The sequence below is a fragment of the Amphiprion ocellaris genome, chromosome 7, assembly GCF_022539595.1.
Source record: "Amphiprion ocellaris isolate individual 3 ecotype Okinawa chromosome 7, ASM2253959v1, whole genome shotgun sequence".
In the NCBI taxonomy this organism is placed as follows: Eukaryota; Metazoa; Chordata; class Actinopteri; family Pomacentridae; genus Amphiprion; species Amphiprion ocellaris.
This window is the reverse complement of record NC_072772.1, coordinates 7,103,683-7,247,093: the sequence shown is the minus strand read 5'-3', so window position 1 is coordinate 7,247,093 and position 143,411 is coordinate 7,103,683. Positions and strand designations below refer to the sequence as shown.

Here is a 143,411-nt window from a genome sequence, read left to right as displayed (position 1 = left end):
TGACAGTCTATAATATGTCTTGCAGGCTCTAACCAGCCTAAGGTCTAATGAGTTAATGAAGATCTAAAACTTTACAGGGAGGGGGTACTCAAACTTCTGCACATGCCCCAATTACTGTTTAATTATTCTTATTTTTAAAGTTCATGAAATAAAAACCTTCAAAGGAGGATCCTTTTAAATCTCAGTTTGCTGCTGAAGTTGTTTAGTTCACTTAAAAATCAACAAAATATGTAATTTGACCAAGAGGTGCCCAAACACATGCATACAAATGTAACAAGAGTGTGTTACAGAAACATCAGCATTTTTTTGATTTCACGGTCATGCTGACATTTAGCCTGAATATTCACATGTGCTCATACTTAACCTCTGTGTCTGTTATCACAGTGGAGGACTCAGGAGAGAGCCAGTCAGAGTCGGAGAACTCTGTGTCAGATAGCGTTGATGACAATGACGACTCCGTGGCAGAGATTAGCCGCTCCTTCCGCTCCCGGCAAGAGCTGTGTGAACAGCTCAATGTCAATCACATGATCCAGCGAATATTTCTAATCACTCTGGACAACAGTAAGTAAAAGCAGAATAATAATCAGACTGTGGCCTCTGTCTCAGACAAAACCTTGGGTATTAGCTCAGTGTGGATATTATGGAGCACAGTCCGTCATATGATTTGCTTTGATCTACTTAAGTTCTGCTAAGCTCAACCTTACTCCTGTGTATAGTTTGAGGACTATAAACTTGTCCACAGTGTAGAAAAGGGACAGATTAATATTCCTTTCTGACAGTATCTCATTTAGGATTTAGGCTGACTTAGTTGCTTCTGCCCCCTTCATGTTGTCTCAGACTGACTCCATGAAAGTAAGACTGGACCTCTGTGGGGTCAAACCGTCTGCTGCTGGACTCCTTATTCTTCTGAATATAGAACAAGGAGTCCAGCAGGTAGAACTGAAGATCTAGTTTGGGTTCATTGTCACAAACTGACTGATTACACTTCTGTAATATCTATTTTCTTTACTTATTGTGGATGTAGATTTTATAGTAAACGTGCGGCAACTCTGCAGTAACTCCACTAATTGTTGTAAACAGTGTTCATGCTTTCATACCAAAGCTGACCAATCTGAGTCCCATCTAAAAGCCCATGCGTGATAGACTTACCATCAAATCAGACAGTCAGTGTCAAACCGTTTAGAAACCATATTTTCCCCTAAGGTTTTGCTTTGATCTTAAATGGACATGAAACAGACAGGTGCACTTGGTGATGAGACTCCTCGGAAGCTGCTGTTTTAAGGCGCATTGTTGGATGTCACTTGATGTCTTGAAAGTCAAATAAGAACTTTCCAGTGAGTAACAAATGACTCACCACCCTTTAAGACAATGTAAAGACCTCCCCCCACTGTGAAGTCACTCTGTGAGCTGACTGCATCTCTCCACCACTGAGACTGCTGAAAGATGAGTCATGATCTTCAGGAAATGTTGGCTAAAAGCCCCTTTGTTTTCTTACAGAGCCCCTTAATGAATTTATTTTTCATCTTAGTCTTGAGGAAATACATGTCATATATATTTGATCCTCCCCTGCCTTATTTATTCCAATATTTGGGTGTTGATTCATGTTTTGACTGCAGTTAATCCAGTGTTCATGCTTGGTTTGGTTTAACCTTCACAGCTTGTTATGTGTAAAATTATTTGAGCTGACTTTATTTAATGGACTTTCACTCCTAGGTGACCCCAGTCTGAGAGGAGGTAATGGGATTCCTCCTCGCTGTGTTTACCTGGAGGAGATGGCTGCAGATCTAGATGGACAGGACTGGCTGGACATGGACAACATAGAGCAGGTCAAATGTCAACAGCGATTTCATCATTGTTTCCCGTCCGTCCTGTTTCTCTCCTTTCTATAAACACTAAATGCTTGATACAATTGGTGAAGAAATCAACCTTTAGGAAATACCAAGGGTGTCGTTTTAGCTTTATAATCCATCAGGTACACGACTGTGACACATTGGGAAGCCGAAAGCAATATGTGAGAATAAGATGCAAACATTTAGGGAATCGAATGACATATGATTATGTAATTACTTTCAAGGCTTAAAAACACTTTATGGCTTCTACTGATGTGTGTGATATTTCCTTTGTTCTCCAGGCTTTGTTTAACCGTCTGCTGCTGCTAGAGCCAGGAAACCAGCTCATCTACATGACGTCATGCAGCGCTGTCAACCTGTCTGCTGACCGAGATGCTGGAGAGAAATGCGCCATCCCTTACCTTTTTGCTTGTTACCAGAGGGCAAAGGAAGAGGTGTGCTTTTTTTCTGCACAATTTTAATTGTAGCTCTTTAGCGCCACTATTTTCAGAGATTGCCAGCTCTTAATAGACTGTTCTCAGTAATTGGAACATTAAAATAACCCATGCTCTTCCATAATTCAGTGACTTTTTTCTTATCTGTGCACCAGGTGACGAAGGTACCCGAGAAATTGCTTTCATTTGCTGTTCGCTGTAAGAACCTGACAGTTTCTAATACGCGAACAGTCCTGCTCACCCCAGAGATCTACATCAGCCAGAATATCTACGAACAGCTTCTGGACCTGCTGCTGGAAGCTTTCAATGGAGCACGTAGGTCCTTCATTGTGCCTGTTTAGGCCTTACTGTTTCTTTGCTTGTACTCTTGTTTTTGGTTTTTTTTTGCCCTCACTTTTACTTTCATCTTTGCTTGTTCTCAGTAGTGTCCTTTCTAGTTTTCATCACTTACAAGGTTACTGTGTTTCAGAGCCAGAGGAGGTGGTTGAATTTGTGGAGGAGGTCATTGCTGGCCTGCTCTCTGACCAAGAGGTGCGTACCTTCGAGGAGGTGATAGTACCAGTGTTCGATATCTTCCATGGACGCATCAAAGACTTGGATCTGTGCCAGCCTCTCCTCTACTCCTATTTAGATGTTCTCCTCTATTTCAGTCACAATAAAGATATTGCGAAGGTAAAGAGACAAACACAGACCAAATTATAGCAAATGTTAATGTAATACACCTTTGTACAACAGCTGACAATTTCTGAGCTTACTTCAGATGAAATAATACACAGTAGTAGACAGTAATCCACATACAATTTCACAGTGCTACCGGCCTTTCATGTTTTCCATTTCTCTTTGGTCTGACCAGGTCTTGGTGGAACACATTCAGCCCAAAGACCCAGCTAATGGTTTGCAGTACCAGAAGACCTTACTGGGGATGGTGTTGAACATCTCCTGCTTGCTGAAAACCCCAGGTGTGGTAGAGGGACATGGCTACTTCCTGAACCCTTCCCGCTCCAGTGCCCAGGAGACAAAGGTCCAGGAAGCCAACATCCACCAGGTTCACAGATTCTCCTTCGTTTGCTGTTTCTAATTTCTTTGCCTTTTCTTTAACAATAGCAACCAGGAATAAAAATTACTTCTTTCCTTTACAGTTTATGAATCAATTTCATGATAAGCTGCACCAAATCTTGAAAAACTTGCTGCAACGATCGGGGGAGACTCGCCACTTGCTGCTCTCGTGGTTGGGAAGCTGTCTTCAGGCTAATGCTGGCCGAGCCAAGATCTGGGCCAATCAGATGCCAGAGATCTTCTTCCAGATGTACGCCTCAGATGCGTTTTTCTTAAACCTTGGTGCAGCTCTACTGAAGCTGTGCCAGCCCTTCTGCAGGCCCCGTTCACCGAAACTGCTCACCTTCAACCCTACCTACTGTGCACTCAAAGAGCTGAGCGAAGAAGAGCGGCGCAATCGTAATGTACATGCAAGAGGTCAGTATATATGAGATAGGCAACGAGAGTGTCAATAACTCTTTATTTTAAAGATTTTTATCTCCAGCTTTTATATGTCTGTATTTATGCAGCAACTTTTATATTTATTTTTGCTTTAACAACTGGATTTACTGTAGTTTATAAAGCTGTTTTTGGTATCAGTAGAACTTAACAGAAGTGCAAATTAAAATTATTGACCACATAATTATTTCTGTATTTATACCAGGTCTTGACAAGGAAACCTGCCTGATCCCTCTGCTTCCCCAGCAGTCAGTGGAGTCAGCACAGTCCTACAGCCTGCTGACTGAAAACCTCATCCTCACTCAACTCACCATGCATCTCGGCTTCCACAGGTACACAGTTAAACAACAAAATCCTCTGTGAAGGAGTTAATGAGAGTGTTAACCCTCTCAATCCCTGCCAGAAAGTTTGAAAAACATGTTTGTTTTTTAAGTGACACCATTCATCAAAGCCAGAACATGTAAGAATAGAAAATAATGCTGGATTTCAGCTTTCTAACAGTTCCTGAACTCATCGTGTGTGACTTTCAGTTTTGTCTGACAATTAACCAAAACTAACCTTAAAATCGTGATAACACCTCAAAATCACTTAATTTTTCTTATCTAAAAATTAGAAAAAAATAAACTGTTTGCAGAAGCCATTAGTGACTCAGCTACACATGACAATCACATGAAAAAAATTCAGGAACTTTGCAGCAGATCTGGTCTGAACTGCAGGCTGTGTTTACACAGAGAGGATAAGACACAATTCGGGAGACAAATTAAAATGGAAGTAAAGTCTAATATGTTGAGCCACCATTTTTTACAGTACCGGTAACACCTGTGGGCACTTTGAAAAATGTTAAACATGTTGATTCCAGGATTTTTCCATTTTTGTAAAGCTGATAATTGAAGAAATTCAACTTTCATTTTTTCTTTTTTATGATCTATGGTATGATAACTTTATTATACTGCATTAAAAGACATTTTGAGCTGTCTCTACTTCTAGCCATGGTTGTGCTGTTTCCATAGATGTACAGGAGTTTGTATTGCAGTGAAAAATGAGCTCACAGTGAGTAAAATACCCAGGAACAAAAAATGCCCAGAAACTGCTTTAGGTTCAGAGTATTAAGACTTTGCTCAGCTAAAACCTTCACAATGCAAAAGATCCCTTAGCGTCATGGCGCACTCTGTGTTCTCATGCTTGCCCCATATCTCAGCATTTACACATTTTATCTTGTTCTGTTTGTGTCCACACCTGTGTGCATGTGTGTGTGTGTGTGCTTGTGTGTGTGTGTGTGTGTCTGTGTGTGCGTGTGTGTGTGTGTGCGTGTGTGTGTCTGTGTCTGTGTGTCTGTGTGTGCGTGTGTGTGTGTGTGTGCGTGCAGACTCCATGAACAGATGGTGAAGATGAACCAGTCTCTCCACCGGCTCCAGGTGACGTGGCAGGAGGCTCAGCGAACAGGCAACCCGATGTCAGAGCAGCTCCTGGAGCAGTTTGAGCGTCTGATGATTGTTTATCTGTCAACCAAAGCTGCCACGACGCAGCCCGCCATGCTGCAATGCTGCCTTAACCTCCAAGCTGCCACTGCTGCTCTACTGGTTCAGCTTGGGATGGGAAACCAGGGGACTGAGCATGTAGCACTCAGTTTTCCACTGCCATCCCTGCAGAATACTATGCTCTGCTATGTGCCAGGTAGGTCAGATCTTCCACTACACTAAAAATACAGCGGAGTAAAAAAAAACGTTATCTTTGATTGTCATACTGATCCAAAAGGTTCAGGGAAGGCAGAACTGTAATTTCTGTAATTTTCTCAGGGCTGAATTGGGTCAGGTTTATTAATAGTTTGTCTTTTTTACCTCCTAAAATTAAAGATGTGAACATTTTGTTCAAAACAACTGACTGGAACATCATTTTAATCTAGTCCTTTTTGCACCTAATGTTTCCACACATTGCCAGCATGTAACTAACAGACAATTTAATTGCCTTTTTCTAGTCAGTTTTCACTGTTTGAAAAGGTGTGAGTTTCTAAAACACTGTGGCATTCAGTTTCAGAGCAAAAGAGAAAAATCAGTTTAAACACTTTTGAACCTAACCATGGGTTATGCACTACACATTCTAGATAGATAGATAGATAGATAGATAGATACTTTATTAATCCCGCGGGAAATTTAAGATTCTATTCTGTCAAATGTTTTGAGCTTATTGCAAATGTGTGTACAATATGGCATTGGTTAGTTACTCAGAGTACATTAATTCATTAATACTGAACATTTCTCAACATGATAGTTATGACTAAAGTCTGCCTTTTGTTTGTCAGAGTTTTTTGCAGAAAACTTGGGAGATTTTTTCATCTTCCTGCGTCGGTTTGCAGACGATGTGTTGGAGACTTCTGCTGAAAGTCTGGAGCAGATTCTTAACTTCATTACTGTCTTCATGGGTAACGTAGAGAGGTACATGACTTTACCTGTCATGGTCTGTGATGTGTGCACATATCGAAGGAATAATCAAACTAACTTTTAAAAATATCCTGTCCTGCATGACCAATAGGATGAAAAACCCTCATTTAAGAGCAAAGCTTGCAGAGGTCTTGGAGGCCGTGATGCCCCACATGGAGCCAGTGGCTCCCGGTGCTGCTCAGCCAATTGTGTTCCAGAGAGAGAGAGTCTTCTGCACCTACAGACATGCACCTCAGCTGGCCGAGGCCCTCATCACTGTGTTTGTCGATATTGAATTCACAGGTGAAACAACTGTATTTCTCACACATTTTGACTTGCTAGTGGTGGTAATAGATGGAACATTTGTCATTTAACAGCACTGCTGAGTTTGAAAAAAGGCATATTTATAGTTTTTGGCTGATTAAAGACCGTCTCTGATTGAAACACTCTGTAACATTCACAATAACAAAAGAAATGGTGACTCTTGGGATCATTTGGTGTGCTTTGGCAATCAGATGAACTGTGAAGATTGTGCGCACTGGCTGTGTGCGTTCTGCACAACAAGATAAAGAAAGAAGCAAATAGAAGGAAGCACTGGAGCATGTCTGATTTTCTTTAGATTTCCTCTGTTTTTTCCCAGGTGATCCTCACCAGTTTGAGCAGAAATTCAACTACAGGAGACCCATGTATCCAATTCTTAAGTACATGTGGGACAAAGAAAACTACAGAGAGAGCATCAAGGTAATAAGAAATGAATGTTTTTGGCAGTATTCGTCCAAATAAACTGTCTCTTTGGAGCAGAGGGTGGTATGATGGTTGCACTTTTTAGCCTTATAACAGCTCTCAGGTTCGATTTTCCCTCTGTGTGAGTTTGATGTGATCTGTGTGGTTGCCAGTCATGTTGCTTGCTGTCCCTACAAATTCACTCCCCACTGAAGTCATAATAGTAAGTCCAAAAATGTGTGTCCAGACCACAAACTGTACCACTGAACTGCAGACATCGACATTTGTCAGTGTTTTCTAGATACGAGTGTAGTAGTAAAAGAAATAAAAAGGTTGAGGAAAGGAAATTAAGTTGAGAAGTGTATCCTCATAGCCCTGTGATGAACTACAATTTTTTTCACTTGACTGCACATGCTAGTATACACATCAACCATTTGCAGCCAAAAAAAGTTAAAGGTACTGAAGCAATGAGTAGGGAGGGCAAATACAAAAACATGGTTCACTTCCAGAAGGTTATATACTCTACTCACCAGAATGAATCTGTTGTTTTTTTTGTTTCAGCATTTAGCAAACTATGCATCTGAGAACCTGGAGGCCATGAACCCCCCTCTGTTCCTCAGGTTCCTCAACTTACTGATGAATGATGCCATTTTCCTGCTGGATGAGGCTATTCAGGTGAGACTATTGTGCATTTTCAGTTTACAACCTTTAATAAATACAAAATATATTCACCAGTTCTGGTTTACAGGATTTTCTATCACAATACGATACGTGGCATAAGCTAATAGACTTTCTCTTCTGTTTGTAAGTTTTGTCAGTTTGTTGTGATGTTCCCTCACCATTTAGTTCATGATAACATCTACTTTTACTTTACTAGAAATCCCGAAATACTGCAAAGACAAAAGGGAACCTTGCAAAGATTTTAGTAATTTTACATAAATTTGTTTGCCAAAAACATATCTGCATATAAATAATAATACCCAATTCATTGTTTTTTGAATACAGTGACTGAGGCATTTCACAAATAAAACAAAAGTCATACCATGTCTTTTTTTCTTGTAGTACCTGAGTAAAATCAAGGTTCTACAGCTGGAGCGGGATCGAGGGGAGTGGGAAGGTCTGGCCCCTGATGCTCGAAGAGAGAAAGAATCGAGCCTGCAGATGTTTGGACAGCTGGGACGCTTCCACAACATCATGTCCAACGAGACCATCGGCACGCTGGCCTTCCTCACCTCAGGTCAGGCACAATTGATAGTTACGTGTGAGCCTCTACAGCGCATTAATGAATTCTTTTCAGCGTTGTTTACACCCATTTTATTTCACCATTTCTTCCTCAGAAATCAAGGGCATCTTTGTGCAGCCTTTCCTGGCTGAGAGGATCATCTCTATGCTCAATTACTTCCTGCAGCACCTGGTGGGTCCTAAGATGGGAGCTCTTAAAGTCAAGGACTTCAGCGAGTTCGACTTCAAGCCCCAGCAGCTTGTTTCTGACATCTGCACTATCTACCTAAACCTGGGGTATGTTGGGAATATTCTCCTTTTACAAATTGAATAGATATATAGAATTGTAAATATTAGAAAATAATCTTTGAAAGAAACATTTTGCAGTTTTTGTTTATATTTTCATCCTCGTAATTGTTTAGTCTCCTCTAATTATTACTTTATACTCTGGAGAAGAAATGCAGTGGCACATTGCTGAGTACAGTTTTTTTTAAAAATGTTTGTTTTTGTCTTTGGCAGTAATGAGGAGAATTTCTGTGCTACAGTCCCAAAGGATGGACGATCGTATTCTCCTACTCTCTTCTCCCAGACACTTAGAGTACTAAAGAAGATCAACAAGCCTGGGGACATGATTGTGGCTTTTGGACTCCTTGCTGATAAAATAAAGGTATCATTTGACCTGAAGTGGTTTGCCAGTATGAACACTAGAACACCTCTTCAGTTTGTACAAATCTTTTTTTATTGAATTCATTCACGGATGAAAACTGAAGGAGATACTCAAAAAAGTGGTTGTCATTGTGTTTCTATTTAGTCTCATGCAGACAGACAGCAGCAGGAAGAGGAAACGTATGCAGATGCTCCAGATGAATTCTTGGACCCCATCATGTCCACTCTGATGTTGGATCCTGTCCTTCTACCTTCTTCCAATGTAACTGTAGACCGCTCAACTATAGCAAGGCATCTCCTCAGGTTAGTTACTTCTTACAAAGTCACAGTAGTTGTCATTAATTGTGCTTCCATTCAGGAACCATATTATGTAATCTCTAAACTTGGCAATAACGTGTGTACATGTGAACTGTGTAGGATTCAAGTAAGTAACCAACTACATCCTCCTTGCAGTGACCAGACGGACCCTTTCAACCGTAGTCCTCTAACGATGGACCAGATTAGGCCCAACGAGGAACTCAAACAACAGATCTTACAGTGGCTGGATAAGCATAAGCAGGAGAGGCTGCAGCTGGGGCCCAGTGGCTAGCCCTGATCTCTCACTGTGACAAACAATGACTCTTCTTGCATCGTTGTTTTCTTTCCTGGCCCACACGCTCCTCTGCTTCACGGCTGATCCATGGTGTGCTTACCTCTGTGGATTTGTTCTGACTCCGGCGGTCTGACTAACATTGGATTCGCCTTTTCGTGCAGCCTTCATGCTTATTGGAACATCTCTCTGACAACAGTTGAGGCAAACTGTAGCCCACCCGCAGGTGATGACTTCAAAACCCATACAGTAGCTGTTATACTCCCATGATGCCCTCTTGTAAACATTAGTAGGGTGATGCAGCCTCTGTTTCCATAATAAATAGTTATTACAGGCAGAACTGTGGCCTGAAATGTCAGTTCAGCAGCACGTGAATGTACTGTATGAACTCCTGGCTGACCATCTGGCCCTAACCAGATTTTATACTGCAAGGTAAGTATTTTTTGGAACTCACAAGTCTGACTATAGATGGAGTTGTTTATAATTTACCCTGGATTTCACCTTCTTAAAGATTACATCATACACTGCCTTTAAAGTCCTTTAATACCCTATATGTTTGCACTCTTGGTTCAATCTCAACCAGCATGCTCATTGTAAATAAAATTAGGAATTAAAAATAAGGCCTAGGAAAAACTGAATTTAATTGTGTGTGACTTTTATTTTATCGAAAGTAATCAAAATTTACTTGAAGGCTTTTAAAATCTTGTTCACTGTAGTAAGATACCTGTAGCACAAAAGCATACTGTGTATTTGTTTTACAGTTGTCTATATTTTTAAAATACGAAGATAAGAGCCTTGAGAGCCTTGAGCACCTGCTTTTAATGAAGCCCCAATTATCTTGTTAAGATCTGAGACCTTGCTAATTAAGGTTGTTGGATAAAAGGATTTTAAACTGTGTTTCACTTATTAGACAATAATTACACTAATTTAAACCACATTTTAGGCCATTAATTAGTAAAATTGCTCAACTGCTGAGTGCAGCATTGACAGACACTCTGTTATGGCAATACAGTGTGGAAATGTGGGAGCTGTTCACAGCTGTTACAAATGAACAATAATAAAAAACTAGTGTGACAGCTCCATGTCTACAAAGCAGATGAGATAATAGCACTGTATCAGAGGGTTCCATCACTGCTGCACACAGTGTGTGACTCAATTTGAAATTGTCTCACATGTTAAGAAAATTTCCTTCAGAGCTGCAGAAGACAGAACACAGCAGATTCACAGGATTACAAGCCACTCTTTTCGTGTAAGATCTGTGGAATGCCCCTTTGAGACGCTCAGCAGTGATAATGGGCACCAAATGACAGGACCTGACACAAAAGGGCAAGGAAAATACTCTCAAAACATAACTTACTTTAGTCTGTGGCTTTCTGTATCAAAAATGCTTAGAAAACTATCACATTAGCAAAAATTTCTAACGGCTACTCGTGACTTTGTCACCTGGTATAGGTTTTGTGAAAAACAGCATCTTTTCAGTAAATGTCATATTTCTCCTGAATATCTTCTGAAATAAGTCATGCATTTGTTGAACCGTATCATATCTACAATACCTTATCTGAATAGTAATGTACAAAAAACAGTGACGTGGTTTAATTTGGGTCACATTTCTCATTGTACTCATATATACTCCTTATTTGATCTTATTTTAGGGTCCTTACAATGGCCACATTTCTTGAGATTACACCCCTAAACTGCAAAAATATAGGGTTCAGTCATGTTTAACCGGCAGTGTACATACAACAGTCATTGTCACTCTTTGAATCAACATTCATGAGATTATAAATTACATATCCTGATCTCGCATTTTGAACAGAATTTTTTGTTGTGTGCAAGCGTAGTTTATTAACGTGTGGGCAAACAGTTGATCAATAGAATCGGTGCCTAAAACCAAGAGCCTTGCAGCGAATGAGGATCTGACTTGTTTCATATTCTTCACAGACATGATTACGAGTTTGTTTCTTTGAGAGATATTTGGAGTTGTGCAGTAGAATATAAAAGAAAGAAGACTGGTGGCAGAAATCATGTTGTTGAGTAGCGTTTTTGAGTTAAAGGGTTTTAATTCAAAATCAAATGTGCTTGTAAAAAATATTAAAAGGTGAAAGGAAGACGATGTATTTGTTGGCATGCTATCATACTGTGTTGAACATCTACCACCTGAATGATTACATGGTTTAAATTATAATGCAATATTTTTTGTTTTAATTGTGATCATAAAATGTTTATTTTGGATGTACAGTATGATTAAGAAATAAAACTAATGTGCATTATATAAGACATTGTTGTGTTATCTTTCATAAAGATGATGGTCCATTGCATTGTGCTCAAAAAAATGTTTTTGTTCGTAAAATGTTAAGATTTTGTGCATTTTTTGGTTGGTGTCATAATATTTAAACATAACGGTGATGAAGAATGGTTCGAGGGGTCTCCACAGAGTTGCCACTGAATTTTAAAGGAAGACAGTTTACATTAATTTTTTCAAATAAGCCTGGAGGTGAACTTGAAGTATAAATGCAGATGATTTAACAGTATCTGGTATTTGTGAAAGCTACATGTTGATTTAGAACAATGCAGAGGTAAATCTTGTGTTTAGAGTTGTCTGGGCTTCTTGCAAAATACCTCTCCATGTTACTTCCAAACAACTTGTATCATAGTGATGTCTACATGTTAGACAATCTCAGCAAGTGTATGTGAAATTCTTTACTTCAGAGCCTCCCATGAACAGCATGGACAAGAAAACTCTGTTATAGCTATAAGAGCTTAAACAGATTTGTTTCGGGTTACGTAGGATCTTATCCTCAGGTTGTAACTTGCAAATCTAGGTGTTTTTAAAAAAAAAAAAAAAAACAGCAGTTAATGAGTATTGAGAAGCACTCTCAGGTTATAGGAACATATTTGTTTTTTAATGGTGCTGTGTTCCACCCACCAGTGTGTCAATGTACCTGTCAGCTCTGGTTGGTTGTTTCAGAAAGTCCAATCACCATCGACTGCTCCCGAAACAATCAGTTTAAGAAGCCTTTCCTTCAACTCTCCGTCAGTCTCTCAGCCACAAGACTCAGCGGGGGCAGAGTCTGTTCACAAAGCATTATTTGCTTCTTTTAATTAAGTGGTTTCATGAATGAAAAAACTGGGTTTATCCAATTTTGTGTCCTCCTTCAAATTGCTACCCCCTAATCCAGGGGTGTAACTCATCCGGGATGGATTTTCTGTTGGTGAGTAGCTCATCTTTTTTTTCATTTTATGCACGAGGTAGCAAGTCAAGTTTGAATATGAAGGTAAATCTTGGTAAGTTAGGTTTTGAGTAAACAAACTGAATTGATTGCTGAGTACTTCCATCTGCTCACTACTTCACTTTGCTTATTTTGTTTTGAGGTAACCTTGGAGATATAGAGTCAAAATGTTCCTTTTGAAAAACTCTGAACTCCAAGTTATTCCCAGTGGCAGCTGAGCACCTGCTGCCACTGCTGTGTGGAAAAAACTGTAGAGCACTTTGAGGACCACTAAGATAGAAAAGAGCTATGTAAATGGAGACCATTACCACTCTGTAAGGAATTGAGTTGTTCGGTTTGGTTTTAAGAACAAACAATATTCTTAACAGATGCACTGGGTTTAGTTTTTAATTTGTGTGTGAGCTGATACTATATTTGCTTCGAAACATAAATACTTTAAATATATTGTACAAAATAAGAATAACCATTGAGTAAAATATATTGGTATGGTATATTAACTTGGGAGGCTATATTGATCACATCAATCTATGACTGTAAACACCTGCAAGAAACTGTCACATTTTAAATTTAACTTAAATCTAATGTTGAAATGATTTGCCAAGCATTAGGTGTTTCTTCTCATGATTTTGGTCAGATCATGAATGCAAAATAACACTAAACGATGAACACAACAACATGTGTGTATCTTCCTAAAACAAAGGCAAAGCGTTTGCAGTCACACAAAAGCAGTGTCGTTTATGCAAAACTGTATAAACGAGGAAGTGTGTCTGATGCCCAGAATGACATCAATCTCAATCTTTTAGAAAGTTTGGGAGCTGAATGCTCTTTGCACAGTTTTTCCAGTGAATGCAATGTCAAATAGTTGCAGTAGTTATCACTGTTGCTATTATGTTGTTGTTCGCAGCAACAAATTCCTGGGTTCAAGCCTTTCTGAGGCTACCTGTGCTTGAGTAGGTTTTCTCCAGATGCGTCAGGTTCCTCCCACAGTCCAAAGACATGCATAGTAGGTTAATTGGTGATTCTAAATTTATCATAGGTGTGAGTGTGGATGTTTATTTTTCTCTCTGTGTTGACCCTAAGATGAACTAGCAACCTTCTATAGGATACAACAGGTATAGCTAATGAATGAGATAGTGCTGTTCCCCATCAATAATATGTAGTTTACACTTATTAAAGTATTTTTAAGCTCCTGTTCACAACATGCAGCACTGAACAACAGTTCTTATATTCATCACTTATTGTTTCTATAGTTCAAGGTTAGTATGTATGTTTTGTTTTATGTTTTATAGCATTTATCATAGACCTTTTTTAGTATTGTTCTAGCTCTTATACATAACAGGGAACACTAAACAAATGTTTTAGCTATATTTATTACTTATTTATGTAGCACCAACACACTTTGCTCCCTCACTTTTTTTTTTGCATGCAGTGATTTCTTGCTCTTTTATGATAACCATTCTGGCTTAATGCTACGTAAAGTCTGTTCAGTCATAGTTCCTGTCTTGTACTGGTCTTAGGAAGAATGCAATCCTATTGCTTCTCATAACAAGGCTTAGGCTGGATCATAGTTATAGATAACAATATACCCATCAAGAGTGAGATACCAGATTAAGAAGAATTCAAAAGTCTCTATGGATCACCAGCTGTACTGACTCAGGCAGCAGCTGGTGATCCATCCTGAAGTCCCACCTGGAGGATAATTCTGCAGGTGAGCACCTGCTGGCATTAAGGTCCTGACCCTTTTAATGGAGCTTTTTTTTTTTAAATACATTTTTTCTTAAATCTTGGCTAGCAGGTGTGATGTTATTGGAAAAGTACTGAGAATTAATTGCTATGGCTATGCCTTAACACATACAATCAGGTAATTATTACCCTGCTTTTTAAAGTCGTAGATTATCTTGTCTTATCACTGGGTTTGGCAGCAGCTCATAAAGACCTTCTCACTATCTACAGTTAAAGAAACCGCACTGCAAGCAGTCAGTCTTTTTCATTCATGATTCAAAAGCGCAGCTCCTTTCCCGGGCAAAGCCCCTGAACCTGATTTGGATTCAGCCATGCAGAGCCTGAATAGGGCCGCTGAGAAAATGCATTGTCGGGGTTTCTTCAGTTCCGCCCCGCAACATGGATAACGATGTGTCGGCCAGTGAGAGCGGAGCGCTGTGGTAGAGGTTGTTTATGTGGAGTGCTGGGTTAGGGTTCCGCCCACCGAGGTATCTCTGATCGCAGGGCAGACAGGCAGAGAGTGTAAAATGGCGCACAGCTGTCGGTGGCGGTTCCCCGCTCGGCCCGGAGGGAGCAGCAACTCCGGTACCGGGAGGAGAGCGGGCCGAATCAGGGTTACTGCCTCTTTGCGGAGTGTCTCGGGAGCCCACCCTAACGCAGCTGGGCTCGGACCCGGGTTTGATGCTGCACTACAGGTCTCCTCGGTTATTGAGAGCAACCTGCAGAAATTTCGGGATGTTTTGGGGGAATCGAGCGACTCGAGCAGCGCGGAGGTAAGCACAGGACACCCCGGGAGCATCGGTCCAGACAGCTGTGGGGCTCGGCTCACTTGGAGGAGCGTTTGTTTTGCTACAGATGAGGAGCTAACGGTTACTGAGACCATCTTCTCCTCTTCCTAACGTTAAGTGTGGCTGGGAGCAAACTTGTCATTGCCAGGATGCTCAGTTAACTTTGAGTTGCTTGTGTGGCCTTAAACTCTACAGCAACGCGTTTTAACGTTAACTTTAGTTAGAAACAACACAAACACCAAATGATGTTCGGATTTATGGTCCAAACGGTTCTGCTGGACAGAAAGTTTTGTGCTCCTCAGTGGAGTGTGAGGACAGGCTACATCCACACAGTTTGGATGAACTGGTGCTAACGTTGGTCTGCTAGTCCGACAACAGAAGAGAAATCCTGGTTGCACCTCGTTATTACAGCATACAGTACAGTTAACACACAGCTCAGATACTAGCACAATTGGTGACTAATGTACACTGCAACTAAGCCGTTACGACTGATTTACTAGTTAGCATTAGCTTGATATGAAGCCTCCAATGCTGCATATATTGCCTTCATATTTATACACATGAACACTGTAAAAGTTATCGTCCCACATTCATGTTAACGTCAGTTTCCTGCAGCAAACTAGTATTTAAACAGCCCTTTTACATTTCTGTCGTTTCCTTGTGGTGTATCAGTGGTGGACCTTCAAGATAGCGTGTAACGTGTTTGAAAACAAGACATGTCAACTTGAAGGAGGCGAGAGTACACAATTGTGGTTTGTAACGAGCTAACGTGAACTTAGCGTCTGTCTGCAACGTCTGAGCGAACGGGCTATCCATTATTCACTTTACCTGCTTCAGATTTCTGTTAGATAATCTCTGTCAGCTAAATAGCTTAGTATTTACACCAAGGGCTCAAGGGCTGAGTGTTTGCACTGATGTGTCAACCTTCCAGCGAGGCTTGGCCAACATAGCTGCTTGGTTAGCTCGCAGGCTAGCTGTCTACATCTCTGAGCTAAAACTACACCACTATTCTCCTGCCGTAAGCGACCTTAAAGTTGCAGTTTTGCTCGGGAGGTTGCCGTGTTTACCTCCGGCCAGCATATTGCTACGCAGCGGGATTAAAGCACCAGGGCTAAAGTTGGCGGAGCTCATACACCAAACTAAATCATTCCCATTGCTGTTTAGTGTTAAGCTAGGACTGCTACCATGCTACGCACTACGCCACGCTAGCCATCGGGGCTATTGCTGATGCATAGGAAAATGGGAGGTGGACATGTTTTCCCCTTCTCTACAGTCAGTACGTAGCTAGTATCAAAATAATATCGGGTTTATGATGCTTGGTGGTGACGTCTGGTACACAGCCACATACTTAAACCCCCCGTATTAAGCGTAGAAGTACTAATACGAGTAGATCGACAGGGTTTGGCGTGTGGATTGGCAGTGTTTTATCAGAGAAATAAGACTTGCTAGTGACAGTGCGCATGCAGGGCTGGCTACAATAACGAGCCCCTTCTTGACGGACCGTGTGATGTGGGGGTGTGTTCGCCTTAGCGAACTACCATCTTCCTTCTTCATGATGAGCAGCATGCGTTCATTGCAGTGGGAGTACACTGTGTGGGGATGTTTACCACCAGCTCCACTGCTTCTGGTCTGAGCACAGACGGAATACTCATTTGGCTAAAGCACCGCAGCATTTACATACATACTAGTTAGGCCTTTAGCTATGTTTGTTTTAATTTATTTATTCTGAACTTGTCGAAAATATGCGCTGTTTTTACACGTGTTTTGGAGATTGTAATACCCTTTTACTATGATGTAGCAGCAAGGTTTTGCAATATATTGGCAACCATCTCCTTATTTATTTAAACGTTTTAGATAGTTTTATCATATTCTAGAAAAACGTGTTTGCTAAATATAGCACCTCTGTGATCACATAGCTTGTGAAGGAACAAGAAGTTCCTCTGAGCTGTAGATTAGGAGTATTAATGTTTTTGATGTATGAGCCATCACGTCTTCATGGAATTTGAATTATATGGAAGATGCAGAGACAGCATGTTGAATTAATTGATTTTGAATTGCATTTGTACCAAATCTAATTTTTATTATCTAGGAACATTTTGCTCACTCATTTTGTTTACAAATAGCTTTTTAAGCTTTTCGAGTCCCTCCCACCTCTACTTTGAAGCTGATAATATTTGCTGGTATAGCAGTGTTTATGTAAGTGTACAGCCAGTCTAGACTACAAAATCCCGGTACAACTTGAATTATATGAAGAAGATGTGTACTGCCTAGTGGTTTCCTCGTTTTTCATGTACATTTGTGCTTCATATTACAGCTTTATGATATTGTTGTGAAGCAAATGACTGTTTTAATAATTACGAATCCCTCCCTCCCTTGCTCCAGTGAATTAGGCTATAGCAGTATTTGGGATGTGTGGAGACAGAATGGACCATTAAATCCCCATGGAACCTGAAGCCTATGGAAGTTGCGCACACAGCATGGTGATTTCATTGAGAAGCAGTGTAGTGCTTGTCTCGCCAGACCGGGGCAGGATTGTTCAGGCTCAGTGCAGCCTGCTGAGCTCACAGGGCGACCCTGAACAGAGCACCAGCCGGACACTTGGCCACCCCTCCTTCCTCCATCCAGGCAGAAAAACCCAAATCCACTTCAGACACACACAACCCTGTCTGAGAGGCAGAGAAACTTTTCTTCTGACAGCTGCCACTTTGGAATGGATTACTAAGCCTATTGGGATGGCTCAAAAGGGCGCTTGTTGGCTGTTGTGGGTCCAAATGAAGGCATTTATTAGTTTTTGTATGCTTGTGTGGATTTCATTTTCTTGATCTGGCCAAATAGTTGTTGCTTGCTTTTGGTGCTGAGTAGTATCTATATTGGCTTTTCTGTAAATCTATGACCTTTAAACCCTAATAACCTGCACACCAATCAGACTTGGCATCATTTTCCTGTTTTTGTTCCTGGTCTATTATATCTGGCCTTCTGCTGCATCTATTCTACTCTCATATTATTACCAATGTTTAATCATTCATACAAAAACGCAGCTGAATAGATGTATCAACCTAAATGTCTCTTTGCCTCACTGGTTTGAGAGAAATAGTGTGTTTGAGCGGAAGGGGCTTCAGTCCAGCAGGTGTTTGGCCTATTTAAATGAAAGACCCCCATACCCCCCTACACACACCCCCTTACCCATCCCCGAGACAGCGTGTGGATTGGAGCAGGAAGCTTTGTGTCTGCTTTTATTCTAGCTCTCACAAAGTGCGGGCGGCTGAAAGAGTGCAGGCAGGGATATCAAAGGGTGTGGGGCGACCCCCCTCCTCCCAACGGGACAACGCTGGGTGGAGAATTAGTCACAGACCCTCCCATCCATGGCTTTATTCTACTACAGCAGGCGGGCAAGGAGCTTTCACCTCTGCTTTAGGAGTTGCCTGACTGGGAGAAAGGCGGCAATTGTGTCGTCTTTCTTACTCTTTGTCTGTGTGTTCCTGTGTGTGTGTGTGTGTGTGTGTGTGTGTGTGTGTGTGTGTGTGTGTATGTGTGTGTGTGTGTGTGTGTGTGTGTGTGTGTGTGAGTGATGGTAGGCGCAGGGGTGTCCCTCAGACTTTATGTCCCTCATTGCAATCAGGAGTAGGCGTGTCTTCTTTGTCTTTATTTTGATTAAAACTTCAATTCACGCTGCCTGCTCTGGTGGGAAGGAAGGGGTGTGTGTGTGTGTGTGCGCGTGTGTGTGTGTGTGTCTGTGTGTGTGTGTGTGTGCATGCATGCTAGCCTGTATAAGTGTTACTGTGTGTGTGTGAGCACGAGAGACAACATGCACACGCACTAATCAGTCTGTTTGCCTTTGTCCACCAACTGTCTTGGTCTCCTTACGTGTGACGTGTAGGAAGAGGAGGCATCCCACCCTGGAAAGTGTTTGTTTTGGTCTCTGTGCTGTCGAGCAAATGTGAAACAGTTGCACTTAGTGTTTGGACACTTGAGAAAACAAATGTCCACCTTTTGCTTAGGGGTGACGGGTCAAAAAGCAGCATGGCTGTATAACTCACTTCTGTGGCCTTTTTAAACAGATGTTTCATCAGAGCGGTATATAGGAGTGTGAGCTCATCACCAGTTTACATTCCAGGAAGGGATGAGGCATAGTCTCTGTACAGTAAATCCAAGCGGAAAGCTTCCTGGAATGTGTCAAGAAAATGTTTTTTTTCAGAGTAGTGAGAAAGAATGATTTCCTCTGAGGTGTTCTCTAACATCAGACTGGTCAACTGAAAACTTATACATCTGTTTGGCATCCCTCCTTCCGTCCTTTTACTCCTCATTACTTGTTCTGATGTTTTTCTGCCACAAGTGGGGTAATTTCTGACTTTTAACTCCAATTATTTGTTTTTGTAGTACTTGTGAATGAAGCAGTTTAATGTGTCGCCCCAGTTGCATGGTCCCTTGGGCACTAATACTCACTTTTGTTAGCAAGGTGTGCTTGTAAAGTTGATGAAATTTATGCGTTTGAGGTTTTTGTAGTAATTGTAATATGTAGTGGGGTAATATAGAGAAATGAGGGCAGCTCTGGTAGCTCCTTTGGATGTGATTCTTGTCACATAACAGCTGTGTCTGGGATGTTCTACTAGCTTCAACTGTTTGTCACATTATCACTTTTCTGGTTAATGTCTTTTCTGCCTGGCGTAAAGGTCTGCCGTGTAGGATTTAGGGGGATCTATTGACAGAAGTGAAATTAAAATTCAGAAATTGTTGTTTCACTACCTTACACCAACTTGTTTTTACATTTGCCCAGAAACAAAACAAACCAAACACTGACTCAAAAGAAGGCCTTTGTTTTTTTTTTAGATAGGATGATGATAGGATGATACGAGGAGTATTCAGTTGGTTGCACTCTGCAATCTCATTGCTTGAAGCCACTAAATTCTACACACTGAATCTTTAAGAAAAAAAATGTAACTTTAACTTTAAGGCAAAAAGTACAAACAGTGCTTTGTTATTCACTTTCTTCTGTAGATAACTGCATGTTTGATCTTTTTTCCCCCCAAATGGTTTATTTGCTCTCTCCCATCATAGACTTTTCATACATATGATTATTAAATTAGTGCAAGACCAATCATTGACTTATCTGAAATGGTATGAATCAAAATAATCTGTTTTTTTTATTTACATTAAGACAATACTACTTGCTGAACAGAGTTATTGGTACTGCTTACATGCAGTCTGTGAAAAGTAATACCTTCAGGTCTCATTATTTTTTTTTTATAAAAATTGAGTGGAACATACAAAAGGAGTGGTAACATCAGTAAAAACTCTTATGAAACTGACTGTAGAATTTCATGATTGCGTGAGCAGAGGTTAGTTTTCTGATAAGATCTTAATGTGCTGTATATGGTAACTAATTTATCAGTGTTTTGCGTTGTCAATGTTCTCCAGACATTACAATGTTTGAGTGAATTTATCTGTTTACTGCAGTTCAAGTTTACTCAACAACACTGGCCAAGCATACTTTCTGAAAACTTTGGCAGGTTTTTACTGTGAAAACACGGTACTGATAGTGTCACTGAAAATAGCTAATGACACCAAAAACTAAGGATAATTGTGAAGATATTTTTGTGTTGGTTTGTTTGAAAGATTATTTGAAACACTGTAGTGATGACGTAGAGTTTTCTCCACTCTTAAACAATACAATAAATGCATAGAGGATTAATTCATTGATTGGTTCTGGATAAGGTGTGATGCCTTTGTTTATTGGTAGTTGAATTGGTAATGAATTTGAATTTGTATATCTGTGTCTTGACCACAAAGCTAAGCGACTGAAATCAGTTAACAAAGACTATGAGAATGCTGTTGTCGTGGTTAAATTTTCTAAAGGCAAGCACTGGCTTCTAGTTTGAGGTGGGAAGTGAACCCATCAGATGTCCAGCTGTGTGCCTCCTGACCTCTCAGGATTCATACTCTTACCTTTTGCCTTGCTATATGAACTCTGCTACTTCCTTAATGTTGCCAGTGAATATGAATAGCTGTGGCAGATTATCTGATTCGATAACTTGTCGACATGGTCAACTGATCATGATAAGAGTTTCTTTTCTTTGTAAACATGTTTTTTTTTTTTTTTTTTGCTTCATGATTTTCTCTGGTTGTGCCCCTTCAGTTCTACTCAGTTTCAGGCTTATTGTCAAGTATTAAAGCTTTTAAAAAACTTGCAGCCTAAAACTGTAACTCTCACTAACAAGAGCTAACATAGGCGGTTAGTTCATCTTGTTTTCCATACTCTGGGATTTTATAGTGGAGTAACTAATCCAAAGTAATTATGTACTTTAGAAATCACCTCTTTTAGCAAGGAATAACTTTTGTAGATCAAAGCTGAGGTTCATCTCACCTCAGAAGCAGATCCCCATTCTGCAGCCTATTGTCTGCAGTCAGTTTGATTTCTCCTAAATGCTATCTTGAAAGACAATAAAAGTCCCATTAGCTTTCTCGAAGCGCAAAACTGCTGTCAGTATGATACAGAGAAATGCACCTCAAACCAAATTCACATCCGTCTCATAACTGTCAGGGACAGTCCCTTGCACCTCCTGGAAATAATAATGTTGCTTCCACAATGAATCAGATTGGTTGCCTTCTCTGTATCTTTTAATGATTTATATCAAGTAATGTATGCACTGATCAGTTAAATGAGATGTGACAGGCCAGCAGGAAGTAAAACTGCTTTGGATTTCATGGTGAGAGTGACAGCAAAAGCAAGGAAAGATGAAGAACACTCTTCAGCTGAAGACATAAAATAGCAAGAAGAAAAAAGGAAACTGAGGTCTCTCCAGTAACCTTATCTCTTGCAAGTTGCAAGGCAGTACACGAACCTTACCTCGCTAGTCTACTACAGTGTTTGTTTACTTCTTGAAGTTACCTCCTTGTGCCTGCCCTACTATTGAGCTCATGGTGAGCCTTGTGTTTCACACGCTGCTGCTCAGTGCTTGGCAGCCAGTGGGCGGGAAGCGAGCGAGCAAGCAATGAGTGAGTGAGTGAATATGTGTTTGGGAGCATGGCAGAGAGCAGGAATAAGGGGGAGGAAAGGGGAGCCTTGTTGTGTGTGGGAGGCCTGTTTAGATTGGGATTTGGCAAGCTTCTGCACGAGCATGTTGAAAACCCAAACCCCTTTCATCCTCAGTACTCCCTAGAGACAAATGTGCACCCTCTGTTGTTGATGGTGCATGTGGTCAAAGATGCTGCTTCCTTGTCTCTTTTTTCTCTCCTCCTCTCCCTCCTCCCACAACCCTCCTCCTTCCCTCACTCTGGTTTGCTAGTTGCTTTGCCTATGCTCCCCTCCCCCGCATCCTCACTTCTATGTTCTGCTTGTTTACATCTTGATGTGCAGTTCATGCACAGGGGGTGTGTTTCTTTCATTTCCTTCTAAACGTGGGTATGATTGGGAGGTGTTTGTGTGTCAGTACATACCCATGTACGCATGTGCGGGTACATGTATTTGTGCAGTCTGCTCTACGCACTTGCCTCGAGCAATGCATGCTGTGATGTCATTGACTGCTACTCACACTATCACAGCGAGTCAGTGCCGTCCGTTGGTACTCCGCCCCCCTCAGCTCTGCAACAACACCAACCAAGAGCAGCAGCTTGCTGAGGAGAGGATGCTGCTATTGCTGTGAAGAGAGAGACTGAAAGTGGAGAGAGAAGCGTAAAAAGAAAAAGATGCTCCAATGCACTGTGAGGAGTGTAGGATGCTCAGATTAATATTGCCTGCCAGGATAAACAGCAGTATTGACTGTCTGTTACTGTTATTTGTTTATATGTAGAACAGATGAAAGGCAGTTTTGCAGCATACATTAATGCTTTTTATATTTTGTTATTAGATTCTACAGTGCATGTGGGCCAGGCACATTATGGTATCGGTTATCCATATTGTGATGTGGGTAACTCTTAGCTGGTGCAAATCAGTTTGCATGTAGTCGTGTGCACACACTTGGATAGCAGCTGCTCTACAAACTGGGCCAACAAAACCTCAACTGCATCCCCACATGCTGCTATAAATAAACATGATGAAATGACATACTCACCTCCACTCAAACACATTGATTGCAAGAAGTAAGTGGCACACAGAGGATCCTGAAGATGTTAATCATCCTCTGGTGATTTTTCCTTTGCACATCTCAAGGCTCTACTGAAGCATGAAAGGGAGGATTGATGTACAGTCTGTACATGCTACATTTACAGGGACACACAGAGTTTTTTGAACCATCAAAATGAAGTCCCAGAGAACATAAATATGTTAGTAGTTCAATAAGTGAAAAATCACAAATGATTAGCATGTCATAAAAACATGGCAAATATTTATCTCACTGACTTTGTAAGTCAAAGTTAGATTGAAAGGGATGGCATTAGCATAGCAGCATGCTAGCATGCTCAAAGTTTCAACACCCAACAACCTCCACATTTAGGTAACAATATAGGATTTGGTCTGTTGCTGCCCCCCAAGCTGCACTTAACACTTTCTACACCGCTACCTGAAAAGATGTAAGCTGATTGCAGGGAACATTATACCTTCACAAGGCTGCTCATGTGGTTAGAAACTTTTGGCCTCATTTTCTTTTATGTGTTTTTGCTGTCTATATAGCTGTATATTTAATGCTAACTACCTAAGCATTTTACTGCTCCATCTGGGAGCAGAAGTACAGTACTATGTGTTAGTCACCCAGTAGGATCTGGATGTTTGCAGTTCAAGCTGTCTGTTGTGGTTTGAGTCTTCTCCAACTGCAGACATGTCATTCCAAAAGCCAGAGAAACATTCGAACAATGGAGTAAGCCAGAGGTCAAAGTGAGATTGAGCACATCATTATAGCCTTTAGGCCTTGGTTTTCATCTGAGTCTGACTTCAACAATGACTCAAGTGTTGCACATCTAGGGCATCTGACAGTAGTGCACCACGATGGATGCTACAAATGTGACCTGTTAACCAACCAATGATTTTTTTTTCTGTGTTTTAGCATTACAAAAATTGTATGATTACAAAATACTAATGTTTTCCTTTCTTGTTTTGTAGGAAGAAGCATTTGGAGGATTTGGAACAGTTGCTGAACAGAAGCAAATACACAGCCCTTCAACAACTTCTACAGGTAAAAAGAAAGACATTTGTTTATCAGGGACCATACAGTTGTCTCGACATGAATATGACAATACAAATTGTCTATGTATGATCCTTCCATGTTAAATAAATGCCCTCTGCTTTGTTATCTGGTTGTATCTGCAGGCCCACCCATACAGGAGAAAAAGCCTAGAGGCCGTCCCCCACGGGCCCTGACTGCCCACAAAGCTGCTGCAAGTCTGCCTTCCCCCTCATCCCTTCCCTCCCCTACACATGCAAACCCTGACGGCCCTGAACGGCCCGCAGAGAAGGTGAGGAGGCTTCCTGGAAGGCCACCTGGCTCTGGGGAAAAGAGAAGAGGCCGACCTCCTTCTTCAAGTAGCAAGAAAGCTTGGAGTACAGGCAGCCATGCAGCAGGGGAAGACAGTAGGCAGGGTGGTTTTGACTTGGGTGTGGACACAGAGGAGGATAAAGACAGAAAGGGCACCAAGAGACTGCCAGTGGGCTCTGCTCAGCCACATGAAACTGAGGGAAAGCCTTCCAAAGGTGGACGGGGTGAATCCAAAGTTACCAACCTGAAGAGGCTAACAGAGACTAAACTCAATCCTCTCAAGTCACGCCTCAAGACTTTACCTGGTGTACCCCGACGCAGACGCGGGCGACCGCCCTCAGCTGAACGACTCAAAGCTGAAGCAGCAGCAGCAGCAGCTGCTGCTGCACAGCTGTCTACCTCCAATGAATGTGGGGAAGGGAAACATAAGGCCTTTAGGGTTAGAGGTGGGGACAGAGGCACAGAATCACACACATCTCAGCAGCTGAGGAGTGTGGATGGTGCCGAGGACCAGGACTCTTCCAATCCACCTGCCTCACCATCTCCCTCCAAGCCAGGCAGGACAGTGGGCCTCAGAAAAAGTCCTCGCCATCGAAAGCCTGTCAGAATTGTCCCCCCTTCTAAACGCACTGATGCAACTATTGCTAAACAGCTGCTGCAGCGTGCTAAGAAAGGAGCGCAAAAGCGACTGGAGAAAGAAGCTGGAACCATTGGGGGTAGTGGGGCAGGGACCATTGAAGCTGGCATTAGAAAGACCCAACTGAAGAATATCAGGCAGTTCATCATGCCTGTAGTCAGCACTGTCTCCCTTCGCATCATCAAAACTCCCAAGCGCTTCATTGAGGATGAGGGCAGTTTTGGAACCCCACCACCCCATACTAAGATGGCACGATTAGAAACAACCCCTTCATCTGTCTCCACATCTGCCCAGCCCACCTCCACCACCTCCTCATCCCCCTCTCCTGTACTTGTCTCTACATCTGCTGTTACTAGCACTGGTACCACTGCTCCAAATGACTCCCTCCCCCCTCCTCCATCTCCTGCTCCTATCCCCACTGTTCCATCAACAGCTGCTAGTCTGCTCAACAATAACACCAACAATGCAGCCAACGGACGATTTAGCAGTAGCGCGCCATCTTGCGGCTCAAGTGCTGTGTCACAGCATTCCTCCCAGCTCTCCTCTGCAGAGTCTTCCAGGTCCAGCAGCCCAAGCCTGGATGACTCATCATGCGACTCCCAGGGTTCTGAGGCCACGCAAGCTTTGTCAGAGCCAGAGGATCATTCTCCGTCCTCACAAGGAGAGAGGGAGGCCAACCTGTTGCACAGCTCACGGCCTCCCTCTCCTCCCTCTGAACCAGAGCCAGAGCATGTGTTGGCGGAGAGGAGTCGACGAGGCCGGAGAGGACAGGGGGTTGGCCGGGGAAGTCAGAAACAGAGAGTGAGAGAGACCTTGTCCACTGGGGCCAAAAAGCCGATCATCAGCCCACCTACGGGAGTGCTGATGTCCTCCTCGACACTTGTAAATTCCCAGCAAGCTTCATCCACAGCCTCATCCTCTTCTTCACCTCCACCTCCCCCTCTCCTCACCCCTCCACAGCCTCCCCAGTCAGGTTCCTCCAATGCAACTGCTATCAGCGAACACCACCCCCAGTCATCCTGGATGCCTCACCCCATCCCGCCATTCCTGCCTGGACCGTCAGTGCTGTCCAGCTTGTCAGACAAACGAAGTCGCTCAATTCTGAGAGAGCCCACCTTCCGGTGGACATCCCTGTCCCACCCTAAACAGCAGTACTTTTCCTCTGCTAAATATGCCAAGGAGGGCCTCATCCGCAAGCCCATATTTGACAATTTCCGTCCTCCCCCTCTCACACCTGAAGACGTGGGGTTGTTGCCCCAAAATGTTAGTGGAGCAGGGGGAGCTGCTCCAGTTTCATTTCCAGCACCAGGCAGCGGAGCAGGAACAGGGACTCGTCTCTTTGCCCCTCTACACCCACACACCCACCATCAGCATCCCTCATCATCCCGCTTTGATGCACCACTCCAGAAGCGCAGCCCATTGCTTCGTGCTCCACGCTTTACACCCAGTGAGGCCCACTCTCGCATATTTGAGTCTGTTACCTTGCAGTCATCATCTGGAAGCAGCCCTGGGTCTCTCTCCCCACACCAGACGTCCTCTAGCTCCAGCAGAACCTCGCGGCGCAGGAGACGACTGGTCTCTGGAACATTACGAGGCCATCCACGGTCTCCATCCCACTCAATGACCAGACGCAGCAGCCAAATGGGATGCCAGATGTCTGCGGGGAAAGGCGCCTCTGAGATGTCTGTGCTGGCAGGCTCTGTCCCCAGTAGTAACTCCGGCTCTTTGCCAGGGGTTTCTACAAGTCCACTAGCCACTAGTGCCTTAACACCTGCTTCTTTCAGCACCTTCTCCACTGTATCGCGGAGTCTGGCCTCACAAGGAACACCTGATAGCAGAAGAGGGGCCACTGGAAACCAACCTCCTATGTCAACTACATCATCCGCTTCTTCCCCACTTTTCCCTCTCTTTCCTTCCAGTGCCCAGGACACAGGGCGAGGAGCTGGCAAAGGAGGCAAAGAAAAAGGCTCGTCAGCTCCCCAGGAACCTGCTTCAAAGGAAAAAGAAAGGGATTCTGAGAAAAACCGCGAAAAAGAGAAGGAGAATAAGAGGGAAGGGAGAAAGGACTTGGAGAAAAGAAGTAAAGTTTCTACACCAGATGGCTCCCCCAGTGCACCTTCCAGCTTGTTTACTGTGGATGGGAGGGACTCAGAAGGTGCTCTCTTACCTCTTGCTCCAAAAAAGACTCCAGGGAGAAAAAAATCAACATCAGTTGACATGGTTTCTGACACTACTTCCTCAGATGTGCGTGGGCTCCATTCCACTGTTTCCGTGTCCATTGCTAAAGGACGTCTGCCTAAGAAAGGCAGACCCTCTGAGAAAGGAGCAGAGACTGAGGATGGGGAAAAGGAGAAAGAGAAGAGAAGCACTCCTAGCCAGCAGACAGCAAGCCTTCCAGGGCAGCCAGGCAGACAACAGCTCCCTGTCTCCTCTCTTGGATCGATGTTGGCACAAGCAGAGAAACATCCTGTGACTGACAAGCGGGTAGTTGGACTACTGAAGAAGGCTAAAGCCCAACTCTTTGAGATAAAGAAGAATAAGATGAAGCCTGCAGATCAGACCAAGGTCCAGGTTAGTTTTTGTGTTTATATCTTGCCTTCATAGATTTTGAGTCTCATCAAAGAGCTTTTCTGGTTCTCTCATTCTCATCATATAGCCACAAGCAAGTGACTTTGACATGATGCTATGAATATTTGCTATAAATAGAAACCTGTGTTTGTACTCAGACTGAAATTTGATAAGCGGAAAGTCCCACAGAGGGTGTTACTTAAGGGGAATTCTGTTCGCTTCATACATTATGCAGAAAGCAGCACTGACTGTGCTTTTGAAAGTATTGTCCCTTCAACAGAGAATTCTGCTCTGTTCTCCCACTGTTAATCTAAAGATTATATGTTTATAGACAAGCATTGCACATTTTCAAGAGAAAATTTGTCTCAACCCATCTCAGCCCTCCTCTGCCACCTCATCATCATCATGCTCATCTTTGTTGCACACTGCTCAGAGATACGAGCTTTATTTAGTTCAGGAAAACATTCACAACAAATAAAACTAACATCCCAAGGACACAAGCAACATCTGAAAATGCTTTTTCCATGGTACATTTTTGGTGGTGTGCAACTGTGTATTTGTTGTTGTTATTATTACGCTCTTCAAATATGTGTTTTACTTTTTGTGGTGATGTGTGCTGAACAGGGTCAAGAGAGTGACTCGTCAGAGGCCTCAGTCCGTGGTCCTCGCATCAAGCATGTATGCCGGCGTGCAGCTGTGGCTCTTGGCCGTAATCGGGCAGTGTTTCCTGACGACATGCCCACACTTAGTGCCTTGCCCTGGGAGGAGAGAGAGAAGATCCTATCTTCCATGGGGAATGATGGTGAGGCTTACTGAACTTAACTCTAATTGGACTTGCTTATGGGCTATTACCTTTTGGTTTGGCAGGTAAAGTTTTCTGAATTGCCTACAGGGGAATATTAATATAATAGTAATTACCCCCAGTTTTAACATGATTATGGTTAGGCTTTAATAATGCCTAGACTTGCTTGCTTCCAGCTGAATATAATAATGAGCTTGTAAACACATTTTATAGTACTATCAAATGTTATAGGTCAGCAGGTCATTAGGTCACATTCACCATTGTCTTTTATTCTAACAGCTTTAATATTTTGCAGTACAGAAAAAAGCACTGAATAACAATAGCAAAACAATAATTAACTTGGAAAAAGTAAGTACACATTATTAGGATTATCAGGCCACTTTGCCCACAACTTGCCTATTCTTCTTTACCACTGCTGTTCAACTTAGATATTTTGGTGATATGATGTGGTTACACATTAAATGTTAAGCTCTCTGTTTGACTTACAGAGCACTTTGAGTTAAACATTTGTTATTTATAGCACAACATCTGTGCAAGTCCTGAAAATGCTCTGCAGCATGCGATGATGACAGACTAATCACAGGAGAAGAGAAATTCAGTCATCAATGGGAGCACAAGTACACAGTGAAGTGGTGATGGAGTGAGAGGAGTTTGGCTGCCCTGTTCCTGTTACTTTGGCTGGTCTCATGTTTTGTTGCAATATGTGAATTTTTGTGAGGCTGGAAGGCATGATATGTTAAAAATGAGGAGTACGGTCTTAGTTATTATTACCATGTTTGCCATTTCTGAGCAAGGATGTACATCTGTCATTTATGTGTCATATTGAAATTATTTGAATCTATCTGAAGTCCTTATTTTATTTTATTTCTTCAGTTTTTTTCAATTTGAACAAAAAACAGCTATTGTCAATTATGTAGATTTACCTTTTCTTTTTAGTTTCCCATTGTGCCCAATTTTCTTTGCTTTTGAAACAAGCCTTAAATTCAAAGTTTACATTGTTAAACCACTGACAGAAAAGGTTAATTTGTTTAAAAGTCATGTAAATTTATATATTTTTTGTCATCTTAATAGAACTATTTTCTGAACATGCCCACAAGCTTTTTAATGTCTTAAATCCTGGTGAGTCAAATACTGTACTGTGTGTCAATAATCGTGTCAATGATGGATCTCTTTTACAGACAAGTCATCAGTAGCGGGCTCAGAAGAGGCGGAACCTCAGTCACCTCCGATAAAGCCGCGGGAGACACGACAAAAGGCCGTTCAAGAAGCTCCCCCCAAGAAAGGGCGTCGGTCACGCCGCTGTGGCCAGTGCTCAGGCTGCCAGGTTCCAGAAGATTGCGGCGTGTGTACCAACTGTCTCGACAAGCCTAAGTTTGGAGGACGAAACATTAAAAAGCAATGCTGCAAGTGAGTCTTACCTGATGAGCTGTTTGAAACAATTAGTTATTGCCATTCTGAAGTTTGAAGTAACATTTTAAAACAAATTAATTTTTGGTGGAATTTTTACGAAATTAACGTGTTAACTTTGTGTGTGTCACTTGCAGGATGAGAAAGTGTCAGAATTTGCAGTGGATGCCCTCAAAAATGTTTCTTCAAAAGCAAGGCAAAGGCAAGAAGGATAAGAAAAAGAACAAGCTGTCTGACAAGAAAGAGAGTCTCAATCTAGTGAAAGGACCAAACTCAGAGTCTGGCTCCAAACCTACGCCTGCTCCTTCAAAAGAGGAGCCTCTTCGTAGAAAGAGTGAAACTCCTCCACTAAAGCTGGGAGAGGAGAAATCAAGACAGCAGCCATTGTCGAAGCAATCGTCCCCAGCGCTTGCATCTTCCCCTGAACCAGCCGAACCCCCTCAGGCACCCAGCACAGTCACAGCCCAGGCTCAGTCTCCAGCCCTGACACCAGACCCTAAACTTCTCTCAGTCACAAGCAGTGTGGCTAGCAAAAAGGGACACAAACCACAGCAGCCTGCACCAGCTTCCACCTCCACCTCGTCCTCTTCCACCTCATCATCCTCTTCATCGTCATCATCTTCCTCGTCCTCATCTTCAGCCCAGAATTCCCCTTCCCAGTCAATGCAATCTTACCCACCATCACAACAGCAGCAAAGGCCAGTTACTAGTCAGGCACCTTCAAAAAAGGATGCTTCACCCAAGATTTCTCTGAGCGAACCCAAGAAGAAACCCCAGCAGCACTCATCGCAACAGCAGACTTCATCAACAGCAGTTTCAGATGCAGGTAAAAGACTTGTCACGCTTTTGTTCTATGTTAATGTGATAATCATATATATTAGGTCATTCCATCTCAGATCATCAAATTTTTAGAACAATTTCTGTTTGATCATCTCTGATTTACCTAAAATTCACGATATTTGTACTTGATATATCAAAAACTTTTTGAGATACAAATTGAAAAAAATTCCTGTCGACCCACTTTCAACACATTTTTTCACACGTTGAAAGTTGAGGCTATGTTTGAATGGCAGCATCTCAGTAACTAAAATCTAAAAATTGTCTCAGAAAGTACTTGATATATCAATCTAAACTTTTCACATAGACCATTTTAAGTTTTTATAGTTTACGGTAGCAAAGTTTTAAGCAAATCAGAGCTGGTTGAGCAGAAGGCCCCTCATGATTTGAGATAGATTAACTATTTCATACTTGTGAATGTGATATCCTGTCTCTTTTTCATAGTTGAATCAAAACAGTTGAAGAAGCCAACTTCTCGCACTGTTCCACTGTCGCCTACTAAACACAGACCAAAAGACAAGGTAAGGTTTTTTCATTTCTTTTTTGTTGTTTTTTGCTGTATAATTTCCGATATTCACCATCTTCTTCCTTTCCCCTCTTGCCTGATAAACAAAAGAAGCCGCTGACCACTAAACCCCCCAGCAGCAGTACTTTAAACTGGCTGAGCACTCCCTCGACTAGGGGCCAGGTAAAGTCCAGAGCGCCCTGCGACGGAGTGCATCGTATCAGAGTGGATTTCAAGAGGGATCATGATGTGGAGAAGGTGTGGGAGGCTGGTGGCCTCAGCCTGCTCACCTCTGTACCTGTCACACCCAGGGTGCTCTGCTTCCTATGTGCAAGCAGTGGAAATGTTGAGGTAAAAATAGTTGTTGTCAGGAAAACTATGGCTGTAAAGTTCCCTTTTGTCAGACAAGTGGCTAAACTTATATTCTAATAGTTGTGTTTCTCTCCTCCTTTTCTATATGCTATTTCTCCCTTTGGTCTTTCTGTAGTTTGTGTTCTGCCAGGTATGCTGTGAACCGTTCCATCTCTTTTGCCTGGGGGAGTCAGAGCGCCCTCTCCAGGAGCAGTTTGAGAATTGGTGTTGCCGAAGATGCCGATTCTGCCAGGCCTGTGGGCGCCAGCACCAGAAAACTAAAGTAAGCCATTCAGTATCGTTTGTACAATGTAAAGCTGTACACAAAAGACTCACAGTGTGTAAAGACTGAAGAATCTTCCCTAGAAAGAAGCTTGCTAGCCTTGCCAACAGACAGCATTTAATCAGCTTCTTGGATCCCTGCCATGCTTTTATTATTTAACTCAAGCCCTGTGAAAAATGTGCATGGTGTGAGCCTTGTATGGTTGTCATTTTAGTATTAGGTATGAGCGTGTTTGGTCTAGGCAAGACAATCAAGCGCTTTTATTGGGTTAGTAAGATCTGTAAAGTGGTTGGTCATTCAATGGCAGAAGCAGACGTAATGCTAAAGAAATCGGTTTTTTGCAACTAGTTCTTAAAAAATATCTCCACCCAGAGAGCATAAAGCAATTTCTTACTTTGATTGGCTTTTATCTCTGACTGGGGAGCTGACTAAACACCAGCAGGTCTGGGGCACTCTGATTCCACAAAGGAGTGTGAGTTAAAAGCCTGAAATCGCAGCTCCTGGCGAGGCCACTGGCATCTCAGGCAGTTGTAGATAAATCATATTGCAGATGTTGTATGCTGCGTGATCATAAAACTTGTACTTAACATTAAGCAACGTATAATTACTAGACAAATATTGAGTGGAAGTCTCATGAAGCAGTTGTTAACATGTCCATGACATTTTATTCTTAGTATTTATGAACAGCAGAGTGGCTAATGGTTTGCAGTAAGAAATCAGTACTGTAGCACATTAACTATACGTTGTAAGGGCTTTGCCTGGGCTAATTGTGTTGACCCAATGCCACACGAAAACCTTGACTGCACTTGCCACTTAAGTGGCTTTCTACAAACCCTGCCAAGCATAGCTCTATGCAGCTCACATTATAGCTTCATCGTAATGCCTTTGATAATGATGTCCAGTCATCCATGACACCCACTATGAATGCAAACTATAATAAACTGGTGGAAGCAGCGCAGTTAAATCGCTGCATAAATTCCTAGGTACACTAATCACGTTTTAAAATGTTGCATCTGCCTATTCATTCATTAATTTCCAAATCACACTGGTAAAAGTAAATGCTAAATTTACAGATCAAACTATTTGACATCTTTGTGACTAATTTGCTTTGAGCCTTATAAAGCTAATGTCTCATTCGATAATTACAGAATCTCATCTCATTTTTGGTCTTTTCCACTGTAGCAGCAGCTGCTAGAGTGCGATAAGTGCCGCAACAGCTATCACCCGGAGTGCCTGGGTCCCAACCACCCTACCAGACCCACCAAGAAGAAGAGAGTCTGGGTATGAATGCACACCACTCATCCTTCAAACATCCTCTCTACCCTCTTGCTTTTATGTAACCATCACAGTTGCACCACTGCCTGACCAAACTTTTGCATAATGCTCTCGAATTTTTCTTGTACACCTCCCTCTGTTCACACATTTTCCATCTTGTCATGATTGTGCTATTTACATTCAAGGGACCTCTCACAGGCAGTGTCTATGAAACATGTTACTTCTGTTAAAGCCACTTTCACACCATTTCTGCTTTACTAAGTCATTCTACTCCTGTAACAAATTTCTGCATGCAGAGATGAAATTGTTTATGGGTTCGTCTTTTTCAGGTTTGCACCAAGTGTGTGCGCTGTAAGAGCTGTGGAGCCACTAAACCTGGGAAGTCTTGGGATGCCCAGTGGTCACATGACTTCTCCATGTGTCATGACTGTGCCAAACTCTTTGCTAAAGGTGAGCGACCATCATGTGGAGCCCAAAATACTGTTCACTGTTAACCACTGTTTTTCTTTCTGAAATTAAAGGAGATAGATGTGTATTTTGAAGACTTAGAAGTCTTCATTTCCTTCGACAATGTGACAGCCAATAAAAGGATAGCATTTTAATGGAAGCAATATTGTGAATGATCAAAGCTTACTGTACTTGTTATCATCTTCTCTCTCAGGGAACTTCTGCCCACTGTGTGATAAGTGCTATGATGATGATGACTATGACAGCAAGATGATGGAGTGTGGCCGATGCAACCACTGGGTTCATGCCAAGTGTGAGAATCTTACAGGTTAGTAAGTCCCATAAGTGCTGTGGAAGGTAGTATTACAACACAAGTTGGCTGTATGATCTTCACAAGTGGAGCGCAGTGTTTAGTTTTTAGCAGCTTGTTGCACATCATTTGCCTTGTCAGTTGTCACTGTCTTAGCAGATGAATGACAGGCTGTGCTGTGAGCGCTGTCATGTGGATGAGATGCTGAAACCTAATAATGGTAGCAATAATGACCTGTCATTTTGCTGTCCCTCAGATGAAATGTACGAACTGCTGTCAAAGCTGCCAGAGAGTGTTGCCTACACGTGTACCAAATGTACTGAACGCCATCCAGCCGAGTGGCGGACAGCGCTGGAGAGGGAGCTTCAGGGCTGCATTCGTCATGTCCTCACTGCACTGCTGAACTCACACACATCCACACACCTGTTACGCTACAGACAGGTTAGATACACACATGCAAATGACTTTGATTCCTTGCCAGTGTTACCATATTGCAAACATGAACATTTACATTTTTATGTAATTTAACTTATAATATCATTGGATTTACTTTCATTCATTTTGTAGTGGTGTTGGTGTACTTTGCCTAATTATGAATGCAGACTAAATATTGATGGATATACAGGAGATTCTGTTACCAACAGCTGCATCCTCAGCCTAATGAACATTATTAGTGAGAGCTTTACTCTCTGGTTTTGGGGCAGGCGGTGAAGCCACCAGAGCTGAATCCAGAGACAGAGGAGAGTCTTCCATCCCGTCGTTCCCCAGAGGGCCCAGATCCTCCAGTCCTGACTGAAGTCACCTCCACACCTCCCAGTGACGCCCCTCCAGACCTGGAGTCCATTGAGAAAAAGATGGATCAAGGCCAGTACAAATCATTGGTAAGTATGTTGTTTTCAGTATCTCTGCTGTTCTCGCAAACTGGAACTGCTGCAGATTCAAGAGACCATATGAAAATGTATTTTCTGCCACAAAACACAAAAACAATTGCTGCATCTGCACACAGTACATTTATTCGGGAATGGGAAGTAGCTATACAAGCTAACATGGGTAAATATTTCCTATCCAAGTCTGTCCTGCTGATTTGATGCCGGGTTGAAACAGTGGGGATTTATTCAGGTGTCATCATAAGCACTTTCAAAACAGTTTGTGTGTGTGTTTTTAAAAAAAAAAAAAAAAAAAAAAAAAAGCAGCTCTAAAGGATTTTTTTATCATAGATTTCATTATTGTATGTGTAATATTTTCTTGAATCTGAGGTCAGACCAATACTGTATGATGGTAAATGAGCACAGATGCCACAAATGCTGTCCAATGTTCATCAGCACTTACTGATTTAACAGTTATGTGTGTGTAATTTGTGTTCATCATTTCTCTCCCAGCTGGAGTTTAGTGATGACATTGTGCGAATCATTCAGACAGCCATCAACAGTGATGGAGGCCAGCCGGAGAGCAGGAAAGCCAACAGCATGGTGAAATCTTTCTTCATTCGGGTAAGAACCTCTCATCAACACAAGTCTCACAAGACCATTTGAAACACAGTTAATGTACAATGCAGTTCATAAAATCTACCATGACAATAGTGCATATCTACACTTTTGGGTCATATCAAATAGTTCATCTGTTGTTTTTAAGTTATACGATATCGTATTTTTACATGCACACTCACATAAAATTTTGAATAATTGAAAAAAGTGTGTCTTCTTCATCTTCTGTTTGGGTTACTCTTTAGGTATCTTGCTTAAGTTAGGGCGGTGTCACTAGTCATCGTCTTCCCCAAATGCAGGTTTGTGCACCTGCTTGAATAGGCTGTAAACTTCACTGGATGTTTTCTGTTTCAGCAAATGGACCGAATCTTCCCATGGTTCAAAGTGAAAGAGTCCAGGTTCTGGGAAAGGCAAAAAGTCTCTGCCAAGTGAGTGTCTGTTGCATCATAGCAAGTACAAGAGATTATGGAATGAGATAGTGTTCAGTATCTGTTATGAGTGTTACAAAATCCATTATTTGTATTGAAGTTGGTTTTAGACTACTTTTACAGTGCTATAATGTAATTTTTTTTATTACTACTACTACTGCATTAACCGTTTGCATAGGAATTTTACTGTAATTTCAAAGTTCAAAAGTTGTGCCCTAAAATTGGGCCAAAGTGCAAAAACAGTTCAAATGAAAGCTCAAACTAATATGAACAGTCAATCGTCAAGCGATGCCTCTTCGCAGACAGCACTTTTAACCTTAATAGTATTGTGAAGTGTGTGATGTGCCATTGCTTTCTAAACTTGTAGTGCAAGTTATGTTTGTAATTATAGAGAAGAAATTTTGACTTTAATACTCCTGTAATGTGAGCCTGTTCAAAAAGCTTAGAAAACTGTACTTTTCATGAACTGCTGGTCTATAATTATTGAAATGAAGAGTAAGATGTGGTTTCTTTGGTAGACGCTGTATCATCATCTGTATATAGGAGGGAACCAGAGAGCAGTGAACTAATATTTAGAAAATGTGTGGGTTGTCTGTACCAACAAACTGAGATATTTAGTGGAAGTAACAGCCAGGGGGCAAGATCAAGATGTCATATGATAGTCACTTTATCTTTTTGAGTGGTAAAGGAAATCTTTAAAGTTGCAAGATGTTCTGCTGTGGGAATCGCAACTAAAATGCTTTTTCAAAAACCAGAAGACTCTTAATGATATGATATGAAAAACATTATTGATTGAGTAGAGAAAATCAGCGAAGTGGTTAATCTTTCAACAGACCATCTGGCACAACAATGATAGTTAGAATCAAGTTTTTTACCTTGTTATCATGTCCATATTGTGTTTTAAGGTGCTAGAAGATGTATAATAAGTGAAAAAAGCAGTCAATACCCCGGCTGAGCGTTGTGTCCTTGAGATTGCTGTACACCAACAACCGTCTAAAAACATGGATTTAGACTTCCAGGGATTTATTTGTAATAAACCAAAGTAACCAATCCTGTTAGCTTGCAGTGATTTCGTATTATTGTTTCAACACATCAGAATGTTTATAGCTGAGTTACTCCAATATTATAACTTACGGTTGTGTACACAGAGTAATTTTAAACAAAATTGTAGGTGAGCTGGTGTGCTCTAGCTGCAGCGAGTAGTGAGGGATAGGTGACCACAGAGGCAGGGATTTCATTAATCTGCATATTCTAAAGGAAGCAAAGGTGTAGAGTTACATTTAGGCCATTTCAAGGCAGTGAGGGATTGTTTTCATGGGAAAACTTATAAATATATAACTCTGATGCGCAGAGATGAGTTTTTAGAGGTTTAATCAACAACCAGAGAGGGACTTTAAAGCTGCAGTAATAAAATCGGTCCCACATTTTCTCAGATTTAATTATCCCAGTGGACAGCTTAGCGGTGACTGTAGGGGCCCATATGCTCTGAATAACACAGAGGAGTGTGATTCTTAAAATATCTGCTGCCATCTTTACTGACTAGAGAATACAGGCTCAATGAAATTGACTCCCATTAGCTCTTAGTTACTTCAGTTCATTTTAGCATGTGAGCAGTTAGCAGAAATGTACTTTAGAGGTCACCAAATATTGATTAATTGTATTTCTTTGCAAGGATTAACGAAGAATTAATCATACTGAATAACTGAATCTGTTAAAAAGATAGTAGGCTCATCTTTTGACAACAGAGAGAATAGCTTTAAGCTCACTGACACTTTTTGTAACAATGTGAGCCTCTGACTTTGTAAATGAATCGTAAGGTTTTTTTCACTCTGCATATTGGAATTTTTCAGACACTTACACTCCGTCACACTCTCTCACTCATTCACTAACTCACTTAATCACTCGCTCACTTACAGTATATTTATCTGTCAGCTTTCCCAGACCATCTATTCTGCCTCGCCTCCAGGCATTGTGGGAGGCAAACCGTAACAGTGTCAGATTTCACTTGAAGGCTCTTTGATACATATTTGTGGTCTAATTGTGGTTTACTTGTCAGTTTGCTCTGTTGTGTTATGTATCAGTATGTCAGTCCGGGAAACCAATGATCCACCCAGTGAATCCTGTGGCCATTGCTAGATGGATTTCTTTTCTGATGCGTCTGCTGGCTTATTAAGTGTGAAACTTCACATCACACCAATTATCCTGCCTTGCTTGACTTTGCAAAACCTGACTTGGGAGAACTCTTTGGATGTGGTTATTTATTACTGGTGTCACTGCTCACTTACTGCTCAGAAGATTTTTTTTTAATCTCCTTGGGAAGAAATCCTTAGATCCTACATAGCTGTACTCTGTGTGCCAGTTAGATTTATCTCGTATGTATTCTTTTAGAAAGCAACACCTGTCACATGGTGTTTGTGATTTACTCATTTATTTTTTGTTTTGTGAAATGTGCCTGCTTGTTATTATTCTATAATAACATAGACAGTGACCTCACATTAAGGCAGTGAGTTATTCTACATCAGTCAGACTGCCAAAGCCTTTTATATATATTGTTGGTCTATCACTTGTTTTAATTTATTGAACTTGATGGTTCACATTCCTTTCACAGTCACCTTAACTGTCTTGGGGAAAACCCCTCCAGATGCCACAGAAGCTTCCTTAGAAGTGCCTAATACCTTCTATAAATCAGAGGTTTGATAGGTGATGACTGTTGTGTTGATGTAAAACAATCTTCACCTCATATATTTAAGCCTGATATCTTGTAGTCTTTTTTCATGTCCTTAGGCTTCACTGAAGCTGTAAACCCACATAATAAGCCTGTGGGTATTTTGAATTTCTGTGGTATTGCTCTGTTGTTTACATCAGGGCTTTTGCAATAATAAAGGCCCAACTTCACATATTACCCAGTCGATATTATTACTATTAGTTTGTCAGTTGATAGTGTCTTTTTGTGCCATTGTTCCCCAGCAGTGGCCTCCTCCCAAACGCTGTGCTGCCTCCGTCCCTGGACCACAACTATGCCCAGTGGCAAGAGAGACAGGAGCTTTCCCGTGCTGAGCACCCCCACCTCATGAAAAAGATCATCCCAGCTCCCCGGCCCAAGACCCCTGGTGAACCAGATACTCCAGCCTCCCCCCCTCCAGTCCCTCCCTCTCTACCCCCACCACCTCCACTCCTACCTGGTAAGGCAAACCACAGATACAGTACAAATACGTACATGCAAACTGTTTTTGCACATCATCGGTCTGCTCATGAATTGAAACGGTGCTTGATGTTTTCTCTTTAGATCGTGAGGACAGCCCAGAGCTCCCTCCCCCTCCAGGCGTCACTGACAACAGGCAATGTGTCCTTTGTCTGAAGTATGGAGATGAGAACACTAATGTGAGTCAATAATGGGTTTCAACTAACTTCAACACTCATAAAGCTTGTTTTATGCTTGCCGCGTCCGCGAGGTCCATGCGGTTCCGTGCGGACAAATTACGGCATTTTAGCTGCCATGTCCCCTCGAGCGGCCGTTCTCACGCAGAAAATTTCTGCATCGTGCACCTCCACATTTTTCTGACTATGCGGACGGAGCCATGCGGAAAAACGTGGCAGAGGACCAGGACCTACTCGTAACTGAAGTCTAGAAATACGGGAACTTATATGATTCATCACACAGAGTTCACTGTGACAACCAGGTTATGAACAATTCATGTTGGGAAATGAAAACTAACTGCTGAAATGCTACTAATCGGTAAAATGCCATATTGTAAGTGGTGTAAACAATGGCAAACTTCTTCTACTCTAGTTTATTACCAGAGTAGACTAGGTAGACATGTGTTTGCAATACACTGCCCCCTGCAGTTTGGGAGCAGACGTCGCACGGAGTATATAGTCATACACGTTCTCTCGCAGGGATTTCCGTGTGGCTCATTTCCACGCGGCTCATTCATGCAGAAAGCATAGCCCAGCCTTAAGGCCAAGTCTGTGTCACTTGCAACAATTCTGTGTTTTTCAGGAGGGGGGCAGGCTGTTGTACATCGGTCAGAATGAGTGGACCCATGTGAACTGTGCCCTGTGGTCTGCCGAGGTGTTTGAAGATGATGATGGCTCTTTGAAAAATGTTCACATGGCTGTTCTCAGGGGAAAACAGCTGGTAAGACAGGACACTTTGCTCCTCACAAGTTCACACCCTTTACAGTGTACATTTATTGGACAGACACTTATGACCTGTTGTACTTTGTGTTCAGCGCTGTGAGAAGTGTCAAAAGCCAGGGGCCACAGTTGGCTGCTGCCTCACCACTTGCACCAGCAACTACCACTTCATGTGTGCCCGCCAGTGCCATTGTGTCTTCCTGGAAGACAAGAAAGTCTACTGTCCAAAGCACAGGGACCTCATTAAAGGAGAAGTAAGGAAATCTTGTTATTTACTATATATCCAAAAGCTAATTAATGAATATAAAAGGCTGCCAAGCAGAAAGTAGTAGCTTTTTTGTACAGATGAACCATGTCGGGAACTGTGATTTGATTCTCAATTAATTTTCTCTTCACCTTTCTTTGTTTGTGTTCTTCACCTCGAGGTGGTGTCCGGGTTTGAGGTGACCCGCAGGATCCTAGTGGACCTGGAGGGCATTAGTCTCAGGAGGAAGTGGCTGACAGGACTGGAGCCTGAAAATGTCCACATGATGATAGGTAGGTTGACTGCTTGTGAATGTCAGTTTGTTGAAGTGTCATGTATCTCACTGTTTCTTTGACCTACTCCCAGTGTCTCTTAAATGCTAAATTTAAACACCATTATTGCAGGCTCCATGACCATTGATTGTTTGGGAATACTGACTGAACTCTCAGACTGCAAACGCAAACTGTTCCCTGTAGGATACCAGTGAGTGTTTTTTTTAACCTTTTAATTTACCTGAAAGCCTTCTTGTGCTATTTTAAGTTCCACCATTACTATTCTCTCTACAATTAAAGTATATGTAAATGCTGGAGGAACTTAAAACAAAAAAAAAAACAACTAAATAAACTCTCTTCTCTCCAGGTGTTCAAGGATGTATTGGAGTACTTTAGATGCTCGAAAGCGCTGTGTATATACCTGTAGGATCCTAGTTTGTCACCCTCCAGTGGCCAAGTCTGATCTGAAGAGCATGATGGCACCTGAGGAGAATCGCACGATAGCACACAGCCCACCTCCCATAACAGGTAACCTGCAGTCATCACATAGTTCAGGGTTTAATATTTTACATATGTATCATTCCTGGTATAACAATGTGCTAGACTAAACTGTGTTTTGCATTCATCTCTCTTGTTTTTTCATATATAGACTTTCCTGATCCATTTGAATCCCCAAGGCGCTCTGATACCCTTTCCCCTGCCAACACTCCAAAACTCAGGGTTTACACTAGGAACCGACACCCCAGCTACCCCCCTTGTCAGCGCTCATCAGGTCCCAGGCCCATGCCATCTCCAGGTACAAACACACATTCCTTTTTTGAATTCAAAAATTTAGAGTGAAGTCGCATAATTACAGATAATTTTGATATTTACTTGTAGAAATTAGTTTTAAAGTTGACAGCTCCTTTTTTTCCTCTATTTGTAGGAGGGACCTCGCAGCCCCAAAGCCATGAGATTGTAACAGTGGGAGACTCCCTTGTGAACCCCGGCATGCGGAACATTGACTCACGTCGTCACAGCTCCCCTTCGCTGTCTCCTCCTCCCCACCAGCTGAACAGACAGAGAGGACTGACCTCCCCACCTCATATTTTGTCACGACCTCTTACCTCACCCCCTCCCCTCATTCCCTCCCCTGCCAGAGACCCAGAAAAGTCCAAACACCTCAGCAAAGACTCAGCAAAGAACCCAATCCAGAGAGATGATGAAAGAGGCAGACTGTCATCCACAGATAGAAACAGACAGCAACTATCCAGAGAACAAGGATTAAGAGATGCAGAAAAGGGGAGAATGTCAAGTCGAGACCAGGCTTCTAAGGAATCTGACAAAAGTAGATCCTCCAGAGAACTTGGGCACAAAGACTCAGATAAGGGAGAAACTTCGGCCAAAGAGGCAGAAAAGAGGAGACCACTGAGCAAAGACTCAAGTTTGAAAGAATCTGAGAGAGGAAGAACTTCCAGTAGAGATCACATAAGAGATTCAGAAAAGGGGAGACAAGAAAAAAGAGACTCTGAGAAGGGGAGACAGTCGAGCAGAGACTCAAGCACTAGAGAAACAGACAAGAGTAAATCATCCTCGAGAGATTCCAGCTATAAGGATATGGACAAAGCTAGGTCACTCAGTAGAGATGCAGGACTAAGGGACTCTGATAAGCATAGACAATATAGCAGGGAAACAGGAAAAGACTCAGGCCCAGGTAAAGACAGACCTTCAAGCAGAGAGTCTGACAAAGCTAGACCTCCCTCTAGAGATTCCAGTCATAGAAGCACAGAGAGAAACAAAGACTCTGGCTCAGGGAAAGATGGGAACCCTGGCAGTCAGTCCAAACAGACTGGAGGTGAAAGCAAGAACCCAAGACTGGCTCCTGCAGGCTCAGGCCAGTCTTCCCCTCCTGTGGGCACTGCTGTTCTCACAAGTCAGCAAAGAGGTAGCAGCACCAAGCAGTTAGACAAGCAAGGGAAGCATGGAAGCAAAGATCAGGATGTTTCTGCAAGCCTCAATTTGTTGCCTCGTCACCGGTCCACCCCCACCTCTACCATCCAGTGTAAGGACAAGCCCAGCTCAGGGAAGGAGAGTAGTAGTGGCACTGGAAATTTAATACCATCTTCACTGCATAAAGACTCTGTCATTGGGAAATCTGGCTCCCCACAGCCATCATTTCAGAAATCCAATACGCGAAAATCAAATGATTACTCATCAGGTCTGCCCACAGCAGCAGCTGTGAAGCCCCTGTGGTCATCAAGGACACCAGTGGAAGATGATGTTGCTAAACGAGGCTCCATGCATCTGGCCTCTCCAGCTGCAGCCTCAGCTGCCAAAGACAAACACCCCAAAGTCAGGACAGCAGGCAGCAGAGATGTGTCCAAAGACCGCGATAGAGAAAAGACCCTTCAAAACAGCAACAGCAGCAACAAAATTCCCCTTCTCAATAATAATAATACTAAAGCTTCTGGCAGCTCCAACACACACGCTACAAACCCCAGCTCGCACAACAGCAGCAATAGTAAAACTCCAGTTCTTGGAAACAGCACCAAAGCCCATGGGAAGGCTCAGGGGGACAAGCATGAGAACCAGGGAGGGGACAGGTCGTCCTCAAAGAGCAGAGAAAATTACTCCTGTCCTGAGAGGAAGAACAGCTCCAGCCTGGACAGCTTACAGCAGGCTGGTTTAGCCACAGAGAAAGGAGTGAAGACCTCTTCCCAGCCTCACACCAAACAAACAACTAATCAGCTGCCGTTGTCCTCCAGAGAGAAAAAGCGGTCCGTTAAACCTCCCACTGCACCTCCACTGAAGACTGATATCAAGACTGATCCTAATGGGACCAGCACTGTTGGTGGTATTTCTTCTTCATCCTGTCCGACCACCACTGCCTCCACTGTCTCTCCTGCTGGCCAGGGGACCCATCGCTCTGCTCGCTCTGCTCTCTTCTCCTCACCCTCTGCCAGCAGTAGTGACAGTTCTGAATCTGACACCCAGACTCAGACAGAGGAAGACGATCTGCACAAAGATCACCTGTGCAGTGAGCTCCGAGACCACCACAGCCTCCTCGCTCAAGGCACTGAGGATGAGGGTGACGGCCCAGAAGATGACCACGACAGAGGTATGGAGGACAAACATCACGAAGATGACAGTGATGGATCAGGGTCAGCAAAGCGACGTTACCCTCGTCGCAGCGCCCGGGCACGTTCAAACATGTTTTTTGGCCTCACACCCTTCTACGGGGTTCGCTCATATGGCGAAGAAGACCTTCCTTTCTACGGCAGCGGGGATGGAGCTGGGACCGTGGTTAAAAGAAGGACTGGTGGCCGAAAGAAGTCGGCTGAGGGTCAGGTCGATGGAGCAGATGATATGAGCACCTCGTCTTCATCAGGGGAAAGTGGAGAGGATGAAGACAGTGGGATGAAACACAGGGGTAAAGACCCTTACTACTACAACTTCACCCGAACAATAATTAACCCTGGTGAAGGCCTACCATCTATAGAAGGATTAGACCAGTGTCTGGGAAGGGGATCCCAGCTTCAGCGCTTCCTAAAAGACGAGGAGCAGCAACAACAAAGGGCTCAAGAAAAAGCTGAAGAGGACATGCTGAGTGCTTTGTAAGTTCACACATGTTGATTCATTATCCAAAATTTATTTGTGACCATTTTCTGTCGTCTCTGGTAGTCTGACATATTTTCTTTGCTATGTTCAACAGGACCTTAGGCAAGCAGCGTATCGGCCAGCTTGATGGCGTTGATGATGGCTCAGAGAGTGACACCAGCATCTGCACCACCAGCACCACAACCACTACAGCCACCTCCTCTTCCACGCTGCATAAGACCACCCCTAAGAGGAGAGGCAGAGAAAGGCACACTGAGAAACCCGACTCCCATGACTCAAGCAAGGAGACTGACAACAGTGGTGGAGCAGTTAGTGGCAACACGCGAGAAAGCCGAAAGAACCAGAAGGAAAACTGTCTTCCTCTAGGAGGCGGGGTCAAGTCCCAGCCCCAGAGTCAGGGTCAGGATCCTCTTGAGGCCCAGTTGTCCCTCAGCACAGACCTGCTAAAATCAGACTCTGACAACAACAACAGTGATGACTGCGGGAACATTTTGCCATCAGACATCATGGAGTTTGTCCTGAACACACCTTCCATGTCGTTGCCGGCTCTGGGTCAACAATCTGAGCCTTCCTCCTCTGAGCTGCTACTGGATGAGAGCTATGTTGGAGTGGATGTCAACAGGCGTAAAGACATTCTATTTGATGACTTTTCCCAGCCGCTGCCAAGTGCTGAAAGCGGAGGGGTTGTTGAGAGTAGTGTGAATAGCTCCATATCTGTAGAGGAGCCATATCTTCCCTTGGAGCTGCCGTCTGACCTCTCTGTCCTGACCACACGTAGCCCTACTGTCAGCACCAGTCAGAACCACACTCCTGGGAGTCTCATATCAAATACCTCAGACCGCACCATGCTGGGCTTGAACTCTGACCCAGAATCTATCAGTGGAGAAAAGAGTGGGGACAAGAAAAGAGCAGGACCAGGTGTGTCCCCATCAGAAAATCAGCATGATGCTGCAACGTTGGGAAACAGGGAGACACAGGTCACAGAAGGTCACATGACTCCTGAACAGTTTATTCCCAGCCCTGCTATTGGCCAGGTGGTTGAACCTCCAGCTAACCAGGATGTTCCCAGGAGTTCTGGAACTCCTGGTTTGCCCAGTTCTCCCTCCCTGCCTCTTCAGGGTCAGAAGTACCTCCCTGCTTCAGCTGCAGGCAGCCCCAGTCCCGTGCCTGGCCCAGGACCGTCCCAGGCTCAGGTTTCCAGCCCAGCAGTCATCAAACCAGGCCCTGACAAGCTCATTGTGGTCAATCAGCAGTTCCAGCCTCTCTATGTTCTTCAGACTGTTCCTAACGGTGTCACACAAAAAATCAGTGCAACAGGAGTGATGGACACCAGCTCTTCTGCAGTACTGAGCTCCATGACACTCACAGCAGGTTTGAATACGGGCTTATCTTCAGCTCAGCCAATAATTCCAGCTGGTGGCAAATTCCTGGGCACCATGCCTCACCCTTCTCAGATTCACACCTTTGCAGGACCCACACAAACAGGCTTCCAGACAGGAATACCCAGCACCACCTCAGGACTTCTCATTGGTTTGCCTTCTCAGCCTCACGACCAGTCCCAGATTCTGGTCTCGGAGGCTGGTCGACCACATGAGTTGTGCCCCAGTGTTGCTATAGTTTCCAGTCCCTCCTCTCTCACTTCTTCCCCAACTGTGCTTGCTTCTGCTCATGGCAAGAAGAGGCCTATATCTCGTCTTCTGCCAAGAAAAAGCAAGAAGTTGGCCCGCTCTCGTAGCCAGCCCACTCTGGCCCCGTCTGAAGTAGGCCCTCCCAACATGACCCTCATCAACCTGTCTTCCCCTCAGATTACTGCTAGCATTCCCGGACAACCTGGGAGTCTGGTTGAGTTAAGCACCCTCTCCACTTCCCAACGAAAGGTTCCTAATATTATCAAGAGACCAAAATCAGGTGGGGTTATGTACTTAGATCCCACTACTCTCCTTCAACAGAGGATTCCTGGTCCTGCCCAGACTGGTATCCTGGGTCACGATTCCTCCACTCATCTCCTTCCTTGCACCGTCTCTGGTCTTAATCCCAGTCAGTCAGTGCTGAATGTAGTGTCTGTGCCCCCTAGTGGTGCTGCTGGCCTCCTTGCACCAGGATCCGTGTCACTCTCCACCCCTGTCCTCAGCTCTACAGAGATCACAGGACCAATTAGCAACCTCCTTTTCAAAGCAGGTCCACATGGCTTGGGCCTGTCAGATCAGCCAGTGGTCCTTCAATCAGCAGGAGGAGCTCCTCTGATGTCGCAGCTTAGCTCCCCTGTTCAGACATCTATAGCTAGCAGCATCTGCGTCCTGCCCTCCCAACAGACTATCAGTATGGCCGTCAACCAGCAAGGAGACAAGGAAGGCAATAATGTCCACTTACAGCATCAATCTCAGCCCATTAACAGAGCCCAGACAGTGGACTCTTGTCCAAACAACACCCTAACTTTAGCTCCCAGCCCATCCACCCCTCTCAGCCCTGCAAAAGGACGTGTTGTTGGAGTATTCACACAGACCTCTGCACACTCCCAGAGCAGTAGAACAACTCCTATTCCCAGATCATCAGAACATAGGCCACCTAACTCCACCACAATAGCTGCAGTTTCAGCAGAAAAAGGCAAACAGAAAGCAAAAAGGAGCAGGCAGAGTCCAGACCTAAGCAGTGGGAAGAAGCTGAAGGCCTCTCAGGCAGAGGAGCATCGCAGCAACCCTGCAGGAAGGCCTCTATCCTCAAACCCAAGGTGAGACACTTATGGTTTTAGCTGCTTGAAATGTATCACAGTTGTGTGCTGAGTTTATTCCTGCTTACATGAGTACTGGAAAGAACCCTGCAGTGCCTTTGTCAAGATAGTAGTGCATAATAAATGTGTAACATTTAGAATTTAGAAAAAATATCCAATTTTAGGATTCTTTTAAAAGCTAATTTATAAGGGAATTCTTTTCAAATATAAAAATGTGATTGTTGTATTCATCAGGTGCTTCTCCAAAACAAATGAAATATTTTTTACACAAAAGTTACTTTCAGGCAAAGAGAAGTAAAATATGACCTTGAGTGAACCTCTTAATTGCCAAACTGTGGTGGTTTCACAATGTTTTATAATAGTTTTAACAACAGTTGCTCAGTAAAGTATTTCACAGAAACTTTATTCCTGGTGTAAACTTTTCCCATCTTTTTTCCACGCAGCTCCAAGGAGCTGAGTTTCCCTGAACCTATGGACACAGGCAAACCCCCAGATAAGGCAACCAACAAGAGGTATGGAGTATCAATATAAGTCACCCTTCTTCAAACCAATCATAAAATGTAATTCTAATGCTTGGTTCACATCTTTTCTAGTGTACTAGGGAAAAAGAAGACACCTGAAGGGCAGGTTATAGCAGGGAGAGTGGTACGAAAAGACAAACCATCTGCAGCTGGAGGAGCAGGGTCTCTTCCTGTGGCTTCACCACCTGACCAGGATGGAAACAGTAGGGATGCTGGCTTGGATAGCAAACCCAAAAAGGGCATCATCTTTGAAATCTGCAGTGAGGACGGCTTCCACATCCGCTGTGAAAGTATTGAAGGTGAGAGGAAATGACTACATCACCACCTACACCTTGACATTTTAACAGTTACTGTAAATACAAATTGGACCAGAAATCCTTGCAGCATTTAATATGAAACAGACTGTCTGCTTAGATAAAACTTATTATTCAATGTGGAACATATCACACAGTGTACATTAAAAGTTACACGTATGGATCAAATTTCACGAGTATTGAAAGCTTTTCTCTTATGGTAAACAAATAATTTTATGGGCAGATGTTACTTGCAGATGCAAAATATTAAACCATACACTGGGAATGTCCCCCTACAGAGGCCTGGAAATCTCTGACTGATAAGGTGCAGGAAGCTCGCTCCAATGCTCGACTCAAAGAGCTCTCTTTCGAAGGTAATGCATCATTCTGACAACATGAAAATATAGATATTTGCATATTTGAATGGGAGACTCACTGTGAAGGTCTTACTCCACTCCTCCCAGGTGTGAATGGACTGAGGATGCTGGGAGTCGTCCATGAGGCTGTGGTCTTCCTACTGGAGCAGCTGTACGGCTCCAGACACTGTCGGAGCTACCGTTTCCGCTTCCACAAACCAGAGGAAACCGACGAACCTCCCATCAACCCTCATGGCTCTGCTCGTGCAGAGATCCACCACAGGTTAGAAACAGGCTGACACACACTCATCTGTAGGACAATACAGTGTACCAACAGTGCTCTTCTACCACAGAGTCTTAATGCTTAGAGACTAGGTTTCTTATTCCACAGGCTGTTGTAGCCAAACGTCTCCAAAAGTAACATTTCTTTAGCTGGTTGAGGGTATTATGTATTTGGTGACTAGTCAGATTACAGATAACATCAATCAGAGCAGTAATGGCACTTAATTACAACTGTACATCCACTTAATTATCTCTACTTCTATCAACACATAGTACTGCTGGTGCAGACTGTTTGTAAGCAACACACAAAGTGCACACAAAAAACACTATGTGAATGGATACTGCTTTGCTTCATGGGAATCTTCCTTCTGACTTTATTATTCTTGTCTTGTGTGTTTGTCTAACTATTCTCTATTCTACTCAGGAGGTCTGTGTTTGACATGTTCAATTTCTTGGCCTCGAAACATCGCCAACCTCCTGAGTACAGGCCGCAGGAAGACGATGATGAGGAAGGGCAGCTGAGGACTGCCAGGTTAGTTATAGCACAGACAAAAGCCCTGTTGTTTATTTTACAGTAAAAAGGATTATGCTAAAATTATGATGAAATTATTTATATTATTCCCTTAACATTTCACGCTGTCAATGCAGACGCACCTCCATGGAGCTGCCACTTACTGTGAGATTCAAACAGCTCAAGGCAACCTCTAAGGAAACTGTTGGAGTCTACAGGTGAGATCGATGGTGTTTAATCTGTCAGTCATTCATAAATAATTTATGCTCATCAAAGTAGAAAGAAGTAGGTTGTGTGAAATCAGCTGTTGAACTTCATGGATCAAGCAAATTCCAGCTTGTTTTATGTTGAGATCAGCTGACATTTCAGTCACTTTTAATTCTACTCTTTGTAATGATTTACTGGCGGCTATTAAAATTTATTGTTTGAGCCAGGTCTCGATACACTCGAAAGTTAATACAAAGGATGGTCAAAATGAAAGGACTGAAGCATTCAGCCTAAAATTCTCTGAGTTTTTGTCACGTGACTGGAGCACAGAATTTTTAAAATTTTTTACAGAATCTGGTTACTTTCTAAATGAGACACGTGGAATAATCTGATTTTCATTAAATAGCGTAATTTTTAGCTGAGATTTAGTTGTTTTTCATGACAAAACTGAGAGTCACACATAATTCGTTAAAGGACTAATTTTGGTAATGTGAAAACCACCAAAATTTCATAGTGTTGCTATACTGTACATTTCTACAGATAAAGACTGAAAGATTCAAGATTTTTATTTGCACACACAACATAGGAATTCTTGTGTGGTCCTTTCTTGGAAATTGAGTTAAAGAACAGATAACACAACTGTCAACAACAGAACAAGAAAAGCACTCAGAGAGCAGAGTACTCCACCGAGGCTGCTCAGTCGTATAATTTCCGATGGAGAAGTCCCGATAAGTCTGCAGCGGTGGATTTGAGCTGTGACAGCAGCCCTGTGGGGATCCTGTGCTGACCATGTGCTCAGCAGACACACACCCTCCTGTTCTCACCACCTGTGATCTTTCAGTCAGGAAGTCCAGGATCCAGTCACAGGTGGGAGACGGGACACCAAGGTCTGTCCGCTTGTGTGTCAACTTGCCTGGCCGAATGGTATTTAAATCAGAACTGGAATCCAGGAAGAGCATCCTGACGTACGTTCTGTTGCTGTCCAGGTGTTGCAGGGTGTGATATAAGGTCATAGCCACCGCGTCGTCCACTGATCTGTTCTGGTGGTAGGCAAACTGGAGAGGGCCGGTAGTGCCCGGAACCATGTGGTTTATGTGTGCGAGGACCAGCCTTTCTAAGCACTTCATGGCGACTGATGTGAGCGCCACTGGCCTAAAGTCATTCAGGGTGGATGTGTCTGTTTTTTTAGGGGTGGCTCATTTGAAAATGCAAAGGACTACTGCCTGGGATAGAGACAGGTTGAATATGTCTGCATACACACCAGCTAGTTGTTCTCCGCAGGCCTTCAAACCAAGCATAGAAGTTATTAAGGCTGTGTTATTAAGGCTTTAATGACAGTAATGAAGGCTGAAATGACGTTACTGTGGTTTACTGTATCCATGCAGGTCTCCTATTCATGGCCGAGGTCTGTTCTGCAAGAAAACCATTGAGATGGGGGAGATGGTCATTGAATACTCTGGAAATGTCATTCGGTCTGTGCTCACTGACAAGCGGGAGAAATACTATGATGGAAAGGTGAGGTCTTTGGAATGTGTTTGAAATGTTTTTGTTGTTTGAATAACTTGACTAGAAACGTATTGGGACAGTCAAACATACAAACTGTCTTCTCTTTCCTCCAAGGGCGTTGGCTGCTACATGTTTCGCATCGATGACTATGAGGTGGTAGATGCTACGGTTCATGGCAACGCTGCCCGCTTCATCAACCACTCCTGTGAGCCCAACTGCTACTCTCGGGTCATCACCGTGGACGGCCAGAAGCATATCGTCATCTTTGCCTCTCGCCGCATCTACTGTGGAGAGGAGCTCACATATGACTACAAGTTCCCTATTGAGGATGCAAGCAACAAGCTGCCCTGCAACTGCGGCGCAAAGAAGTGTCGCAAGTTCCTCAACTGACACCCGTATCTAAACAACCTAAAGAGGACTGTTGATGAGGACACCCCTGCTGGGAGTTTTGCCATGGTACTGGTTTTATACTGATTTAATGGGTCCGGTCTACGAAGGACCACAACTGCCAAGAGGGCACGAGCTCTGCCAGTGTTTCTGCTGCTGGTGTTGGCAGACCACAGCAGAGGCAGCGGTTGTCGGTTGTACTGTATATGCAGAAAGGGCCATTTTGGAGGACGGGCCATTCGTAGAAATTCCAACATATTGTGCCTCCTTTTGTCTCATTTGCATTTGGCACGGGAAGTTTCACCTTCAGAGGTGAGTAATGAGATCACAGCATTGCAATATTAGAGCTTTCATTTATATTTGGATGATAAAGTTACCCCTTCATAATTTTTTACATTGGCCCATCCTCCTTTTTAGAAATATGTTATGGTCTACTAATGCTGAGATGTGAACACAGAAAAAACAAATCAAAGAACTTGGTTCCATTTTACACCAAAGTGCAATTTGTTGAAGGGACTTGTAACAGTAATTTTACAAGAAGTTAAAATTAGAAACTTGTTAGAAATTTTTTTTTGTTTCTATCTCAGTGTCAGCTGTTATTGATGCACATCTCCCTGTCTGAATGTGCCCTGATGCCTTCAGAGCTGTTGTGATTTACTGGAACCTTCCCTGACTGAACTTTTTTAAGAGCTCGTGGGTGTGTACATTTGATACTGTAAATAGGGGCTGCTTGTGTCTCGCAGCCTGATAAGAGCTGTACAGGTGGAGACACTAGGGGGAGCAGTGGCCACAGAAAAGAAGAGAGAAAAAAGAGACAAGGGAGGGGGGGAAGATTCTTTTTTTTAAAAAAAAAAAACAAATGTTTATTTTTGGCCGTTCGTGTGAAGGATGATATCTGCGGTTGATACCATCCGACGTACTTAACTTGACTTTTAGTCTGACGGCTTGCTAGCTATGTTGACATGTTGTTGATGGGATGAAGCCTCTGGCCTGAGAGAGCGAGGCAGCTAGAGATTCTGGTGGACTGACAACCGAGGGACCAGAGAAACCTACTGATGTGCTTGAGTAGACATATTTATAATTGATTTTTTGAGCTGTGTCTCAGACACAGACGTACCGACAGACATGTTGCAAGTTTGTGCATGCTGTTGTTATTATCAAACTTGTTATAAGCTTGGACTTTTGAATCACGTTCCAAATTACAGCAGCAAAGAGAACCAAACGTCACGCCCTTGAATTGAATTTTTCACACAGCTTGTTTTCTTCTTGGCCTGTTGTGATAACCATTACTATGGAAAAATGTCTTTTTATTTGTATTGTCTTCTAAAGTCTTGTCTGTTATCTGTCTTTTTATTATGGACAGGGAAATATCATGCTTGCTTTTAAAAAACAAATGTAAATAATGTATATTTTTCTACAAAAAAACTTAAAAAGCACTCACTAGTGAATAGCACTTAATGATGGTATTTATATTTTTAAAAAATCGTATTTATTTTATTGCCATTTTTGTAGGAAATAGAGGTTTACAAACACTAATGCTTGGTCTCTATGTTTTGTATTCTGCTGCCTTTTCAAAAGTTGTTTTTTTGTTGTAATTTTGTTTTTTCTTTTTTTTATTTGTAACCTGAATGTTTTCTTTGATTCCAAAGACTGACGCTGGTCTGTGGCTTGGTCCCCTTTTTAGTTCAGTCCACCAGTAGCTCTTTATCTATCCCAGGCCGTTTGGTCAGAGTTGACGTTTCTTTTTTTCATTGTTTCAGTTCGAGCTGGCAGTATGGCAGTCATGTGAACTATTATTATGCACTTGAGAGAGTTTAGATTGTTGATCCATAGCAGATATCTCCTCTCTCCAGCCTTATTGTCTCCACACCACATCACGCCGAGAATCAAGTCCACTTACAGGCTGCTACCTTGCAGTCATATCAAATCGATTCAGTTTTCAGTCACTAATCAGCCCGGTGTCGACAGACTTACAGCCAGTTAGCAACATACAAACTATTCACACAAGTAAAATTCAACAACAATCCTGTCAGTTTAAGGTGTTCTGTCCCTCTGCAGACTTGGTCTATAATAAAGAGGTGCCTTTATTTTAATTATGTTTTAATTCCAGCAGCTTTCACCATATCTTCATTGAGCCAATTTGTTCATTTAAAAAAAACATGTTCTCCTGGTGACCGTTCATCAGAGCTCACCAGCATTTGCAAAGCGTTTCTTTCATCCAGTCTCCTTTCCTTGTGGTTTGCCTTAGTTGAAAATGAGCACGCCTCTTCTTTCTTACAAGCCTTCGTGTTCTGGACTGAATATTTCAGCAGGTTGTTTAGACTGACTGGTTCCACTATGCGATTAAAGTCACTTACTCCGTTTTGTCCCTTTTAATTAATTTTTGTCTGCCATTCATGCTGACTTTGTTGTCATCTAAAGGCCGTTAGCGGTTATTCCCACACTGCCCCTTGTTGTTGTGAACTAAAACTAAAATATGACCCACAAATGGTTTGCACTTTAGCTGTGACACAGGCACTGAACAGACATAGGAAAGCTCAGCTCTCTCTCTCTCTCCAGACAGACAATGCAACTCTCATGCTGAAACCACAAGCACAGATATAGTGACTGAGGATGCTTTTGTGCATCAAGCTCTGATACAAAATCTGAGTTTGGTCGACCTGGATTGGTCTTGACGACTCCTGACAGTGGTGTTTGAGGCTCTAGCAAAGTGCACTTGACTCTTTTTCTGCAACAAAGCGAAGGCAGGGACCACACCAGCAGCCCTCTCCTTCCTGACGGTGTAGTTTGTGCAAACCTCGGCTGTGCTTTTCCACTGAGACCCCCTCCACCCTGACTGACAGGCCAGCCTCGCGGTTGTACAGCGGCACCAACATTGGGCTCGCTGGGATCTGCTGCTAAGGTCAACAATGAATGTATATTCTTCCTCCGCATCACCAGACTCGTGATGATACTTCGTCAGCTGTGTTTGTTTTCAGTTTTCGTGTCAGCAACCCTGGTAGTTGTGGAAGATGTGTAGATACGACCTCAAACTGGGCAGCAGCAGCAGCGGTTTCATTTCAGCACTGGGAATAATACTGAGGTGTGAACAGCGGTGGCGTTTCTGTCTGTAGGACAACCGGTTAGCTCAAACAGTTCACGCTAGCATCGGTGATAACTCGGTTGCGGATGCCAAGGGCTCTGTCTACGACTCTCACTTCATGAGATCCACTTCTGCATTTTCAGGGTCAGAAGGTTCAGTCATTTATTTCACTGTTTTGAACAGCATATATACAATAAGGAAATGGTCTCTGTTGTTTTTTTGGACTTCATTTTACCACGCCACACCAGTGGCCCTTCTCCGTCGGTATCTGTAATTATAGTATAAATACTTAACAATATTATACAGAAACATGCATAGTAATTTCTTGTACTTTAGTATCTATACAATATATGGAATGGACAGACAAACTTAGTTACAGTAGCAAAACAGGAGATTTATAATGGTTAATAGCAATGTTTCAATGTACTCTATAATGGTTTTGTGTTACAGTACTATCAGATAAAACTAACGTGCATCATTCTTTTGTATATTGATATCCAGTACCAATTTTGCTGTGCCTGTGAGTGTTCCTTCACCAGCAAGGAGCATTGCAGTTTTTCTTTTATTTTCTCTCTGGAAAGATACGGTTTTTATGTGAAGAGAAATGTAACTGTATTAATGTGGTTGTGAACTTCTTGAGGTCAGCCATTTTTTTCCCGTTTGTTTTCTGGTTGTTGTAGTGAATGTTTTCTGTTTTTTTTTTTTTCTTTGTTTTTTTTTTCTTTTTTCACGTTTTAACAGGGACTTTTTAGACGGCTTACTTGATGTGGTAAAATTAAAGAGTTTGGTTTGTGGAGACTGATCAGGAGTTTAAAGATCCCACCAAAATGTCGTTTTCTTTTCATTTTGGAAACCTCTCACGTCTCCCTGACCACCACTCTCTCCTCTGAAGCTTTGGTTGTACTTATTATGTACTGTTTTTTATAGAAAGTCATAATGCTGAGATAATGCTGATGTTGAAAACATTTAATTTATTTATTTTGTGGAACATCCACCCTGAATTGTTCTTTTACAAGTCAAGGTTTTGGAGAGGTCGGACGAGTACTTAAACTGTATTTGTAATTTTCTAATTGTTTCTTGTATAGAAGTTATCAGCCTAGGATGGGATGTGGTGTCGCAGAAAAAGCGTACCTGTAGGATGTTGAAAAAAGATGGATCATGAACAGGCTCGTTTTCTTTTGCCTTGAATATACCTTTGTCTTATCAATATTTCCTCCTGCTCTCTGTAATAACGGTATTCACAACAGTCATATTTTCTCCCGTTCAACATTGTTCTTTCAATACACTTCAACGAAATGAAGGAAAACCACCACCGTGAAAATAAACCACAAACTACTTGGTTGAATGTATAATTAGGAAACAAAGTTGTACATAAGTGTAAAAAGAAAAGTTTCTAATCATGTTTATTTTCTATGCACTTTTTTATTTAAGTGATAGTTTAAATAATAAACATGTCTCCTTTACTCTTTTCTGTCTCTCGCCTCCTTTACTGTTTAGTCGCTCGTTACCAGTGGCTTAGAAAAAAGGTTGCTGCTGTGATTGCTGTTCTGGGCTTCGGGGTCCTTCACACTTGCATGTTTGATCAGGTCTCGCCAGCTACTGCCGAGTCCCATTGTCAGCGAATGATGGGACCCACCAGATTGTGCTGAGAATCTCTCCAGACTCTCTACCCTACACTCATTCTCTCTTTCACTAGTATCTTCTTCTGGCCTATTCTATTCTATTCTATACTATCAAGACATCCACAATTATGGTGCTCAGTACCGTTTGTTTAATTATTTATTTATTGAATCTCTTTTTCTTTTGTGTTGTTTTTCTTTTTTATTTATTTATTTATTTATTGTCTTTCTTCCTGTTTTATTGATGGGCAGTTAGTAGTTGGAAATAACACACCACCTTACAATCTTTAATTGCAATAGCACTGCCTGTTAATTTCTATCCCTGTTCGTCCTGTCCAGTCTTTGTTTCCCCCACACATCACTGAGGTGTAGCACTGCCCTCCCTGGCTTATAATAGGGAATTCTAATAAAGAATGTCTGCTTAGCTTTCAGGGAGGGCCGGTGATGGTCACACACATGCACTAAATATTAAAATATTTGGCTGCAAGACTAAAATATGCATCGATCTCATACAATGTTGACACCTCTTTTGTGGAGTTAAACAATGAGAACAAATGCAGACAAAAAAAAAGAAGCTTTATTTCAACCGCATGACATGATCTTAACCAGCAGATGTTTTTAAACTAACACGGATAGGAAATCTTTGAACCGCCTTTTCCTTCTTGCAAGCTGTTCAAATGTAGTTTCTGTTTCATAAAAATATTTCAACACTGACATGACACTTGTTTGAGTTGCGTAGACTGTTAAACAACAACTTTGCATTATTTTCACGAGGTAGTGGTAAAATGTGGTACACAGAAGATGAAGGGAGGACACCTCAACCTCACACACTAGATTTGGTCTCATCTTTGTCTTCTTTTTAATACTGCATGCTGTTGTCTTTATTACAGCAGATTTGGACTCAGTTATTGAGAGTAACTCACTGGTGTGTTGCTTTTTCAGATTTACATGAAAGGCTGGTCGAGATCAAGAGCCCTGCCTGCCCAAAGGAGAGTTGTTATCTGGCCTGGCATGGTTTTTAACTGATTGTGAAGGAATAATTTGTTTAATCAGAGACTAATTGAGAGAGATTGAACAGCGAAGGAATGGACCAGGAGTGTGCAATAAATTAATCGCCAGCCAGAACGTGGCCAATTTGTTTGGAGCAGCCAACACCCGGAGAGAAAAAGACACAGGGATTTGTATTAATTATACTGTGGTGATTTCTCACTGGTCACTTGTAGGACTTTGTTTTTATGCTTCAAGCCACCTCTACAGATCATACTCCGCACAGTAACAGTGCAGAATGTTAAGGCTGTTCTAAAAGTTCATTACCAGTTTGATTGCTCATTTTCTGTATAGAAATTAATGGAAACCACTTGGATTTCGTTGGATTTTTATTGTTTTAAACATTTTTATTGTATGCCAAAACTTTCTCAATGAGTCTTTGATGACAAAATTTTCCAAGATTAACTAACAAATAAATAAATCTGGCAAATTTCATCCTCCAAAATACATTTATGAGTCTTACATGAGTTTGTTGGTTAATTAAAGAATAAATTGACCCACTGTTTCAGCTTCAAAACACACACATCATCAGGATTGGAGGCTGCTGTTTCTCCTGTAATTTCATGGATTTTATTTTTCTGTGAGTTTCCAGAACAATAGGATGACATCAGATAAGAATTATTTACTTGTGTGGCAGTTTATATAAAATATAAAGTTCTTAAATGAGTCAGTTTGCTCTGGTCAAAATAATTTTATTTTTCCACTGCCAAGTGTTGTGGGAAATCAGTGCATCATCACATTGCAGCGTTTCTTTGGAAAAGCAGAACATCTGTGGTCACAGTTTGTGAGTTCAAGGTGGTCTTTATTTTCACTGTGAAAAGTGGGTCTGTTTCTAAAACACAGACTCCACCCCAAACCTAAACTGCCTTTTTTTATTTAAGCCAACTCAATCACACTTCAATACCACCCACTGGAAGTGAATTCAAATTGTTGGGTTGCCAAGTGGTCCAAATTACCAGTAAATCCTCTGAGCAGCAGTTTATGGATTCTTACAGGAAATTAGAGTAGCAGGCCCAGAATGTGCTGATTCTGGTGCCGCTAATTAAATACATGTCTTACCTTCAGTTGCAGCTCACTGCCTCCACGGGAGTCTGCTGAAACTCCTCCTCACAACAGCCTGAAGACTCAAATTCAAAGGATTTTCGAAGGATTTTCAGTTCTAGTTTAAAAGAGCTGCTGACCAACAAACCCCCTCCTCACCACATTCCCATAAAAGCAGCGTTTCAGTGTTAAAACGCTAAGCAGAGCCATGTGTTCCCTCTGAGCAGCTTCACTCTTTGTTCTCATGCATCCCACAGAAAAATAATAATTCATAAACTGCAGGGTGGGTGCTGATTTTCATAAGCAATTATGTAATTTTAATTTCCTCAACAAGTGACTATAACACATATAGACTGATTAAATATGGCGGAAATGATTTACAATGTAGTATTTAAACCTCACCGCAGTGGTTGGGAGATGCAGCCCTCCAGCAAAAATACTGAAAATATTTTTACTTAGAGTTTTTACATTCATAATTTGCAGTTTTGACATGATGTACATACTTTTCTACATATCTGAAGTACATAATCTCTGTACAGGGCTTTGGTAAATTCTCATACCATGGCATAATAAACCCTGGCTGCTGGGCATCGTTTTGCACAAAGCTACAGCACACTGACTTTCAACGTACCTCATCTTTTAACACACCATCAGTGATGTTTTTGGGCTCAGCAGGTGTTTTGGGTCTTTCAGTATTTGACTCTCTCACCCAGACGACCCAGCTGGGGTTGATGAAGCCCCGGCTTACGTCCAAGTCGCTGCACCACACCACAGTCATCAGAAAAGTTGTTTAGATATTTCAGTTTGGACCAGAGCAGAGGACTGATACGGCAGCATTACGGTTCCTTGAACTCTTAACACGTCATGACACGCCTGTGCAATATCACCTTAATTTGAAATGAGTTAAAATTGGATCACTGTACAGTAATTACATCATTAGTTGAAACTCAGTACATTACTGAGATTCAAATCTTTTAGTTTTTCAGTACTTTATATGCCCATTTTCATATTTGATGACAGACTCCCTTCTCCTCGGTACAGAGGATATCAAATTTCAGGAGAAATGATCTGACATTCTTCATTCTTTTGGCTTTTTCAGCTGCTCTTTGCTGGATTGTGTCTCTCTGTCTTCTTTATAATATCCCAAATTGTTTCTACTGGACTCAGATCAGCCAACATACTTTGCCAGGTCATAGTTTTCACTTTTTTCTTATTCAGAAACTGTTGTGTAATTTTGGCTGTGTGTTTTGGATTATTATCATCCTGAATTTCTCTTCTGTAAAGCCTCTGCAGACTGGGAGTCATCTTGCTAGCACTTATTTTGGCATATCTACATACATCCAGACATAGTTCTGTCTATAAATGTCGTCGTCGAAACACCTTTTACACTAAAGAGGCCACACATCATTACACTCCCACTTCTGTGCTTCACTGTCAGGATTATACAGTCACTGAGGCAGTCCTGGCCAGGTTCACACCAAACATGCTGGACTCCATTTGAAGTCAAACAAAATTAATTTGGTCTCATCTGACCAGAAAAAAAAATTCTCCCAAGATTATTTGGTGTTCTTCACATGTTTCTTAATAAGTTTTCATCTTGCAGAAAAATAAGCAATGGTCATTTTATTAGATGTTATCAATAGAAGTTTACATTATGCAATGTCCTTCACACTGAGTGAAATTAGAAATTAGGATTTTCATTAAAATCATAATTGCATTCCCTTGTTGCATGTTAAAAGCAACTGGTCGTCTGTTTTTTTAGAGTTATATTGTGCAAGTAGAACATGGTTCATGTCATTGTTTTAGTAGGACGACCACTGCAGCTCTGATTAGTGGTACCATGGCTCGTTCTGCACCTCCTCATTACTGCTGCAAATGTGCTTTCACAGATTTTTAGTTGGTCACAGAGCTTTCTTTTCCATCTTTCTGAATTCTCACAGTCAGGTTAGTCAGCTCTTCTGGCAATTCTTTTTCTTATGGAGCCATGATGCAGACATGCAGATAGACACAGCCGCAGATTAAAAACTGGGAAAGTTCTGGTTTCACAGATCATTTTACAACCATGATCATGTGGTTAGGCTAATTGGAAATCACAGCTGTACACAGTTTAGTTTCAATGATCACAGGGATTGTGATGTGTGTCAGCGATCATTGGTTTGTGTATTTTTTTTTCCACTGAGCTGTAACTTTATATTTTCAGCGTATAGTGTTATTTGTTTCCGGCTATTCATACTAACAAATACTAGCATAATCTCACATTTGAATCGTTGGACATTTAAGTGATTTTGCACAGGGGTGTACTTCTGTTGTCTACTGTTATAAAAGTAGATTATCACCAGATGACTTCTAACAAATAAACACGTACAAAGTATTTACATGTGTTTTGTCACTTTGTTGGTCAGCTGCTCGTGTTCCAAGGCTTCACTCTGTTTTCTCCACACAGATTAGCTGAATGTGCTGTGATCTCATCTCCAGTTTTGGCACTGGACTGGTCCTTTTGGGGTCACCGCTGCATGATAACAGTAAAAACATGTTTTCGTTGGCCTGGACTCAAGGGGAGCAGCAAAATATAATCAGCTCAAGTTTAGCTCACTTGCCAAAAACATATTAAGACCTCTTGCTTTATCAACTTAACGCTACCACTGAAGGATTACAGGAGAAAAGAGGATTACTGTCACAGTCCTGCTTGAGTGGAAGACTGATATGAGAAGATGCTATCTGGATCGAGCAAATTACTTCATCTTGGAGGCAGATGATGAAAATCGCGGAAAGTGTGTGAAAGTATGTGTGTTTCTGTCTTTTTTCTCAGTTTTGCTTCTTTGTTTTTTGGTTGAGGGTCTGTCTTTGTGAGCAGTGCTGTTTCCTTGTAATAAGCTGGGAGAACAGCTCATTTGTGACATTTGCCTTTTCTGACCGCAGCCCTCTGAACTCTCTCTGGTTTTGGAGAGTTTTCTCAACACCGTTATGCAACTTCCCAAACATTCCTCCATTAATCATCCTCCTCTCCTCTGTTCTCATCCCTCGTCTCACACTGATTTGGACACACTTTGTGTTTTGGTTGTGTATCTGGTGGATTACCATCCCATATTTTTCTCTGTCTCCTCCACCCATGGTTCCTCCTGTCCCACCCACCCCAGTTTCTAATTGGATTTCATTACCATTCCTTTTCAGTTTTTCCCAGCCAGACTCTCTGAACGGGAGGAACAGCTTCCAGTGGTTTTCTCTTCGACACACACACACAAGGGAACATCAGCAGAAGCAGCAGCAGCTACTAAATACTTCACTCCATCATCTGGTAAGTTCTGGCTTCAATCCTTGAGTTAAACATTATGAATCAAAGCATGAAAGCTGCTCTTCAGTGCAGGTGAAAGGGTTGGAACAGAAGGTACTGGATCTTTTTTTCCCTTTAGACCATCTAGTATAAACTAAATTACCAAAATATGCATGTTTTGTATTGGGTAGATGTAACTGCTATACAGAAAATGACTCAGTAAGAGTCCTTCATTGCTAATTTGATGTCAAAGTGGAAAAATATTCAGCAAAATGCAGTTAAAGTAATACAAGTAAAAGTTTACTGTTATTATATGTAAGAGTATTGCATTATTATTACTGACACAAGGTTAAGCAGTACTTTAATGCTGTAGCTACACCAAATTCATGAGCTCTTCTCATACTAATCTAAAGTAAAAGTAAAAATTTAACGATACCAACAAGACTGAGATACATGGTTTACATAAATGGGCAGCTTTGCCTTTTTTCAACCTGATTTTGAGTTACACTAAATGTGGATAAAATCATGGCATTCCAGCTGGTGTTCAGGCAGCACGTCAAACTGGTCTGAATGGACAGATCTGTCACATAAATCACATCTTTGATCTTCCTTCTAAACCTTCATCTTGCCCACCCAGGTGGTAACATTAGATCAAAATCACTGGACCGTAGTTTGATTAAAATCAGAACTTGAGTTTCCAGCAGAGATTTGGGTCCTCCACACTTCTTAAAACTACTTTTTAAACTGAGAACATTTGAATTTAATCTGATAACACGCAAAAAGAAAAGGCAAAAGTGTTCTCCAAACTCAGTATGCTCTCTGTAAATCAAAAGAGTACTAGTGGTCAATAAAGAGTGGATTCTTCTTTTGTGCTGTCACTGAAAACATTCATGTTTCCAATCATCTGAGGGCTACTGAGGACTGAGCAGCTGCTCAGACTCTCCAGTATTTGTCCTCTCGTCTGCTCTCGTCTGCTGCCAGGAATGCTGACATTGAAGTCTTTCTCCCTGCTCATTTTCTCTCTTTTCTTTCTGTTTATGCCTCACCCTCCCTTTTTTCTCTCTCTTTCTGCAGCTGTTGTGGATGTAAGCGCTCAATTCCAGTTAGAAGAGCTGCTGATAGATGACAAAATCTTGCATTTCTCATTATTGCGGCGGCACACAGCAAACAGCAGGTTTTCATTACTAAACTTGCTGTTTGGCAGATGTAAGTGTTTCTCCAGCTCGGTTCATCAGTTTAGTTAATGGTGCCGTGACGTCTGTCCTTCTCCCAGACAGGAGACGAACTCATATCTTGTCTTTAAACTATCTTAAATGGACTGAAACCCAGCAGGAAAAGAATTTTTAAAATGTGTTGTAATCCAAATATAGTCACAATTTATTAGGATTACACAAGGCAGACAGTGAAATTTGCCAACTATCTGGTTGTAGATTTCAGGGTCAACAAAGGACAATTCATGCTCACAACCAAACAGGAAAGAAGAGGCAGAGAGAGAGTTTGAGTTTTAGGTGTGTCTGTGAGCAGTTTCTGAGTGGACTGATTGGTATTCAGCATCTCATCAGACTTTTATAAGAAACATCTGTTCAGAAACCAACAGTATTAATGTGTTGTTTAGAAGATGTGAGCAATCTGTGCTAAATGAGCAAATCATACTTTATTAAATTAAATGTTATGTGGCTAATTATGAAATATGGCTATAATACACCATAAATAACATTTCTCAGTCTGTAAAATGGGCTGGCTCCTTTGCTTATGTAAAAGTTAAATCAGTCTGGGATCATGGATGATAGCCCTCACTGTTTCTGTTTGATTATTGTAAATGTTTCCTTTGCTTCAGGTTATTTTTAAGCCTTTTCTTTCCCTCCATCACTTCCTTCAACGTGCCTTCCCTAAAAAGGTGCATGCTGTTCTCAGTATCACGACTCTCAACTCGATCATTTGAGGAAAATGAGTCACCTGTTGGATCACAAACTGCAGCTGTATTAAGAAACACAAGCTCTCAGTGTGTGTGTGCTGTTGCAGTCAAATATCAGTCAAAAAATCTATGCTTAGGAAAGTTTTAAAAATATTTTCGAAGTTATTATGCCTGAGTGGAGAAGGACATTTTTGAAACTTCATCTGTTCTGAATTGCTAGGTACTTGGTTACACTTTTGACTGCACTGAAATCGAATGAATAGCGGCAGGTTGGAAAGTGATGCGGTTATTTGTGTTTTTCTTTTACCTCGAACTAAATGAGGAATTTGCAGACAAGGTATAATAATACATATTTCCTTTGCTAATACGCAATTTGAATTATTAGATATGTTTAAAACAGTTAAGTTTGGTTTTCAGAAACAATAGATACTTTAAAAAAAAATCTGACTATTTTTAGAGGCAGTTTTGTGACTAAATACCAGCGTTGACTCACACATTGTCATACAGCTCCATGACTACAACATGATGAAAAAACTGTGCAGCAGTTTGAATTAGTCACCATCCTGCAGGTTTTATCTGATTTTCAAAGAGCATTTGTAGCTGGAACTATTGTCAGAGAGAAAAACACTCCTTAAGTTCACTTGGCAGATTCCCTTTTAATGAAGTGGAAACTTTTGTAATCCTTTGTCATGCTCTGTTTGACAAGAAAAAGCAAACTAAATATTATCCCGAAAGGTCTTCAATTATGTTGTAAAAACTTGCTTCAGTGTTTACACATGCCACAGTTAAAAAAAATATATGTGCTCTCTTTCCATTTGTAATTCTGAGGCTTTATTTACATTTGCAGTGGGATTTGTGGTGCGCTTTTGTTTTATCAGATTAAAAACTTCTCCCATTGTCCGCACTCCAGTCCAAACTTTGGTGTCACTCCCCCACGGCCTTGTTAGTAAACTGTAATGCTTCTACACATGCTTTCCTTTATCTTTGTTTTTTTCTGTTCCTATTTTCTCTCTCAGCCGTGACACTGCAATGACCTCTCTTAGGCTGTTACCTTTGCTGCACTCCCTCCTCGTCCTCCAAGTCCATCTTTCCAGCCAGTTAGAGGACAACAAGATCCCTGCCAGCCTGTGCACTGGTCACCCTGGTACCCCCGGCTCTCCTGGAGTTCATGGCAGTCCTGGTCAGCCGGGGAGAGATGGGAGGGACGGAAGGGATGCTGCTGCGGGGGAGAAAGGACAGAAAGGGGACAGGGGAGAAGCAGGTACTCTGTTTTCCTTATGCTAGTGTGTGATGCTGTTGGTGCTGGACGCTCATGTCTGTCCTCTTCAGGTGAGACGGGAGTGCGAGGCCTGACCGGAGACAGCGGTGACCCTGGACAAAAGGGAGAGAGGGGGGAGCCAGGAGAGTGTGCTGTAGCTCCCAAATCAGCATTTAGTGCCAAATTGTCTCAGGGCCACACTTTACCCCTTAATGTGGGTGATGCAGTCCACTTTGACACCATCATGCTCAACGAACAAGGCGACTACAACAAAGAGACCGGACGCTTCACCTGCAAAGTTCCGGGAGTTTACTACTTCGCCGTCCACGCCACAGTCTACCGTGCCAGCCTGCAGTTTGACCTGATGAAGAACGGACACGTGGTGGCTTCTTATTTTCAGTTTTATGGCAACTGGCCCAAACCAGCGTCCCTGTCAGGCGGCTCCCTGCTTCACCTCGTCCCTGGTGACCAGGTGTGGGTCCAGATGGCGCTCTCAGAGTACAATGGATTTTACTCCAGCACCAAGACAGACAGCACCTTCAGCGGCTTCCTGGTGTACTCAGACTGGAAAAACTCTGCTGTGTTTGCATGACAAGTGCTTACGAACAAAGTCATATCCCACTGAGGGAAATGAACCACAACTATTTGATTTTCTAATTGAGAAGTTCTGGATAAAGACGAGTGAATCTGCTGCGACGTGCTAAAGCTGTACTTGTGCAAGGAATAATAATAAAAATACAGCATAAAATGTGAGGTGAATAGCACATAGCGTACTGGTGAAGTGTGATGTACACACACTGAGCAGTGCAGTTTATTCTGTTCCTCACTTGCAGCCTTTAAACGGCTGAGACAGTTAATTCTTGTAACAGATGTTGTGACAGCGGCCGGCCAGGCAGCTCCAGGCCACAAATTCAAACAGCCTTTATGCAACTATTGCACTTTGTTTCCCATCAGTAACTACACAGCTAACACACCACATGAATAAATCTTTAGATTTTTTTTAAACCACTTGACTGACATATTTTTTCCATAAACACTCATTAATACCAGAAATATAAAGAGACTAGATTCATTATTGAGTTAATTAGATTCAACTTAACTCAGTCGTGTTTTCTCAAGGCAATTCAAGTCAAGGTGCTTTACATAGTAAGGTAAAGATATTACAATAATGGAGAGAAACTCAACCAAACTAAAGATTCCCTTTGAGCAGCTCTTTGAAGGCAGTGTGAGAAAAAACTCCCCTTTGACAGAAAGAAACCTCCAGCAGAACCAGGCTTAGGGAGGGCAGCCATCTGCCTCACCAGTTGGGGTGAGAGTAAAGTGGAGACAGAACAAGATATCAGATAGAATATAGACAAACGACACATAGCAGAACAATATACACTGAGGAGGTCGGTGAGGCCAGTGGCAGCTGATCAGAAATCTGCAGCTCCAGTGCCACAGATTCCTGCACAGAGGGAAAAAAAGACACAAACTAGAGAAGACACAAAGTTAATGTCATGCACTTGTGGTATATGAATGTATGAAGAGAGAAGAAGAGAAGAGGAGCTCAGTGCAGAATGGGAAGTCCCTCAGTAGTCGAGGTCTATAGCATCATAGCTAAAAGATGGTTCAGGGTCATGTCCTAACTTTAAGTTTCATCAAAAATGAAGGTTTTGAGTCTGATCTTTAAAGTAGAGAGGTTGTCTTCCTCCTTGACTCAAACTGGGAGCTGATTCTGCATGAGAAGAGTCTGATAGCTGGAGGTTCTGCCTCTCATTCTGCTTTTAGAAACCAAAAATAAGTCTGAGAGTGAAGTGCTCCGCTGGGATATTTTGGTACAACGAGGCCTTTGAGATACAATTGAGTTGGTTTATTATGAGCTTTCTATGTGAGGAGAAAGGTGTTAAATTCTATTGTGGATTTTACAAGGAGCCGGTGAAGTGAAGCTAATAGCAGCATTCTGGATCAAATGGAAGTTTTCAGAGAGTGATTAGGAAATCCTGGTAATAAAGAATTACAATACTCCAGCCTAAAAGTAACAAATGCAGTTTTTCAGCATCACTCTGAGACAAGATGTTCCTGATTTGACAACACTGCACAGGAGAAAGGAAGTCGTCTCAGAGCCGTGTTTTATGTGTACGCTCAAGGACATGTTCCAGTAAGAAAAAAACTCCAAGTAAGTCAGTTCAACATCGTTAATGTCAAACAGAGCTGCTGAGTCCCTTTCTGATAACATTCCTGTGTAGCTTCAGTGGAATAAGATTTCAGATCCTACACTTAAGAAACAATACCCATTAAACACTGTAAACATACTCTTCCAACTGCCATTTAAAGTAAAAAATACAGATGAATTATCAGAAACATAAATTCTCATTAAACGTAGTTTAGTTTTAATGACTCTACATACAGTTAGGTAGTTTAATTCAATGGTTCTCAACCCAGGGTGTGGTCCCTCTAATGGGCAGAGGTGGAAGAAGTACTCAGATCTTACGTCTTACATGCCTGAGTAAAAGCAGCAATATTACAATGTGCTACTGGCAACAGGGTATTAATGGTAATGGTAAGAGTCAGGCTTTTTTTTTTTTTTTTTTTTAGTTCAGTAACAGAAAAAGATTAGCATCAAAGGGGAAAAAGTACTCAGGTTTCAGAATGACATATTTCAAAAAAATATGATTGGATTATCATTAATGATGTATTAATGAGTTTAAAACCTCAAAGTTGACACTCATATTAGTACTTTAAAAAGTTTATCTGCTTGTGATAATTTACATTTTTATTGATTATATTTTGCAAAATTAAACTAAATTTGCAAAGTAGTAATTAAAGTGTGGAACAGTGGAGTAAAAAATGTTTACTTTTGCCTTTGAAATGTAGTGGAATGGAAGCATAAAGTGAAGTACAGTATTTAGTTAATTTCCACCAAGATAAATCTGTGATGGGAAAAAATCCTTTTTTTCTTTTAGTTTTTTAATGTAAAAAGTAACTAATAACAGATAAAACTATTAAGTAAATGTACAACATAAAAGTGATATGAAAGTATAAAGCTGCATGAAATACTAAATTCCATAAAAATGAAGTACAAGTATAAACACTTCAGTAAATCCACTTAGTTACTTTCCAAAGCTGCCTGATTAATCAACTTTAATTAGACATTTTTATTAATAAAATTCAACATCCAGGCTTCTGGTTTTTATTCCCAAAGGCAGAGAACTACCAAAGTAAATACCAAACTGAAAAAGGCTGGAAAATATTCATTTTCCACTGGATTCCCTGTGTTTACTTGGGTCTAATGATTCCACCAAACGCTGTAAGTACCTTGACAGACTCACAAGCTGCATTTCAGCAGTGAGCTGGTTGGTGTACGCCAGTTGTCTCCTTCTTCTCGTCAGTGCTCATGGTGAGTATTATTCCCCCAGTTCGCTGAGATGAGCCTCTTTCCTCTGTCTCTTGACAGTTTCCTTGAGAAACAGTTGTTTATTTAGTGGAGTAAATTCTGACAAGACCAGAACCCATGAAAGCCTTTCTGTGTCTGTCAAACACACTACCTCAGACATGAGGAAACGCTTTTTTCCCTCACTCCTACACATAATTAAGCTCCAAATATATCCTCATAACTATTCCCTCTAGGGTAGAATGAAAGATCCAAGGAGTTAATCAATCTTCCCTTGCCATCAATCAGTTATTTCCATTAGTTCACTGCCTGTAAATCACTCTGTAAATGCTTGGAGTCCATGGCAAGGCAGACAGTGACATCACTCCCTAAATGCAGAGTGGGAGGGTGTCTGTCCGGGTGAAGGAAAGTAAGGTGACACTTTGACATTTGGATTAAAATGCCATTACAGATAGGGTGTAATGATGGTGAAACGATGAGGCTGTTAGAGATGGCACTGTGTACATACACACTAGAGAGGCAGGGTCATAGCAGAGATTTTAGAAATGCTGAAATCAAATATCCTCTGGCTGAGTATCAGTGGAACATGGGTGGGTCTGCTCCCTAAAAATATCTGTAAGACATTTTGTTTCCTAATCCTGCTCATTAAATAGGGTTAGATCCTATTAGTTTACATTAGTCTGTGTTTTCTTGTGCCTACATGATGATCTTAAGGCAACAGCCTCGCCTACTTTAACATTTTCACCCAAGAGTTTCTGATCCAGTTAACCAGCAGGCTGCTGGTTTTTGCTTTGATTAGGAAACAGAAGTGCAATTTGAGAAACTTTTTTAAAAAAATGTTTCTGTTAATTAGTTAGTGCATGTTGGAGTAACTGGAAGACAGATTCTGTCTGTGTAGATTCTCCGTCATCCAGTCATTTTAATCCTACAAGCTTCAGTTTCAACTCAACTCTTTTTTCGGTTCTTGAAAATGTTTCCCGTCTCATCCAAGAGGCTTCATCAGTTCTAATTGACTGATGGGGAGTCCCAGATACACTATATTGCCAAAAGTATTCGCTCACCCATCCAAATAATCAGAATCAGGTGTTCCAATCACTTCCATGGCCACAGGTGTATAAAATCAAGTACCTAGGCATGCAGACTGATTTTACAAACATTTGTGAAAGAATGGGTCGCTCTCAGGAGCTCAGTAAATTCCAGCGTGGAACTGTGATAGGATGCCACCTGTGCAACAAATCCAGTCGTGACATTTCCTCACTCCTAAATATTCCACAGTCAACTGTCAGCTGTATTATAAGAAAGTGGAAGTGTGTGGGAACGACAGCAACTCAGCCACGAAGTGGTAGGCCATGTAAACTGATGGAGCGGGGTCAGCGGATGCTGAGGTGCATAGTGTGAAGGAGTCACCAACTTTCTGCAGAGTCAATCGCTGCAGACCTTCAAACTTCATGTGGCCTTCAGATTAGCTCCAGAACAGTGCTTCAGCAGAGAGCTTCATGGAATGGGTTTCCATGGCCAAGCAGCTGCATCCAAGCCATACATCACCAAGTGCAATGCAAAGCGTGGGATGCAGTGGTGTAAAGCAGCCACCACTAGACTCTAGAGCAGTGGAGACGCCTTCTCTGGAGTGACCAATCATGCTTCTCCATCTGGCAATCTGATGGACCAGTCTGGGTTTGGTGGTTGCCAGGAGAACGATACTTGTCAGACTGCATTGTGCCAAGTGTAAAGTTTGGTGAAGGGGGGATTATGGTGTGGGCTTGTTTTTCAGGAGCTGGGCTTGGCCCCTTAGTTCCAGTGAAAGGAACTCTGAATGCTTCAGCATACCAAGACATTTTGGACAATTCCATGCTCCCAACTTTGTGGGAACAGCTTGGAGCTGGTCCCTTCCTCTTCCAACATGACTGTGCACCAGTGCACAAAGCAAGGTCCATAAAGACATGGATGACAGAGTCTGGTGTGGATGAACTTGACTGGCCTGCACAGAGTCCTGACCTCAATCGATAGAACACCTTTGGGATGAATTAGAGCAGAAACTGAGAGCCAGACCTTCTGGTCCAACATCAGTGTGTGACCTCACAAATGTGCTTCTGGAAGAATGGTCAAAAATTCCCATAAACACACTCCTAAACCTTGTGGACAGCCTTCCCAGAAGAGTTGAAGCTGTTATAGCTGCAAAGGGTGGACTGACGTCATATTGAACCCTGTGGATTAGGAATGGGATGTCACTTACGTTCATGTGCGAGTCAAGGCAGGTGAGTGAATACTTTTAGCAAAATTGTGTACATATTGTAAACAACAAATCCCAAGGTCAATGGCCTATTAACAACCCAAAACTAAAATGCCTTGTGCCTTGAAGGATGGTTGAAGATGTTAATGGTGGTGAAACTTTTTGAGAAGATATCTGATCTCAAGACCGAATTATAAGTACCTGATAAGTGGCACTATAGGTCCCCTTGTTGCAGCTTCACATGGATGGCTTCCTTCACTTCCTTCTCAGCTATTTCTCTTCTCTGTCCAGAATATGAACATTGTTGTCTTCTAAGGAGTGTCTCTTATCCTTCAGATGTAGGTAAACTGAGTCTTGTCCAGAGGAGCTAGTTTCCTCTGTATTTTCCCCTATATATAGGTCACTGCATTGGACAGTATATACAGTGTTGCTTTACTTGTCTTTAGGAGTTTCATCCTTGGGGCGAATCAGTTTTCATCTGTTACTGGGTGTAAGTTGTGCCAGTATATGTTTGCAGAAAATTCCTCGGCTATATGCATTTCTCAAACACAGCAGCTATTACAATGGATGGTAATGTCGTCCCGCCTGTTCTTCTCTTCCCTGTTGGCTATGGTGCCATTTTTTCCAAATCTTTTTGCTGACTTAAAGAAGGCCCAGTAAGGAAAACCGCAAGTCCTTAGTGCTCTCTTAATAGGCATGTGCTTAATGCCTTTTCTCTCTGTCTTGGTAGGGATGTTCTCAGCCTGCTGCTAAAAGGTTCTGATGACCTCCAGTTTATGTTCCAGTGTGGTGGGAGTCCAACAGCAGGTATTGGTCTCTCTCTCTCTCTCTCTCAGTTTCCAGTAAATTTCAGTGTTCAGGCTTCAAGCACAACACAATTCTGGTACCTTTGAACAGTGTCTGGTTCATCATTTTCCCGTTTTCAGTCTTTGTGTGGAACTAAACTAACCTTCTGCTGCCTGTCACTTTAAATTTAATACAGAAATATGAGAAAAGTGAGTGATCTTCACATCCATCTCTCTGTAAGAAAGCAAACGAGCACATTTCCAAAAATATCAGACTATTCTTTTAAGGTCTTTCCCACACTTTGATGGTAGTATTCTTGTTAAAAACGACAAAATCCTTGTGCAATATTGTGATTTCTTTTGATACTAACTTCAAAGATGTTTAAATAACATAAAATAACAATAGGATCAGCTATTACAACCCACCATGTGTACATCTTGTTTAATTACTGAACTCAAACTGCTCCTCAGATCATATTCCAGAGACTACCATGACCTCGCTGCTCTCACATGAAAATGTAAAAGCTTTTAAAGGTATATAATGGTGTCGTGTGAATGCAGCAGATGAGAAAAATTAACTAAAATCTCATATGGAGACAAAACTTTTAAAATGTCCATAATGAAGACAGTGAGGTAACCAGATTATTCTTTCACTTCCAGCTTTCATGCAATGCCATCTTCATCTACTAAAGTTGATGGTGCTATTTTTCCTCCAGCAGGGGGCAGTGTTGTATCACTGATCAGCAGCTAAAACACTGCAAACGAGTGTCGAGTATCATCTCTCCAGACTGTTTGGGCAGCAATGATCGCCTCAACCAACTGTATCAACAGGCCTGGGTAGACTTTATGATGTGTGGATATTAAAGTAAATTTAAACGGGAATGAGAAGTACATTAGGATCTTATTATTCCAACATCTGTCCCAGTAGCTACTTTCCATCATGTCATAAATGGATTCCAGGATTTACTGAGCATATTATCCTTTAACAGAATTTACAGATAAGCTTAAGATAAATTAAGTGATTTCTTTGAAAATCTGCCCCAATCTGCCCTTTAGACATTACAAACAAAAAATTTAGGGCATTTAAGGCTTTTTAAAGATTATTATTGTTAAAAAAAAAAAAAAAAAAAAAGATTTTTTACAGTCTTAACTGTCAGAATATCTGCATACATATGGACTAAATCCTCTGTGGTCACATATAGTATCTGTATAACAGTAAATGCCAAACTAGATGGATCATTTTCATAAAATCAAATCGCATTTGTGAAGCACCTTAAATGCAGAGTGGACAGATCAATAAGAAAATGTCACTGATCTGCTCGGTGCTCTTCTAGGTTCATTACAAATGTATGAACGCTAGCGCAACATTGAGACTGTTACTTTGAAGAATTGTGAAGTTACGTTTTGAACTGTCTGCACTGAGCCACTGGGAGCGGTTATGTTCCCCACTCATTACCGGATTACATCAGCAGCTGTCAAACGCCTCCCCTCACATTTTGTGTCATGGCTCCATCCGTAAACCTTGTTTACCTTGTAAGGCAACCTTGCAAAGGAAATTATCTTTAAGAAGAAAAACTGTGCAACAACTGGAGAGTAGTACAGAATCAGATATTCAGGCTGGTTTCATATCGAATAGGTGGTCAGGAAGCTACATTGGTCTTTTTTACTGCACATATTTAAACCCAAAATTGCCTTTAAATCAGCTTATATAAAAAAAATAGATTTGTGTATTTCCTGGAGTAGCTTACATTCTTGCTGAGTTGTTTACTGGACATAAAAATATGCATATCATGGTGTGTTTTCTCTGCGTTACAGACTCGCTTAAATTAAACTTTAAGGTTGGGTTCATCCTATTAAAAAGATGAATGCTTTTAAAACATATATTTTCATATGTTGGATTTGAATTGGTTTAGATTTACGTTTACCTGAATCGTTTGCTTTCTGTTGATCAGTGCCAAAAAAGTTCCTTTCATTCAATGTTATAAAACACAAAAACACAGAAGTTGTGGAAGATTTTCATAAGGAATTGTATAAAGATCAGCAACAGTACATCTATTTATCTTTCTTTTTAGTTCTCGTCCAGCCTCTAGCAATCCTTCTTTTTATGCAGAAACAGTGGATCGTTTCATTGCTTCACATTTCTCTCAGTCAGAGGGTGAAAGTTTAAGTACTATGGGAGCTGCTGATGAGCCCTCTGACCTGATGACTATCATCCAGCCTCCTAATTCAGGACCCACTGCTGCCCAAACATCACACACTGCATTTATCCAAGGCTATCAGGATTATCTGGATTAATTACAACAACCTCTTAATTGCAGTAGAGTCTGGGTTGGGTGGAGGTCAAGTTTAATGAGCTGCATGCCTCTTCTTTTTCTCTTTCATGTCAAAATGACTCCAAATCTCCATTTTTTTTTTGCATTTTATCCAATAAATTTAAGCCTCTCTTGAACTGGTGTATTTGTCTTTGCATCATGATGGAGTGCAGTGTTGTGTCATGTCAGATTAGCCAGTGTCAAAACTAGAAAACACTCCTCTAAAACCCTCTGAGCTCATCTTTGCAGGAATATTCTCCTGTTGTTAATGAGTGCCGTCACAGAGACAGAATGTCAGGGTCGACTCTGGACCATCAGTGTTTCTAGCTGGTGTAAATTCTCCATCTTTGACATTTTAACAAGGCAGAAACTTGCTGTTATATCGGCTTGAACTCTACTGCTTTAGCAGACGTTTTCTCATTCATTAGGACACCAAGATTAAAGCTGAAGATGGAGAAATAAAGGGTCAGAGCAAGAGATAGGGACAGTGCTCATAAACAAAAAAAACCAGAGCTTGAGCAAGCTGGAGATGAGTGGACTGGAGTTTGACATTTTCCCACACTGCTCCCAGGCAGGACCACCGGGGTCACAGCAAAGAGGTCGCATCCCCGGAGTAAAAAGCTCTCCTTGGTTTGCTCTTTCCTGCTCCTCTCCCGACATTAAACTTCCTTTCCTCTGTTAACACCGTCCTCATTTGCAACCAACATATAAACACTGCTGGAGGTTGAACTCAGAGATCAGGGGACAATAAACAGCTGCTGGATTTGTTTTTGATCTCTAGCAGAGTGTTGAGCTCGTGGTCATGCAGCACAAACCTGCACACACCTCTGAGTTCAATCCATGGTCAGATTTCACGTCTCCTGTTGAGTCAGAGATGACATAAACTGTGAGTAAAAATATAAAATAGCAGCACAAATTTCAGTATTAATGGCAAAAACATATTGAAATATAATGTGTATTTTATATTGAGGTCACTGAGTGCATTTTTTTTTTCATCTGAGCAGATGTTTAGTGTGAAGCTGGGAATATTTTTAGAGTCAGCATTGGGAACGAGAAGGAAGCCTCTGAAGCTGTAGACCACAAAGCTCTGATGAATCGTCATGAGTTTGTGGAAATGGTCCCAACTGACCATTAGGGGCCCCTCTCCTCTAGCCCTGCAAGCCCCAAAACACACACTCATCCACAAAGCGACGCCATTATCTTCACAGCGGCAAGATGTGAAAGCTGACATATCTCTGGACACAACTGTTGCATTATGCTTCATGTCCACAAGCAAAAGGAATCTGCAGTGTTATGTGTCTAATCCCTGCGGAAATACTTCCCACATTCCAGATGGTGAATGCTGCATCTAACATACATGATCCCCTGGGTCATACGAACTGTGTGCTGCCATAAAAACACTTGTAGGAATGTGCGTTCCATCTGATATCTAATGAGGCCTTTTGTTACTTGTCGCATAGTGAGAAAAGCACAGGTGGCAGTAATGACAGTAATGATGGTGTGACAGCGAGCCGCGATGAGCACCAGAAAGCTAAACGTAATTCGGTAATAATTTTATCATTTGCACCTGTGCTTTCTCTGCTGTGACATGATAAAATGTGGTTCTGTAATAAAGGCCGTTCCCGTCCTGCTGTTCTGTTGTTTCTGGACCGTACACCTGCCTCATGTAGCCTCTCTGTTGTTTATGATGCAGCATGTTTACACTCATACAGCCCTGAAAATACGGATATAAACGTGGTTTTTACTTCCTTAGAAAAACTGAGTGATCATGAAACCTTTTATATTTACGTTTGCTGTTTTTTTTTATTCGGTTTGCCCAAACTTGCATCCACAGAACCACAATATTGAATAGCAGAAAATGTAGATTCACAGAATTTGTTAAGCTTTTTCTGTTTTTTTAGATCTATTCTGACTTCTGTGTTTGCTTGCTTGCTGGTTTTCACACCTTCATGGCACCCTTAAATGACTGGTTGGAGGTGTGAAGTTGTACTGTAGATGATAGTTTTCTTGATTATTGTGATAATTTCAAAGTCCCAGTTTGATCACTGGTTAAACACGTAAATTTGCTCATATTTGAAGCTTTTGTCATGAAAATGATTCCCTTCTGTCTTCAAATGGCCACGATGTAACTCTCAACTGCTGTTTTTTACCCAGAATGTACTAATCTAAATAGTTCTTGTCTATTTATCTCTACACACTCTATTTCTGAGACTGGGATTGGTATGCTGCGCTTTCAATATGGAAATGTACAGCGGTGGCAGTGACGGCTTATTTTGCTCCTGATGTGGTTTCCAGCACATGAAACCCACCATGTGGACACATTAATAAGATAGAAGTGTTGACTCACTGGAGATGACTCTTTGAGATCAGCCTCAGGAGATTTTTAAATACCATTTGTGTTTCTTTTCACTTACTACACATTTGAGGATTTTCAAAGTTAGATTTTGTGTCATTTTCTTTGTGATGCAGTTTTTAGCACAGTTGCCTCGCAGCACCAAGGTTTGAGTCAGCTGGTTGAAGCCTGTGCAGATTTTGTGTGCCTGTGTTGGTTTTCTCCAATCTAAAAACATGCATAGTAGAATAACTGGTGATTCTACGTTGGCTGTGTGTCTATGAGTGTGCATCGTTGTGATGGACTGATAACCTGTCCAGACTGCAGAAGTAGCTGTTGGATACTAATGCTACTGATGTTAGACTTGTCCTATTTGTACTTTCTATTTACTACTCTGGTGTAAACTAAGCTTTACGGTTGAAACTATTGCTCTATCAACTAATAGAATAATTGAAAATTAAGTGCCAACTATTTTGATAATTGCTGAAGTATTTTTTTAAGCAAAAAATCTTTAATCTGAGCTTTCAGATGGCTTGTGTGACCTCCGGTGGTGGTCATTTTTTGTGCAATTTGCTGACATTCTATAGACTATAAGTCTGATTGATTAGGCATGAAAATATCTGTAATATAATCATTAGTTACATCATTAATTACAGCCCTGAGAAATTAGTTTTCAGTGTCTGTGTGTGTGGCTGAGAACAACTAACAGAAATATGTGTTGGACTGATTAAAAAGGTCACAGGACAGTTCCATTGATTGTTGTTTTATTATGAACAGAACACTTGCCAGCTATGTGGCAGCCATTGCATTTTATAAAACACAACTTACATTCACGTCATCAAATCACATTGTCCCTCACTGTTCACAGATGATGGTCATGTGAGCTGTTTTCAGTCCACTGCAACCTTTTGTTAGGAGTACCATAGGCGTTTTAGAAATACCTGAGTCTCTAGAAATCATCCACAAACTTCAAAAACTGACATTCAGACCACTTTCATAAATGATGTCATCTAGCATAGAACACAATGTCAGTATTTGATATTACACGATGTAACTGCAGTCACAAAAATGTCCTCTAATCGTACAAAATTATTTAAATGGGGGGAAAAAACCTTTAATATGCGTCCATATAACAGATGGCACTTTGTTTTCCCTAAATCAGGCTCAACGTCATGCATCATCAATAATAACAACACATTAAGTGGTGTCAAAAAAATGCCCTGTAAACTTTAAACACAGATCAATATTAACACCTTGGCTGAGAAAGCAACATATGAGAAACAAAAGCAAATTAAATTGCAAAGCCTTATTAGTTTATGGTCCTTTTATACAACAGAAATCAGTTTTATTACAATGTCAAAAGAAAGGGAAAACCATTTATGGATTATTTGTTGGTGGTGACAGTAACACACCTCTGGTGGAAGACTGGAAAAGCCCTATCAATAGAACAAATTAAAGTAACAAAGGCTGACTGGAAAACCATAAATCACTTTCCTCAAATACACAAAATCTGTTTTACTCTGTACACAGTTTTATGCAAAAAGTGAAAACGTAGCAAAAATTAAAGTGGTCATCATTTACAGAGACTGAAATAGTGAAATCTGGAATCCGCGTAGATAGGTACAGCATTCATACATACAGCATGTGTGGAATCATCATCATACTCATGCAGTAAAGCACAGTGTTAGCGCTCCTCCTTCACAGCACGGCCCACTGAAAGCACAACAGTTTAAGACATTAGCGGTGGTAAGCTTTTCAGCATAAAGGACACCAACGGATTACTAGGGCTAAGACAACTGAAACTCAACGTGGCAACATTGGAATATTTGAACAGGTGGATCTTAGAGGCCCCAAATTCATATTTCTAAGCAGAATTTCAGTATGATAGAAAGCAAAAAAAAAAAAAAAGGTCCTATTAACTAACTAGTAACTGTTATCCCACAATGTAATGCTCAAAGTAAAGGCAAGAACTCTGGTAGGTGGTGAAACAGTTCAGTTATATTTTTGGAAAAAAACACACAGAGATGAGCCACAACATGCAAACCACCTGCCTACTATTTTATGTCTCCCCTTGAATTGAGTCCTGTCTAGGCATGGAATAAGGACCTGTGCAGGTGGCCTGTGTTGTGTGGCACCTGGATGTTAGCAGAGAAATTTGGGTCTTGTGGGTTGTAGAGTGGAGTCTCCTTGGATTGGGCATCCCACTGATACTCAACTGGACTGAGATCTATGAAGTTTGGAAACAAGGTCAACAATGCTGGGGAGTAACAATGTTCAGGTTGGTGGTGTGTGTCTAAGAAGCATCTACATGAATGCCAGGACTCCAGTTTTCCCAGCAGAACATTGCAAAATCAGGAGATGCCGGATGTTATAGACCTGTCAGTGGTTGTAATGTTGTGGCTGATCGATGCACACTAACTGCAAAACCCGTAAAAAAGATTAGTGTATAGCATATAATGTATAGTTAGTATATAATAAGGAATTGAGACATAGCATGTGTTTTCTTTAGTTTTTCTCTACTGCACTCAGAGTACACACAGCTGAAACCAAGTTCTATAAGATCTATCTTTTTTCCACTTCACTTTTTATTTTGTTATTAACACGTGTCTAGTCAAAATGCAGTAGTTTCCAATATTCACCACTTTTTCACTATTATATTGTAAAAAACTCCAGAGCGCAGCTGTTGTAGGGAAAACAGTGTTTTAAAAATAAAACAACATATTTATGAAACTGCCAGCTTCAGTAGGAATGAAAAGGTTTGAGGCTGAGTGCTAAAGTCAGGGAAGAGGAGCATTGCTATTTTTGGTCTTGACATGTGACAGCAAACAAAGTATCACCACGCCTATTTCTTAACATGATCTAGTAAATACATGTTAAGTACTTCAATATGATTTCAGTGGTGGTAAATACTGTATATACTGATAGGCTGTGAGGCTCCATAGATCTGCTTCTGTCTGACTCTCATAGATACACGTCCATGGTGTTGAGGATCATATGACGACAGAGTGGGCAGTTCTGTTGGTAGATGGGCTGCCTCAGGAGGATGTTTGTACAGTCTCTACACAAGCAGAGGTGTCTGCATGGCAGCAGCACCACCGTCTTTATACAATCCTGGCAGATGACACACTTCTTTCTGTCCTCCTGCTCCTTCAGTAGAGTCAGCAGATTCTCGGCAGGCAGAGGTTTACCGTCTTTGCCTGAAGCCGACTGCTTCTTTAGCGGTCTGTCTGTGCTGGATGAGGGCAAAACTAAATCCAACAGCTCTTGGTCGGCTCCATCTCCTGCCCTTCCATCTGGTGGGTCCCGCCTCTCCTCTCCAGGGTCACCGTCGCCTCGCACTCTGTTGTTGTTGTCCCTGTGGAGCTGTGCCCGCAGTGTGAGGCCTAGCTGGCTGCTGTGCCAAGAAAGCTGCCGCCAAAGTCCTCTCTCCAGTAGGTACAGGTGATGGAGTATCCTTTGCAGGTGCTGCATGTTACTGAGGACAAAACGTGGGATGCGCCACAAGTCTGAAGGGAAGCGGTGCAGAGCCAGATACAGCCTACGCAGTACTGGAAAAGAGTTAATGTAACCCATAATTCGAGCAGCTGCCTGTCGGGTCAATCCTGGGTTCAGGTAGGCGGTGGTCGTCAGAGCGATAGCGACAGTGAGCAGGAGGCCGTAGATGTTCAGGATGAAGATGCTGATGAACATGTGCACCAGTGACACCAGGAAGTCCAACACCAGTTTACAGGGTGACCACAGGAAAGCTGATGTACCGACCAGGCTGCTGTACAGAAAGGTGAAGGAGGTCAATGCGAGCTCCAGCACCTTCTGCAGCGGGCTGGACACCGTCTGCCACACGCTGAGCACCGCCAGGTAGATGTTCTGGGTGGCAATGAGTGCAAAGTTTACCACAGTGTTGGCGAAATAGACCACCAGGCTGACAGCGATGCCACAGCCCTCCAGCACTGACAGCAGCCCTCGACACAGGTGCTCCTTCCCCCGCAGCAGGACGTGCATGGACAGGTAACCCATCATCTTCAGGCTCTCCAGCAGCCCCTCCAGGGCCAGCACCAGGCTCCCCAGCATGGCGACTGTACTGTGGGCCAGGTCTGACGTAGCCTCCGCCATGGACACGCCGCAAAACAGGATGAAGTTCCCCAACTCCAGCACCGAGGTGAGGAGGAGGGTGGGCAGGTTGTTTATGAAGGAGATAACCGCCAGGAGAGTCCGCACCACGGTGTGGACGACGACAAAGTTCAGGTCCAGCAGTAAACACACAGCGTCCAGGCATTTTCCGAAAGTGGAGATCACAAAGTTCACCAAACCCATCGTCTAATATCCGTAACTTTCCCTTATTTACCTCTCAGGTTGTTTCCACGTTCAAGTCCATCTCTTGTTTATTAGTTCAGCGTGAGAGACGTTACATCTTGTTCACAGCGTTCCCTCTTCATCCGGTACGACTACCTTACATTAACGTGTTAACTTCATGGTTTACCATCCTCGTGTTGCTGCGACGACGACCCAAACATCATAAACACGCGTTACAGAGGCGGATGTTTGGTTTTAAACGAGAGGCTGGCACTTCCGCTTATTTTGCGGGATTCACGGTTGTCGTCCGTTAATAAAATTCCCAGCAACAGTCCATGAGTTAAACCGTAACTTTACAAAACGTGTAATCTGCAAAATGCCGCAAAGAAAACAAAGAAAAGCAGGCAAAAAGCCTCGCTGTGTTTACTGTCGTGAGTACAGCCGCCATATTTGTTTTGGTCGAGTCAGCTGACCTCCTGCATCCTTCCGGTAAGTTCAAACACCAAGGAACCGTTAATGAGACATGTTTTAAAATATATAAAATAATACTGCCTATAAAATCAATTCAAAATTATCTGAAATATAATATTATTATACGTAGAATCAAATAAATCAAATTAAAATGTGAAATTTCTATTCTACGTTATTTATTGGCAGGAATATCACTTTACCAATACTGCCCTAAAGCATCAAGGGAAATGTAATTCAAAAATAAATGAATAAATAATACAATATATTAAGTAGAATTTTTAAAAAATCGACAAAACGATGAAAGAACAAGAAAATAGCAAAAATATTTTTTCAAAAATGTTAATTTATGTTGTTGTTGTGTGTGTGTAATACATCTATCTATCTATCTATCTATCTATCTATCTATCTATCTATCCATCCATCCATCCATCCATCCATCCATCCATCCATCCATCCATCCATCCATCCATCCATCCATCTATCTATCTATCTATCTATCTATCTATCTATCTATCTATCTATCTATCTATCTATCTATCTATCTATCTATCTATCTATCTATCTATCTATCCATCTATCCATCTATCCATCTATCCATCTATCCATCTATCTATCTATCCGTGTGTGTGTGTGTGTGTGTGTGTGTATAATAATAGGCTATTTCAAAAATATTTGTCATATTTAGTAATGTTTTATTTATGTGTCCCTCAGCCTTTGACATCCCCTCGTATGTGCTGGGCATCCTTCTCCAAACAGAATCTGTTACTTGTCAGACATTAGATAAATAAATGACAGTATTACAGTAATTTATAATTTGTAAAAGTGCTGAATTTTATGGAAATATACACAAGATTAATGAATGATTAACATTTTTAAAATGTGCTTAACAAAACTGAACGTGATTTCCACAGTTTTGGAAGAATCTTTCTTAATATTTTTATATTTTAACTCACCCCTCACCTTTTGTTGTATTTTTTTTATTTTGTCTTCAAAAAAAAAATAATGTAACTGCATTAATTCATACAGTATATATTTTACTTGAATGCAACCTAAATTCATGATAGTGAATACTATTATTTGGTATAGTACTACTATGAGCACTTCTACTACTACTACTACTGCTACTAATAAACAATAATTTATACAGTCAAATAAAGTTACCCTTATTTTATATCACATTTAAAGGCTTAGCTATTACACCAAAATCATTTCCAGTAGAAAATAAGGAAGTTGAGACCCCACAGTGTTATCTGTGGAATGAATTTGCCTGAATAATTTAAATATTAAGGATTACAACACTTCCAAAAAAATGATACAATACATTGTATCTCATGATAATCATTAAGACTAAGGCCTGGGATCTCCAGGCATCCTATTTGCCTTTGTTAAGGACTGAATACTGTTGAAAATGGGCAAGCTGAGAATTAGAAACCATTAATAGGGCCCTGCAAGACGATTTTAAACAACGGCCATGGGACACTAACAGACCAGAGATATACACAGAAAGGAGGCAGACCATTCAGTGTTTTACAAACAACCAATGCTGAGGCAGTTTAATAATAAATATTGATGTGATGAATGATAATGACCACATTCACATTAGCAGTTGGCACATTGTGTGTCCCACACTGCTCACTATTTTTCTGATTTCATAGAGCTTATTATTTGTTTGTGCAGTATTTTAAATTTTCTTCGGGCTATAAATTACATAATTATTTTGTGGTATTTGAAACCCCCTCTGTCTCCATGAGTGCACTTGTTTCTGTTTGTGTACTTGCACATGTTGTAGGAACATAAATCTGCACAGTCACATTGTAGGGTGTGTGCCGTCTCCCTTTTGGGCACAAAAAGCAAAATGTACAATTAATATGTCCCCTATGAAGTGTGTGTGCGCGTGTGTGTGTGTGTGTGTGTGTGCGCGCGTGCGTGCGTGCGTGCGTGCGTGCGTGCGTGCGTGCGTGTGTGCGTGCGTGTGTGTGTGGGTGTGTGTGTGTGTGTGTGTGTGTAAAGTGAAAATGATGACCACTGTCATCAATTTCAGTATTTTGACCTTTCATGCCAGGTTTTCCAATTTCCTTCAGCCATTCCATTTACATGAACACTTGTTGAGATGTACTCTCCCATTACATCAGCTACTTCAGTGACAATGAAACACAAAAGCTCTGCAATCCTGAACAATATCAACAGCATTTCCTTCCTTGCCTTGTGCCTCATCCTCCCCATCTGAGTTGCTCAGTGCTTGGCCTCTTTCTCTTGCAGAGGGGAAACTCTGATATGATCATGGGAAATCCTGTTCTGAACCTTTGGATGCTTGACAAACAGCATTTGTTTAAGTATTAATGATGCAGCAGGGATACATAGGGGCAGTGCAAGGAGCTATAAAAGGTCTTGTGCATTACTTTGTCTCTGGCTACTAGACCTGCTCCTTTTATGGTAGCTAACCTTCCCTCTGGTCCAATAGCAGGCTAGCAGTCAGCTTCCTCTGTTTGTTTTCTGATCAACCAAATCCTTCCTCTGTAAAAGACAGAAGGCTTCAAAAGGCCTCCTTTCATCTTCTGCAACCTTCCTATACGTTTCCTTAACAGACACTACTCACTGATGACTTCATATTTGTCAGCAGTCTTGATGTTAGATCCATTCAACAGAACACCAAACCAGCAGCCGTAGATCCCAAGTCAAGGTTTCAAAGATGCCAGTGATGACAAATCCTGCAATCAGTCTTGAACTCAGACCTGGAGACCGTCTCTTCACAACTGTGTAGTTAAAGTAAATTAAATATGTCAAATATGAGAGGCAGGTTGAAAAAATTCATACAAGGGCAGCAACATGGCAAACTAGAGGATCTTACAGGATGAGCCGGAGACAAGAAGACAAACTGACTGACTGACGTCTTTCCTACAAAGAGCCGAGGGTCCACAGATGACGAATTTACACCAATTAGGCTTCTCACCCACTGGGAGCTCCGCCCTGCAAGGAACTTCTGAGAACATCCACCTCTTTGTCTGTTCTTAGCCAAAAATAACTCTTAACAACACCTTCAGACTGTTTAACAGTTATACTTTGTGGAATATCTCTTATGTAAAGTTAAATGTTCACCATTAAGTCTTAAAATCACCACCTGGACGGTTTCAGTCCCTATTTTAAAGAAAAGATTCTAGTCAGAAATATCAGATTATGACCGTTTAACACACTGAAAATCAAATAAATACAGATTTTTCACAGAAATATCACTCTGTTGCACTGATTTTCCACTAACTCTAGATTATGTTAAATCCTAGAATTATTTTTTATTTTTTATTTTTATATTTCGAATATATCTCCATGTTGCAAGAGTACATTTAAAAGAATAGTTTGATATTTTGGAGCAATGAAGAGACGCTCTGGCACTTTACCACAACTAAAATGGCAAACTGTTGTTTTCACACTTCAGATTTTACACTGATTAAAGAAACAAGATGCAGCACATCATTAATGCGCTTCAGTGGTGCAAGTAAACAGATTTTAGTTCATCTGAACAAAAGCAAACCAGCTGTTTCACCTTGTTTTCAGTCTTTGAAAGTTAGCCAATCATCTGCTGGCCTTCTATTTACCAGACAGCCTTCAGTTTTTTTCTTTTCATCTTTCTTCTGAAAGTCAAAAAAACACACAAACCCTAACCCTAACCCAACACTTACGACTCTGCTTATTAAAATCATAAACTTAAAATGATATTAACTTGCTTCTTCGCATGCATTGAACTTGTGCTTGATGTGGTACCTGTCATCTGTCACCTTAACCTCTATAACCTCACTGTCCAGCTCACCACATTACAAAGAAGGCTTACTTCTTGGCTTGCAATGGATGTAAATCATGAGCACCAATAAGGACATATTCTCAAGGGATAGTGGATTAAAACGTAATCGTAGGAGTTCAGTAAAAATCAACTGGACTTCTCTTTTTGGTTCTTGAAGACATTTCACCTCTCATCCAGGAGGCTTCTTCAGTTCTGATTAAAATGTCGTTTTGCACATTGCATTCAGATTCCTGTTTGATCAGGTTTGAACTATTGGATGACATTCAGGTTTCTGCAGATGATGGAACACACAACATGATGCCTTTAAATGGTCTGAGGTTCATTTTAGGAGACAGACTTCAGCACACAGGTGTTTGCCGGGTAGTTTTTAGACTGATCTTTGTGTTCCAACAATATTTGCGGCGACTGCTTTCTCCACAGTCTTGAAGATCTGTCATTGCGGCTGTGACTTCATCTTTAACGTCGTGTTCCCAGATATTTGTGGTTTATTTTGGGACTTAGAGCTCAAATCCCCTGCATCAGTGATGACTTTGGCTGCCAGCCAGTACACTAGACTCGCATAAATTTACATTCAGAATACATCTGTGTGTGTGTGTGTGTTTTAGAGAGAGGATAGAGGGTATGCGGCAGACTAGAAGCTTCTCTGGGAAAACACAAACTCCAAACAGTAGAAATCACTGGAGTGCAGACTGGTCGAGACCCGGAGCAAGACCCTGCATTCCTCAGTAAACCTCCGCCTCGAGCCTGCAGGCCTCTGCTGCTCGCTGAGAGGGTGAGGGAGGCGGTGAGGGAACTCTGAGAAAGAAGGTGAGATAAAAGAGGCAGTGATGATTTTCCTCGTGTGACTCAGAGAGATATGAATAGGATGATTAAGATGGTGGAGGTCCCTCAGCGTGACATTCCTGGTCTTTGAGTTGTCTTCTCAGGACCCCCGTCAGGGCATCTGCAGGATGTCCATCGTTTTACAGGCAGCAGTTGCAGCTTCCTGCTTCATGACTCATTAGTCTGCATCTGCTCCAGAAGATCCTTTGTATAGTCATGAAATTGATGTTTCTTTTTATTACAAATAAATCTTTTAATGTTTTACAGTCATTGATCAGTTTAAGTGTTAAACAGACAGATCATGTCATCAGATGTTATCCATCAACTAAAAACACTCCCATAGATTATAGCAAATACATCTGCAACTAATAATATTCATCGTCATTTAATCTGCCTGTTGTTTTCTTAGGTAACTGATTTATTTGTTTATTCACAATACATCAGAAAATAATGACAAACGTCCATCACCGTTTCCCAGAGCCCGCAGCAATAAGAGAAAAACTACTTCTACCATTTGAAAACCCAAAAAACATAAACAGTGATGGAACGTGGTTTCAGATTATGTTTAATATAACTAGATTTACCAGTTAAGGGAAACACAGAAAAGTAAAGTACTGACTGCATTCACTGAAGCTGCAAACAGCCAATGTTGCTAATGCTTCTTCTTCTTCATCCTCTGAAATATAAATTATGAATTATATAAAATTAGAATAATACAATCGATCAGTTGTTGAACAGTGGAGTCATTAAGCTACTTTCTAAACAGACTGACCGTAAATCACAAGCACCTTTGTAAAGTTCTTCTCCATTAGAGGAAACCAGATATTTTAAGGAATGAAAGTTACACTGCAAACCAACTTTTTTGGATCTGTCTCACATTGTAATTGTACAGCAGCTGTTCTTAACCAAGTGTATTCTGTTTAAAACAGGTTGAAATATTCTCTGCATTGGTTTTTGTTAACAGAAATGACTTCTTTGCAGCATAAGCAGATGTTAATTTCACAGTAAGCAGATTTTCCTTCAATTACAAATTGCCCCAAGAGAAGATACACTGAAATCATTAACATTTTCTTGTGTCCTAAATCTCTCTTCTCCTTCATACCAAGATCTTCCCATGCTGAAACACTGAAGAAACATGTCAGTGGGTGGATTTATTGTGATTAATGCCACTATTAAACATAATCACCATGGAGAAGCAGTGTTTAATTCTTAGCTCATGAAGTTATCAAAGTGTCTCTTTGTCACAATCCCTGCTGTTGTGACGGAGTTTAGCAGAAATTCAAATTTCTCTCCCACTCTTTCCCCGAGCCCCCTCGCCATACCAGTGTCTGCTGTAAAGCCCCCCGTCCTCTGGAGTAGCTCGGACAATAGATGCCTCTCATGCCGGGCGGACTACCCCCAAAACAACTTGGTCCTGGGTCTGGCTTCAGTGGCTCGGAAAGAATGACTTCTTTTCCTCTCTTTCCTTCCTTCAGCCTTTCCTTAGCCCATGAGCACAGCACAGTGAGCCCTGCTGAGATAAACAGAAGTCGTGTGTAATCATCAATCACAGAGGAATGGCACGTATGGGGGTGCACGGTGGGGACAGTCGAGTCAGGAGTGGAAATCTTAAAGGAGCCGGGTTCAAGGACACAACTAAGTGTGAATGCTGCAGTTAGAGATAAAGGTAATCATCTGATGAGCCAGAGGAATAGAACTAAATGAAATACTTGTTTAAACATTATACATTTTGTGTACAGCTGCTAATTCTACCTAAAGAAGTGGTTTGACACTGAGAAACATGTTTATTTTTATAGATCAACATCACTTCTCTCTAGGCTGAGTATGAATCTATTGCTGCAGCTTGGCCTCATAACTTATCTCTGCATAAAAAAAGAGAAAAAGCAAACCTGGCTGAGAAAAAACATAATCCTCTCATCAGCATCTCTAAATCTCCTGGATTTACACGTTTAATCTTGTTTGTTTAACCCACCGAACCCCATAACCCACCAGCAGGTTTAGAACGCACGTGATCTTTAGGAAATAGCCCAAACACACCATTTATCAGAACAAGAAGCTCTACAGTAAGAATTTTCACATTTTCCACTATTTGACAGTCCTGAAACTACTCATCCATAATGCTGCATTCCATTAGAAAACATGACCAAATCTATGCTTTAAATTTCAATAAATGATCAAAAACACTATATTCTACATGTCTCATTAAAAATTTGCAAAACAAAACAAAACAAAAAAAATCTGTGGTCCTTAGCAAGACTGAATTCATTAGGGACAAAAATTCAGCAATATTTCAGCTGAACTGCAGGTTGTGTTTACAGAGAGCAGAGAGGGGACTAGTATGGAAACAAATTCAACATTTCAGTAGTGTAATATCGATGGTACTGCATCTAGAGTCACCATTTGAATGTCTAATGTTGACTGTGTAACTTGTTGCAGTGTCCTCAAAAATTCCCAAAATGAAATAGAAAACGTAGCTACTAACAAACCCACCGCGCAATTTTTAAACATTTCATAGATGTAAAAACTACTGCCACCCAAATTTAAAGTCACATGGCACTTTTGCGCAAATGTGCTGTGCAGCGAGTCTCTTCTTGAATATGTGCCGACCAGATAACCTGCTGCACGTCATTTTGCTTATCACTTTACCCACTTTTCTGTTCTTGCTCCACTATCTTGGCCAAATTAAGAAATTGATCTTGTTTATGTAACTCAAGTCTTAATTTCTGCTTACTCTAGAGTAACCTACAGTCAGGAAACCTCAAATGTAATACTTTCAACAAAACAATTAAACAAAAAAATTCTGGCATCCTATTAGGGGAGTTTAATGTACTAGTAGGCAGATTTTTTTTAGACCTTGATAAACCCAATATTTCCGTTTTTTGTGCTATGAGCTGCTGACATTTGTTTCTGAGAATGTCAGACGATTCCTTTAAAAATGCAAAGCTCAAGGGAAAGTCAGGGTGAGTATCTGATGGACCAAACTTATTTGGGGTAGTGTAACAGTTATAGCTGGAGGTTTTCCCCTGTCAGCAGGTTGAAACATACCCATAGAAACTGTTTGGGCCTTTCAGACCCTGGGAACTTGGTGGGGGAGGGGACGTTGCTTTTCCTGCTTCTGTTTGCCTCATTCCCAAACCCGGCCCCCTGATATTCCCAAACGCCCTGTCCAGGATGTATCATATTAAATAAAGGGTGAAAAGGGGACATTCTCGCAATTTGTCCACAAGGAATTTTAAGAGGGTTGTCGGGGGACAAAAAATCCCCAATTTCTTTGGGTTTATTTATATACTGTACTCTTTGTGCCACACCCAAGTTTGCAGCCCCGAAGAATCAGTCATAACTTACCGACCTTGAGTGGCAGAACAATGTGGTTGTTTTGAGAACAGCTACTTCTCCACTATCAATGCAAACCATAAGGATTGTGCTTCACTCTAAAGGAAATGAAAGCATCAACACAAGTGGTTTACACCCTCCTTTACATTCACATATGATCAGCTTTTAAATTAGCATCCAGCATGTGTTGACTGAACGCTTGTTGTCCTCTGTTGGTTACTTGGTCATTTTTTGTTGACCACCATTAGAGCTACATAGAAGTCTTTAATGTATGTTTCACAGGAACTCCTCTGAACAACATTAAACTTCTCTGGTATAAAGCGCATTGTAAAAACCAAACAATGGCAATTGTTTCCCGCTCTGTGGCGGTGATACAGCAATCCAGAGAGGATGTTGTGTTGAGTTTCCTTCAACACAAGAGCCAATTAACACAATATCACAGCAAGAGCAGAGACAGATGTTCAGAAACAGGCAAACTTCTGATGATGAAACTGTTGTGTTAGGTTCACCAAAACAGAATTGGATGAAAAAACAACAATCCATGAGAAATAAAAAGGTAAAAGTGAAGCTTCACCTGTATACCAGAGTATGTTGTCATGTCAACACAATCTCATGGCATTTTTTAATGTTGGGATTACACCATTTCTGCAATTATGATCCTCCCTGATACAGCACAGTCTCACACAGAGGCCTTTCACATTTACTCTGCAAGAGTCTGGCAGAGAAATATGCAGACAAAGTTCCCTGAGGCTCTCTCACGGCCTCTTTGTTTAGTTGCCACCAAATAACAACAAATAAAACACACATCTAAAGAACACAGCTTGACATAGAGCAGAGAGATGGATGTGAGCACAACAAGATGAAACTCAAAATTTGTGATAATGCAGAAACTACACACAAGCTGTTCTGATCCTACTAGATTAAATAAAGTACATTATCTGCCATGCTCTGGACAATGTCCTTATTTCCTCCTTTCCAGACAAATCAAACCTTTAAAAGCCTCCAGCAGAAGTGTCTTCCTGGAGAACTGTCTCCTCCCCTGAGGACTGTCACTGTCCAGTTGTTTGCTGTCAGAAGCAGAGCTCGTCTCTGCTGCGACTCCTTAGCGGTGTTCAGTTTGGTTTTCCTGCCTGCTCCTTCCGATCTGGCTCTGACCTGCAGCCCGAGGCGATGCACTTGGCAGCCACAACAGATGGCAGACACGCCGGTGTTTTCCAGCAGTGAAGGTTACGGAGATCAGTGTACACGACACGTCCCACCATTCTTTGATCTGCCTCCAGCGCCACCGGCTGTGATAGTTCACACGGGATCAAATAATACTAGGATTAAACGACGGCTGTAACTGCACTGACAGTCGGAGGTTTTATCACCGTCTGTGCAAAGTCTGGGGAAGTGCTGGATTGTTTTTATCACACATCAGTCCCTCAGGTCTTCTGATTGTGATTGTACCAAACACCAGCATTAACCTGGAGAATGTTTTTACATCTGCACCTCTGGACAATCAAACAATGCTCAGAAATATGTTTAACACCACCATTGCAAAATCATCTAGACTGATTAAGGCCTGCAGCACTCTTTTCTGTGTTTTTCTTAGACTGATTCCACTTTTGTTTGTGTTCTTGGTTTGGCACAGTCTTCTAATTTTGATGTGGTATAATGTCTAAGCTGATTTCACCTTGTAGAAGTACTTTGTATTGACATCGGTGACTAAGACAATATTGATCATCATTAGAGCCACAGCAAATTTGGTTTAACAGTGAAATGGACTATATTGGTACATATGCTGGCCAATAAATGACAAGAATTTGGAGCACATATTGAAGATTCTCAATGGACAAAGATTTTGCGACACCTTATACATCCTATTCTTAATCTATAGCCATGTTGGACTCCTCTTTGCAGCTGCAGCAGGTTTGGATTTTCCAGGTAGGAATTCCACTAGATTTTAAAGTGTGTCTATGGGAATTTCTACCCGTTCATCTAGAAGACCATTTGTGAACTTAGGCACTGATGTCGGACGAGAAGGCTTGGCTCGCTATCCATATTGTAGTTCATCTCAAAGGTTTTCGATAGAGTTGAGTTCAGAGTTCAGATACTCACCAAACCAAATCTTTTTGGACCTTGCTTTGTGCACTGGGGTGCAGTCATTGCTGGAACAGAAAAGGGCCTCCCCCAAACTGTTCCCACAAAGTTGGAAACAGAATTGTCTTAAATGTCTTGGTATGCTGAAGCTTTAAGATTTTCCTTCACTGGAACTAAGGAGCCTCACCCAACCCATGAAAAAACAATAACATACTGCCATCCCTCCTGTACCAAACTTTACAATCGGCACATTGCAGTCAGGTAGGTAACATCCTCAGATTCATTGATCAGACTGTCAGACAATCGCCACTCCATAGAACACATTTCCACGACTCCAAAGCCTCATGACTGTGAGCTTTACTTGATTCCATCTGATACTCGTCGTTGAGGTTGGTGGTTAAAGGTTTACATGCAGCTGCTTTGCCATGGAAACCCATTTAATTAAACTCCTGGTGCACAGTTTTTGTGGCGATGTTAATTCCAGAAGAAATTTGGGACTCTGCAGTTTCTGAGTCATCGGAGCATTTGTGATTTTTACACGTTCTCAGCACTCAGTGACCCCAGTCTGTGACTTTACATGAGTGAGTTGCTGCTATTCCTTAATGCATGCATTTTTCAGTAATACCACTTACAGTTTACTGTGGCAGAGAAGAAACTGACAAGAAACTAACTTACTGCAAAGGTGGCATCATACGATATGCTACATTTGAATTCACTGAGCTCTTCAGAATGACCTATTCTTTCACAGATGATTGTATATGTAGACTGCACAGCTTAATGTGTGCTTTTATACATTTGTGGCAGTAGGTCTGAATGAAACACCTGAATTCATCGATTAAGAGGCGTGTCCCATTACTTGATTGGGACACACTTATTAGATGCTTTATTTCAACTTTAAAATGTCCCACTCTGGATATATTTTGGCAACTGTACTAAAATCATCAACATTTTAAAATCCTAAACAATTTTTCTGTGTGTGTTTATGTTAGAAAACATATATTGTTTGATATGTCATCATAAGAGTTTATCAGTCTCACATATTAATATCCTATCAACCTCAAAAATGAAATCCATAATCAGAGCTCCTGCATACAAGCACTGCCCCATAGTTTGGTCTGTGGCAATCAGGCCAGACTAAAATTTTGAATTGTTTTCACTCTGCTTAAGCAAGCCAGAACAACCTGGTATCTTGCCAGAGTGTCAACTGCATAGCATTTTGTGTAATTTTCTTTCTGCCCTCTGGTACTCTGAGAATTTGTTTTCATTGCAGACACACCATTGATTTGTGGGAGTTCTCTTACAGTTTGCAAATACTGCAGTTATCTGACATGTAAAACCATGTCCACGGTTAAGCTTATTTAAGTATCAGAAACTGCAGCCCTGCAAAGTAACGGAGGTCAGTGTAAATGATATGATGTCCTCTGGCAGGCTCGCTGTTTTAACATGGTTTGTTTTGGGAGTCAGTCTGATTCAGCTCTCTTGTTATGTCCATATTAAGCTTGGCATCTAGCACACAGAAAGAGTTGTATACACAATTCTTTTGAGGGCCTTGATTATAGATAAAGATTATCTTGGTAATTGTAAATGATGGAGAGCATAACTTTGTGTGTGTTGATGAGATGCAATGCATTCAAGATCAAACAAAAACAGCTTCAGGAAGTGCTGCATCTTCAGGTGCTTGAAGTCAAATATCCTTTAACTGCTCAAACTTTGAAGATGCAAATATACAATATCTGCACTAAAACCATTAGAAAAACATCAATGGATGAATGTAATGCATACAAATATTATTCAACATGACAAATATATTCTTATATAATTTTTTTTTTAAAAATTACCATAAGGATAGACCCATAAGAAAGGTTTTTTATAGACCTTGTTAACATGTCCTTATGACGTTTTCAATATACTAGAAGGTCATTATGCACCAAACAAGCAGTCCTCATAACAGCTGAACATTCCCCCCCGAAACTGCAGCATATTAATGACAAACAGATGGATTCAGATTTGTGGTGACTCAATCCAATCAGATTGCATGGTGGGAGTGTCTTTATATATATTCTTCTTTGGAACCGGTTTCTTTTTTGAACATACAGTTCAGCTACTCCAGTATCATGATTTGCAATGGCGTAGCACACAGTGTTTTTACAGAGTCGAATGTGAGCTGGTGTGCTCAAGCTGCAGAGTGAAGAGGTGCACATGAAGAGACAAGCAGGGACTTCATTTTAAGATTGGAAGGGATTTTTTGCTTACAGTTTTGACTTTTTATGCTGAATTTTTGTGTTATCACTGCATGAATTTGGCATAGTGGGTAAAAAGTAGCAAAAACTAATTACATATGTCATTTCAAGGATTTCATGGTAAAACACACAAAGGTGAGTTTTTAAGGGTTTATTCATCATTAAACAGTTAAAAAGACATTAAAGGGTATTAGGGTAGATTTTGGTAGCGACACAGGGGCCATGTCTCCTGCAGTATTTAGGTCACCAAGCTTACACAGCTGCAGATAGAACACATCACATCATCTGACTAAAGAATGCATGAAGTATCTGTGCATTAAAAGTTGTATGATTCATTTAACAGAAATTATTCACATAGTGCATGATTCACAGGTGTGCTTCTGCATTTACCTTTTGGATCTGCATTGTTGTCAGTTAAGGGAATTCATGTAATGTCTCTCTTTATGCTTGTTTGTAATGTTTGGAGAGAATGCAATGAATTAGCAAACCTGGAGCACGTTAGACATAAATAAAACACATTTCCCTTTTTATTAAAATTACTGAACATGTTTATTGAAATCGGAAAGCTACACAAGTACCAAAAAAATCCGTTTTTTTCATAGAGCAATTCTCACTGTAGGTACATCATTAACTAACAAAAAAGTTAGATTTTTTTTATTGCTGTAGGTAAAGCAATGACGAAAAAGGTCTACAGTCGGTGCACCTTAAATTAACAAATTTAAATTTGGTTACAAGACACAGTCTGGGTAATTTTGTGGCTTTATTTAACATTCACAATGTTTATACAACAGATTCACCAGTAACAGGTAGTGTCCCACATTTCGCAATAGATACACATTTAATATAGCAAATGTCAATGTAAATTTACCATAAAAACAACAGAATAATGATAATTTTTTCTTCACACTTCACACTGTATTTTAGTTCCAGACCTCCGCCCTCCTCATCTCCAAGAAGTTCCTCCTTTTTTTTAGTTACCCACTGCAAAAAATGTCAACCTGGACAACTCATTTACACTCAGCTCTCCAGTTATCTGGCGCAAATATGTGAATAAATGAGCCATGAAAGATCTTAGACGGGGCTATTTCAAGCAAATATCAAAATGAAGGATCAGTTTTGATGCATTCTCAGACTGAATGCATGTGTGTCTGAGTGACTGGAGCAGACTGTGGTTTTCTTACAGTGGAGGATCTCTGTCTCTGCCCCTCCTGCATCATTTGCCTCCCCACGCTGCCCCGCCGTGCCGCTTTCTCGCTCTGCTGCGCGTCTCGGACAGTTTTTCCAGCAGCTCCGGTTCTGTCAGGCTCACCTCAGCTCAGCTCGGACATCTGCAGCACCGACCACCGGCCATGGCTTTACGGGACACCGGCTCTCTCCTCGTCGGACTTCTGCTCCTCTTCCACACCTGGGGAGGTGAGAGAAATTTCACGCAGTTGCTGTTTGCTTGAGTTTTGACGCGCAAAAGCTCCACAGAAACAGGGACATGTTTGCCATTAAAGATGTGAAAGTGCAGTTTGTGTGCAGCTAATTAATGTGGGATTCAGAAGCTTCTAAAGAGACTTTTAAGAGTTAAATAAGTCAACAGTTGCCTGCACGGTAACTTTACCTTGCAGCATTGCTCTCATATCGTTGTCCAGCTCCTGTCAGCTGCAGGCGCTTAATAGTCCACTGCAGCAGCAAACCAGTGTTGTTGTAACTTCACTCTGTGACTTCAAATCCACACAGAAAGCAGAGATTTTGCACCACCTCAGTGTGCAAAATGTGCGTTGCCACTTCCACCCCTCCTTTCTTAATTGCAGTGCCTCTCCTTTGCACACTTGGTTTGCTGATTGCTCATTTGCGGTGCATATAAATGGAGGAATTTGAAGTCTGATTAAAATGTTTGTGGCACACAGGCTCAGTTTTGTTCACTTGCTGTGAGTAAAACACACCAGGATTGTTGGACACCTTTGCTGTAAAGATTTGAATTGAAACTTCCACAATGAGACATGATGATTTCTGTTGATATGTGAAGTTATGGTCAGTTTTAGCAGTTTGTATTTTTAGATGGAGCTGTGGTTGTAGTGAAGGAAGGAGCTCTGCCTCTGCTTTCTGTCAGCTCTCCTCTGTTCCCAGCAGTGATCAAGTGTCTCAGCGCTGCCCAGGCAGCGGTGAATAGCTCGACTTTGTTTCTCACACAGAAACATGCAGTAGAACACATTCCAAGAGTGAGATCCAGCTCTAGCTGTGTGATGTTACCGTGAGACTTTTGCATGGCAGAAGGACAGAGTAATCGATTACTCCTATTAAATCAGTTGTGTGACGCTGCTGTAAAGAAGGCTGTGAGGTGCAGATGTGTGTTTATTTTTAGGAAGCATATCAGTGTAGCTTTAGTTATGTGGGTGAGAAGGTCACGGTACCTCGGCTCTCCACAGCACAGCTTCGTTTTAAAGCACTTTTCTCATGTCGGTGTGTCTTTTCTTGTTTGTTTAAACAGGACAGGTCAGCGTGTGTCTTTCCTTCTCAACCCTTCCTCTCTCTGAGCCTCACTTCCCACCTCTGCTGCCCTCAAACTTCTCTCCCCGCCTTTACCTTTCCTTATCCCTGTTGGTCACCGATCACGTGAACCTTTCCTGCCTCATCACTGTATTGTGCAGATCTCCTGTTTAGGTTCAGGCCATTGTCTGTGATCTCTTCACACTGGCTTTGCTCTTATCAATCCTCTTCCTGTACTTGACCTTCTTTGGCTTTTTAACCTCCTGAAGTCACCACTAATACATTTCCACCTTTTACTCATTCTTCATCACTTCAAAAGTAATGGTTTGACTGGAGAAAGATGTTTAAATCTCATTCAGAAGTTTGTCATTTGACCTTTTTTGGAGAGCTGATTCCACCATGGATTTGAAAATTGGAAATTTAGTGATAAATCTGTGAACAATACAGCACAAAAGTTTCCCATTTTACGTCTGCCAGTAACCTTCAGTTATTTTGTCTATAGATTTAATAGTGATTCAGTTGTTATAGTGTGAAAAACATTGGGGAAGCTACCTGTCACAGTTTTCTCAAGGTGATGCCTTTATTTTTTATTTTTTTTTAAATTTCTGGTCAACCAACAGTCCAGAAAACCAAAGATCTTTAGTTTGCTTCCAATTAATACAAGGAAAGGCAGTATATGTTCACACCTGAGGGGACATTAAAATGAACCCATTTGGTTATTTACCTAAAAGGGTGAATGCCTCATTTTAAATGCTAAGTAAACTTATTTTAACTGGGTTGGATCAACTCCATTTACTAGTGTAAATTGTACTGCTGTAAAATTAGTTGGATCAGTACAATTAGTTGAAGTTGGACCAACTCTTGTATATAAATTCAGTCAATCCTAATAAATTTTGTTGACTCAACACAACTACCTTACATTGGACTAACAGCATTAATTAATGCTGAGTGGAAGCTGTTTAATCAACCATATTTAGTATAATTTGTTGATTGACCATCCTAATCTTTAGATGATGTTGGTTAACACCCACTCAGGCCTGCTGCATCTGCAAAGACACTCCGTTTGAATACGTGCACGTGCACATGGAGATTGAATGAGTGTGATTGTATCTTTGCTAAAACTTCACCCCCTGATGACATCAGAGGGGAGTTGGACTTACTGCTTAGCGCTGACCCTCGATGAGGATACAGTTCACTTCCTGTGACATCAGCTCATCAAGCCGGGCCAAAGAGCGGCCGTATTAGACCTCGCTCTTTTAAAGGTCAACACTTTCTGCTGCGACTGAGGCGCCGTGACTCGGTTTCATGTGCTCAAAACAACTTCTGCTCCTCAGAAGAAGCAAGCTGGTGGTGGACAATAAATGCCTTTGTTGTGTCTCGACCGCAGCCTAGAAAACTGAGGCCCAGTAATCTGGCAGAGGATCAGCAAAGCACAGCAGTTAGAAATGGAAGTCCCTAAATTCAGACTTCTATTGCGGCACATTTTTTTACTGTGAGGACTACGACTGTTTGATTTCTATGCATATGAACAGCCTGTAGTTTGTGCAGGAAGTCAGATATTGTTAGAATATGGTGAAGTTTGGAGGTATTGGATCTTCTTTGCCCTGCTTTTGCCACTCAGTCTTGCCATAAATATCATATATTCTTCAAGCCTTGTATTAACCTGCTGATGGAAATATTTACGATGCCCTGCAACCAGGTCCTTGTCTGGAAAAAGCTTGTCATGGGCACATGGTGTCTTATCTTTGTCCTGAGCTGTTCATGCTGTGTTTATGTGTTCCCATGCAACAGACTCCTCAGGACACCACAGAGGAAAGGAGCCGTCCTCCACTGTTTTTGATCTGAGCCGTGACAGTGCAGCATCAGTCTGGACATGTCTAAAATTGTTTTAGTGAATTTATGGTTGTTAGGATTAGTAAAACATAATCCAGATCCCCAGTGAATCCTGGAAAGGAAACAGAATGAAGGCTAATTTTAGTATGAATATTAGTATCTTGCCATGAACGCTACAGCGCAGTGGAATTGTATAGGAGGTGACTAAATAATGCTTAAAACTGATTTAAAAACAAGAAAATCCTGTACATATATCTTGGTTATGAGTGTATGAGTGTTTGTATTTACAATTTGTTTTTTTGAAAAGCTGTTAATGGACCTGTTGATGTGAACTCGTCAATACAGGCTGTATGACTTAAATGGAGCCTGGGCTTTCTCCCGTCCCTTTTGTATGTTTATGGGTCATTGATTGCATTATGTTGGCACCCACCTGTGACTCAAAGCAGCCACAGCCTTAACTGTGCATAACTTTAAGGGGAAATACAAAAAGAAACAGGTGAGTTATAGCAAAATTTGCCCCTCATGCAGTTGTCATGAAAGGGAAAATTAGCTAAAGAGACCAAAACTGATTTTGTCCCAGACTGTTAGCATTTATTTCCAATGTGAAGTGGGACATTTTAACATGGGGGTCTATGGAATCGGACTCACATTTGTAACCAGCCTCTAGTAGGCATTTGAAGAACTGCAGTTTAGGCTTTATTTTTAGGCCCCCAAGGTTGTTTCTTTGGTGTAACATGTGACTGACTTTGGCTTTTGACAACTTCTCTTCCTGTGCATTGGTTGCAATGTTTTAGCAGGTCAACATTTCAGGGATTTTATACATCACTGAGAGACATTGTTATCTCCTGCTTGTGGTCTTCATCTGCATCAAGTGACTGTCTTAAAAGAATCTAATGTAATCTGGTCTATTCTTCTCCAGTAATCCAAACAACTCTTATTGCTACAACTCAGCAAAATATTTGTATGTTGACTTGAAAGGAATTGCATTCAGAATTAGTATTCAGAATAAGAATCAGAAATGCTTTGTTTTCAAGTGTTTTGATGCAGTGCAGAATCTCCCTGCTGAACCATATAATGGGTTGAATCTTTACACGTGGGAGCATGAGTTGTCAGAGCCAAAGGTTTCCTTTTACTGTTTGATCTTCCTATTGATGTGAATAACATCCATTATCACCATTACCTGGGTCAATATAGCAGACCAGCGATGGGGAGGGTGGGGGTCTGTTTCTACCGGAGGAGGCTTCCAGGACTTTGTGCTGTTGTCATCGAGGCCAGTTTGTTTGCTGAGTAGCAGCAAATGATTGTTTGTATAATGTAGCCAGCAAAGAAACACTGTGCAGTCAAACTTTGTTGAATGATATCTTAATATCAGCACTTTCTGTTGTTAGAGCCAGTGCTTTAGGTTGTGTTTACGGTTTGAAGGGAAGGAAGGAAGTTGATATCAGTCTTATCTGAATAGGGTAAAATGCAATCTTTTGTCAACATTTTCTGCCGAAGAGAATACCATTTGTCTTGAATATCTGCAAGGAAAGTAATTTCACAACTGACACAATTGGATTACTTCAAGAAAAATCTGATTCATTTTAAAGCTTCTTGCAACATTTTTGATCACACATGGATTTTATGAGAAACACACCCTCAGCAGCAGAAAGCCTCAACAGCATCGGCCTCGTCTGCAGATGTGCAGTGAGGCGTTTCATCTGTAAGTCATACTGGTCAGCTTCAGTGTACTCTGATGAATGGCTCTATATTTGACTCCAGGGCAAATCCATTCATATCAGACAGTCTAGAGATCACCTCAGCTCCACAACATCTGAAGATCCGGCTCTCCTCTGACTGTTACCGCTTACTGCTGCTTACGGGCCTTTTGAAGTTCCCTGATCAGACGGACAGCTGCATACACCTGGTGTCCTCACAGCCCCGACAACACACTCCCACTCACAAAGACACATGCAGACACACACGCACTACCTAACGACCTGTTGTCATCATGTGTTATTTTTGTAAAAGCAGGGTTACTGTTTGACTGCGGGTGTCACAGACAGACTGTGGAGTGCGGTTGTCTCAATTCACATCAGACGTGTGCAGTTTGAAGTGTTTAGTTCCCGATTGTGACCGCTGTCTTTACGGTGACTCAGGCCTCACCTTCTGTTGTGTTGTAAACATAACACCGTCCAATCTGCAGAGCCAATAAATCCAGCTGCAAACAGTCTGTGAGAAATGGCTGGTAGCTCTAATATTTACATAGTTAATAAAATAAGCAAACTTTAAGATTTAAGAGAGTCTTTCTGCTGCTCAAATGGTTGCTCAAAAGGAATCATTGGATTTGTCTGGTTTCTGTCTGTAATATGATGCTGTAAAGTCTTACAAACCTTACTGTGTGAAGTGTCTTGAGATGACTTATATTGTAAACTGGCGCTATATAAATATAACTGAATTGAACTGAACCAGAAATTAGTTTTAACCTTCTGAAACCCAAACCCTGCCGGCAGGTCTGAAGTGCATGTAACTGCTTTAAATAATAGCCAGAATTACACCATTTATCAGAGCCAGAAACTGGGCAAACAGAAAAAATACTCTCCGATTGTTTTTAAGCTACTTATCTGTGACGTTCTGGGAAATGTAACCAGATCTAAGGTTAAAATCTTGATATTTCAACAAAATCACTTCATTCTACATGTCTCATAAAAATGTTCCAAAAATAAACTATTTGCTCTCACTAGATTCTGTAAAAAACTTAAATTCTGCACTCCCCAGTGTGACTCAAAAGCTGTTAGTTACTTAGCTGTGGTCAACAGTCGTATGACAAAATTCAGAGACTTTTGTGGCTGAACTGAGCTAAACTGCAGAATCTGTTTACACAGAGCAGATAGGAGACAAACATGAAAACAAATTAAAAATGTAAGTAGAGTCCAGTAGATGCTTGTGGTTAAAAGCATTAAAAGGTGACGTAGTAAACTCCTGTTACTCATCTATTGCTAGTATATACACATTACTTTTGCTTATATGACTAATTTGTTTGTTTGCATTTTTATTAATGTGCATAGAGGTCTAATGACTAATAATTTTAGGTCTAACTATGCAGCAAACATTTTATTTCCCACAGAATTTTAATTGTGTTTACTGTATTGCAGTGTAGCTGAGACATTTTGGCACAAAGTTGATCAAAAAGACAAAATTTGACAAGTGAGGTGTCACAATGCATGAAGGTAAAGACTTGGTTTTTCAATATTTTGCCTTTATCAGACTGTTGATGGTAGAAATAGGCAGAAAACGTGTAGTAAGTCAAGTTGGTGAGATGGGACAGCGAGTGATCTTGAACCAGAAATGATGTGGTTTCTCATTGTGCATCTTTAAGGACGTGGCCAAGGTACATGCAAACTCAATATGTTGGAATATTACAGTTTCTAAAAGGAAGCTTTGCTATGTTTGCAATAAATGATACTTTCTGTAATGCACAATATCCACCCATTTAGACACAGATGTTCTTCTTATTTATAAAGTCAATGATTTTATCCGGAATAGAAAAATATTGAAGGTTTTATTAATTCTGTGTTGTCACATGGCTGCAGTCAGAGCAGGTTAATATATCTACAGATATTAGTGTATAAAAAAGAGTTAGTTCAAAACTTTGGTGTAATTCTAAGCACTTTGTGAAAAAATTTTAGACTAATGAGCTCCAAAAACTGAAGTTGCTGTGACCCGATCTGCTGCTTGATCGCTCAGACATCCGACAACTGAGCCAAAACGGAACAAGCTCACCATTAAACCTATATGAGCGACCGGGGTCATAAAAACTGCTGTAAGTTTGTGTGACGCTGGGAAAGCAGAGGAACTGTCATTAAAGTGACGTATTGCTTTAATCTCTTTCAGCGACCTCGGACCTTTTTTATTGGTGTGAAGAGGCCAGTTAGGTGGCGCTTAGAAAGTCACAGGACGAAGGATTTTGTTACATCTGTGGGGCTCAGTTTCTTACTTTATTAGTTTTAAAACACTCTGTAGCAATCAATCTGACACACTGAGTTCAGACCAGTCTTCAAGTACTGCAGGACACTTAATGTGATGCTTTTGTGTCATTTTTAAGTCGTGATCTGTTTAATGAGGTTGTCTTTGAAGTGGAGGGAAGTGAAGTCTATTCTTTCAGGTCAATCCATTATCAGAATGGACTCAGTTCTTTCGAGCAATTATAAATAAGATAATTGTTTTTTTTATCCTTCCTGATTATGTTCTGCACACAGTGCACTGTGGTTGCTGTAATGAATGTAACTCTGCTCTGTGGGATGGTTTGCTGAGTTACAGTTGGGTCATGGCTGAAATAACAAACCAAAGCATTATGTTGTATCAGCCCTGAAATACACTGAAGCCCTCCTGTGAAGTTTTTTGTCTGTAGACAAATTGAGAAAACGCTCATCAGCCAAAAACATCAGCACCACTTGTTAGGTCACTGAGGAAACTTTGTGCTTATGTAAGATGTGGAGAAGACATGCAAAGAACCAGTGTTTGGTCAAGATCTGCGTAAAAGATCGTTATAATTACGTTGTGTGATTATATTTAACTTTTTCTTTAAACGTCTTCTCCGGCAGTGCAAATGATAGCGAAAGATGCTGGCAGTGTTGTGTTTTTCTTCCCCACAAGTATGCGGTTTGGATTTTTGGTGTGTCTTTCTGCCTCACTCTGTTACACAAAAGCATTAACAATTGTGGGTTTGTGTTTGGCCACAGCGGTCTGTATCGCTCCTAAAAAGTGGACCGATTGGATGTTTGTCCAAGAATAGATCCAAGGAAAAGGAAGGGTGGTGATTGCTGTGTTCTGTATCTTTATAGAGCCATTAATTAAGAGCCCAGACAGCTAATCAGTGATGTTAATAAGTCAGTGCACAGGAGGGTAGCAGCTGCACAAACAAACAAGATGGTGTTGGCAGCTTCTGAATTTACTGGGGTTAAAAGGAAACTCTTTGCTTTGATTTACCCTCATTCCAGGAATATTTTAGTGTTAGGTTGTAATTTTACCAATCTTACATGAAAACCTTCCAGGATGAAGAATAAACATTTTCATCCATTTGCTCCAGTTGTTATCATCATGAGTTACAGAATCGTGCAGAACAATTGTACAGTACTTCATATGGATGCTGGTTTGTCAGAGTCATACAACATACAGATAAGGTTTACAGTTTCACTTACACTGAGATACGCACATAAACTAGCAACATAGATTCAACATGAGGTCACCATTAGGGCTGAACTGTTTGTGGAAAATAATAATTTAAATTTTTCTGCAGGTATTGCAATTGGATTTGCGATTTAATTTCTTAAGATCCTGCTTCAGTTCACCGTGGAATAAATTTAACGCGTGATAGAGCATTACTACATGAGATGCCATCAAAAGCGCGACTGTCACACAAGAAGGACGGCATTCATTTTACAAATGCACTGACACGACAGTTTGGGTCAGATCTATGGCATAGTGTTTCATCTAAATTGCGGTTTTTCCAGATTTTGTAATTGCATTGTTTTGAAATTGCAATTTGAAATCAATTCATTGTTCAGTCCTGGTCACCAAAAGGGCTAAAAGCTGCAGCAATGAAAGATAATTCTGGTTGCTACAAGAATCAAAGATGTATTGGTGAATATTTAAGAACATTTATTCACAGTTACACCTCTTTGTTATGATATTTAAAAAATAAGTTTAGTTTAAATGTCATTTTCAAGTTTGCAGGACAAGCATGTATCAGTCAAACAGTATTTTTCTTGGAAAAGCTCCAGTAATTTTTTCTCACTCTGGGTCAGAGGTTGCGTTGTGGCCCTCAGCTGTTCCTTCTTGTCAGTCACACTGACTCCGATGTCACAGTGGCGGTTTTACATGATTCTTCGGCTTTACGAAATAATTAACATTCTTAGGCGTTGCATGGTTTTTACCAAAATGTTGAAATCGACACTATTCCCTCTGCCAGATGGGAACTTCAGCAACATTGTGTAACTCAATCTTTGCTTAATTTGTAAGAAAGTAAAGTAATTTATTTCCCAACATACCAGAAAACCTCCACACTGACATGACGAGCATAAACCATTGTGTTATGTCTCCACTGCTGGACAAAATACTGTTGACTCATAACTCTTCTTTAAGGAAATTGTCAGCGCGTCTGTAGTTACTACTCTGCTGTGAGAAACCTGAAACCTGAGATGGAAATCAACAAGATGCGTGTGCAGCATCCTGGAAACAGCCGCATCCAAGTCCTGAATGAAAACATTTTGGCTGCAGCGCCTCCACTCTTGTTCTCGTCTCCAGATCTGCTTTCATTGATCAGATGTTGTTTGCTCCAGACTATTTAAGGAATAAAATGTGGTGAGATTTTATGAGCCAAATTAAATTCAGCTCTGATAACGCAGTACAGTGCTGAGCTCTGAGAAACTGCATGGTCAGAGCTGCAAGCACAAATAGTCAACCTGCACACACAGTGACATGCAAAAGTCTGTTCAAAACTTCTGCTAATGTCAATAGTTAGGTGAATAGAAGATGAACTGATTTCCAAAAGGTAAAGATGCGTTCTAGTCAACATTTTCTGCAAGTTTAAGGTATTGTAGAAAGGAAGGGAGCATCATGAAAACGTTTCCCAAAAGAGACTCAGATGACTGTTAATGAGGTCTCAGGTCTCAGTTCGCTTTTTAAGGTTATGACTTGTTCAATCGAGGCCAGATGATGCAAATGTCAAAGCTTTATATAAAAAATATATATTAAAAAAAAGCCATGAGCTCTTTTAGGCTTTTAAAATTAGAGGAAGCTGTGTGAATACAGCAAAGCTTTTACAGATACAGCTTTCCTCACGTTCTAATGTCATTAAGAAATGACAGCAATGATGGCGGTCAAGTCGTGGTGTGAAAGAAAAGCTCCTGACAGTGAAGTGCACAGTAGATCAGTTACCAACACCTGCACTAAGACATGAGAATTAAAATCTTTCCTGTGTCCTCACCATATAATTCAGCATCAGAAGTTTGCCAATGTACACCTCAACAAGGCTGATGCATTCTGAAAACAAGCTCAGTGGACTGATGAAGTTAAAATAGAATTACTTGGCTGCAGTAAGCAGAAGTATCCATCCATCCATTATCTATACACCGCTTAATCCTCACTAGGGTCGCGGGGGGTGCTGGAGTCTATCCCAGCTGACTCAGGTGAAGGCAGGGGACACCCTAGACAGGTCACCAGTCTGTCACAGGGCTACATATATAGACAAACAATCACTCTCACATTCACACCTACGGGCAATTTAGAGTAATCAATTAACCTCAGCATATTTTTGGACTGTGGGAGGAAGCCGGAGTACCCGGAGAGAACCCACGCATGCACAGGGAGAACATGCAAACTCCATGCAGAAAGATCCCGGGAAAGCCGGGACGCGAACCAGGGACCTTCTCACTGCAAGGCGAAAATGCTAACCACTACACCACTGTGCAGCCCAAGCAGAAGTATGCTTGGCCAAAAATGTGCAGAATTTCACCAAAAGGATACTTTTCCAACTTTTAAGCACAGGATGGATTGATCATGCTTTGTTTTTGCAGCCAGTGTTATGGAGAACAGTTTAGCGGTATATGGAAAAATTGATTTAATTGAATGTTGGTAGACTCTGGAAGGAAACTCTGTCGGCACAAAAGCTGATGATCAAAAGAGGAAAGCTTCTACAACAGGACAGTGATCCTAAACACATTTCAAAATTCACCATGGACTCAAGAGGCATAAGCTAAAGGTTTTGCCATGACCCTCATCTTTACCTTTATAATTTTTGGAAAGCAGATCATCTTTTACTCACTTGAGTAGTCACAGTAAAACAGTTTTGACCAGGAGTTTTCAAGCTGTTGCATGTTACTGTTGACAGGCAGATGTGCTGCTTCAGAACTAATAGCCACATTGTCTCCTCTTATACATGTCTGAGTAATGAATGAATGAATCTACCAATTAAAAAAATGTTTTGGGGTAGTTTCTATTTGAAAACAAACATATACAGGTCCATTAGTAGACCTACAGTAGAGAGGGCAAGAATAACATGAAAGATAAGATAAGGCACGTGTGTGGCAAGATCTCAGTCATTTGGATGCCTTAAAAAACTTACCAGCAATTCTTTCTCTTGTTTTTTGTTTGTCAAAAATACTACCAAAGCAGAGTAGCTTTTAGCTTGAGCATCCACAGAGCTACAGACCATCCAGGCAGTGAATCTTTGACCCTGGAAAGCATCAATTAAACATTATAGCAGCAGGATCCAAAACAGGATGTTAAAACAAAGCCAGAACCTGAGGAAATGGTGTCTGATTCCGATAAGATGGGACCAAGTCCAAAAAAGATGAGCTTGAATTGGCCAACGTGTGAGATGTGGTTTCCAGACTTCACTGTGAGCCACACCTGCAAAGCTGTAGGAGTACACCTGAAAAAAAAAAACAACTCACTCTCTGTGAGACTGATTTTATCTGTCATGATGTACAGTCTAGTGTGTTTAAAAAACAGGAGGAAAAAAACAGACGTGGTTTTGATTTGTGATGTGAGGCTGGCTGTCAATTTAAATCCTGCAGAGACGCAACTTCAAACTCCTAAACTCTCAGGGATGCTTTTGGGTTTGAAAGGCATGCTATTATATATATAAAAAAAGCCAAAATTACACCATTTATCAGTTCCAGAAACTGTAGAAATGGAACAAATCTTTAGATTTTCAACTTTCTGATGACTCTGGAACTAATAATCTGTGATGTGTGGTTCCATCGAGAACATAAACCAAATCTAAGCTTACAAATATTACATTTCAGCAAATTACTTTTTTTCATTTCTCCTTTAAAAATTTGATACGAACAGCTTATTTTCTCTGACATGATTCTGTGAAAAACACAAAATTCTGCACTCCTTAGTGAAACCTGACCAGCTATTAGTGAGTCGAATGCAGTCAACAGTCATGTGACAAAAATTCAGGGACTTTTTGGCTGAACTGCAGGCAGTGTTTACACAGAGCAGATAGGAGACAAGTGTGGAAACAAACTGAAAGTGTAAGTAGTTAAATGAAAAGTGTTAAAATATAAATATACTGTTCTATTTTTCCAGTACTAGTAACATTTGCACTTGGAAAAATTTGTGCGTGTTGCTTACAGGTTTTTCCATTTTGGTAAAATAAATAAAGACATATAACTTTTGTCTTTTCTTTTTTTTTTAAATTATTTTTTAAAAATTATTGCATAGAAGACATTTTTAGTTCTTCATTTTGCCATGGTTGCACTGCTTCCATAAAGGTGCAGGAATTTATATTATGTAAGTAAAAAATTGTGACCTGAGCAAAAATCGCAGAGTTCTGAGGATTAAATGAATCGTTGTACATCCTAGAAAGCTTTGAGAATGTTATTTAATTGGTTTGAGTAAAGATCATCGATCAGTAGCCGTGGCTGCAGAGGAATGTAGCCGAATGACATCTTTTCTGTCACAGGCTGCTGCTCTGGTTTCTCTTTTTCTTTCTAAAGCAGATTTATGTGCTGCTCCACCTTTTATATCAGCTCTGAGGTCAAACACACACAGAGCTTCTCTGTCCCTGTGCTAAGTTTTAACAGTGTGTGAAAAGCACTCATTGCTGGCCTGAGAGGCTTCTCCTGTTGCTGCTGGCCTCTTTTACTTTTTAAAGTCATAGAGATGAGACTGCAGTGCTGCGTGTTTACCAGTGACAGCAGCTTATAGCTGCAGAGAGGCAGCTGAAACTGATAAATAAACCATCATCTGTCCTCCTGAGCCTCATGTTCAGGGAGGTAACCAAAGTTATATTAGGAGGGAGCAGTTAAGTCTGGATAATTAGTCTGTGGTGGGCTGATGGGACTAGGATGTGAGTCTCTCCTTAGACATGGACTTTATTTAGTGACATGAGAATAAGAGCAGCTAAAGCTTCAGACTTAAAGGGCTCAAACTGCTGTTGGTCCTCTATGATATTCTAGCACATAAGTACAGTAGAGCTGAGAGCTCAGTGCATTGCAGCATAATAACACACTCTGGTTTGACAACAAGGGCAACTTTTGGAAAAAATACACAAAAAAAGGAAATTTAACACAAGAAATAACTTGGCACTGCAAATTCAGACCCCACAACCAAATACAGAAATGCTGCAAGGAATAAAATGAAGATACAAAACTAAGTGGAAAAACCGATGTACAAATATGGTGTTATCATCATTGTGGTTTTGTAGTGTAACTTATTTAGGCTACACCCATCCTGCAAAAATAGCTGAATCGTGCAATCAAAATGTGAAACCTTTAGTAAACCTACTTCATCTTAACTCATGTGTTTTGTAGTGCTGTATACATTTTGTCGTTTTAAATTTGAGGTATTTCCTTTTCTCTTTTAAATACTGCTCATGCATTTATCAAATTGATGAAGAATTGTCCATTATTCGCTTGCGTTTTGTCTGTTTGCATGTGTTTTTGTGAGTCTTGCTCGTTCTCAGATCCAGTGTAGTGATGTGCTACAAAGACCAGACAGATTCTTGCAAATGTCTGAGCTCTACAACTACAAAGCTTGAGCTGCTCAGATTCTGGTTCATCCTTGGATCTGAGGTCTCTCCTGGGAGAAGTGGAGACTAGAGGCCTGTTGGGTTCTCCGTCTTTCCTCTGCTAGTTCAACAGCCTCCTTAATAATAGATGTTGTTTTGGTGAAATAATGCTCTGTGCTGATCTAATGCACATTAGGATCCTTTTAACCTAATGCAACCTATCAGGCCTGAGACTGTGCAGCTGACTCCACAGAGCAGACTGCTGTGTGTGGGCAGTGGCTTCAATGTTTAGTTACAGTAGGTCACAGTTGTAGTTAAATCTGATGGTTTGCTCTTTTCTCAGGCTTAAGTGTTGGTCTAAGTGATCATTTTGGCCTAAATATGTGTTCTTTCTCACTTCATGGAGTATTCTGCAAGCTTTCGTTAAACATCAGTTTTATTTATCCAGTTATTTCATTTCTTTTGATCAAAGTTTTTCTAATCTGGTGATACTGAAGCATTTTCTCTATCTGGGTCACATCAGACCTCCAAGATGTGGAACATGAGTTGACTCAGTTTCTTTCATTTCACTTTCTTCACTTCAGCCTTTCTGAAATAGAAACAGCTAATGCAGACAGAAGAGATCATTGTTTTTATCTCTCTGGATGTGTGTGGGACATTTTAAATCAACCTTTTTATTTGTGCTGCGATAAATAGGAAAAGCTTTTGGCAAGTAAATCATGTGAGCAAGGGATGAGTTCACGTCAACACTGGTGCCGCTTTTATGCAAGACCCTGAGATGACGTTGATGGGTGTGATCAAGAGCACAGTCCTTCAGGCAGTTTGCACACATCCCATTTCATACATGAATCCTCTCCTGCTGCATTGGAGGTTTGTACTTGTGCAGTAGAAGCCTTAAGTGGTGCCCTTAACTCCAGCATGATGTATTTACCCATTGAAACAGGATGTTGTGTCTGAATGCAACACACTAACAAATCAATTATTTATTCATTCATTCGCAAACATCAGCTGTTGTGAGTTGTCATGTTATGCAAATGCTTGCAAGTTGGAAACACGGGAATCTCTGGCATCACACCCATCCGTCTCATATGACGTGAGTTTAGCACTGAAAATGCACTGTTTTTGATGAAGTAACAGTTTTCCATGATGTTAAAGTGTCGATTGCATGAGATATTTAACTCTTCCAGCACATGGAATACATTAGAATGTGTTTAATTTTGAGTTTTTATTTCAAAATCTGAAATGTTATTGAGTGCTATGGCTGTGCTCATATTTCACCTACACACAAAGGCGGCAAAGGTGCTGTGAAAGAGCAGAAAACAACTTTATGATTCGTTTTTCAATTTTTATACCCTTAGTGAACGGGTAAAAAGCTTTCAATGCGTGTCTGCGTGTTTGAATGTGTGTATCTGCAATCTATCTTTAGCCATAATATGCCCACTGCAATGCACATCTCATACTTGTGAAGCCATGTCATGAGACCTCTCTCTCTCTCTCTCTCCCTCCCTCCCTCTCTGTATCGTCACAATCAGCACTGAACAAAAATACTGTCCCTGTTGGCCTTTCCCATACTTTCCAACAGCTTGTGTTATTTTATTTCTGACTGCTCATGGAGTGGCTGATATGGAGACCATTTTGTAGTCTGGGACGTGGGAAAGAGGATGGAGGGGGCGTTTGTACCACCATGGGAGCAGGCATGAGGAAATGGCCCACAGAGATCCACTCTAACACACACATATGGACACACAGTAACGCAAGTAGGCATAGATTTGTGCGATTGTGAGACTGATTCGACAGTGTTTTCTTTAATACTATGGGAGTCGCGGAGTTAGACATGGGAAGATGACCTCATCCCACATGAAGTCAGAAGTCATATACTGAACACATTTTTTTATGTGTCTGTGTGTGTGGGCACATCGAAATAGCTGAGTGTGGAAACTCAGAGTAAAGGGGAGTAGGTCCTGTTGCAAAGTAGTTATCAAAAAGCTAAAGGAAGAGGGCGAATTCACTTTGAAGTGTAACTGCTGAGAGAAGACCAAAGAGCTGCTTATCAAAGAGGGATTAGCCTCAGGTCAGAGGAACCTGTGCTGCTTCTCATTGCTGAAGGCCTGAGCTCACATCTTATAGCTGTGGTCTGAGACAAAAAGGAGTTTTTAGTACTTGCAGCTGTCTTCTTATCCCTGGGCTTTCACTGAAAACCATAAAACAATGCTGCACAACATTGTGAGGTGAAGCATAAAATTGATGACCTTTTCACTCCAGATATTTTTCACTTCTTAAACAATTCTAATACCATTATAATTGTTATTATTAGCATTATTATTGTTGCTGCAACAGAGACAATGTTACTAGAATTAGTTTCACTTGTGTTTTTCCTTTAATGAAAAGCATTCACTGATGTGGAGACGATCAAAGGATCCAGTGTTTCCAGAGGTCTGTGCTACGAAGTAGCATTAGGGTTGGTGAGGTAGATCCAGGTTTAACTCGGGGTTAATACAGTGGTTCAGTTCTAGCAGGGGAGCATCGCCATGCTAACTTATGCAGTACACCTTACCTCCAGAGCAGATTACGCTTGAGATCAGCTCAACATGTGTAAAAATTCTGCCTTCTGACCAACCTTTGGAGCCTTGATATGCAGATAATGAGAATGTCTCTTAGGAGGACAATAGCATTTAGCATCGAAACCCTTTTCTTTCCTTGCCAAGTATAGATATAAGAGATAAAGATTCTCAGTGGAGCACATTCCAAACTTGCTTCATTATTTCCCTGTTGACTGCAAGCAATTTATAAAGCAATTTTATTTTTCTGTATGACTTTACACAGTGTTATAATCTTAAAACAGAGGCTGATAAAGCCCTAAAACCTTGTACTTGTTGACCTGATAAGATTTGTAGTCAGCCTACGTATCGGTTTGATCAATGTTTTCATATTTTTTCTTTACTCCCAAGACTGTTTAAGACCACCAGCTGAAAGGAAATAAGGCGAAAATGATCTTTTACCCTGTAAGAATAGGCTACATCTAAGCAACAGATTTAATGCAAAATAACAGCTGTTTTACACAGTACATGCTAAGGGATGAAAACAAATACAGCTGATGCTCAATGAGTAAAATAAGTAGTTGCATTTAAACTATGTTGAGGCCTAGCTCACATTCAAGTTCATTGCCAGGGTAGCAGGAGCTGTCCAGTATTGACATAATTGTTAAAAATGCATTCACTATACAAGTGGGTTTGTGGCATTAAGTTCAAAGAAAACATAGATAAATGCTTTTTATGGCAATTGTACAATTGGGTGATAAAATGATAGACATTTAATCAATACAATAAGAAAATTGCATGATTATTTTGAGTAATTTTACTTGAGTGTATCAGATGCAAACTGCAATGAGAAAATGAAAATACAAATTTCGGTTCCATGAACAAATTCCAAGTTGTGTGGTGGCAGCAGAAATCTCAGTGGTGGATATCAGACATTTGGGTGAACTTAAATTTAAATTCACCTACAAACTTCACCTTACAGCTTCATTCTTCCATTGGTGGTCATTGGCCTACTTGATCTACTGGATGCTGATTGCTTGATCTGTTCCACCTTCATGCTAGTTGTTGAGGGAAGCAAAAAAAGCTTTTTTTTAAAAAATTTCCATCAGTTTAAACCTACTTCTCTTCCCTCCTTTGACCTGAAGTGTAACACACAGCCGCTGTCAGAGGTGACCTGTTCAGAGCCTCGTTACCGTGCTGTTGTGACAGTTGTGAGTCAGCAGAGCCCCCCCCCCCACCGTGAACGTTGGAGTCTGGCGTGTTGAGAACCGAGCCAGGTCTGGCCTCGGCTGATCTCTGCAACAGGTGGTCCGTTGAAACGGAATATAACGTCAGATCAGCAGGAGAAATCAGAGAGCAAAGTGACTCCCTCCCCACCTCCCCTGCTGTGTGGTCCACTCTGATCCTCTCCACTGTATTTACATTCTTTGCATCCTTGGTCTCCTCTGCCTTTTGGAAATCGTTAATTCTGACTGCATGTTGGGTGGACGCTGCCAGCATTCGGCTCCAGAGCCCCGGCGATGTGTGTGCGTGTTTTAGGGAAAGCGTCTGGCAGGTCAGTGTGACAAGATGACCTTGTTTTCTCTGAGGCATCGTGGGAATGTGCATTTCGGTTGCTGCAGCTGCCACCGTCCGTCTCTTCGTCTCTGCACACGGCAATTAAAGCATCACCTGAACCCCACGGAGGCTCCACACAGACGAGCGCTCTGTCTGCACTGACAATGCCGTGTATTATGACCGCATCTAATGGTTATTTGTGTTAGCAGTTTTTCATTAGTCACAACATCAGAGGATGGTTAAAGGGTAAATCCTGGTGACATCATATAAGTGCAGTGTGTCCAGTTTAGTCCCACTGAGCGTCTTTGTTGGTATTCACTGTTCTCTTTCTGCATGTCTCTTCCCTGTCTGTCAAAGTAGCATCTGTCCAGTAAAAGTAAAAATGCCAAAAAATATATTTAAAGGAAGAAGAAAAAAATGTCATGCATAGTTTCTCGGAAAAACCAAAGGAGCCAAAGTTTTGCATCATTTACAGCGATAAATTCAAATTATACCATTCGTTGTAATCATTTTACAATGAGAGAAAAAGCTGAGAAAAGCAATGAATAAAATATTTGCATTGAATATGCACCCCCTCTCCACAGAAACCTGAACAAACAAACAAAAAAATCCAAACCTTAAATCCACGCCCCCCCCCCCCCCCCCAAAAAAAAGCCCAAAAAAAGCATGTTATCAGTATTGTATCACAGCCAGAAACAGCAAACATTCAAGTAATCACCAGTCAGAGTTTCAGTTTTCTGATGATCCTCACGTGTGACTTTTGGTTGCATCAGGAAAAATAGCCAAGTCTAGGCGTATAATCATAATATTTCATCAAAATCACTTTACCTGTTTCGTTTAAAAAATTTGACCCAAAAAAATTATAACATTTAATCTAAACAGATTAATGAAAAAAGAAAATTCTGTTACCTCAAAGCAACTGAGAAGCAGTCATAAGTGTCTTGGCTGCAACCAGCAGTCATGTAACAGAAATTCATGAACTTTTTGGTAGAACTGCAGGCAGTGTTTACATAGACAAGAGTGGAGATAAGTATGGAAACGAATAGAAAATATATTATCAAGTTATACTAGTGAAACGACCAGAAACTAAGGGGGTTCAGAGAGTCAAAATGTGCATTATTTTTGTATTTTTTTTATGAGACTTCAGTCTTCTTCTACACTGTCTTTATTGGCACATTGCTGTGTGTCTTCAAATGTAAAAGAATGGAGTAGTGTGAAACCACTGACAGGTTGTTTTTCATGTTGCTTCCTGCACAATACAAAAACCAAACAGGTGCCTACTTGTAAAAATACTGTTACAAGTGATAAAAAAAATCCCTAAAGCTACCTTTAAAACTGAGTAAGTGGACCCAGTGTTTGAAATTTTGTTTAATGAGTTAACCGATGACTTTTTTCAGCACCAGCTACATGTCTGACATTTGTATTTGCTCATATTTGTTTACTGTTGGCTATTGGTACATTCGGTATAGTTTGGTACTCATCAGCTACAACTGGTTTACCAGTTTGTACTTCATTCACACCTACAACCCCTGCAAGTCCTCTGGAGTCCAGTTTCTAGATGCTATTTCTGCTTGGTGCTGCTGGCCCGTCCTCATATCTTCAGGAGAGTTACTGTGTGCAGCCAACGTAGCAGGAATCCATCCATCCAAGCAGCCAAAGGTCGCAGCAGCAAGACGAGTTTCACAACGGCCTCCTCCTGATTGTAGCCTGAACTAGGTCACTGGAGTCCTCATTAATCAATGAAAGCCGTGCTAACTTGTAACAGATAATGCAAGCGAACAGGGATAAAAAGAAGCATGCATATTTATGAGGACGGGTTAAAAAAACTCTGGGGTCAAAGAGCTGGGAGGTATCGGGGGGTTTATTAGAAAGATCACTAACGAGCAGCTTCATGAACTGTGGATCAAAGACAACATGAATCCTGTGCGGAATCACAGCTTACATGAATGTTAGCTGGATGTGAAAAATCTTAGGGCTGCAAAATAATGACTGCACATCATGTTTATTTAATAATCTCAGCTGTGGAAAATCATTCTTTTAGTTGGTGGCTTATTTACAGCGTTATAAACTCGGCTGCTGTGGAGAAATGTTGTCTCCTGTGCCAGGAGTTGTGTGGGGGATTCATGAGTCACTGACAGTCTTTCTGGTTTGTCGTGATGTGTGTTAAAATGCCTCGGGGTGCATCACAGGACTAATGTGATTGATGAACGCGTGACAACGTCTTTAGTGTCCGTGTTTTCAAGAGTTTCTCATAACATTCTTCTGAACCGTTTAAATGAGTGGAGTTGACCCAAACTAAGTGGGGCTACCGTTCTGCATGAACAGGGAACTACAGCCTGTCTGCATTTGTCCATCCCTAAAATATCTCTATGAAGATTATATCAGGAACTATGAAGTCAAAGGCAATTAAAGTTGCATTTCAAGACCAAATCTGGGCACATTTTTGTTTACCAATCCCTTATATTGCTCTTAAATTTCCTCTAAGTGCCTTTAAATTAAATAAAATTACCTCCACATTACACTGATAAGCTTTAACATTAAAATCGGTGGCTAATATTGTATAAGTGCCACCAAAATCCATCGTGGCATTGTCTCTGAAGGTGTTTTGTGGTGTCAGGCACCGAGATGTTACCTGGAAGTTGTAAGGTGTGTCCTCCATGGATTGTTTTTCCAGCACCTCTGACAGATTGTTGATCAAATTAAGATTTGGGGAGTGAACGCCCTGGACTCTTTGGACAGTTCAGCAGTGAGCATTTTCCTGCTTAGACAGGTGGTACATGTCAAGGTAACACCTACACTACCAGTCAGAAGTTTGGACACACCTGGTTCATCAGACCAGATCACCTTTTTCCTTTTCTCCATGGTTTATTGCTTCAGCTTTGGACAGTGGTCAGCGTGGATCCTCTGACCAGTCTGATGTTATGCAAATTTACTGCGATCTGGTCTGCTCTGATGTCTGTTTATCATTGTCAGGGCTAAGGTTTTTAGCAGCTTGTGCTACAGTAGCTCATCTGAGGGATCAGACCACATTATCAGTCCACATCACTCAGTCTTTTGCCCCATGACCTTGTTGGTGGTTCACCAGTTGTCCTTCCTCGGAGCAGTTTTGGTAACTACTAACCACTGCACACTGGGAACATCTGGAAATACTCTGATCTAGTTGTCAAACAATCACAATTTGGTCCTTGTGAAAGTCTCTTAGATTCTCATGCTACCCATTTTTCCCGCTCCATATTTGCTTAAATTGAACTTGAATGCTGGTTTGAAGTTGCCATGTTTGTGGTAATGTTCCCATGGAGGAATTTGGTGCACAAGTTCATTTCATATCCCTGACTGTGTTTGCACTTGAACAGCATAAAGTGATATTTGTAATACAGCGCAATCTGATATGTATATTTGAACTGATTTAGGCACTCTTTTGGAAATGTATTCATGCTGTCAGTGTTAGATAGCGAGATCAGTATTAACACATATCTATTGACTTTTTTCAAAATAACAGAAATTTGGGATAGTAAGTTTGGTTGTAGTGAAAGAAAATAAATTCTTTAACATTTAAATTATCCTTTTAACTGTCACAATGTTTGCCACGAGGGAAGTGAACTCTATACAGTCCAACAGTTATCCCACTTCCTGTGTTTTTTTAAAGTTATTGGAGGAGGTAAATATGCCTTTGAATGTACCGACATTTGATGAAGCAAATGTATGAAGATGATCTAATGTTTCTTGCACACAGAGCTGTTTGTAGCCCTTTTTTGTGGTCATTCTTTATCATTTTACATGTTAAAAATCTGTAGAAACCTGTGTGAGTTTAGCTGCTGAAATTAATTAAATCAAAGTCTAAAGCCTGACTGAAGCATGAATGGAGGATATGTGTTTTGTTGGGTCAGAGTTATGGGCTGAGCAATTAATTCATCTGAAGTCATGATTTCAAACAATGCAATTAAAAAAACACTGCAAAGACTATTTCAAAATTTACATCAAGCAGTGTGTGTGAGAATCAGGATTTAATCTGTCATGTTAATGGTTTTACAAATTCATGCATGTGAGAGTCACACTTCTGAATGTGTCTCATCTGGTAATGTTCCATCATATGCTTAAAATCTATTACACGGTAAATAATGAACCAAAACATGCCTTAAAAAAATTATGACGCAAATCCAATCGCAATTGCAAATAAGTGCCGGAAAAATTGCAGTTTGCAGAGATTGGTTGAATTTGCGCGAATTTGCACGATCGCAACATCGCGAATTCCTGGAGGGACTGATAAATATAGTTTACTAGTTACATTTTTAATTTCTTTCCAGAGATTTGTCCTGTCTGCTCAGTGTAAACACAACCTGCAGTTCAATTGAGAAGTCCCTGAATTTTCTCACATGGTTTTTAGTTGCAGTTTAATAACAAACAGATTCACGATTGTGCTAAGGGGAGCAGAATTCTTATAATTCTCTCTTTTTTTTTTTACAGAATCTTGTTTGTGCAAATGGTAAATTTTTTGGTATGTTTTAAATGAGAGATGAGACTTTAATTATAAGCTTTGAACATGGTTAAAATTGTTGACTGAACTGCATCTCACAGATGACCAGCAAAAAGCTCAAAATCCAACCATTTTTTCTCAGTTTTTACAGTTTCTGCCTCTGGTAAATGATGTAATACTGCTAATTTATCTGAGTGGAACATGCCTTTCAAACCCACTGGTGTGTTTTGGTGTTCAGAGGGTTAATGCCAGTTGTCTAAATGTTCGGCACTGAGCTGCTGTTAGTGGAGTGAATGCAGCCTTAAAGAAGAAGGTGACACGACTAGAAAAAAACATCCCACAACTTGCCAGAAGCAAACAAAAGGGGAGAGATAGGGAAGTTTTGGCATTTTGAAAGCCCTTTCTGCTTCTCGTCTCACAGTTTGTATCTCCAGCTTGACTGTATTTCCTTTTCTCTGTGAGATACTGTAAGTGTGCCATTGAGGGATTAGTGTGCGGTAAATGTCAGAGGCCACAGCAACTCTGAGAGAACCAAACAACTTCTGGCTGCCGGTTTGATTTCTCCCCTCACACCCTACCTCTCTTTTCTTTTTCCAGCCTCTTTTATCAGTTTTCTCATGTTAACTCTACCCTCTATTCACTCTCCTTGGACCTATTTACATGCATACAAAGGGTAGCTTGACAGAGGCGCTGTTTTCCCATGCTCCCGCTCTTCTCACATCTCACCATGTTCTGAAGCAGAGCTGCTATTTCTGGTGCCAGTCGGGTCAGTGCACCGTGAATCTGCTGTATCATGTAAGCAAACAAGCTTGATAGGCCATTGTTATTCTTGGATGTGACAGGGCTGGAGACTTGTCCCTGAGCTGTCACTTCATTCCACCAGCGTGTTTTAAAGCTAAATATTTTTTCCCGGTAATACACGACATGTATTCCGGGTTTCAGCACAGACTGCCAGACAAGCAAACAGATGTGAATCATAATTAAATGAAGCGCAGGCCTCGTTATTTTTTAATATCGTTATAATTACAGTCCCACGTGCTGTCTGTTTTTTAGTTCTCATTACGTTCTCACTGTCTGGCAGCAGTGTTGTCACCTGACAGCGCTACAGTTAAAACTGGGCTCATGACCGAACACAGAAACACACAGACAGGAAGACTCTGCTGTCCTGATATCTGTCCTCCCCTTCAGTAGAACGTTCATAGTTCTCCTTTCATGTCTTTGTTCAGCGGAGTGGAGTCTTTCCTCTGGAGGTACGCCAGAAGTAAATTTAACAGGAATTACAGACTAAGCAGGGGAATCCTCGCTATGTAAATATTAATATAGGACCTTAAAATCTAACCTCGTGATGGAGGAAACTGATTATATAAGGACACTCTGTAACGCAAACAAAACGGCTAACTCTCTCGTTTAGATAAATGGATAAATTCACCCGTGTCCGATTTAGAGAGAGCAGGAGCGATTCACTAAAATAATCTCTTGGAAAGCAGTGAATGAGTCGCAGCAGAGTAGGACGTGTGTCGTGTGCTAGTTGCAAACCATGTAATAATGTGTTTAGTGCTGCTGGCAAGTGTCAAGTCCAGGCCAGCAGTTAGACACAGTTCAGTGTGTCATTGTGTGTGTGAGTGTCCAGACTGAAATATGTGAGGCTTTGTGTGTCTGCTTGGCCTTGACTTCAGCGATCATCCGTTTAGTTGTTGCTGCTTTGATCAGATTTTTTTTCTTTTGCTTTCTTAATGTTCTCGCCTCAGTAGCAGCAGGATTCATGTCCATCTGTCCATCCGTATGAAAGGTGTTTTGACAGCTTGTGGCCAGATTGACCTGAAATTTAAGTAAGAGTGCAGTTGTAGACAGCAGAAAAAATAATCACTGACAGTTTGTTTTGTTTTCCATACAGTGTTTGCTTCAGACGCACACAACAACATCATCTACTGGATGGGGATGACTTAATTACATTTAAACTAAAAGCATAGTATTTCTTTTATGCTTGACCGTTTTTGTTGGCGAAACCTAATCTCAAGCAGGATGTAAAGTCTCTGGTGTTACAATATGTATGTTCTAAAAGCATATTATTGTCATTTTTAGGAGGCAGGACAATCTTGTTTGGCTTTATGCAATGTTTATCAGAATTACTTAATACTGACTTTTTGGCCAGTTGCTGGTTTTGGCTGACTCTATGGAACCACACTCAGTCACACTGTCACTGGTCGGTTTAAAACCCTCGACTCTGCGTTGTGTAAGTTTTTATATAAAGAAAGCGGAAAGCTGAGATGTCTTCTCTGTGCCATTTGTTCTGGTAAAATAAGAAAACTTCTGGTCAGTGGGCTCGGGCGCTCGCAAGATAGCTGGCTCAGGGAGTGTCTCAAACTCTCTAATTACATATTTAAACAAATAAAAACATTAAATATATGTCAACACACTCCAGTCAACATCCGGATAAATCATAGTGTACATATATTCATAAAATAAACAAAAGAACATCAAGAAAGTAACCATTTATGATCTTGTGCTGTGCTCTCTGACCTACCTTGTGCACGCCTCTCAGGAACGGACAGTATGCCATCAATGTCAGTTACACATTACAGCTCCAGAGAGGGCGCTATTGAGCCAACAACTATAAATGAAACCAAATTACAGCAAGTGGAATTATTTATCACATATACAATGTCACATCTACACTCAAACCAAAAAGGGTTCTACACAGTGATGACGTAGAAGAACCATTTTTAGTTCCAGAAAGAACCTTTCAGCAAGAATCTCTTTGAAGATCTGTCTCTGAAAACGGTTCATTAAAGATCCCGCTGCAATGCCTCAAAAAAACACAAGAAGTGGTTCTTTCATGCAGCATAAATGATGTTCCAAAGGACTTTAGCAGAAGTCAGCTCTTTATGGGTTCTGTGTTGACCCACCTGATTCAGTAAAGAACATATTAAAATGGTTCTTCAGTCATTTTTCCAGAAATACATGGTTCTTTGAGCATTTTAAATCAAATTATTATTGAAACACAAGTCTGTTAACAGGCTGCACAGTGGTGTAGTGGTTAGCACTTTGGCCTTGCAGCTAGAAGATCCCTGGTTCGCGTCCCGGCTTTCCCGGGATCTTTCTGCATGGAGTTTGCATGTTCTCCCTGTGCATGCGTGGGTTTTCTCCGGGTACTCCGGCTTCCTCCCACAGTCCAAAAATATGCTGAGGTTAATTGATGATTCTAAATTGTCCGTAGGTGTGAATGTGAGTGTGATTGTTTGTCTCTGTATGTAGCTCTGTGATAGACTGGCGACCTGTCCAGGTGTCTCCTGCCTTCGCCCGAGTCAGCTGGGATAGGCTCCAGCCCCCACGACCCTAATGAGGACTAAGCGGTGCATAGATAATGGATGGATGGACGTCCGAAAACATGTGTAGATGACAAACTGAGGCATAATGTTGTTGAAATTGCACTTAATTTTCTTAAGAAATTTCAGGTTGTTCATGTTTTGTAAAAAGATATTTCAATAAATGTGAACATTTTCAGAATGTGCTTGGAATTTTTTTTGCACTAAAACAAAGGGAAAAATTCTGAGTTATTGTTATTAATTGGTTATTATCTTATGAATTTAGCAGTTCGGCCCACTGGAGATCAAATTAGGCTGTATGTGGCCCCTGAATTAAAAAGACTTTGACACCGCTGCTCTTGATTTCCAGTCATTTCTGGCACCGTGCTCTGAACTTGAGCCACCCAGTCAAAGAAGCGCAGAACAGGTATTCAGTTTTAACACCAGTTAACATATTAAAGGTGTGCGTCATCTGATCCCTTCACCGATAACCATCTGCAGTCCGGGCCTGCTGCCACAGCAAACAGTGGGAGTCTGACAGCAGCCTGTCAGTGAAACCATCCTGGTGAGAAACTCAGAGCAGATTCCATCCTTTGAATGACCACATGCCACAAATCATCTGTCTACTGTACCTGTCAGTGTGCAGCCTTTAAAATACCCTGTCACAGGTGTTTAAAAATACCGTGTCCTGATTTATGGCTGTCTGCTGATCGCCTGGAAATAGTTTACTGTGTTTATTAGAGGCGCATGTTCTCATAGTGAGAGGTATAAAAGAAAGTCAGGTCTATAGGGTGCATAAGCCTCCACAGACGCTCCCAGTCTGGCAGGAAACTGTGTTATCATTCCTCCCCACAGACAGAAACTGATTGTTGTGTTCACAATGAAATCAAAGCTTTCTGTCAGGACATACAATGTCTTTGATATGACTTCCCCTTCAGATTATCTTATCCCATCTTATCCTGTCGGCCTTTATAAGGGCCGTGTTGTGGGCTTTATTTGATCTTATCTCTAAGTGCGCCTAATTTTGCGCTTGAATACAATCCTCCCTGTCTGTGGGCTGTTGGGAAGGACAGCTGAGCCTAGACGAGGATTTCTGTCGAGATATCACCTGCGGCTCGGACTGCAGCGTCCTTGTAAGAGCCTAGAGAGCTCTTTGAAGATCCATTATCAGCACTGACACACTTATTTAGATGTGTATGTGCATGTGTGGGACCCAGAGTCAATTAACTTCACAAATCAAAGCAAAATATCCCTTTTAAGATTTTTTCTTCTGCGGCAACCGTCCTGTTCTTGTGAGGGTTTTCTGTTTTAGTGATAGTTTTATTAAATGATTCTATTCTTGGTGTTAGGTTGGGCCTTAATTTTTAATTTATTTTGTATCTTAAGTCAAAGCATTTTTACAGTGCATGACAATCCAAAGACTCCAGACTGCAACCTGTTTTCTCCATTAATCAATTAGTTGCCAATAGCTGTAAAATGTCAGAAAATGGTGACGAAAATCCATCAGTGTTTCCCAACTCCCAAGAAGATGTTTTCTCAAATTGTGCACAAGTCAAAGACCTTCAGTTTACTGTTCTAGAGGAATAAAAAAAATAGAAAACATTTAAGTTTAGGAATTTGAGAATTTACACTCTTTAAAAATTACTCAGATCTATTAATCAATTATCAAAGTAGATTGTAATTAATTTAATAGTTGACACCTAATTGATTCATCGTTGCAGGTCAAGAGTCCAGGATCACTTGGGCTCTTCCTTCAAATATGTTTTTTTTTTTTTTTTTGCTCAGATTTCCCAGTAAAATGTTTGTGTGACTCTTGAATACATTCATACATTTACTAGTGGAGTCAAGCAAGTTTATTTATGTTGCAATTTATCATGCATAGAGGTTATTCAAAGCTCCTTACAGGCAAATGTAAAAATTAAAGTAAATAGAAACAGGTGACCAAAGGTAAATTATTAAAATAATCAAAAACAGTACACAGAATTTTGATGAACTACACATAGATTTATAGAATAATTCAAACTGATTTACAAAAACAGCTAAAAAAAAAAAAAACGAGAGATGAGAAAAATTAAAGCATCTACAGTAATAATAAAAAAAATTTAAGTAAGTGAAAGTGGAGACAAGTATCCTTAAAAGCAGTGGAGTACAGAACAGTCTTGGCTGCATTTGGGGCAAATTTAGGAAACTTATAGACAATAAGTTGGGGTCTAGATTCTATATTTAACAGGAAGCCTGTGCAGGAAACTAAGAATCAGGGTAACTTTTTCACTCTTCTTGGTGTTGGTCAGTATTCAAGCAGCAGCATTTTGAATAAGTTGTGAATGTCTAAAGGTCTTTTTAAGAAGTCCTGTGAGGAGCGTATCACAGTGCTCCGCTCTACAGGTAATAAAAGAATGAATGAGTTTTCCTAAATCTTGCCAGGCCCCAAATTTCATCAGTTTGTTTTAAAGATGCCAGAATGAGGATTTAGTTACAGCTGCGATGTGGCTGCTGAAATTCAGACAGTTAAGAGCTAAACAACTTTGTGCAACAGATAAATTTAGATGTTTGGTGATTAATTGGATCTAAATAACAATCAAAGTCTATCTTTGTGAAACTGGAGCCGGGTGGCATACCAACTGTTGCACGACTTCATGTTTTTGTGGCTGAACATAGTTCTTTATGACTCTGGCTGTTTGTCTGTTTCTGTTGTCGTCTTGCTGAAAAATGAATTTAAGACCGATCAAACGCCTCTCTGATGATACTGACGGATGAACTGACTCCAAGCATCTAATGTGTCTGAGAGTTTTGGGCGCTGCTCTATGATAGCAAGGATCAAACAAATACATTGAAGTGGCCATTTTCTGTCTAGTTTTTTGATTATTTGAACAAATAGTCAGCAGATAAGTGGATAATTAAAACATCCATTAGTTTAATTTCTGCATTTAATAGCGTCACGTTCAAAGTCAGACTCCTCGGGGGAATGAATATTGTTTGCAGAGGGAAGCTCCTGAAACTGGAGAGGACCAGCATTCCTAGTATGCTGCTTTCAAATGGGACGCTCAGCTTTTTGTCTGTCATTCTGATTTAAGAATGAGTGTACATGCGCTCGAGTATCTGCTCTCTCATCATCAGAGAGGATCGATGTGAGGCCTCGCAGTGCCAGCTCCTCTGACGGATGCACTGCCGAGATGAATACCGGTCAAATGAGATATGATTAAGATTCCCGTGAGGAAACACACTCCAGCTGACAGGATGGAGGGGAAGGAGCTTGTGCATTCAGTCTGAGCTACACAGTAGAATCTGAATTACTCCCCTTCATGCCCCACTGAGTCCCACTTACTGTAGGTGAGTCCTCAGGTGGGGGAGGGAAAGGGGTGCTGCGGGTGAGTCAGCGTTGTCCTTCCATCGCTAATGGCCAGGAAATGTCTATGTTGGAGAAACTAATTGGATTTCTTCAACAGGAAAGCATCCATCCAGCTCCATTAGCCAGTAGTAAACAGCAACACACAGCAGAGGGAGAGGCAGGTGGGAGAGGATAAAGGGGGGAGAAATTCAAGGAGGAAGGTTGAGAGAAGAGACTCGAGGAAGAGAAGGGGGAGGCATGTTTGTCGCAGTAGTCAGAGGTTTAGTATTGGAGGAAATCAGTCTCGAAATTGTGTGTTATCCGTGTGCATGATACCAGGGTGAAACGCTGGGAGTGGAGCAGGGATGTGTCTGGATAATCAGCTCAGCAGCAGGCAGGTCTGCTGTTACTGTAATTCACTGAAACTACAGAACCACACACACATCTGGCACTTATCCTGCAAGAAGTGTGTTAAATTTCAGACCCACTTTAAAACACATCCATCTTCTCTTTTGAAACATCAGTCGAACAGTTCTCCCTTTCAAGAAACGCAAAATGTAAAATAATTTGAACTTTAAAAAATATATTTATCATTATTCTTAGTTTTTAGCAAGAGTTTGATGCTTAGAGTTATTTTTCAAAAAAATCAGAATTCAGCATTGCAGGATTCTTTTTTTTTTGCTAAGTAGAAAGCATATTTCAACAAAGAAGAAAAAGTAATTTGAAATTAGTCACAACCAGCATAAAACTCAGTGCTAACATTCACTGTAACAGGAGCACATGTAGAGAACTATTGATCCTTTAGCTGCAAGGATGTGATTAGTTCCCGTTATTTTGTCTTTTACCTCCTCATCCACATTAAGTGTAAGGATTTGTTGCATTGTGTAGACATTTTATGCTTGCGATCTTATGATTGTGATTTGGGTCGAGATTTTTGCAAATATGTTTCCAGTGATGGACTGACAGAGCTTAAAGAAAATTAGACCTTCTCTGCTGCCAATTATATACGTTAGTTAGTTTTATTTCATTCATTGACTAAAGAAAAAAGCAATTCAATACAATACAAAAACAAAAGTTTCCAAACTTCTGAATGAAAGGAAGCAGAAAGAAGAATAAACTTATGTAATCTGCTTCTTACTTGTTTACTTTTGTTCTTTGTTATATTTGTATGTCTGTTTGTGTCAGTAGTTCAGATGTGTGTTTGTTCCTGCTAGTGCCTCTTGGCCAGGTCATATTTGCAAATGAGAACTGGTTCTCAAAAATTTTTACCTGGTAAAATAAAGGTCAAATAAATAAAAATAAATAAATGGTTGTACTGAAGAGTGCAGAATTTTTTCTTTTATACAGATTCTAGTAACTACAAATGTAAATTTTCCCCACAAATATTAAAACGAGGCATGTAAAATAAAATGATTTTGATAAAATACGACAGAAAAGGTAAAGAGCTGATGTTTAGATTTGTTCACTTTTCCCTACTGGACCAGAAGTCACATGTAACTAGTCCAAGAATTAACGTAAAGTTAAAAATTCAATGCTTCTTGCCGTTTCTGGGTCTGATAAATGATGTAATTTTGGTGATTTTAACTAGACGTTTACATGCCTTCCAAGCCTGTTGGTGGGTTTTGAAGGTCAGAGGCTTAATAAATAGAGGGTGAACAAAGGAATGGAACAAACATAAATAAATACAAATAGTAAAAATGGATGGGTTGCATAAGGTCATTTCCGCCAGATGTACCAAAAGTTGGCTAACATAGCCACTGACTTCCATATTTTTATTATTATTGACAGATAAATAAATGGCTCTTTTATCTTAAGCGGATAAGCACATATTAACGTTTTATTCTCATTTCATGTGATGATAAATGAACTGTCTCCGAAAACTCAGGCTACACGTTGCAGATCTATTCATGTACAAGGTTAGGAAAAAGCTTTTACACTCTGAAAAAACAAACTGTTTCTAATATACATTAATATGTGATGAAGAATATGAGGCTTAATGGTGTGTTGTCTGGGATTTATTACTCACGTTGAACACAAGCCTATTTAAAAACAATTTACTCCTCATCAATCAGAGTAGAAAAATGGAAATGGTTGCTGAAGTTAAACTGAATCTGAAAAAGGTCAGAGCAGGACACAGATGAACCACATTTACATTCTCTGGAGCGGCACTTCACATAAACTTGGATATTTCCCACCATCACTTCTCTTTTTGCTGTGGGCAACGCTTCTAACACAGTGAACAGACTCTCAGGAAAAGCCTAAATCAAACCTGGCAGCCTCCAGGCTACATCTCAGGCTGGCGTCTCATACATCTACTGAAACACTGCGAAGTAAAGAGTAACTGGGGTTCCTCCTATAGACTGATAGGATGCGTCACGTCAAAAGAGCCTAGAAGGGGAAAACCAGTCGTTCCTCAGAGACACAACATGAAGGAACAGTGGAGCCACTATGCTGCCTGTAAATTGAGCCTTTCTTCCTGTGAGAGGGTGACATGTTGGAATGCAGCACATTAATGTGGACATGGGTGGGCTCCTCATTCCTGTCATAGCATCTCTCTTTTCCCTTTGACCCGCCAGGGCTTTCTTCTCTTGCTTTGCCTCCTTTGAGTTTGTGGATGCAGAAGTGCTCTTTCCTCAATAGAATCCAGCTCCTTGTAAAGACGATAATCATCAGTGCTGGATGTTGGCGTCGAGGTTCTGTTGTATCACCATCTTGTCCATTTCAGGTTAATTGAAATGAAGCTTTATAGTTTGGATTGTCCAAGCTGATACAACAGCCAGTGCATTGGTATAGTTAGAGAGATTGGTATAATAAGAAACATCTCTAAACATTTGGTGTATTGGCTGATATATCATTACCACATTTGTTTAAACTCTTAAATATCCACATCAGTGTGTTTGCCTCAAAAATCCAGCATTAGTTTGACTCTAATATACATGGACTTTTCTCATGGAAGATATTATGACATGTTATCATAGGAAAAGCCAAGATGTAAACAATAAAATTAGTAATGGGGATTTCGAACTCACTAGTTTATTCAGTGGTGGCAGAAGTATCCTCGTCCATAAAAGTACTATTATGAGTAAATCATGCATCAAAAGTGTGACTTAAGTCAATGTATGTAAGTGTCATCACAAAAATGTACTTACCAAAAGGTGAAAATGCTCAATGCAGAAAATACCTCTTTTAACTGTTATACTATTAAATATAGGTTTCACTGTTGAGCTATTTGTATTAAACTTCCAATAGTGGTTATTCTCATTTTGTATTAATCGAATTTTTTTTTCCATTAACAAACTATCGTTTGGTTTGTAAAAATTCTGAAAATTGTGAAAAAACGCAGCTCTAATTATCAAAACGTTTCAGCTGTACTTGTGTAAAATATTGGGTAGTTTAATTAAAAACAATATATCATATTAGTTCATCACCTGTATTGTCTGCAAAAATCTTAATTTGTAAATAACTAAAGCTGTCACATAAAAAGAGTGATGGGAAAAAGTGCATTTCCCTCTGAGATCCAGTGGAGTAGAAGTAAAAAGAAAAGCACAAGTACCTCAGTTTTGTCCTTGAGTACAATACTTGAGTTAATCCCTTGACACCTGAATTTATTTACAATTAAACAGAAAACATTTTTTATGTGTTTTTGCTTTCCAGCTGATACTAAAATAAGTGGAGATTGCTAATTTATCTATTACACATAAAACAGATATATCATAATAATGACAGATATATAATAATTAGGTCCCACTCTGACTGGTCCTATGAGAAACCAGTGCTTGCAAAAGGTTCCAAGGTACGTATTGAATATGCACACACTGGCATTGGGAGAATGGATACGATCTTGGCTGCAGTCTGAATGAAAGTGGTATGATGCAAATTCGCGACAATAGGCGTCAAGGGGTTAATGTACTTAGTTACATTCCACGACTGAATTTAAGTAGTAGTAAAACCTTTTTTCAGTCATTTCATTTTGAGCCACACAATGTTGTGTATCTCATTGCAAAGTGCTACACAATGAGCTCTACAGTGTCATGAACTGCAGCCACCAAACACTCGTTCACAGCAGACATTTGGAGTCATCATAGGAAGTAAAACACATTTCTTTAACACTCCCATCAGGTGTAAGCCCTGTCAGTAAGCCTTTCCAGGTCAAAATGTCTGCTTTGAACAAGGAACTGTTGCATCAAAGCTTCACTTTTAGCCTGTAAATGTCACGATTCTTATTTTCAACTATTGCTAGTAAAATACACATCTGTCCATGTCTTGTAAGCTGCAGTTACCTGCGCATTCAACTGTTGTTATGCCAGTGGAGGGGAGAAAGTTGTCTGAAAAAAGCCAAGATATTAAAATGATGTTTTAAAGTTTGACAGATAAAATGGTGTGTTGATAAAAAAAAATTGCGACAATGGAAAAAGACTTAGCAACTAGATAATGATGCATTTAAAGCACTGAACTAAAACATCCACCGAAGAGACGAAATATTTTGTCAGACAGCAGCATCAAGTCTGTGTGGAGCAGCAGAAAGACAGTAGCCTTCATCTAACAACATGAAGCACAAATGAATGATGTCCAGCACATTATCTCCATTGTTTTTATTCATCTCAGGTTTGACTGGCACTCTTAATTATCTTTTCATGGAATGAAAATTTTGACAGGAGCTGACCTTGAACAGGAGCATTTGTCTTCTGTTCCATTCTGTCTCTCTGCCTAATGAGAAATGTTCAAATATTAAACTGACTTTGACATGATTTTTGACTGCAAAAAGGAATGACTAATTTGATGCAGGTGAAATAACAGTGTGTACTGTGTAATAACAGTGTGAGAACGGCTCCAAACTTTAAGAAAACAGAAGGAAAATTGACCACGTTTCTCTGTTTTAGTGCAGTCACGATGCTAATAGCGATAAACAGCTAAAACACGTTGGACACCTTGAGCAGCAGCTGTGTTCTATTTCTCTCTTTCAGCGTGGGCCGAGGTCGTGGTGAGCATGGAGGACAGAGTGGAGGTTTCCTTGAGAGAAACGGCTCAGATCACCTGCATGTTTACATCGGATGACGGCATTGGAGGCATGACAATACAGTGGTCCTATGTGAGTTTCATCAGGTCTTATACTCACACACACACACACACACACACACACACACACAGATAGATGGGATGTTTCTATGCGTGTGATGTTTGTTTGAACTGTGATCTTTAGGTGACGCGTTCAGGTGAAAACCAGAGGATCTACCACCAGGACTCTCTGATGACCAATGTGGAACCAGGAACACCGTACACAGACCGGATCAGCGTGAACAGCACCGGAGACATTGTGCTGTCCATCAGAAACGTGCAGCTGGAAGACGAGGTGGAATTTGTCTGCCTTGTCACAAGTCTCACAGATGGGAGTGCGGAGGGACGCACAAAGCTGTTGGTGTTTGGTAAGGTTGCACTTGAGAGAGTCTGTTTTTGCCCTCCAAATGTTTCAGTAGCAGTAAAGACAGTGGCACTTGATTTATGCGAACATGGGTGTCATGAAAGGTATGTGCTCGCTTCAGGAAAGCATTTAACCCATTTTTATATCTTCGTAATTGTTCCTCTGGACACTTCACTGCAACTTTCTTTCTCCACTTTCCCTCGTAAACTTCATTTAAGCCTCCAAACTCCAGGCAACTTCTCTTTTACTCACTGTGGGCTCATTTTTCACTGCACTATAAAGTCCTGCACCTCCAAGGAAACAGCACAACTATGGCTAGAAGTAAAGAGAACTAAAAAATATCTTGTGCGCAGTGTGACACAACTATAATGCCGTCTCTACATGTTCTAGATATTTCACTGCTTATATTTTGAATTTACGTTCATACTCATCTGCTGTTGGCTTTGTGCAAACACAGCCTGCAGTTCAGCCCAGTTCAGTTGAAAAGTCTACATTTTTGTCACAACTTTTTGTGGTAGCTGACTTAATAATGGGAAAATGGTTATCCTGAGGAGTTTTTATTTTTAAACAGAATCTGGATAGTACAAATGATGATTTCATTCCTTTGCAGCTTTTTTATTGTTCTGTTTCATATGCAGCTCTCAAACTTTCAACTTTTCACTTTTCTCAAAAAGCGCCCCCACAGTTTTCACACTTCAGTCTAATTTTTTTACATCAAGAGGTTGAAACACTCATCCTCTGTCACACAGTGTCACATTTTGGGCAACATGACTTGCTACTTATTTAAATGTGTGGGTTTTAAAACAACAGATGAATAAATCGACTCTCTCATTAAATTACACTTTAACAAATATTTCTATTACTTGACCACAAATAGACAGGTATTTTAAAAACAGCTTTTTCTCTGTGTTTATACCTTTCATCCACTCACTAACGCAGACGTCCCTGAACGCTCTTTCCAGGGTGAAGAGATTCAGAAGCTCCATATGCTATGTTGGCATGTAGACAGAGACAGTTGTGATGTTACAGTGTGCAGTGGCAGCTGTGGCTAGAATATTGCTGATGCTTACTTTGCTAAGAGGACTTTTACCAATTAATTATTTTAATGAATAACTTTGCTTTAGTTCCGTCTTTCCTCAATGCACCTTTTTTGCTTAACAAAACCAGTAATAGCTTTATTTCCAGCTTTTAATTGGCCAGTATGACTTTAGGGTTATATCGGTGCTTGTTGTTTCAGAAGGATCTTGACAGTGCTTCAACTTTAATTTTGCATTTTAATTTGGACAAAGATTTATTTGAGACCCATGAAAGAAAAACCTTGTTTTAAAAACACCCTATATACACGTGGAAGAGACCTGACATTGATTTTTTTATTCTTATCTGATGGTCCAACTGCTCTTATATGTCACGCCTCAATAAAGTTTCAGCTGTTTTTAGTTTACAAAGTTTAACTGGCCTCAGCCCTTCCTTCAACTGAAATGTATTTCTTAATCTGTCTCTTTTTTCAATTGACATTTCAACTTCTTCCACGTGTTAAACTGCTTTCAGTAAATAGTACACTTCAACTAACAGCTCAGTGTCTTCAACCTTTTCATCACTTTTCACATCAGCTCAGCTGTTAAACTCAAAACTGCTTAAATTGCTACACATAAATAGTACCTTACCTCCTTTCAGTGCTCATAATAAGACTTCAAATGACACTTTAACTCCTCACAAGCAAAAAAATGAACATTGAAAATATAACCTGCTTATATTTTTACATTATTTCAATTGACCCTTAAACTGTTTTTCTCCATTTAAAACTGACAATTGTTAGCTGCCAGATGACATCAATGTTCCCAAAGAAATGTATATTTTTCTTAATTCTTCTGCAGAAGCACCAAACCTTCCTACGATTGAGGGTGTGCAAACAGGAATCTCTGTCAATGAAGATCATCCGTCCGTGGTGAGCAAACTCGGAATCATGACCATCGAACCTTTAACAATTCTAAAATCCCAGTCGGGCTACAGTTTTATTCTTTGACCCACTTCTCTTCCTTCCCTCCCCCAGATTGGGTCCTGCGAAGTCAAAAATGGATACCCCAAGCCGAACATCACTTGGTACAAAGGCAACACTCCACTTCGCAGTATTCCAGATGGTGAGGCAGACGGACCTTTATGCAATGCACTTTGCTGTTTTAGCTTGTGCCTGATGTGGTTTCATAGTGCTGTTTGTGTCTTCCAGTGGTGAACGTGGTGTCCAGCATTACTACTGAATCAAGTGGTCTGTACTCAGTCAAGAGTGAGCTGAGAATGAAGGTGGAGAAGGAGGACAAAGATGCTCAATTCTACTGTGAGGTCACCTACTTTGTTCCTGGAGGAATGTCGATGACTGAAACCAGCCTGATTAACATCACTGTCTACTGTGAGTTTCTCAAGCTGAAATATCACAAAGACCGTTTGAGTTGCAGTGTTGCAGCTCTGTGAAGTTCTACAACACCAAACTAGAAAAAACATTTCTTTCTAGAGCTGGTTTGTGTCTACTGGGTAATGTTGATACAGGAAATGACCCTCAAACTCTCTCACAAAGCTGGAAGTACACTATTTTCTAAATATTAAAGCATATTAAGCCCCTTGCAGGCATGGGATATGTAACATTGTTGGTTTCATCGATCTGTTAAAGTGAGGGCATTTTAGACATTTACTCATAAGCCACTTTTATGTCAGTCCTCACAGCTTCATTCAGATACCCATGACAATGACTGAGAGAGTCAACATTTGTCATACATGTGGGATTGAATACTACATATTAATGCATTAATAAACAAATGAAAAAATCTAAGCTAATAGCAGCTTATCAAACTGTCCAAATAAATAAAATCCTAGATTATTTAGGTTTTCCTAAACAGTGACAATTCCGTATGTGATAACAATCTAACTTCTGCTTTACTAGCAGTAAAATAAAAATATCCTGACAGCCATGATGGAGCTAGATAGCACCTGCACTGATGCTGCTAAGTAACAAATGATTTAAGTTCAGGTGATAAACTTACTTTTTCTGGCTGAACTGAAGAAAATTTTACGATGTGATTTTGACCTTGATGAATTTTGTCTTTATGTTGGAGATTATTTGCAATTAGAACTAATATGCGAGAGGAACAGTACTGTTGTGGCAACTCTCTTGCTTTGGAGACAGACAAATGGATGCTGTTGGATCTTTCCTCTATGTTTTTAATTAGCACAGAGGAAAGATTCCAGAACAGCTGGAAGCAAATAAAAAAACAAAAAAAAAAACCCTCTTCAGCTGCTCTTGGAGTTTCATCAAAACCTGTATTGTATTTATCACTGGTGAGTCTCATTAATCTGAGCTGTTCTGCAGTCTTTACAGGGAGGTATTGTCTTTATGGTCATTTCAGTTTGATAGATGTGAAATCATTCCGCAAAGTAAAGAAGAGTTTGTTTTGTGTTGTCCGATTTTTACCGCAAACTTTGTGATGTTTTTGAGCTAGTATTGGTGGTAAATGTGGGAAAAAAGTTGTCCCCATATCACTTTACACATCTTAAAGTACATACCCCCCATGCCCCTTTCTGTACATGTGACTGCAGCTGTTCAAACCTGTGTCATGTTGAAAATGATAGGGAAATATTGTAAGGTCCAACCCAGCAAGATTGATGTTACAGCCTTTATGCAAAAGTGACCAGGGACACGACGTGAACACATTCAGATGCTGTCAGATTAACAGAAAGGAATGCATGTCTGAAAGCTTTTTTTACTAAGATTTCCCTTGATTGGGACCAACAGGCCTTTGTCTGATTCACCACCCGCCTTGAATTCAAAGATTCAACAGATCTCATCAACATCCCATTGTTAACAAGAATTTAAAAAACAATCAACCAATCAGAGTTCTGGTTACGGGACTGAGAATATCACAGCAAAACACACACACACACACACACACACACACACAGCAGGACGGATTTTTGCCGACAACAGTAATAACTAATTCTCTAAATCAGCATATTCTTTAGTTGTTGTGAAAAAGTTAATCATTACTGCATCTTCTGTGTCATCTGAAAATGATGCCATATAGATAAGTCTATCACTAGTGATTTATTGCCAAAACAAAATGAAATCCCATTCCTCCTCAAAGTTTCTGTTGGATTTGGCCTTGGAGTTGCTTGTCTGTAACTTCAGGGAAGTTTTATCAGGAGGGCATTAGGCCTTAAGAGGATCGGGGCATCCAACTCACCGTTGTTGATTGAACCAGAAACTCTGTCGCTAGAGTGTTTTTAGACATCACATGAACCTACAACTTTCTTGCTATAAAAGTTCAGGTTTGTGGTCTGACCTTAAATTCCTCTCTCCATTTCAGACCCCTCCACGGCAGTAAATATTTGGGTTGAGTCACCAAAGGGCCAAATCAAGGAAGGAGACACGATTGAGCTTCATTGCAGTGGCAACGGGAATCCTCAGACCGCAATCTTTACAATCAGGCACTTGCTAGTAAGAAATTGAACACTTTTGCATTCATGATTCATGTGCCAAAGACAGCAGCAAAATTAGGGTTTACTTTCTCTGTTTATGTATTGAACAAAACAAAGTCAGTACAGAATCCATTAGCGGCTGTTTGGTAATTTTTATTTGCATCACACAATCTTTTTCATTTTCCCGAGCCCTGTAAGGGCTTCTCATTCATGTTGAGTTGAAAGTTGTGTGTATATGTTGAGATTATTGTGGATGTCTGTAGGATGACACCACTTGGGAGACCAACATGTTGGTGCTGGAAAATGTAACCCGTCAGAACAGCGGCGTTTACGAGTGCATCTCTATGGACATGGACACCGTGGAGGAAATCTCACAGAACACCTCTCTATTTGTCCACTGTAAGGAAAATATACTACAATGATTTATGATTATGACAATAATTACATTTTACGCATAGGTTACGTGGTAGATTTTTTCTCTTTTTTCTGTTTTTCTGTTTGTGCAGATCTTGGTCGTGCTACTGTGATATCAGAAAAGAATGAGGTCTACCAAGGAGAGGACCTGAATGCCACCTGCAATGCTGTCGCTTCTCTCCCGACAGAAACAGCCTGGCTTAAGGTTACACATATACATGCAGTACAATTACACAAACAGTAACAACAAATGAATCAACTGGCATGTACAAAACTAGATAGCGTCTACATGAAGTAGGGATCAGCTGATATGGTCTTTCCAGTTTGGATACTGATAACAATTGTTGGTAATAAAGAAAGACCAATAATGGATATTTGGAACCAGTATGCATTAAATGTTATATATTAATAGCGTGTAATAGGGGATTACGATAACTAAACACATGCATTAGAAATATGAATAGAATATCGGCCCTGATAATTGTCAGGCTGATAGTCAGTCGATCCCTACATAGAAGCTTGATGAGAACAGTGACAGAGAAGTAGCGGCATCTCCACTGATTGATGACGACTGTTTCCTGTTAGACTCCAAAAACTATCACGCTGGTAGCCTCTGTTTCATGTCTAGATGTTCACGTCAGTCTGTGAGTTAATTGTGTTTTTTCTGTCATGGCATGTAGGACGATAAGGTGATCGCAAAGGGTCATATTTTGACCCTCCAGGACACTACCTTTGACACTGCAGGGACATATGTGTGTAAAGTGACTGTTCCTGACATCGAGGGAATGGAAACCAGCGGCACACTTCGTGTTTATGTCCAGGGTGAGTCTGATTACAGACACTGTACGCTAAATGCTACGTTGCTTTCAGATTAAAGGTCAATCTGTTCTATGATGTATAATTTCGGTTTTCATTGTGGGTTTATACAAATTTTATGTTCAGTTCTTAATTTTGTGTCGTTTTGGCTTTATTTTTAAAGGAAGGTATAGTCAGTGTGTGTGATGTGCTGTTAATCACAGGGTTATTTTTTCTCTCTTGTCTCTCTGCAGGCCCACCAGAGATCATGGGGGAGGACTTCAAAGAGATAGGCACTTTTGATAGTACAGTTGACCTGAGCTGCAATGTCAGAGGTTTCCCAGTTCCCAAAATTACCTGGACCAACACTGATGGAAAGGTACAGCATAGGGAAGCCTGTCATTCTACGCTCACTAGATTGTTCCTTTATAGCGTCAGTTATCAGGTCCATTATGAAAATGTCATTTAAAGACTTTTGTTAGAATATGTGACCTACAGCATAACAGATTTTTTTAAAAAAAAATTAATAGTGAAGTTTAATTGGTATGTCACTGCAGGTATAGTAATTTACCTGACTGAGACACTCTAATTTAAGTTGAAGTGTTGTTTTTGCAGCACTAGCAGGTTGACTCTGTGAATGACAGTGTTGATCAGTCAACCACTTTAGTCTAAACTGAAATATTAGTAACTACTGAATGGATTGCCATGAAATTTTGTTCAGATTTGCATTGTTTCTAGATTATGCCGACTTTAGTAACAGCAGCACCAGCTGCTGGATGCATTGCAATGATTTCTGTTCATGCCCCCATGTGATTTGACCTTTTCAACCCCCAAAAACCCAGCGGTGGTCCATTTGTCAGAACCAGAAACTGGAAAAACCAAAACAATCATGAGATTTTCACCTTTCTGACGGTCCTCCAACAATTCATCTGTGATCTGCTGTTTTGTGGGAAAAATTTAACCTTAAAATCAGGATATTTCATCAAAATCATGTAATTCTGCTTGTCTCATTAAATTTTTTTGTGAAAATAAACCATTTGCTTTAACCGGATTTTGTAAAAATCAAAAAATTCTGCACCATAAACCCAACAATAACTCAGCTGTAACTTAGTTATGTGAAATTCGGAGATTTTTTTTTTTTTGCTGTGTTTACAAAGCGTAGATGCGAGACAAGTGTAGGAACAAATTGTTGTCCTCTGTGTTTTCAACTGTGTGTTTGTTGCAGGACATCAGTACATCACCTCAAACCGTGACCGAGGAGGGCGCTGAAAGTGTTGTCAGTGTCAAGGTCACGTCTAACATGATCGTTTTCTGCAACGCCTCCAACGAGTACGGCGCTGATGCAGTGACCTTCAGCATCAAAGCCAGTGAGTTCCCCGCTGCTCGCGTTTCCTGTTTGTGCTCTTTGTCTTGCTGTTTCTGTGTTTGTCTCTATTTGTTCACTTCCCCTCCAATCCTTTCTGTTCCTCCCCGTCTTATTTGTCTTGGTTTATTTTTACTTCGTCCTGAAGGCCTTGAGCTCTGTCATGTGCCGCCGTAAGGTGTTGCCTGTGATTCTGGTCATTTCAATGTATGTTGTTGCTGTTTGCAACAAGACAATGTGAAGCTGTGTTGCTGTTAAATGTGCTCCTCCCTTCTGTGCCCTCTACCTGCTTTCAGTTACACACACCACCACTACTGCAACCACAACAACAACCATTTCAACAACAGTTTCCCTTGTTCCAGGTAAGACCCCTCTAACTGCGCCTGCACCACTCGAGCCAAATCAACTCCAAACAGTAAAATGAAACAAAATCTCATGAAAAAAATCTGGACTGAGAGGGAGAGATGATACTTCAGGAGCCAGAGAAGTTAACTGTCTGCATATTCTGTATTAGGTGGTTTATAGACTTCTTTTTCATTTAGTCGGCCAGTGCCTTTTTTCTGTGAGTTAGACAGAAAGAATGAGAGCCAGAAAGGAAAACTTAGAAAGCACCTGAAGTCTCTCGCAGGTACCACAAAGGCATGACTATTGGGTCATCACAGCAGTTTTGGTTTGTGTTTGCTCTGATTAAAAACTCTGCGGTTTCTATGAGGCCTTTCTGATTTTAATGGGTTATATCACTGAGGTCTGGGACTGCTGTGAGGCGTCTTATTGACTCATTTGTTGGCGCAGCTGTTATTTTCTGCTTGTTAAGTCTTTACATGATGAAACTCTTTTTTTTTTGGCCTTTAAATTTGAACGAATATTTACAGGTTATGTGAAAATACAAGAGAAGGTTTCTACTTCCTAAAAAAAAGCGTTCAATTAAATTAGAAAATCAGGAAAATGTACTAGCCACCTTCTACAAAGAACAGTGTTATGAGTAGCATTCCTGTTAAGGCCTGCAGATACATACACGTTACACAACCACAAACGCACACATGCATCAGTGTGACTCAACGAAGGAGCTAATGCTTTAACTGCACTCAGAGCAAGTCTCCTGACTCCCATTACGGCGCTGCCTTGTGTTTTTCCTGTTTCTTCCTCTTCTCTCTATCTGTATGTCAATGCCAGCAATTTTCCAGCCCCTCAGAGGAAAACGGTTCTGGGTTGATATTTCTGAGATTAAACAGGGCTGCTCTGGGAAATGACTGTTGTGCTGCTGACCACAGTTTGCATATCTGATTAGATGTTTAGCTTCAAATCACAGTTAAGATTCTCTTAAACATTTACTCAGGCCTCTATGGAAATAGACCACCTGTGTGTGATTGTGTGTGTGTGTGTGTGTGGCCTGCTGATATGAGTTATGTACTACATCCCACTGATAATTGTGCTCATTTGGTTTTTCTCAGTCAAAACAGCAACACCTATCCCACCCAAGAAAATCAAGAAAGGTCTGTATGTCACGTTGTTGCAGATTCTCTCCCACCTTTGCGCAAAGGCACAAAAAAAAGCTTCCTTCCACTGCTCCTCCAAAGCACCTCCTTTGCTGTCACACCTCCCAGCATTCATGAGACTCCCTCTCCCACGATGAACAAAGCATCAAAATCATCACTGAATTGTTCATCATCTTTGCCTCTTCCTGTGCATGTTGTCATGCTGTTGTGTGAGCACACCTCTCCTCCCTCAGTCTTGAAAAACTTTGCACCTTCCCTTCTTTAGGTTGCCAGGTTTAGGTCACGTGAATGATGCTCGTGCTGCATTCTCTTTAGACGCACTGTGAAACTCTTTCTACTGTACTTCACCTCTGTCAGACTCTGCTGCTGTCGTCTCGCTCATAATCCAGCAGCACAGAGTAACCCTGTGGTTGTGTTTGTGCTTCTTCCCCACCAGAGGGCAATGGTGTTATCATTGCGGTCATCATTATCTGCATCCTTCTTCTGGCCATTCTGGGGAGTGTGCTCTACTTCCTCTACAAAAAGGGAAAGATCTGCGGCCGATCCGGCAAGCAAGACCTGTAAGTGCGAGTGAAAGCAACAAGATGCAAGAACACAGAATATACATATATATATATATATATATATATATATATATATATATATATATATATATATATATATATATATATATATATATATATATATATATATATATATATATATATAAAAATAAAAGAGGACATATTAACGAATAAGATATAGGGGAAATTAATTTCATAGCTCTTCGTGATGGCTCAGTTTTCACAACAGAGCCTCAGATGCAAAGTTCTTTATCCAAAGTGCCGTTTAGTACAAAACACTAAATGAAGTGGTCAGTTGTCAACACATAATCACCTCATATTATCTTACTACCAACTGTCCACTTCACCAAATCCTGTGTTTGTCAGCATCTGTTGTCATTTTATTCTTCATATTACTCACTGCTGCCCTCCACTTGAATGCATTACTTGTATTACTGTAGTGAAAAGAGAGTGAAATGTCACAAAATACTGTGTCTATATTACAGTAGTGTAAAATAATATTTAATGTCTTCTGACATTGCGGTCAGTTTGCCCTGAGTGAATGCAGGATGTACTCTGCATCCTTGGAGCTACTGACTTTTGTGTAACAAATTGCACTTTTTTAGTACATTTTTAAAATCCCAAAAGTGTCCATTGCCTTTTGTATTTTTGTTTTAAGAAAACAAGATTTTCTTAAATGATTAAAGGTATACAAATAGAGCATTAATATAGCAGCAAACAACTGTCTGCTGTATAAAGACAGAGTGGAGCAATGGCTTCCTTAGCAGAGAATGACATAACGCTCACTTTATATGTTGTAGTCTGAGTTTGTCTTTTTTTTATGTTTCTGGGGCCGATTTGTCCACATGTGGATATTGGTGTATCTTTGTGCATGTGAGCCCCTCCCTTTGAAACTGTTGTCACTTCCTGCATATATAAACAGGCCACAAGTGACCTCCCACATGCTGTTGTAAAAAGGAAAGTGCATCAACCAATGCCCCAAAACCCAAAGAATTTGAAACCAAAATGTTATTTATGTTATTTTACTAAATTCATATGTACTAGTTTCTTTTTAGCTCAGTGTGAGTCAGTACTGCTGTTTCACATCTCTTCACAACTTCTTGTTCTTCACTGTGTCTGTTCAGACCACAGTGGAACAGACACTAGACAAATGAAGATAACATTAAATAGGTCGACAGCAACTAGACCGCAGCCATTCAATGTATTTAACTAGCGTGGGCCGTTTCTTGCAGCTGGATTATTTCTTGTTCACTTTCATATATACAGCCTTTCTGGGTATAAATTAAATGTGAAGGGAGGTGTTGACAGTATGCCTGTTTGTTTTGATCTGAGATGCTGATGCTTTAGCACTACATCAGGTGGATCTAAAAATCACATACAGCACCTTTAAAATTCTGTGATCAACTTTGCTTTTTTTGTTGTGGTGTTCAGATAAAGATGTTTTCACCCAGTTCTCCATATATGTTTTCAGTTTGTGTGGAATACTGCAGGGGATTTGTGGGCCAAAATGAGACGTTTAGCTTTTTCTGGACATTTAGAGTATGTTGATCTCGGATAAATCAAACAGTTGATGAAAATTTGAGCCAGAGCAATTGTACAACACTGTAATATGCATGTTTTTTGATATAGGTACATAACAGAATAGGGAGGATGCAGAAAACATGTAAAAATGTACAAATCTGTCGTCCACTGTTATAAGACCACCTCCAAAAATACAAAACATACATCATTTTGTAAATGGATAACACAATATGATTCCACTGATAGTCAGTGCATAATGATATTGAACTATCTCCCAGCCTTTATCGTCACTCGCTGTGGTTGCACAGCTGCATAGCTTACAGCAACATTTCTAATTTGAGCATGTTCTCTGTCTTGCAGCACCAAAGAGAAGTCCAACAAAGATAACATTGTGGTGGAGATGAAGAGCGACAACACAGAGGAGGCCATTCTCCTCGGAGTCAATGGAGAAAAACAACCACCCAACGACCAGGTACATATCTAATCTCAAACTGAAGTGCTTCTATCCAAACACAATACTGGTCTGATTACACCATTATCATATTTACACATCCTCCACTCAGCCTCTCTTTATCTTTGCCTCCGTGTGTGTGTTAATGTGTGTGTTTTGTAGTAAAGGGCATCGAGTACCTCCTCGTGCAGAAGTGAGGAGGTGACTGCAGGCAAACCGACAGCTGCTCCGATTCTTCTCTCTCAGGCTCAGACCTTCATGACTTCAAGCTTCCAGCTCAGCTTCTTCTTCCAAAATGATGTCATGGAAAAGCTCAGTTATCTGTCAGTGAGTATCAAGATGGAAGACTGAGACTCAAATTATTCCAAAGCTGCAGCTTTTGCTTACCGTCCTTCACACCACAGCACAGTTTCTGTTGGAATGCAGCTCCGTCTCATAACTCTGCTAATAAATCTTTCACCTTCAAAACCAAGGACAAACCTTAACCTGTACTTCTCGTTACTGCAAGCCTTGTATACTGCTGATTGTCCATAGAACAGTAATCTGAGCACAAAGCAGACCAGGGACTGTTTTTATACCCAACTAAGCGTCACCTCAGGCAAAGCAACCACTGAAGAGCAGCCTGAAACAGTGTACATATTATAATCTATGTATATATTTCTTTATTTAAAATAACACAATAGAAAAAAAACAACCAAAAAGAAATGACCAGATAGTATTTTTTTCATTTGGATGCTCTTTAAGAGATAGAAAGGGGAGCTTATTTAGATGTTGTTTTACTTTTTTTTTTGTCTTTTTCTTGTTTTGCTTAAGTCTGTACACTGAAATTTTGAGGCTCCAGCGAAGCCTCACCTCTAAAGCCACTTAACAGCCTCACCAAATGTTTGCCTTTTAGCACCGAAAACAAACCTGGAGGTCATTTAATCACATATCATTCACACACATTGATTTTTTTTTTCTCTATATCCAACTCTTATCTTTTACACTCCCCAGCTTGTGTATGTTAATGAGGATATTTTTGTGAGATGGGTGAATAATCTGTTCAGGATTTGCCATAGAACTGTTAACATTGTTTGTATTTCTCTCTGCATTTTCTGACCATCAATTTAGTTTTGATATTTTATGTGTGTTTTAGTTCAACTATTGCCAGCAGTCAAGTTACAGATGCCTTACAAATTACATTGAAAGCCATGTAGAAAACTCCACATTTTGTACTGTTGGTTATATTTAATGTTCAGTGCACTGATTTCTTGGAGGTTATTCATGCAAGTGTGTTGTTGTGTTTCTCTAATGTGAAACAGCTGTTTCTTATGCGTCTGTACACACGTGGACAAAATTGTTGGTACCCCTCGGTTAATGAAAGAAAAACCCACAATGGTCCCAGAAATAATTTGAATCTGACAAAAGTAATAATAAATAAAAATTCTATGAAAATTGACCAATGAAAATCAGACATTGCTTTTGAACCGTGGTTTAACAGAATTATTTTAAAAATTAAACTCATGAAACAGGCCTGGACAAAAATGATGGTACCCTTAAATTAATATTTTGTTGCACAACCTTTTGAGGCAATCACTGCAGTCAAACCATTTGTGTAACTGTCAGTGAGACTTCTGCACCTCTCAGCAGGTATTCTGGTCCACTCCTCATCAGCAGACTGCTCCAGTTGTCTCAGGTTTGAAGGTTCCTTCTCCAGACGCCATGTATCAGCTCCTTCCACAGATGTTCAATAGGATTTAGATCAGGGCTCATAGAAGACCACTTCAGAATAGTCCAATGTTTTCCTCTTAGCCATTCTTGGCTGTTTTTAGTTGTGTGTTTTGGGTCATTATCCTGTTGCAAGACCCATGACCTGCGACTGAGACCAAGCTTTCTGACACTGGGCAGCACATTTCTCTCTAGAATACCTTGATAGTCATGAGATTTCATTGTACCTGCATAGATTCAAGACACCCTGTACCAGATGCAGCAAAGCAGCCCCAGAACATAACAGAGCCTCCTCCATGTTTCACAGTAGGGACAGTGTTCTTTTCTTGATATGCTTCATTTTTGCGTCTGTGATCATAGAGCTGATGTGCCAAAAAGTTCCAGTTTTGTCTCGTCTGTCCATAGGACATTCTCCCAGAAGCTTTGTGGCTTGTCAACATGCAGTTTGGCAAATTCCAGTCTGGCTTTTTATGATTTGTTTTCAACGATGGTGTCCTCCTTGGTCGTCTCCCATGAAGTCCACTTTGGCTCAAACAACGATGGATGGTGTGATCTGACACTGATGAACCTTGACCTTGGGGTTCAACTTTAATGTCTTTAGAGGTTGTTCTGGGCTCTTTTCTTACCATTCATATTATCCGTCTCTTCCATTTGTCATCAATTTTCCTCCTGCGGCCACATCCAGGGAGGTTGGCTACAGTCCCATGGATCTTAAATTTCTGAATAATATGTACAACTGTAATCACAGGAACATCAAGCTGCTTGGAGATGGTCTTATAGCCTTTACCTTTAACATGCTTGTCTATAATTTTCTTTCTAATCTCCTGAGACAACTCTCTCCTTGGCTTCCTCTGGTCCATGTTTAGTGTGATACACACCATGTCACCAAACAGCACAGTGACTACTGTAACCCTATAAATAGGCCGACTGACTGATTACAAGTTTGTAGACACCTGTGATGCTAATTAGAGGACACACCTTGATTGAACATGTCCCTATGGTCACATTATTTTCAGCCTTTTCTAGGGGTACCATCATTTTTGTCCAGGCCTGTTTCATAAATTTATTTCTTAAAATAATTCTGTTAAACCACGGTTCAAAAGGAATGTCTGATTTTCATTGGTTAATTTTCATAGAATTTTTATTTATTATTACTTTTGTCAGATTCAAATTATTTCTGTGACCACTGTGGGTTTTTCTTTCATTAACAGAGGAGGACCAACAACTTTGTCCACGTGTGTATGTTAAGGAAATATATTTCTGTAGCTATTTTTTTTTTTTTTAAATGAAGGATGAGGGTAGAACAGATTATTGGTCCATGCTAATTATGGTTCACGGCATGAAGTTGCCCTCGTTTTAAGGAAAAGACACGTTTCTGTTTAATAAATGAATCAATTCATGTGTTGACTGAAACTTGAAATAATCTGTTGGAGCCCAGAGAGACACAGAATCCCCCTCAAACTTGATGCCTTAAATTGACAACCGCTCCTCGCTTACATGTAACGACAACTGATCTTCACGCTGGTAACTACAGGATGTGACTACTGAGGAGGGGGGAATGACAGTGACTCCACATATGCAAATTAAGTTTGAAGACAATCAAGCAGCTCTGTGCAGCTGTCATACGTACCTGCCAACCCTCTGTTAGTCTGTTTTTATCTCTGCTGTTTTTAAAAGCTACCACTGTTTAATGATTTTTAGTTCTGTAAAATGAATTTTGAAGCCTCGGATTTGTGAAGAGAATTGTACTTAATGTCATTCGAGACATTCAAACCAATTTCCCAATACATTCATTGTTTGTAGGTTTTGAAAATTATACCAAATAAAGATTGACTGGTAAGAGAAAATAATGAAAAGCATGTCTGTTTGCTTTAGAAAATGTCCCTCAAACAGCTCGACTTAATACAACAGCATTGGGTTAAAGTTTAGGCAGCGATGAGATGCTCTTAATGAACAAAAGAAAGCTGTTCTAATATCTTCTATGTTTTTTAATTTGGCATATCTTTAAAAATTTCTGGGCAATTTCCGCAGAAAGAGCTACTGTATGTAATTTGATAATAATGATTACAGGATAAATAGAAAAAATAGAGTTGTTTATGTGACTTACAGTGACTTCAGGCTCAAGATGAAAATTATGACATTTATCTTCAGTCAATGATAGAATTCAAAACAGAAAATCTATTTTTCCAAATTAAATAAGTAATGTGTGATTGTTGATATGGGCTGAGAAAACATTATAGTTCAAGGAATTAGACATTTTCCCAGAATTAGCACCGAACTGAAGCACTCTTTTCGGAAAGTTTCCACGGAAATTCATGGAAAATACAGCCCTGTAAATAAAGTGCTCCATGGTCTCCCTCCTGTAGACAGAAACAAAAGTCTGCAGCAGGCTCTTTTGTAAACAACAGACAGGTTTATTAGGTTACATAAGAGTTTTTTTTATGATGGAGATTTGATCTACTAGTCAGGCAGTCAAATCACATTTTGGTTTTTAATGCAGTTCCCAAATGCATCACAATGCATGCTGCAAGATTATCAACTGCAAGAACTGAAACAACGGCGCTGAAGTATTGAATCTGTCTGCCGCCAGGAGCTTTAAAATAACCGCTGTCTTGTTACAGAGTGAAAGTAGCAGTTCCTCCTTAAGGTCAGAGATTGCAGCATCTGAGGGCCTCTTCAAAAGAAGACATAGTTGATGAAGGTGTTCTGGAGCAGGACCAGAAAGACCACGACCAAGCAGCCTTGAGATCTTAGGTAGTGTCTCCCTCAGGTGGGTGTCAACGGTGTTCACGGTCAGGTCTGTGGTAATCCCGTCAAAAAACAAAACAGAAAAAAATCTAGATTATAAATAAACATGTAGCCAAAGCACTCTGTGTATAACGCCGTAGTATAGGATGTAGTTCAGAAAATGTCAAAGTATAGTATGCTTTACTCAAGAATAACATAGTATGGCCTGTAGTTCATAGTACAGCATGCTGGCAAGAAAAAAAACAAAACAA

The 143,411-nt window shown here is 40.8% G+C and overlaps 5 protein-coding genes across 14 annotated transcripts in view; 4 read left to right on the top strand and 1 right to left on the bottom strand.

Annotated features, from left to right (window-relative positions):
- Positions 1 to 11,671, top strand: part of ube4a (ubiquitination factor E4A (UFD2 homolog, yeast)) — a 15,610-nt gene extending 3,939 nt beyond the window's left edge. For both annotated transcript variants that reach the window (XM_023287238.3, XM_055012416.1), the window contains exons 3-20: positions 385 to 561; positions 1,714 to 1,826; positions 2,132 to 2,284; positions 2,440 to 2,599; positions 2,754 to 2,956; positions 3,138 to 3,329; positions 3,424 to 3,757; positions 3,984 to 4,110; positions 5,145 to 5,452; positions 6,078 to 6,210; positions 6,308 to 6,498; positions 6,836 to 6,936; positions 7,480 to 7,593; positions 7,981 to 8,155; positions 8,256 to 8,436; positions 8,659 to 8,806; positions 8,951 to 9,108; positions 9,259 to 11,671. In XM_023287238.3, coding sequence (XP_023143006.2) covers positions 385 to 561; positions 1,714 to 1,826; positions 2,132 to 2,284; positions 2,440 to 2,599; positions 2,754 to 2,956; positions 3,138 to 3,329; positions 3,424 to 3,757; positions 3,984 to 4,110; positions 5,145 to 5,452; positions 6,078 to 6,210; positions 6,308 to 6,498; positions 6,836 to 6,936; positions 7,480 to 7,593; positions 7,981 to 8,155; positions 8,256 to 8,436; positions 8,659 to 8,806; positions 8,951 to 9,108; positions 9,259 to 9,394 — 3,104 coding nt within the window. In that variant the 3' untranslated portion in view covers positions 9,395 to 11,671. The remainder of the gene's footprint in view (positions 1 to 384; positions 562 to 1,713; positions 1,827 to 2,131; positions 2,285 to 2,439; positions 2,600 to 2,753; positions 2,957 to 3,137; positions 3,330 to 3,423; positions 3,758 to 3,983; positions 4,111 to 5,144; positions 5,453 to 6,077; positions 6,211 to 6,307; positions 6,499 to 6,835; positions 6,937 to 7,479; positions 7,594 to 7,980; positions 8,156 to 8,255; positions 8,437 to 8,658; positions 8,807 to 8,950; positions 9,109 to 9,258) is intronic.
- Positions 11,672 to 14,857: 3,186 nt separating this feature from the next.
- kmt2a (lysine (K)-specific methyltransferase 2A) lies at positions 14,858 to 55,463 on the top strand. Of its 4 annotated transcripts, XM_055012542.1 has the most exons (35): positions 14,858 to 15,119; positions 24,166 to 24,238; positions 24,373 to 25,821; positions 25,870 to 27,746; positions 28,368 to 28,545; positions 29,724 to 29,952; positions 30,090 to 30,778; positions 31,234 to 31,310; positions 31,406 to 31,645; positions 31,782 to 31,928; positions 33,111 to 33,209; positions 33,533 to 33,653; positions 33,865 to 33,978; positions 34,217 to 34,401; positions 34,665 to 34,841; positions 35,340 to 35,450; positions 35,799 to 35,872; positions 38,840 to 39,054; positions 39,159 to 39,253; positions 39,873 to 40,010; positions 40,105 to 40,263; positions 40,435 to 40,546; positions 40,658 to 40,736; positions 40,893 to 41,053; positions 41,175 to 41,321; positions 41,451 to 44,118; positions 44,217 to 46,850; positions 47,294 to 47,362; positions 47,444 to 47,670; positions 47,964 to 48,038; positions 48,129 to 48,303; positions 48,727 to 48,834; positions 48,951 to 49,031; positions 50,406 to 50,535; positions 50,641 to 55,463. In XM_055012542.1, exons 1-35 carry the CDS (start codon positions 14,874 to 14,876, stop codon positions 50,914 to 50,916), a joined length of 13,635 nt encoding a protein of 4,544 aa, XP_054868517.1. In that variant the 5' UTR covers positions 14,858 to 14,873; the 3' UTR covers positions 50,917 to 55,463. The 4 variants fall into 4 exon arrangements, with proteins under 4 accessions (XP_054868517.1, XP_054868515.1, XP_054868516.1 ...); XM_055012540.1 differs by having other exon boundaries at positions 24,373 to 27,746; positions 33,114 to 33,209; XM_055012541.1 differs by having other exon boundaries at positions 24,373 to 27,746; positions 38,843 to 39,054.
- A 5,273-nt stretch (positions 55,464 to 60,736) lies between these two features.
- Positions 60,737 to 65,154, top strand: c1qtnf5 (C1q and TNF related 5). 2 transcript variants are annotated; one of them, XM_023293496.3, is made up of 4 exons: positions 60,737 to 60,997; positions 62,048 to 62,179; positions 63,905 to 64,149; positions 64,218 to 65,154. In XM_023293496.3, the coding sequence occupies exons 3-4, from the start codon at positions 63,918 to 63,920 to the stop codon at positions 64,736 to 64,738; spliced, it is 753 nt and encodes a 250-aa protein (XP_023149264.1). In that variant the 5' UTR covers positions 60,737 to 60,997; positions 62,048 to 62,179; positions 63,905 to 63,917; the 3' UTR covers positions 64,739 to 65,154. The 2 variants fall into 2 exon arrangements, with proteins under 2 accessions (XP_023149264.1, XP_023149262.1); XM_023293494.3 differs by lacking the exon at positions 62,048 to 62,179 and having other exon boundaries at positions 60,743 to 60,997.
- A 10,776-nt stretch (positions 65,155 to 75,930) lies between these two features.
- On the bottom strand, positions 75,931 to 79,939 carry rnf26 (ring finger protein 26). Its single transcript, XM_023293492.3, has one exon. The coding sequence runs from the start codon at positions 79,487 to 79,489 to the stop codon at positions 78,140 to 78,142; it is 1,350 nt and encodes a 449-aa protein (XP_023149260.1). The 5' UTR covers positions 79,490 to 79,939; the 3' UTR covers positions 75,931 to 78,139.
- Positions 79,940 to 92,184: 12,245 nt separating this feature from the next.
- Positions 92,185 to 142,268, top strand: mcamb (melanoma cell adhesion molecule b). Of its 5 annotated transcripts, XM_023293487.3 has the most exons (18): positions 92,185 to 92,344; positions 93,393 to 93,622; positions 127,184 to 127,308; positions 127,420 to 127,642; positions 129,513 to 129,583; positions 129,689 to 129,776; positions 129,863 to 130,042; positions 131,991 to 132,121; positions 132,366 to 132,501; positions 132,609 to 132,721; positions 133,197 to 133,338; positions 133,566 to 133,690; positions 134,537 to 134,678; positions 134,971 to 135,036; positions 136,126 to 136,167; positions 136,607 to 136,730; positions 138,615 to 138,726; positions 138,868 to 142,268. In XM_023293487.3, the coding sequence occupies exons 2-18, from the start codon at positions 93,559 to 93,561 to the stop codon at positions 138,868 to 138,870; spliced, it is 1,887 nt and encodes a 628-aa protein (XP_023149255.3). In that variant the 5' UTR covers positions 92,185 to 92,344; positions 93,393 to 93,558; the 3' UTR covers positions 138,871 to 142,268. The 5 variants fall into 5 exon arrangements, with proteins under 5 accessions (XP_023149255.3, XP_054868270.1, XP_054868272.1 ...); XM_055012295.1 differs by lacking the exon at positions 92,185 to 92,344 and having other exon boundaries at positions 93,331 to 93,622; XM_055012297.1 differs by lacking the exons at positions 92,185 to 92,344; positions 134,971 to 135,036 and having other exon boundaries at positions 93,331 to 93,622.
- The last annotated feature ends 1,143 nt before the right edge of the window (positions 142,269 to 143,411 follow it).

What these genes read in the sequence shown, in the direction of transcription:
- kmt2a (XM_055012539.1), top strand. Translation starts at nt 14,874, where the DNA reads ATGGCGCACAGCTGTCGGTGGCGGTTCCCCGCTCGGCCCGGAGGGAGC. An exon ending in TGAAATCTTTCTTCATTCGG is followed by an intron (nt 35,451 to 35,798) that starts GTAAGAACCTCT and finishes TTTCTGTTTCAG; the next exon opens with CAAATGGACCGAATCTTCCC. An exon ending in AGGCAAAAAGTCTCTGCCAA is followed by an intron (nt 35,873 to 38,839) that starts GTGAGTGTCTGT and finishes ATTGTTCCCCAG; the next exon opens with CAGTGGCCTCCTCCCAAACG.
- c1qtnf5 (XM_023293496.3), top strand. Translation starts at nt 63,918, where the DNA reads ATGACCTCTCTTAGGCTGTTACCTTTGCTGCACTCCCTCCTCGTCCTC. An exon ending in AGGGGACAGGGGAGAAGCAG is followed by an intron (nt 64,150 to 64,217) that starts GTACTCTGTTTT and finishes TGTCCTCTTCAG; the next exon opens with GTGAGACGGGAGTGCGAGGC.
- rnf26 (XM_023293492.3), bottom strand. Translation starts at nt 79,489, where the DNA reads ATGGGTTTGGTGAACTTTGTGATCTCCACTTTCGGAAAATGCCTGGAC.
- mcamb (XM_055012295.1), top strand. Translation starts at nt 93,346, where the DNA reads ATGCATGTGTGTCTGAGTGACTGGAGCAGACTGTGGTTTTCTTACAGT. An exon ending in ACTTCGTGTTTATGTCCAGG is followed by an intron (nt 133,339 to 133,565) that starts GTGAGTCTGATT and finishes GTCTCTCTGCAG; the next exon opens with GCCCACCAGAGATCATGGGG. An exon ending in AACAGTTTCCCTTGTTCCAG is followed by an intron (nt 135,037 to 136,125) that starts GTAAGACCCCTC and finishes GGTTTTTCTCAG; the next exon opens with TCAAAACAGCAACACCTATC.